At 44.4% G+C, this 144,179-nt stretch overlaps 1 protein-coding gene and 1 non-coding gene across 3 annotated transcripts; one reads left to right on the top strand and one right to left on the bottom strand.

Annotated features, from left to right (window-relative positions):
* The first annotated feature begins 58,960 nt into the window (after positions 1-58,960).
* On the top strand, positions 58,961-141,998 carry LOC126191573 (cytochrome P450 6k1-like). Of its 2 annotated transcripts, none has more exons than XM_049932500.1 (8): positions 58,961-59,092; positions 78,891-79,117; positions 92,557-92,795; positions 101,029-101,291; positions 109,950-110,149; positions 119,133-119,354; positions 122,151-122,402; positions 141,580-141,998. In XM_049932500.1, the coding sequence occupies exons 2-8, from the start codon at positions 78,898-78,900 to the stop codon at positions 141,744-141,746; spliced, it is 1,563 nt and encodes a 520-aa protein (XP_049788457.1). In that variant the 5' UTR covers positions 58,961-59,092; positions 78,891-78,897; the 3' UTR covers positions 141,747-141,998. The 2 variants fall into 2 exon arrangements, with proteins under 2 accessions (XP_049788457.1, XP_049788458.1); XM_049932501.1 differs by having other exon boundaries at positions 59,082-59,208.
* Positions 127,687-127,761, bottom strand: Trnas-uga (transfer RNA serine (anticodon UGA)). The gene has a single exon. It is a non-coding gene; the product is annotated as a tRNA-Ser (tRNA).
* Positions 141,999-144,179: the final 2,181 nt, after the last annotated feature.

The raw sequence follows: 144,179 nt of genomic DNA, 5'->3' as shown, positions 1-144,179 counted from the left end.
GCTCACAGATCTATGCTTGAAAAGTCATTGCTTGAAACTTTGGTACAAGCTCACCAGTGTTCTCCAGATAGGTTCTTACCAGTATAATTATAGTGCTCACTACTCAGGCATCCAGTACAAGGCGCACGTTTGCTCCCACTTTTGGTAGGAAAAGTGGGCTGCAACAAGGACTGTGCAGGCCAGAGTGGCCGAGCGGTTCTAGGCGCTACAGTCTGTAGCCGCGAGACCGCTACAGTCGCAGGTTCGAGTCCTGTCTCTGGCATGGATGTGTGTGATGTCCTTAGGTCAGCTAGGTTTAAGCAGTTCTAAGTTCTAGGGTACTGATGACCTCAGAAGTTAAGTCCCATATTGCTCAGAGCGATTTGAATCATTTTGGATAAGGACTGTTAGAAGGGTCAATTAGATCCCATTCCACCATCCTTGTTATTTCTCTGTAAACATCTAGTCGTAACTTCAAATGAACAAGATAGAAGCTGTGGTGGAATATCAGGTGGGAGAAAACTTCCAGGTTGTAAGCGAATACTCGAATAATACCAGGTTTTTCCTCAAACACAAGATGATAATTTTTAAAGAGGTCAGACAGTTGGTTATTTATTCCTGTGTAAGATGGTCAGACTCCATACACGTTTTCTATCCTTCGTCATAGAGACTGAGTAATTTTACTTGATTTCCTTGGAGCTTGTGGGCTGTTCGACTCTACTTCAATATTAACTAGATTCCTGCCCCTCAGCAGAGCTGACCGTAGTTACTGTTCTCCTATACCATATCCATCTGAGCTATGGCTCTGTTGACCCAAAAACTTACTTTCTCCGAAGTGAAGTCTAATTTTAGGTCCTTCGCTGGGGATAGTAATTAAGCCTATAGCACATTTGGGTATTAAGTTCTTCACAACGACGAATACGCATTTTATTGCTGCTTTTGCCCTGTTTGACGCCAACATTTTCTGTATCTGGATAGTTTGTGATCGCGTGTCAATAGCTCCGATAATCTTGCAGTTCTGAACACCAATTGTAAGTAATACTGTCTTCTGCAAACCTCTTTGAAAGAGGTTACTGGAGATTACATTCACAAATGCACCCCTCCCAAACACAACTTTAACTGGAATGACTTCGGTGGTACAACAGACTGCGGAAATAGTTACACGTACTCAAGAATGTCCACCAGGACATTTATTCACATCTGCAGAAAGTTCTTCCATCATGTTCTTCCCACAATTGCATCTGAGGAAATGAACCCGTATCGCACAGTCCCTATTTGAGTCTTCCACCGCTCCTCTGTAGCATGATTCAATCAGATTTACTTTAAATGGCATTGCTCATTCACATGAACAACGTCATTACCCGCTTCGGAAGCTGATGCAGTCAATTCCCTTCCCTCCAGTCATTGCTCATTGCTTGCTGATGGCTGAGAGCAAGAATCTGTATCAGGTCAATCCAGTCGAGCACAGATACGAACTATTCTAAATTTTCTTCAGATGTGTATACAATTTTTCTCGAGTTACTCTGGGCAGTTTCACCTTAACGGTCCACAAAATATCGCTGGACATAATTGATTCAATCCAGTATCTGATATTGTTGAGTTATTTCTCAAAATAGCGATTTAAATTACCACTTCTATATGAGAAAGATTTGGGATTGAACACTTCCCTTTTTTTCTCTCCTAGATTCCTTTAAATCAGTACTTAACAAGGAATATTTCTTTCAAAATTCTCATATACCTGGCATGCATCCATTATATCAGTATTACAGGGCTCCAACAGCTTGTAGGTATGTATATACATAACTAATCTTCTATCGTTCAGTCCATGAGTGGGGATGTACAACCTTAAATCCTCTTGCAAATACCATTAGATTAAATGTCCTTGGGTACAGTTAAAAGGTTTCAGAAGGACGATGCTTCAATACCTTTTCCTCCATCAGCATATTGCCGTATATGTTATCTGGTGAGACAGTTGTGTTCGTCTACACTATAGCATTACAATGAGTAATGGCATGGCTGTTATCACAGAATGGTTTGGTGTCTGAGGTCTGTTGCCTCTGTCACTCTTGAACTGCAGCATTCCATTCTTTAATGGCTTCCTTAACCTCTGCTATACTCTCAAAGAAAGCTTCCTCGAACTATATCATTTTATTTGTCCATTGAGGGAAATCTCACGCTATGTGTTCATGGAATCCTTGGGTTTCCTATTTAAACTGACTTGAAACAGGCACACCATTAGCGGAAATATTGTCTTTGGCCTAATTAACACTTTTATTGTCACAGGCAATAACTTGCCGCTCTTTATCTGCAACCCACTTATCTATCTCCATAGAAAACAGTTTCTGTTGCTCACAAAACTTTTGCCCTGTGTGGTTATCACACCCAGAAGCTAATTCATTCACTGCCTCAGCCAGCTGGCTTACAGTTATTTCAACTTCGCGATGATTAATTTGTAATTCCTAAACATTTTTGCAACTTTTGCAATTGATGGGGAAATTTCTGTTGGACTTCCTAAGTTGAGCTAATTTTTAGATATGTCAAATTGTTTCATAGCAATAGGATTTACTCCTCCAACACTATCAAAATCCCGTTTGGCTGGAAGATCATTTACTTTTGTAGGCATCTCAGACTGCTGAGTGTCGAGATTTCCACAGCTGCAGATACATTACCAACTGTTGTTGACAACTCAGATTGGTGAGTAGCAACATTATCGACATTTGCAGGTAACGTTTTTGAGCCGTGGGTCGAAACCTTCCGCAAAAGTTTTGGTATTTTTTGACTTTCTGCCTCTCTGCTGGAATCGCTGGTCGTGTAGAATCTCTTTGCGAGAGAGGCTTTTGGTGCGTGTGTGGTCCACGACGGGCAGTGACAGGAGTCTAGAGTTAGCAGCGGCACGAGGGAGGTAGCGTGTGGGGCCCAGTGCTGGAAGTAGCCCGTTATGCGCAGAAAAACGAATGGCCGCACCTGGATGATAGCGCGGCTTAGCTGTAGTTGAGAGCTGTTGTTCGGGAAGCTGTAATTTGGAAAGGAGCTCCCCTTTTGCATGCAAGGTCTCTTTGGTTGCACAATACTGGTACTGCCCGACGGAAATCTGCAGATAAAGCAATGGTTGGAGGACTGTATGGCAGTCACTATATTGTTGCTGTACTCTGGCCTCACTTATGCACGAGTACTGGATAACTCATCGTGATAGTCAGTAACTCGATTAATGAGAATTTGCCCATCTGTATGTTTTAGCGGTTCGTCCTACAAAGTTGTAATTGAGTCTGCCCTTTTGGGGCACCATTAGTTCCACTATTTCGTGACTGGTCATTTGTCTGTTTCAGCTATTAATGTTACAAGTTTGACATTGAGTTTGCCCTAGGGGGAGGGGTGGCGCATTATTTTGTATGCATGTGTCGGACCAATGGTAACTGATTTATGTTTCATGACTTAACATGCCAAATTAATTATGTGTGTAATGTATTGCCAGGAAGTGTGAAATAAAGTAAGATTGCAAGATTACGCCCATGTAAACCTACTGACGTAGCAGCAGTTGGATTCTAATGCTGCAGATTTGTTGTGGGGATAAGCAATTACCTTTTGTAATCGAACAGTTCACGTCTCTTAATTTTAATTCATCCGAAGGAGTTTTGAACCAAAATTTATTTTGAAATTGTTCGGTACTCTTGCACAGTAAATGAGGAAATTTCAAATTGTGGCACAAGAAAAACTGGTGTGTACAAAACTTGTGGTAAGGGGGCCCAGTGTAATTTGTTATTATATATTTCAAGTACCTTTGCTAAATTGGATTTATCTTAATATTGTTTTTAGGATTGAATTGCTGTCAATTTGTTATTATAAATTTGTGTAAATGTTACTACACACATATTTAAGATAGCGTTGGGAATTTGAATGTTCTGTCAGAACTAGTTATCAAGTTTGAACTGAAATTTTAATTTATGTTGTAATTGCTTTGGGCTCAAATTTGAGCTATTGTATCACCCGTATTTTACCGTTTATATTGGATGAGTGTAAATATTATCAGCTAAGAGTGATGGATACGCTTTAAAAGAAAAAAGAGGACAAAAGTGGAAGGAAAATACTTTTTCTAACAACTGTTGAGTGAGAATTGTTTTTTAATGAATTTAGTTTAAAGGATGTCTGAATTAATGTTAGCCTGGCACCTCACCTCTCCTTCATAGCTCCTACCGTATCAGGTTTCTTGGGTTATTGTCAGCAGCAGATAATAGGTTTCAGGAAAGTCATGACACTTGGCTACATTAAAATAATTTATTAATTTGCTACTGCTTTCACTCATTGACCATTATCTGTCACCTGAGTCATTGTGGAAAACATAAACCTCAGTGAACAGATCGTCATAAAGACATGTGAATACAAAATGTAGCATACAAAAAATTGGCTAATGCAAGTCAAATGGCACTGGTTATCTTCTTCGCCCTTCTGTTAAAGCAAAGTGTTCTTAAATCATTATGATAGATCGGTACTTAACAATTGTGAAAGTTTTTATTGAACATCCACTCCATTTGCACTCGTCCCACACCATTTCAGAGCCTCCACCAGCTTGAACAGTGCCCTGTTGATGGAATCATGATGTTGTCTCCATACCCGTACACATCCATCCGCTCGGTACAAATTGAAACCGAGAATAGTCCATCCAGGAGACATGTTTCCTATGATCAACAGTCCAATGTCGTTGTTGACGGGCACAGGAGACGCGTAAAGCTTTTTGTCGTGCAATCGTCAAGGGTACACTGGTAGGCCTTCGGCTCCGAAAGCCCATATCGATGATGTTTTGTCGAATGGTTCGCAGGCTGACACTTGTTGATGGCCCAGCATTGAAATCTGCAACACTCTGGGGAGTGGTTGCACTTCTATAAAGTTGAACGATTCTCCTCAGTCGTCATTTGTCCTGTTCTTTTTCCGGCCGCAGCGATGTCGTAGATTTGATGTTTTACCGGATTCCTTGGTATTCATGGTACACTTGTGAAATGGCCCTACGGGAAAATTCCCACTTTATCGCTACCTCGGAAATGCTGTGTCCCATCCCTCGTGCGCCGACTGTAACACCACATTCAGACTCACTTAAATCTTGATAACCTGCCATTGCGGCAACAGTAACCGATCTATTAGCTGCGCCAGACACTGGTCTTATGTAAGCGTTGCCGACCGCAGCACCGTATTCTGCCTGCTTATATATCTCTGTATTTGAATACTCATACCCCTAATAGTTTCTTTGGCGCTTCAGTGTATATGGTTGGTTCATGTTCGTAAGTTGTCCCCACTGCGAAAATTTGAGATTTTGTATTATGCTACTTAATAAGAACACTTTGCCATTCTTCAGGTTTCTCTGTTATAATGTACGTGTACTACCATTTATATATGTCTGCATAATTTTACTCTTAGATTTTGTTTTGGCAAGTCCATCCTATAAAATGTGATATGTTATATTACTTAACAAGACTGCTTTGTGATGGCTGCTTGGTTATTGAAGTTGAGGTATTTTTGTCTATGCTGTGATGTTGTTTTTTTTCCATCATCATTCAATATCATTACCTATTATTTATTTAAGAGTGTTAATGAGTTGTAATCGTTGAACATAGATTTTACCTTTTTTTAAATTTATAGCGGCTTCCCAAAAAATCCACTACTTAGCATTGGAAGTACCAGACTTTATCATACCCGTAGCAGTTCCATGTGCGTTATTTTTGACCCATAGTAGTAAACCACCGTTTTATTCGTATTTGGGACGTGTTTTGAGTGTTGCCATTTGACAATACGTTCAGGAAGACTCTAAAGTGTGACCAAAGGATAATTTAGTCTCTAAAATGAGTAGCACACAGTCAAATGTAAATTTTCAGATATAAATTATTTTTATTTTAAATTTACGAAAGAAATTTCACAGTCATTCCTCAGTCATCGTTAAAACAAGTAAATAAAACGATGTTACAAGTTTTTCTTTATAAAGAAGATTGAAACAGAGTCATACTGTTTGTGAGAGTACTAACAGTATATTTACTTGTACAGACAAACAGGGCAGAAAAGTATTTGTGAATGATTTTGAAACGCGGTAGGTGACTGAAATGCTGTGCGTTTTTTCTTGCTATTGTAATCAAGGAACTAAAACACAAAAACAAGCAACTTCAGCACATAATTATAAGTGAAATATTTAGGAACAAAGAGTCGACAGAATTGTCTAAGCTGGAATGGGCTCATAGTTCAGACATTCAACAAAAGCTTTTGCTTGGCAGCTTTTGCACACATACATGTTGCATTTGAAGCGTATGTTTCATGATTTGTTCCATTTTGTTGTTTTCAGGAAACCTGAATTTTCAGCGCCTTGTATTTCCATACTGAACAGCGCTGGTTTCGAGCGCCTCTAAGAGGAGACTGGCTCGTTTCTGTAGTTCTTAGGGGGCGCCCAAGCTTTTCCGCTACCCTGGGGGTAAAGTCTTAGAGGATGATGATGATTATTATAATGTTGGGTTTGTGGGGCGCTCAACTGCGCGGTCGTCAGAGCCTGTACAAATTCCCAATTTGTACACATTCCAATATAGTCACTTTCGCTAATGATTATAGAGTGATAAGTACAACTAAAACATCCAGTCCCCGGGCAGAGAAAATCCCGTGCCCGGCAGTGAATCGAACCCGGCACCCCGTGATCCAGAGATAGCAACATTAGCCACTAGCGGCGGACGAATCTTCTTAGAGGTAAGTAACTTAAGAATTATGTGAGCATTGATCATGGCGAAGTCAAGAATATTGTAAGAGACATTCGCAGGCCGTCGGGTGTAGCCATTTGGTCAACTATATCAAGTCCACCCTTAGTGTCATTACAAAACTTCATAATTTCTGGAAGTTTCTTAATATTCCCATTCACTTGATATCCAGCATGCATGTTAGAATAAGGAGTTTTTTTCTTTTTCCTTTGGTATACTGTGAGAAGACTGTTGGCCTGACTTGTACAATTGTGTAGGATACAATGCTTCGTCGCCAGTTTCCACTGTAGGAGGGACCTGTTTGAGCGATCTCCGAAGAGTGCCATATAAACTTGTTCCTTTTTGTTTCAGCTCGTCTGCCAGTTTCACGGAGGAGAAGAGGTTGTCAGTGGTGATGTTACAATCACAGTTGAGGAATGGCAATGCCAGCTTCATAGCGACATCGTGACCAAGACCCTTTCTTGATTAACGAGTTTGGTATTTGCCACGATAAGGGAATCCATTCAGGATGTAGCGCTTGTCAGCATCACACAGTAGCTAGTATTTTATTCCATGCTTATAAGTGTTACTCAGCATGTAGTGTATCAATGGCCACCTGTTGTGATAAGGACTTGAGGTGAGCTAGGAAGCTGATCGTTATTAGCCATCCAAACTTGTAGCGATTCAGGGAATCCGGTATGTTGCGCATCTGCACCGGGTAGCTCAATATGCGACGAACTAGAAACAGCTGTCAACAATAGGGGAATAAGATGTACGAGATTATGGCGGGTTAGCTATTCTTTGAAAAGGAGTTTCGCAACTACTCAGAGAAACTACTCGGTCTGCATCAGTACTGACCAAATCAGGCTAAGCCCAACTGCTGAAACACTGCGGTGTTAGCCTGAAAAACCGGTAACTAGGAAAAGGAAAAATGACCCCGAACACTAATTACAATCTCGAGTGCTAACAGAACGTAATAATCTCTTCCCTCGGAAATATGCAGTATTCGACTAGTAAAATGAAGCTTAACTTGGAAAGTGTTCAGCACGAGGCTCCTGAGAGTGCTGAAGTTATCTGCTGAAGTAGAAGGATGTACTAAAAGGATCGACGGTTATTAAATTTGAACCTTGAGGTGACCATTCTGTAGCTCAGATCAAGTATGTCAAGGATAGAAATGATAAAACGTTCGTACATCAACTTTAACATAGGTAGGTAACTAGCGCCAGAACTCATGGAAAGAACCCGTCTCTACCGCACCCTGGCTGCACGTATCTTAAATGCAGCCTCAGGTCTCAGCTAGTGTGTGAAGTGACGCGTTAGAGCACGCATTTTTCGATACCCCAATTACGGAGAAGTTTAATAAAAGCTATTGTGGTGTGCGTAATGTGCACTTTCATAATGGGCGTAAAATATCAATCGCTAAATAGTCCACAGTGGGAGGAACAGAGTCGTAATTAGGAGGGGTGCAATTTCCTTAAAGTACTTAAATGGTTCAAATGGCTCTGAGCACTATGGGACTTAACTGCTGAGGTCATCAGTCCCTTAGAACTTACAACTACTTAAACCTAACTAACCTAAGTACATCACACACATCCATGCCCGAGGCAGGATTCGAACCTGCGACCGCAGCGGTCGCGCGGTTCCATTAAAGTACTTATTCCCAGTACATAAAATAAGGAATGGTACACTTTAACAAATCCTATTTCACAACTTGCGACAGTCGTTAAGGCAATACGTAGTTGCAAGAAATACTCAGTTCCTTCAAATATATGATAGTTGGTAATTGTGGTGAGGCACAGAGGAGGTGAGGAGGTGAGGAGGATTGTCACTCTTTGTGAGTCAAATTTCATCAAATCCAATACACAGTACACAGAATACAAAATACAAAACAGCAATGTGGAGGTCTGCAACCTTACGCTAGTATAAATGAAATGTACAAGAATGTATTGCCCGTGACCAGTTGTTCAGAACAACTTTAGCTACTTCCTGCGTTTTCTCCTAGAATAAAGGTAATGTGGACGTATGTTCCTTAAGTGTGAGATAAGTGGTGTCTGAATACTGCACGAACTGAGGTACAGTTTGGAGTTCTTTCTTGATGGTTGCTTCTAAGACAATGTCTCCAGCTGACTACCGGGTGATCAAAAAAGTCAGTATAAATTTGAAAACTGAATAAATCACGGAATAATTTAGACAGAAAGGTACAAATTGACACACGTGCTTGGAATGACATGGGGTTTTATTGGAACCAAAGAAAAACAAAGTTCACAAAATGTCCGACAGATGGAAATGCGTGATTCTGGTTTTGTAACTGCTACCGTGAAGGGGGAGAGGTACGCCGATATGTTACAGAATCGCATCCCCAGCCTGGCTGATAAACACCTGCTGGAACGTACGATGTTTATGCAGGATGGCGCTCCACCCCATATTGCTAGACGCGTGAAAGATCTCTTGCGCGCGTCGTTTGGTGATGATCGTGTGCTCAGCCGCCACTTTCGTCATGCTTGGCCCCCCAGGTCCCCAGACCTCAGTCCGTGCGATTATTGGCTTTGTGGTTACCTGAAGTCGCAAGTGTATCGTGATCGACCGACATCTCTAGGAATGCTGAAAGACAACATCCGACGCCAATGCTCACCATAACTCCGGACATGCTTTACAGTGCTGCTCACAACATTATTCCTCGACTACAGCTATTGTTGAGGAATGATAGTGGGAATATTGAGCATTTCCTGTAAAGAACATCATCTTTGCTTTGTCTTACTTTGTTATGCTAATTATTGCTATTCTGATCAGATGAAGCGCCATCTGTCGGACATTTTTTGAACTTTTTATATTTTTTTGGTTCTAATGAAACCCCATGTCATTCCAAGCATGTGTGTCAATTTGTACCTCTCTACCTACATTATTCCGTGATTTATTCAGTTTTCAAATTTATACTGACTTTTTGATCACCCGGTATATCTCTCCAGTGGCGACCTCAAGTGTTTCCTCTTAATAAAGGATGGGGTTATTGATGTAGCTGAATTGGTATCTCCTTTGCAAGTGATTATGTCCTGTGTCTCACTTGTAAATATGTAGTTTTGTACATTTCCTTCAGATATTCTGACATACTTGCCAGGGCCGATTCATTCGTTGTGTTGGATCGGCGATCTCGGTGTAACGGCATCAGCAGCATCTTCGATGTCCGACTTACCTGTGGTGCTCTTACTCCTTTTCACAACGTAGTATTTGGTAATTATGTAGTAGTAACTTTCGAGAAACGGTGTACCTTTCTTAGAAGGATACGTAATAAATCTGGTAATAGCTTGCATTTAGTTCCTGTGTCGGCTTAGTAGTTGGATTGAAATTGTGGTTGTCACGAATATGCGTGGTTGTGTTCGAACAAGTTGTGCTTTATGCTCAAACACAGCGGAGAAATAGCTGAAATTCTTGCTAAGCTTGGCGACTAAAGTCCGTCCTCCAGTACTGTCAAACGCTCGTCACGTCACAGTGCCGTACTCGATGATATACCAGCTTACCGTGCTTGATTACGCTACCCAAGTTCTTAGTATTTTCAGTGGCGCAGTTAGAAACTGATTTGGGGGGTGGGGCAGGGGCACGGGTCCGCCCCCCCCCTCTCACCCCCCCTCCCCCGACTGGGTATCATCGCTTGTATTCATGACCCATTCATTTTGCACGTATGTACTTGTAATTATGGCCGGTAGATGGTTGTAGTTGAGTCTCTGCTACTCCTATAATGTGTAATTTAAACAAGCAAGTTTGTCAGTCTGTTACTTGTGGAATGAACGTGACGAACTTCATCCCTTCATCAACTGATTTTTTGGGGGGGGGGGTCACAGGGGCACGGGTCCGCCCCCCCTCTCACCCCCCCCTCCCGCGACTGGGTTGGTATCATCGCTTATATTCATGACCCATTCATTTTGCACGTATGTACTTGTAATTATGGCCGGTAGATGGTTGTAGTTGAGTCTCTGCTACTCCTATAATGTGTAATTTAAACAAGCAAGTTTGTCAGTCTGTTACTTGTGGAATGAACGTGACGAACTTCATCCCTTCATCAACTGTTTGTAAGCATACGTTATTGTTTAGCTTTTCAAAAATGGTTCAAATGGCTCTGAGCACAATGGGACTTAACTTCTGAGGTCATCAGCCCCTAGAACTTAGAACTACTTAAACCTAACTAACCTAAGGACATGACAAACATCCATGCCCTAGGTAGGATTCGAACCTGCGACTGTAGTGGTCGCGCGGTTCCAAACTGGAGCGCCTAGAAACGCTCGGCCACCCCGGCAGGCCGTTTAGCTTTTCGCTGTGCGTTAAACAGGAGACGACATGACTAGGTCTAAACGACAAAAGACTCTTCACTGGTTTTTTTTTTTCAAAAACTTAAAACATGAGAATGAAATTAACGTTGGAGAAGGGGCACCAATTGTGTTAGTAATTCCCCTGTAAGTAATGTGAGTGGTTTATTTGATGACAAGACTATTGTGGATGAACATGATATCGGGCATATGGTGAAATGAAGTCGACATCTGACAGACGAAGAAATATTATAATGGTTAAAGTGCATTTTTGTACCTCCTACCAAATTTTGTTTTTTCGCAAATTGCAGATGGTAATGAAATGCGGTCGTTCCAGAGAATATGGCTAGCATAAAATGGCTTTCGGGCCTACAGCAACAAATATATGACAGATTTTGTAAAGCTTGCGTTCTCTCTGGTGGTCGGAAGAAGGCAACAGTGATCTAAAATTAGGAAGACTAGTAAGTGAACCAATGAAAAGCATAAAAAAGCAACTGAAATTACACAATGACCAAGAGAATCGGTATCATAAGTGAAATGTGATTGCTTGTCAGAACTTTCTGCATGTGGTTGAAAGGAAGTCAACGGATGTTTTAACAAGAATGGATGTGGTTAGAAAGAGAAGAGTGGAGAAAAAGAGACGAAAAATAACCCCAATTATAAAGACAATAATTTTACACTCCTGGAAATGGAAAAAGGAACACATTGACACCGGTGTGTCAGACCCACCATACTTGCTCCGGACACTGCGAGAGGGCTGTACAAGCAATGATCACACGCACGGCACAGCGGACACACCAGGAACCGCGGTGTTGGCCGTCGAATGGCGTTAGCTGCGCAGCATTTGTGCACCGCCGCCGTCAGTGTCAGCCAGTTTGCCGTGGCATACGGAGCTCCATCGCAGTCTTTAACACTGGTAGCATGCCGCGACAGCGTGGACGTGAACCGTATGTGCAGTTGACGGACTTGGAGCGAGGGCGTATAGTGGGCATGCGGGAGCCCGGGTGGACGTACCGCCGAATTGCTCAACACGTGGGGCGTGAGGTCTCCACAGTACATCGATGTTGTCGCCAGTGGTCGACGGAAGGTGCACGTGCCCGTCGACCTGGGACCGGACCGCAGCGACGCACGGATGCACACCAAGACCGTAGGATACTACGCAGTGCCGTAGGGGACCGCACCGCCACTTCCCAGCAAATTAGGGACACTGTTGCTCCTGGGGTATCGGCGAGGACCATTCGCAACCGTCTCCATGAAGCTGGGCTACGGTCCCGCACACCGTTAGGCCGTCTTCCGCTCACGCCCCGTCGGCAGCTCGTGGTCGTGCGGTAGCGTTCTCGCTTCCCACGCCCGGGTTCCCGGGTTCGATTCCCGGCGGGGTCAGGGATTTTCTCTGCCTCGTGATGACTGGGTGTTGTGTGATGTCCTTAGGTTAGCTAGGTTTAAGTAGTTCTAAGTTCTAGGGGACTGATGACCATAGATGTTAAGTCCCATAGTGCTCAGAGCCATTTGAACCATTTTTTTGAGCTCACGCCCCAACATCGTGCAGCCCGCCTCCAGTGGTGTCGCGACAGGCGTGAATGGAGGGACGAATGGAGACGTGTCGTCTTCAGCGATGAGAGTCGCTTCTGCCTTGGTGCCAATGATGGTCGTATGCGTGTTTGGCGCCGTGCAGGTGAGCGCCACAATCAGGACTGCATACGACCGAGGCACACAGGGCCAACACCCGGCATCATGGTGTGGGGAGCGATCTCCTACACTGGCCGTACACCACTGGTGATCGTCGAGGGGACACTGAATAGTGCACGGTACATCCAAACCGTCATCGAACCCATCGTTCTACCATTCCTAGACCGGCAAGGGAACTTGCTGTTACAACAGGACAATGCACGTCCGCATGTATCCCGTGCCACCCAACGTGCTCTAGAAGGTGTAAGTCAACTACGCTGGCCAGCAAGATCTCCGGATCTGTCCCCCATTGAGCATGTTTGGGACTGGATGAAGCGTCGTCTCACGCGGTCTGCACGTCCAGCACGAACGCTGGTCCAACTGAGGCGCCAGGTGGAAATGGCATGGCAAGCCGTTCCTCAGGACTACATCCAGCATCTCTACGATCGTCTCCATGGGAGAATAGCGGCCTGCATTGCTGCGAAAGGTGGATATACACTGTACTAGTGCCGACATTGTGCATGCTCTGTTGCCTGTGTCTATGTGCCTGTGGTTCTGTCAGTGTGATCATGTGATGTATCTGACCCCAGGAATGTGTCAATAAAGTTTCCCCTTCCTGGGACAATGAATTCACGGTGTTCTTATTTCAATTTCCAGGAGTGTATATGGAGCCCAGAATATCCCATTGTGAGGGCATAAAGACGAGGGATTACTGCATGGTGAATACAGTCAGAGTAGATGGACAGTGAATGATTCGAATTTATTTCAGAATGAAACTTTTGTGCTGTAGTGAAATTTCGAATGGACGCAGGCGATGAAATATTAATACAGTACATGAAGCCCCTCTCAAAAATACCATATGTATCAGTAAGACAACACAAAATGATTTAACAGATTGCAAAGCGGTTGATTTCATAAAGGTAGCCAATTTTTTCAGTAAGACAACACAAAACGATTTAAGAGATTGCAAAGCGGTTGATTTCATAAAGGTAGCCAAATTTTTGCACCATAATATCTAATGAGGCACCTGATATAAGCACCTCTGAAGAATTATCGCTATGGATAGGTTTCTTGATGTTGAGAGTAGTGTTGTAAGAGAATATAAAATTCATTTCTGTTACTGACCTGACAGGTGAAAACGTAGCAGTCACGATCCTGCATGAGATTAAAGCAAATGGCATTGATATAGCTTATTGCCAAGATCAACCCTATGGCGGAGTAGGAAATATCAGTGTCAAACTTAAAGAAATTCAAGCAATCATATAACAGGAACAGCTATTAGTAAGTTACGGTCACTGTGGATTTTTTATGGCTCTATCTTGCAGCAAATAAAGGCTGTTCTTTAAGCAGTATACGAAAAACAGTATGCATAATTGGTTCAGTAGCGTATTTCATAAGGAAATCTGCTCAACGACGACGCTCACTAGAGGAAGGAATACAGTCATCTCTACCACAAGAAATGATTCACACAATAAAGCAGCTGTGTGGGACGCTTTGGGCAGACCGGCATGATGCTATGCTGCATTTTCGAGACATCGTTCCTAGCCTAATTACTGCGTTGCCGAAACTGTGTAACATTCGCAGGGGAGGCAGTACTGCAACGACTGCATTTTCCTTACTCATTGTTGTGTAGTCATCAGAATTTGTTGCAAGTTTACACGTACTTGCCGAAGTTCTTGGGATAACTTTGCCACTTGCTAGACAACTGCAAGATAAGAGAATCGATCTGTTCCAAGCAATGCAATTCGTGGAAGTAGCGTGCGACATCTTCAAAGAACTGCGTCAAGACAGTATTTTACATTCCCATCCTGTCTCTGTGGCAACAGAAGAACTTGCTGAGAAATTTTGCACTGATATAAAGACCCCTATAATAACGCCCTACAGAAGAATCGAAAGAATGCCCAGCTTAGTCACACGACGAAAGCTTTAGAGTGGTAACATGGATTCATCTTCAAGATTTTCTGTGTGACAAACTGTCCTATAGATTCTCCAAAGCTTGGAGCCGCTGATCATTTAAAGCAGCTAGTACCAAAACACATTTCTCATGGGTCCACTGGGAAAGTGTTGAAGAGCTGTGAAGTATACAAAAATGATTTCCCTGCTTCGCATCTTTGGAAGGGGAGCTGATGTTCCCGAATCAGCTGCGGAAAGAACAAGTCCACAAGCCAACCTCTCCAGCAGAATCTCATAAATCTTCAACTTCTTTTCCAAACATCGCAGTCCTCCTTCAGCTCCTATACACGCTGCGCTGCGAAGCATCAAACTCAATCTTCGCAGCACAATAGCAGAAAACCGACTGAATGGCATAGCTTTGATTAACGTCAAACAAGACCATCAAATTTACCAGTAGAAGTAGTGCTAGAAGTCTTCTGCCGAAATGTGAAGAGAAGACTGAATGTGCAGTATTTTTGACAGTGCAGTATTTTTCAATGTGTACCATACGTTATACCTATATAAAAATTTTATTTAGCCGGCTTTGCTGTAACTTCAATAAAACCGTTCAAGTGCTTTAAATTTATTACAAAGTCCTTGTGAAGACCACCTTGACCTTAACATGGAAAGTGTTTCAGAAGTGATGGTCGATGTTGAGGGATACGACACGAATGATTGTTCGAAACAAAAACGCCAAGTAAACATGGGCTCTGAAACGAATATCTTAAGAGCTATGACCAAACAAACCTCTTCTACTGCAAGCCTTTTGCTTTCCACATTTAGGGAATTAGTAGTATGGACCAAAATCAGAAAAAAATGTACAGTAGACATGGGCCCTAAAATGCATGCCTTAACAGCTATGAGCAGCTGTTCATCTTCGCTACTACGGAACACAACTCTTCTAATGAACAAGTGCTCATAATTTTTCCGTATACATTTCAGAGCACATATTTACTCGACATTTTTTCCTTGTTTTGGTCCATGAAAAGCAAAGATCTTGCATTAGAAGAGATTTGTTTCGCAGTATCGAAGATCAAGAATTACTCATAGCTCTTACGGTAAGCGTTTTAAACCCATGTTTACTTGACTCTTTTCTTTCGAAGAGTCATTCCTGTCATATCCTTGAATATTGGCCATCACTTCTGGAAGCACGTGTTTAAGTATATACTGAAGAGTCAAAGAAACTGGTACACCCGCCTAATATCGTGTAGGACATCCGCGACACACAGAAGTGCCGCAACACGACGTGGCATTGACTCGAATTATGTCTGAAGTAGTGCTGGAGGGCATTGACACAGTAAATCCTGCAGGGCTGTCTATATATCAGTAAGAGTACGACGGGGTGGAGATTTCTTGTGAACAACACGTCGAAATTCATCCCAGATATGCTCAATAATGTTCTCGTCTGGGGAGTTTGGCAGCCAACGGAAATATTTAAACTCATAAGAGTGTTCCTGGACCCACTCTGTAACAATTCTGGACGTGTGGGGTGTCGCATTGTCCTGCGGGAAATGCCCAAGTCCGTCGGAATGCACAATGGACATGAACGGATGCAAGGGATCAGACAGGATGCCGTCACCTGTCAGAGTCTTATCCAGACGTTTTAGGGGTCCCATATCATTCGAACTGCACACGCCCCACACCATTAGGGGCCTCCACTAGTTTGAACAGTTCCCTGCTGATATGCATTCATGATGTACCCATACCCGTACACGTAAATCCACTCGATACAATCTGAAACGAGACTTGTCCGATCAGGTAACATGTTTCCACTCATCAACAGTCCGATGTTGGTGTTGACAGGCCCAGGCGTGGAGTAAAGCTTTGTAACCTGCGATCATCAAGGTTACACGAGAGAGCCTTCGGCTCTGAAAGCTCATATCGATGATGACTCGTTGAATGGTTCGCACGCTGGCACTGGTTGATGGCCCAGCATTGAAATCTGCTGCTATTTGCGGAGAGTTGTACTTCTTTCAAGTTGAACGATTATATTCAGTCGTCGTTGATCCTGTTCTTGCTGGATCTTTTTCCGGCTGCAGTGATGTCGGAGATTTGATGTTTCACTGGATTCCTATTATTCATTGTACACTCGTGAAATGGTCGTACGGGAAAATCCCCACTTCATCGCTACCTCGGACATGCTGTGTCCCATCGCTCGTTGAAACTCACTTCAATCTTGATAACCTTTCATTGTAGCAGCAGTAACCAATGTAACAACCGCTCGACACTTGTTGTCTTACATAGGCGTTGCCGACAGCCTGTTAATTATCCCTGCATTTGAATAAGCATACCTGTTCCAATTTCTTTGGCGCTTCAGTGTATAAGTAGCCTACCATAGACGGATACATTGTGCTATGTTGTGACATGGATAACTATTGAATGTGAAATCTTAAGTCTCTTCCCCGCCAAAAAAATATTCACAATCTGCCCCTGGGTATTTCCTGTGCTGTGCTGAGAATATTCCGGGTCTAATGTACAGCAGATATCACTGCATCTTGAGTTTGCTGGTAAGGTGTTTTTGGTAGGAACGGAAGTCTCCCCAGCACTGCGCTGTTCCTCTAGTAGCCATATGCAACGTGTTGTCTCACGACTCTGGTAAGGTCTGCTTGGGATAATCTAGAGCAGGCTGTTCCATCCGAGCCCCAGGGAGCCGGATCACTCCGGAGCGCTTACTGCGGCAGCTCGGAGCCCACGTGGAGGGGGAAAGCGAACTCACGGCCCCCTGGCCGCATGCAGCCGCAAAAGACGCAATAATCGGTGTTCAGTGACAGCTTTGACTAGCCGCGGGAGCCCTGTACCTCTATTGGAGGATACCTTTCTATTCATTGAGAGGGATGGTTGTCCCCAGTGTCTTGTATGTCATAAAGTATTTAACTCTGCGAAGAGGTACAACATACAACGACAGTATACACGTTTTCAAGCAGCGCACTACGATCAGGTAGAAGGTGTTGCACTCAGAGAACTGGTAGCCAGGCTTAAGAACGACATACCAGGCGACGTAAGTTTAAAAACGGTTACGTAATGTGGAGGGTATCAAAACATGCAACATAGTTCTTGTTCTGTAATGCGTTTATAATTTTGAGGTGAATGAGAGCGGAGAAAACACTACTGAATCTGCAATTCGAGCAAGCTACAGGGTCGCTCACACCATTGCGACGAGTGACAAGCCGTTTTCGGTGGGACCACTCGTAAAATCGTGCATGGTAGCAGTTGCAGAATGTTTGTTTCCAAGGGAGGTGCAGGCAATTGAAGGGGTTTGCCTGTCGAAGCAAACAATGTCTCGTCGAATCCTGGACTTCGCAGCGGATTTAGACACACAGCTCAGGAAAAAGGCGGAGAGCTTTGTTGCATTTTCGCTAGCGCTTGACGAAAGCACCGACATATCGGACTGTGCTCAGCTTGCAGTCTTTATGCGTGGTGTCGACATGGAGCTGCAGGTAACTGAAGAACTCTTTGATACGGTACCACTCGATTACACCGCAACAGTACGTGACATTTTTGAATCTGTTTGTGAATCAGTGAACAATATGAATTTGCCGTGGGATAAGCTCCATTCTGTAGCGACAGACGGTGCACCAAAAATGATCGGGTATCGCCAAGGTTTTGCTTCTCGTTTGAAAAATAAACTCAGGGACGAATTCGGGAAAGACATTTTCTTCTCTTCAATGTTTTATTCACCAAGAGGCACTGTGTGGTGAAACAGTAGAGCTAGGTGAGGTAATGAAAGATGTCGTGAAGTGTGTGAATTTTGTGCGGCGTCACGGTATGAATCATCGCCAACTCAAAGGATTCCTGAAAGATATGGAAGCGGAGTATGGGTATATACCTTACCACAGTACAGTTCGTTGGCTGAGTGGAGGAATACTTGATGTTATCTTTGCCATTCGTGAGCAAATATCCATTTTTCTCGAAATGAAAGGGGAAGAAATGCGTTGTCTGATATAAAATGCATATCAGACCTGGCGTTCCTAGCTAACATAATTATGGATCTGAATAATTTAAATCTGTCATTGCAGGGCAAAGGGCAGCTAATCGTTGACATGCACGACCAGATCAAAGCGTTCATGGAAAAGTTACGTTCATTTGAGAGGCAGATGAGTAACGGACATTTTTCTTCAATCGTCTTGCTTCTTTAAAACTACCTGAAGGTACTACTTTCGGCGATTACCAAGCAAAGTTAAAGCAGCTCATCACGTCGTTTGAAGCACGATTCCGAGGTCTTACTAGTTTGGAAATGGAACTTAAGGTGTTCAACACTCCTGTTTCAGTTTCCCCTGATGACCTGTCATCGCCACTTCAATTGGAAATTATTGATTTGCAAAATTCAATTTTGTTGAAAGAGAGGTACTACAACACGTTGGATTTGTCACGATGGTATCGTTCATTACAGCAAAAAACATTTCCCAAGCTTCACAACAATGCCGCTCAGATCATATGCATGTTTGGATCTACGTATTGTTGTGAGTAGCTTTTCTCAGCAATGAAGAGAGTAAAAAGTAAGGAACGATCGTTTCTTCAGGATGCAACAATGAAGGCCATCCTCCGCATTAATGCTGCGAACACTTTGACGCCTGATATTTCCGATCTTGTAATGAAAAGAAAATGTCAAGCTACACAGGAACAATAAATTTAGTATGCAATTTCTCGTAAAACAGTTGTTTCTTATTTATTTTCTGAACATCATATTTCCTGGTGTAGCATGTCACCACGTCTTAGCAGCTAAGAGCATGAGGTCGTCGATCTTGTAAGACGCTGCTGGCACGTCAAAACGCTTGCCTTGACGCCTGCCTCAGCCAGCTGTGCGACTTTCCGGCCCACTGGAATGGTCACAGCGAGCGACGCGGCTCCCTGGAGCAGGGAGCGCTCCACGGCTCACAACGGAGCCGACGAGCTGGAACAGCCTGCTCTAGAGGGTGTAGAACAGAAAGACGCAATAGGCGTCTCTGCCACAGAGGGAGGCATCTGTCTCACCCCCCCGCAGCTGCGCGGTCCACAACGTTGTCTGAACAAAGAGCAAATAGCTCGCCAGGAGGACGGGGCGACACCGAGCACAGTTGTGGCATCCAAGCATGGTGGAAATCATCTGAGATGTAGATTTTGTTGCAAACATTCTTGTCATCAATTAGGCAAGAGACTGTGGAGGCTACTTGAGGAAAGGGTTTGCTAGCAAAGAAGGTTACAACGGTTCTTCACCGAGTCCCTCGCACAGGTTTAGTAGGGAGAGCTTTTAGACGAAGTGTACGTTGTTGCTCACCAATGGATCTGTAGCTACAGATTGGAAAATTGCGCAGGTCGCACCAGTGTTTAAGAAGGGTAGTAGGAGTAATCCATCGAACTACAGACCTATATCATTGACGTCGGTTTGCAGTAGGGTTTTGCAGCATATACTGCATTCAAACATAATGAATAACCTCAAGGGGAACGATCTATTGATACGTAATCAGCATGGTTTCAGGAAACATCGTTCTTGTGCCACGCAGCTAGCTCTTTATTCGCACGAAGTAATGGCCGCTATCGACAGGGGATCTCAAGTTGATTCCGTATTTCTAGATTTCCGGAAAGATTTTGACACCGTTCCTCACAAGCGACTGCTAATCAAGCTGTGGGCCTATGGGGTATCGTCTCAGTTGTGCGACTGGATTCGTGATTTCCTGCCAGGAAGGTCGCAGTTCGTAGTAATAGACGGCAAATCATCGAGTAAAACTGAAGTGATATCAGGTGTTCCCCAGGGAAGCGTCCTGGGACCTCTGCTGTTCCTGATCTATGTAAATGACCTGGGTCACAATCTGAGTAGTTCCTCTAGGTTGTTCGCAGATGATGCTGTAATTTACCGTCTAGTAAGGTCATCCGAAGACCAGTATCAGTTGCAAAGCGATTTAGAAAAGATTGCTGTATGGTGTGGCAGGTGGCAGTTGACGCTAAATAATGAAAAGTGTGAGATGATCCACGTGACTTGCTATAGAAATCCGTTGGAATTCGATTACTCGATAAATAGTACAATTCTCAAGGCTGTAAATTCAACTAAGTACCTGGGCGTTAAAATTACGAACAACTTCAGTTGGAAAGACCACGTAGATAATATTGTGGGGAAGGCGAGCCAAAGGTTGCGTTTCATTGGCAGGACACTTAGAAGATGCAACAAGTCCACTAAAGAGACAGCTTACACTACACTCGTTCGTCCTCTGTTAGAATATTGCTGCGCGGTGTGGGATCCTTACCAGGTGGCATTGACGGAGGACATCGAAAGGGTGCAAAAAAGGGCAGCTCGTTTTGTATTATCAAGTAATAGGGGAGAGAGTGTGGCAGATACGATACGCGATTTGGGATGGAAGTCATTAAAGCAAGGACGTTTTTCGTCGCGGCGAGATCTATTTACGAAATTTCAGTCACCAACTTTCTCTTCCAAATGCGAAAATATTTTGTTGAGCCCAACCTACATAGGTAGGAATGATCATCAAAATAAAATAAGAGAAATCAGAGCTCGAACAGAAAGGTTTAGGTGTTCGTTTTTCCCACGCGCTGTTCGGGAGTGGTATGGTAGGCAGATGGTATGATTGTGGTTCGATGAACCCTCTGCCAAGCACTTAAATGTGAATTGTAGAGTAATCATGTAGATGTAGATGTAGAAAGTCGGTGAGCAGTGGCTGCGCGGTAGGCGTCCTTCCTTAAGTCGGTGTTAGACTATCCTGATCGGAGATGCAAGTGAGCGCCGGTTCACCTCAGGACCGAGGTCACACCAGACAGCGCGGCGCGCGGCCGGCAGCTTCTCAGCTACGTGAAGGCCCTCAACAGCTGTGGCCAACTCTTGTACCCCCATGACTGAGTGTACCATTTCCGATGATAAGCAGTCATGAATATTTTTATTCATGACTGCTTAACATCGGAAATGGCACACTCAGTCATGGGGGTATAAGAGAGGCCCACAGTCGGTTATCGAATACACTAGCACGGTTGTGCATACGGACACGGTATCGATATTCAGTAATTCACAAAAATAGTCATTAATGGTAACTGTGGCAACAGTAAACTTACAGAGTCTCTTCCTGGGTACTCAGTGTGTTATAAATTGATATCCGAAGTTTGAACTGGCTTGTTTCGTTGATTGTACCTTTGCTGTTGTTTAGCTCTGGGTGAGTTTCTGCATTTCCAGGCTGCGAGAGAAACCAAATACATCTGCCTGTGAGAATATAACACGAATTTTCCCTGTTTTAAATATTTCTAAAGAAATGAGCCAACTCATTATATCCTGAACTTTGCTATTAATCTCCAATCAAACAAAGTGGGCCCTGTGCGTTAATGATGCTGTTCATGAAATGGTCCCTGTGCGCCGATACTTTTCGTAGTAAACTGATCCTGAAATGAAAATATCTTGTCTCGTAATGTAATTGCTTGGAAATGTGGTGCTTGCTGCTCTCTGTGCGCTAGATGCAAATTTATGGCTACAGTTGCTGATCGCTTAGTGCAGTGCCCAGACAACAAGTAAACTATTTTTTACACAATGGTGAGTGAGAAACTACTTTAAATAAAAACGGAGACACTGCTCTTAGGTGAAATATTTACTTACAGAATTGTTTTCAAATGACCTGATACACTGTTATTTCTCTACAATTCAATTATTTTTATACTTCTAAGTGACTTTTGTGTTTTTTAGTGTTGCCAATATAACATTGACTTTAGTTTGCCTTTATATTTTTAGTTAATTATTTCTGTGTTTTTCTACTTAATTATGTTGCTGTGTATTTATGTACTGTGTAAGAGTTGTAAAGGAATATTGATGGAGCATTTTTTTATGAGAGGACAAGAGTAGTGTAATGGAGATTGAGTTGGAGGAAAAGGTAAGGAGCAAGAAGTGAAATTGAAATGAAACATATTTTTTTAAATTATTTTATATAGTGTCTGGTTTCCAGACCCGATAGGGTAACCAAGTGCACTAACGCGCGCTTGCCCCGAATGGAATCCGCTGGGCGGATTAATGACGAGGGCCAGTATGCAGGCCAGCATGGATGTGGTTTTCAGGCGGTTTTCCACATCCTGCTTGGTAAATACCGGGATGATACCGACGTTCCACCTCATGACTCGCTGATATTTGAAAACGATCGCGCTGTTTCATGGCTTACAATAGACGCAGACAGTTGGAGTCTACTAATTCCGTCCTGGGGGATTCGGGGTGGCGACAGGAAGGACAGCTGGTCACCCTCTGACACTAACATCGCCAAATCCATAGTAACAAGGAAGATATCGCGTTGAAGGGGGGGGGGGGCAAAGGGCCAAAGAAAATGATGATGAGTGTCTGGTTTCCAAGATTTATTTGGCCACTGAGCAATTGTTTATTTTGTGTTAATGATTTGTGTATGTGGAAATTTTCGTAGAAAGGAAGGAGGTGCCTGTCTTAACTGATTCTTATGATGTTCCTATCTCTTTCAGTATTACCTACTCTGTGGTATTTCTGTTTAGATGATCTGAAAATGATGAATGGTTTGTACCAACCTTCAATGCTCTGATGTGCTCTTTGTTTCTTGTGTTGAATGTTCTGTCGGTCATTGCAAAGGATATTTTTCCACAATCTCTACAACTAAGCTGTAAGATACTATATTGTTGGTATCCGGGTGGTTTTTATTTCAGTTTTGGGATGCGCTTTTGAATTGAGTTATTTGTTTTGTAAGTAATGGTTATGGCTAGTTTGTTGAACATCTTACCTATTTTGTGGGTGGATTTGTTACGGTAGATCATTGTATGCCGTTTTTAATAGTAGTGCAGGCTGTATGTGTCGAGTGGTTTGATTAGTTTTTCTCATTATTTGTGGTTTGGTTAGTTTTTTTTCATTATTCATTTTTAATGCCTTTTGTTTTACAATTGCCAGCTCTTTTGGTAATCGGAAGTGTTTAGGGGGATTCAGTTCAGTTTAACATGTGTTTCTGATTCTGCAGGTGGTTTGAGTTTGCATTTAAGATGGTGTCACTTGTGGGTTTTCTGTATACATCAAATGTGTGTTTGTCATTGTCTTTTCTTATGGTTATGTCTAGAAAGCGGAGTGTGTTTTCTTGTTTTTCTTGTATTGTGAACTTCATGTTGTTGTGTAAATTGTTTATGTCTGTTTTAGGTTCATCTACCAAGCATATTATATCATCCTTTTTCCATATTTTCTACTTTCCCCATAGTCCATATGCAAATGTATAAGTACCTAACTACACTCTTATTGCACAACCTGAAAATTCCCTTTAGCATCCAACTGTGACACAGAGGCCCCGCTGTACTTCTCTCAAAGGGTTACTATTACTGGTGTCATTAAATAATGCATTTATTAAACATGGAAGTGTCCTGTACATGTTTTGGAATGTTGGTTGCGGTCATACTTGTGGTAGGTACAGGAAAGGTCGTGATATCATTGTTTTTGTTATGAACTTTAGTCCAGAGACTGGTTTGATGCAGCTCTCCATGCTGCTCTATCTTGTGCAAGCCTCTTCGTATCCGAGTAACAACTGCAACCTACATCCCTCTCAATCTGCTTACTGTATTCATCTCTTGGTCTCCCTCTACGATTTTTACTCCTCATGCTTCCCACCAATACCAAATTGGTGATTCCTTGATGTCTGAGAATGTGTCCATCAACCGATCCCTTCTTTAATTTAGGTCGTACCACAGATTTCTATTCTGCCTATTCTTTTCAGTACCTCCTCATTAGTTATGTGATCTACCCATCTCATCTTCAGCACTTTTCTGTAGCACCACATTTCAAAAGCTTCTGTTCTCTTCTTGTCTAAACTGTTTATCGTCTATGTTTCATGTTTTCATGTTCCGGCGTGATGATAAGCGCTGGCATCAAGATGAAGGACGCAAGAGCAGAGAAGGTTGTGAGACGACGTCAGCCAATAGTTCGTTGACAAGGACCGCACAACGAAAGGAACGCCCTCTAGCTGAAGAGAACGTAAACGCCGCTCCTCCCAGCCACGACCAGATACTAAAAGACGGACACTAGTGGAGGTGTTACTTGTGATCCGTATTCATTGCTTGCATGGACATTCTATATAGCGAAAGACATTGATTATTTGCATGTCGCCAATAGGCTGCGACACGAAATAGTAAACCAAAGTTAATTATTGTCAGTCTACTTTATTGCAATAAAACCATTAATGTGATTTGCTTGAATTGTTGTGTAGATATCCGAGAAAGCAGCATCTTTTAGGCACCCTATAAGAGACGAGTTGGGCAGGACCCCACATTTCACTTCCATAAATATCAACAATCCATACAAATACATTCAGGACGGACTTCCAGACACTTAAATCTACACTCGTTGTTAACAAATATCTCTTCTTCAGAAAAGCTTTTCTTGCCATTGCCAGTCTACGTTTTATATCCTTCCTACGTCGACCATCGTCATTTTTTTTGGTGCTCAAATAGCAAAACTCATTTACTTCTTTAAGTTCTCATTTACTAATCTAATCCCCTCAGGATCACCTGATAATTCGACTATATCCCATTACCCTCGACTAGCTTTTGTTGATGTCCGTCTTATACGCTCCTTTCAAGATAGTGTCCATTCCATTCTACTGCTCTTCCAAGTCCTTTGCAATCTCTGACACCAATTACAATGTCATCGGCAAAGCTCATAATTTTTATTTCTTCCCCCTGAACTCTAATTCCTACCCCAAACTTTTCTTTTGTTTTGTTTACTGCTTGCTCAATATACAGATTTAATAACATTGAGAATAGGCTACAACGCTGTCTCACTCCCCTCTCAACCACTGCTTCCCATTCGTGCCCTTCGACTCTAATAACTGGCATCTAGTTTCTGTACAAATTGTAAATAGTTTTTCGCTCCCTGTGACATTAGTATATTGCTATATTTCTGCCTATAGGACAATGCGTCAATTTTTATACACACTACCACGTCACAAACACATTAATAATGTACATTAGATACATATTTGGCATGTAGCAAGAGTGTATTTGCTTAAATATTGTATTGTGGCAAGTTATACCAGGAAACTGGTCTTAGAATATTGTCCAAAAGTCTGGGACCCGCACCAAATAGGACTAATAAGGGATAGAGAACGTATACTAAGGAGAGCAGCACGTAGGGCCCCAGGTTTCTTCGACACGCGGGAGAGGATAGTTGAGATGATGAAGAAACTGAACTGCTAGCCGTTTGAAAATACACTCCTGGAAATGGAAAAAAGAACACATTGACACCGGTGTGTCAGACCACTACCACCTAGAGACAAGGCCGCGGCGCGAAATTCATAGCAGGTCGTGACGTCACTCCAAGCGGGCCACCATGTTGTGTTTCGAAGCATTTGTTTATCTACATGTTTGTTGGATCGAGTGCTATATTTGTGCTTAAAACTAGCGATTACAGTGTTTACGTGTAGTGAAGCTACTGTGAACATGGTTTAAAAGTGTTGTGTGCCAAGGTGTTGTGGGAATTACGGAACTCGACCGAAAGTAATGTTGTTTTCCTTTCCGAAAGATGCGAATCTGCGTTGGAAATGTCTTTCAGCGATTCATCGGGACAATTTCCAACCCACTGAGCACACGAAGGTACGTAAAAACCATATACCTAGTACAATTATTATTTTTTTCTGGTGGAATATCTTGCATTTTGGATACATTTGACTAAAATTGTGAGCAAAAGTTCGCAGTAAATAGGCCTGGTATTCGTTATCAAGTGGCTTTATTTTGATTTTGAAAACGAAATATAAATTTGTGGCTCGAGGTATTTTTTATTCGTGTTTAAATTTCTCTGCAGTTCATATTTTGTTACGCATTACCGTTACGTTTTATTCTCTACTTGTGAGTGGGTGTTGTTTTTCACTCTCGCATTAGTTAGCATGAGTGCTAACGAATGTTGAAACTGCTGTTTTCATGTTTAAAAAGCGATCTCTCTGTATGAAGCATATCTGTTTTATTTTTCGATGTGTCAAACAATGGAACAAATTAATCTAGAAACAGGTTAAATTTATTATTGACGTTTTTAGCTTGACACATTGTCTCATTACAACTGCTGCAAATGTCTGCTGAAGGTTTGTAGATTTTCACTGTTGACTTATGCTCAAAATCTGCCATATTTTTACAGGAAAGAAAATTTACATTACAATAACAACGCATAATTGTTTATGTGAGGTGAGTTAAAAGTGATTGTTTGCTTGGGGAATGTACTCAGCTTTCCTGAGGGAGCTCTATAAACAGCTACACAATATTTATTTAGGATACTAAAGGCAGAGGAATTTAATATTATACACTGTATTAGTGCAGAATTTTTCAAGTGAGTGTAAATAATAGTTGTCTGGTCCAGAAAGAATGTACTTTATCACAGTGCATTTTTCACAAATGTACCTTGTTTTACCATGTATATCGCAATATTATTTACATCCCGCACTCGTACGTTTTCACTGGCTATTGATAAGTCTTATGCAATTACATTACCGGTAAAAAAGAATTATAAACTATAGTTTCTGCTATATCGCGATTGATAAAGTTGCTTATTTTAACCATTCGGCAAAGTACTCTCCTCTTTGCGTGGTATCATTTGCCAAGATCTCGTTTCGTTATCTCCAGCGGTTTACGAGATATGACAGGCGTTATGAATATTTCATTCCCGCGCGTTGCGATCGGAAGTGAAGTTGCTGCAGATGCTCAATTTTTTCGAGATTGGAAGCAGATATTGATCCAAAGTTTTACGAAAATTTCAAAACCTCATCTGTATTTCATACTCAGCAATAGAATGTGTAATATGCATCAAACACAAATTCATAGCGACCCCTATTTTTGATGGCAACGTTCTCAAATTTGATACTCATCAGTGAAATACCACAATAGTTATGACCATTATCGAAATGATTGGCACTTCATCATGAAGCTGCCATATAAAGCTAAAAGTATTTCAGAAATTAATTATTTTTTACGGAATAGGTTCTGTAAAACCGTTTGACAAAGATTTGCAGGCCGTGCGCCTCGATTCTGTCAGCGCAGCGCCAAGCCAACCCTGGCCCGCTTTGCGTGACGTCACAAGAGCGCGCCGCGGCCTTCTCTTTAGGTGGTGGTGGTCAGACCCACCATACTTGCTCCGGACACTGCGAGAGGGCTGTACAAGCAATGATCACACGCACGGCACAGCGGACACACCAGGAACCGCGGTGTTGGCCGTCGAATGGCGCTAGCTGCGCAGCATTTGTGCACCGCCGCCGTCAGTGTCAGCCAGTTTGCCGTGGCATACGGAGCTCCATCGCAGTCTTTAACACTGGTAGCATATCGCGACAGCGTGGACGTGAACCGTATGTGCAGTTAACGGACTTTGAGCGAGGGCGTATAGTGGGCATGCGGGAGGCCGGGTGGACGTACCGCCGAATTGCTCAACACGTGGGGCGTGAGGTCTCCACAGTGCATCGATGTTGTCGCCAGTGGTCGGCGGAAGGTGCACGTGCCCGTAGACCTGGGACCGAACCGCACCGACGCACGGATGCACGCCAAGACCGTAGGATCCTACGCAGTGCCGTAGGGGACCGCACCGCCACTTCCCAGCAAATTAGGGACACTGTTGCTCCTGGGGTATCGGCGAGGACCATTCGCAACCGTCTCCATGAAGCTGGGCTACGGTCCCGCACACCGTTAGGCCGTCTTCCGCTCACGCCCCAACATCGTGCAGCCCGCCTCCAGTGGTGTCGCGACAGGCGTGAATGGAGGGACGAATGGAGACGTGTCGTCTTCAACGATGAGAGTCGCTTCTGCCTTGGTGCCAATGATGGTCGTATGCGTGTTTGGCGCCGTGCAGGTGAGGGCCACAATCAGGACTGCATACGACCGAGGCACACAGGGCCAACACCCGGCATCATGGTGTGGGGAGCGATCTCCTACACTGGCCGTACACCACAGGTGATCGTCGAGGGGACACTGAATAGTGCACGGTACATCCAAACCGTCATCGAACCCATCGTTCTACCATTCCTAGACCGGCAAGGGAACTTGCTGTTCCAGCAGGACAATGCACGTCCGCATGTATCCCGTGCCACCCAACGTACTCTAGAAGGTGTAAGTCAACTACCCTGGCCGGCAAGATCTCCGGATCTGTCCCCCATTGAGCATGTTTGGGACTGGATGAAGCGTCGTCTCACGCGGTCTGCACGTCCAGCACGAACGCTGGTCCAACTGAGGCGCCAGGTGGAAATGGCATGGCAAGCCGTTCCACAGGACTACATCCAGCATCTCTACGATCGTCTCCATGGGAGAATAGCAGCCTGCATTGCTGCGAAAGGTGGATATACACTGTACTAGTGCCGACATTGTGCATGCTCTGTTGCCTGTGTCTATGTGCCTGTGGTTCTGTCAGTGTGATCATGTGATGTATCTGACCCCAGGAATGTGTCAATAAAGTTTCCCCTTCCTGGGACAATGAATTCACGGTGTTCTTATTTCAATTTCCAGGAGTGTATTTCGAGAGTGGGAGTCTGTACCAGATTGTGAACATCTTGTTTAAGCTTGAAAAATTGAGAAACTGGCTAGCGGACAAATAAACGTTTTCGGAAGAGCGAGGGCAGGGTTGATTACACAGCATGCCACTGGAGTTCGTGTAACAACCTTTGCGACTGACAAATAGTTCGTGGCAGCATCTCCCTGCAGAGGTCTGACGAATGTCTTTCTTCACATTTTCGTCCTGGTCGCTCTTCTGAGGACTGACTGCAGATCGATCCTACTGCCGCCAACATAAATTTCACGTAACGCTTATCAAGATACGACAAATTCGGGCTCACACGCAGGCACATAGTCGCTTTTCCCTCGCTCCATCTGCGGGCGGACCAGGAAAGGATACGACAGGGTACCCTCCACCACGGACCGTATGGTAACTTTCTGAGTATGTAGACACTTGCTCGAGGCCTCTGATGGCATTTCCTCACAGAAACTTCGACTGCAGCTGTGTCTTCAATTTCAGCCAGTGCAACTACTTAGGTTGCAGTCTAGCCTCTTGAACCACAGCATCATTTTATGTTCACACCGTCAGCGTGACTGCGGATTGATATCGCCGAGTCAGTGTTAGGCGCGTGGTTCTAAAGTTGTGGAGATCATGCTTGAAATTACGTTGAACGCGATGGCTCACTCATGAGTTAAGTAGCTACGTTCCTGCACGTGTTTCCCTTTATCCCACAATGACCGATGCAGTCACCCTGTCCGACTCCCAGACGTGTATTTAATTGTTTCAAATATAATGCGGGTTTAGTGCAAGATGCTTTCCTTCTCCCACGGACTTTGCCCCTCACTGTTGTCTTACGTTAACTGAATGTATGGTACGAGCTCTGTGGTCCAAATTTCTCTTATCTTTTGGTTTGGAGAATTTATCATTTCATTCGCGAGTAATGTCTTTTGGTTCTCCTCTTCCATTTTATAGTAATAAATTTGATTTCAGTAATTAGATGAACACTTTAATTATTATTAATTTCTGGCAACAACCACGCCCACGACTCGTTTGTTAAGACCATTAATTTCCCAATCGTTTCCGTAGGACACAGGTGGCCACGTCACATCTGAGTCGGTGGAGAGCGATCTTCGTATCGAGAGGGTTCACTCGATTCAGATAACAGGCACGGCTTCCTTTAGCTATAGCCCTGTGGCGCCTTGAATTCCCACTCTCAACGTCGGTGTTTCGCAAAGGTAGTTACACGGCGTTTAATTATTGACTTTACAGTTGCGAGAATCTTATAGTGGTCTCGAGGACTAAGCTGGTTTTTAGATGATTAGCACAGCATAGAATAGTTCAAGGTCCGTCCATAAACGTTTCCGACTATATCGTCGGTGCAGTGCGTCGCGTAGTTCATCACACGGGCCACGCAAATTGATTCCGGCCGCTGCCGTGAATGTGATTTCGTCCGATGCCACTGAAGCGTCTACGATTTATTCAGTCAGTGTGTAAGGATATGTGTAAACCGATTTAAAACGAAAATCGTGAACCGAATTAGTACTGAACGTATTTCAAAAATAATAATAATTCGAAACGAAATATGAAACATCCTGTCAGATTAAAACTGTGTGCCGGACCGAGACTCGAACTCCCAGAAGTGCTACGTCTGGAGGAGAGCTTCTGCGAAGTTTGGAAGGTAGGAGACGAGGTATAGGCGGAACTGAAGCTGTGAGAACAAGTCGTGTGTGGTGCTATGGTAGTTCAAATTGTGGAGCACTTGCCTGTGAAAGGCAAAGATCCCGAGTTCGAGTCTCGGTCGGACACACTGTTTTAATCTGTCAGGAAGTTTCATATCAGTGCACACTGCGCGTCAGAGTGAAAATTTCATTCTCGAAACGAAATATGTTTTTCCCGTGCTCCACACCAGATCGTGGATGCAGAATGCTAATCAAAGTCTAAGACGCTAAATGCTTTGTGCTGTAGGAAGGTCAACAAAAGCGTTCAGCAAGCAACGGTGACTCAGCAACCGAGTCAAGATAAAGTAGCAACTGAAGAGTCAGCTGGTTTACTTCAGCTTGTCACTCTGAGCCTCGTGACTGATATGGCGTTCTTGTGCTCAGCGTGAACACGCATTCCTCTGTCAAGGCACGTTACAGGAAACGGGGAACGGGGATGGGGAAGGGGAAGGGGGAGAAGGGAGGGCCTCTTTTATATAACACCATTCAACGCTTATGTGTCCGCCCCCGAGTGGTCAGCGCGGCGGAATCCCCCGCAACGGGCCCGGGTTCGATTCCCGGCTGGGGCAGGAGATTTTCTCCGCTCAGGGAGTGAGTGTTGTGTTGTCCTCATCATTACATACCCATCTCCTACGCGCAAGTCGCCCAATGTGGCGTAGAATGGAATAAGTACTTGCCCTTGGTGGCAAGGTATTCTGTAACTAATGATTTCTTGCACTGTGCTGTCTTTTGTTAACTAATATGTGGATGGGGTAGTAAAAACCAGTTAGCAGTGACCTGAACGTAAATACGGAGTTAGTTACTTGACAGTCCGAGTGGGCCTTGTTGAGTACAACTACTCGCCCTTCGCTGGCGAGTCTCCGAGTCCAGCTGACAGCAAAACTGAGCGGCACTGCTACACAATATGTGTGAAATTGTCGGCAGCCTACATAATTAACTAACAAATTTCAGATGCGCTTTACTCGTGTATTATTTACCGCTTATTTCACATTTGGGTGACTTTTCTTTTCAAGAACATAAATCATATATCTGATAAATTGATGTTTACTAAAAAGAAATCTGCCTCGACGTCCATCCTAAGAGTCGTCGCATGCTTTGTCTCTTGTACCCACCTCAGAAACCGAAGTCACTAAGGCAAAGTTATGCGGTGGCGTTCGACTCGGAGGTGAGCCTGTTCGAATCCTGAGTGTGCAGAAAATTTTCATCACCAGTATGTACAGTGTGTGCAGACCACTGTGAAGCGCGTGGCAAAGAATCCTTCAAATTGCACCAGTTAATAGGGCGTCATCCCTTTCCGTTCCCGTACGGAGCGCGGCAAAAATGATTACATTACCTATGTGTACTCGCTGTCATTATTCTAATCTTCTCCTCGTGGTCCCTAGGTGAGCGATACCTAGCGAGTTGTACTATTTTCCTAGATTCGTCACTTAAAGCTTGTTTATAAAGCTTTGTGCGTACGCTTCCATACGACAGTTTGCATATACACTCCTGGAAATTGAAATAAGAACACCGTGAATTCATTGTCCCAGGAAGGGGAAACTTTATTGACACATTCCTGGGGTCAGATACATCACATGATCACACTGACAGAACCACAGGCACATAGACACAGGCAACAGAGCATGCACAATGTCGGCACTAGTACAGTGTATATCCACCTTTCACAGCAATGCAGGCTGCTATTCGCCCATGGAGACGATCGTAGAGATGCTGGATGTAGTCCTGTGGAACGGCTTGCCATGCCATTTCCACCTGGCGCCTCAGTTGGACCAGCGTTCGTGCTGGACGTGCAGACCGCGTGAGACGACGCTTCATCCAGTCCCAAACATGCTCAATGGGGGACAGATCCGGAGATCTTGCCGGCCAGGGTAGTTGACTTACACCTTCTAGAGTACGTTGGGTGGCACGGGATACATGCGGACGTGCATTGTCCTGTTGGAACAGCAAGTTCCCTTGCCGGTCTAGGAATGGTAGAACGATGGGTTCGATGACGGTTTGGATGTACCGTGCACTATTCAGTGTCCCCTCGACGATCACCAGTGGTGTACGGCCAGTGTAGGAGATCGCTCCCCACACCATGATGCCGGGTGTTGGCCCTGTGTGCCTCGGTCGTATGCAGTCCTGATTGTGGCGCTCACCTGCACGGCGCCAAACACGCATACGACCATCATTGGCACCAAGGCAGAAGCGACTCTCATCGCTGAAGACGACACGTCTCCATTCGTCCCTCCATTCACGCCTGTTGCGACACCACTGGAGGCGGGCTGCACGATGTTGGGGCGTGAGCGGAAGACGGCCTAACGGTGTGCGGGACCGTAGCCCAGCTTCATGGAGACGGTTGCGAATGGTCCTCGCCGATACCCCAGGAGCAACAGTGTCCCTAATTTGCTGGGAAGTGGCGGTGCGGTCCCCTACGGCACTGCGTAGGATCCTACTATCTTGGCGTGCATCCGTGCGTCGCTGCGGTCCGGTTCCAGGTCTACGGGCACGTGCACCTTCCGCCGACCACTGGCGACAACATCGATGTACTGTGGAGATCCCACACCCCACGTGTTGAGCAATTCGGCGGTACGTCCACCCGGCCTCCCGCATGCCCACTATACGCCCTCGCTCAAAGTCCGTCAACTGCACATACGGTTCACGTCCATGCTGTCGCGGCATGCTACCAGTGTTAAAGACTGCGATGGAGCTCCGTATGCCACGGCAAACTGGCTGACACTGACGGCGGCGGTGCACAAATGCTGCGCAGCTAGCGCCATTCGACGGCCAACACCGCGGTTCCTGGTGTGTCCGCTGTGCCGTGCGTGTGATCATTGCTTGTACAGCCCTCTCGCAGTGTCCGGAGCAAGTATGGTGGGTCTGACACACCGGTGTCAATGTGTTCTTTTTTCCATTTCCAGGAGTGTATTTTCAAGCGGCTAGCAGTTCAGTTTCTTCATCATCTCAACTATCCTCTCCCGCGTGTCGAAGAAACCTGGGGCCCTACGTGCTGCTCTCCTTCGTATACGTTCTCTATCCCTCATTAGTCCTATTTGGTGCGGGTCCCAGACTTTTGGACAATATTCTAAGACCGGTTTCCTGGTATAACTTGCCACAATACAATATTTAAGCAAATACACTCTTGCTACATGCCAATTATGTATCTAATGTACATTATTAATGTGTTTGTGACGTGGTAGTGTGTATAAAAATTGACGCATTGTTCTATAGGCAGAAATATAGCAATATAGTAATGTCACAGGGAGCGAAAAACTATTTACAATTTGTACAGAAACTAGATGCCAGTTATTAGAGTCGAAGGGCACGAATGGGAAGCAGTGGTTGAGAGGGGAGTGAGACAGCGTTGTAGCCTATTCCCAATGTTATTAAATCTGTATGTTGAGCAAGCAGTAAACAAAACAAAAGAAAAGTTTGGGGTAGGAATTAGAGTTCAGGGGGAAGAAATAAAAATTATGAGCTTTGCCGATGACATTGTAATTGGTGTCAGAGATTGCAAAGGACTTGGAAGATCAGTTGAATGGAATGGACACCATCTTGAAAGGAGCGTATAAGACGGACATCAACAAAAGCTAGTCGAGTTTAATGGGATATAGTCGAATTATCAGGTGAACCTGAGGGGATTAGATTAGTAAATGAGAACTTAAAGAAGTAAATGAGTTTTGCTATTTGAGCACCAAAAAAAATGACGATGGTCGACGTAGGAAGGATATAAAACGTAGACTGGCAATGGCAAGAAAAGCTTTTCTGAAGAAGAGATATTTGTTAACAACGAGTGTAGATTTAAGTGTCTGGAAGTCCGTCCTGAATGTATTTGTATGGATTGTTGATATGTATGGAAGTGAAATGTGGGGTCCTGCCCAACTCGTCTCTTATAGGGTGCCTAAAAGATGCTGCTTTCTCGGATAACTACACAACTAATCAAGCAAATCACATTAATGGTTTTATTGCAATAAAGTAGACTGACAATAATTAAATTTGGTTTACTATGGTGAGCGCCACAATCAGGACTGCATACGACCGAGGCACACAGGGCCAACACCCGGCATCATGGTGTGGGGAGCGATCTCCTACACTGGCCGTACACCACTGGTGATCGTCGAGGGGACACTGAATAGTGCACGGTACATCCAAACCGTCATCGAACCCATCGTTCTACCATTCCTAGACCGGCAAGGGAACTTGCTGTTCCAACAGGACAATGCACGTCCGCATGTATCCCGTGCCACCCAACGTACTCTAGAAGGTGTAAGTCAACTACCCTGGCCGGCAAGATCTCCGGATCTGTCCCCCATTGAGCATGTTTGGGACTGGATGAAGCGTCGTCTCACGCGGTCTGCACGTCCAGCACGAACGCTGGTCCAACTGAGGCGCCAGGTGGAAATGGCATGGCAAGCCGTTCCACAGGACTACATCCAGCATCTCTACGATCGTCTCCATGGGAGAATAGCAGCCTGCATTGCTGTGAAAGGTGGATATACACTGTACTAGTGCCGACATTGTGCATGCTCTGTTGCCTGTGTCTATGTGCCTGTGGTTCTGTCAGTGTGATCATGTGATGTATCTGACCCCAGGAATGTGTCAATAAAGTTTCCCCTTCCTGGGACAATGAATTCACGGTGTTCTTATTTCAATTTCCAGGAGTGTATATGCAAACTGTCGTATGGAAGCGTACGCACAAAGCTTTATAAACAAGCTTTAAGTGACGAATCTAGGAAAATAGTACAACTCGCTAGGTATCGCTCACCTAGGGACCACGAGGAGAAGATTAGAATAATGACAGCGAGTACACATAGGTAATGTAATCATTTTTGCCGCGCTCCGTACGGAAACGGAAAGGGATGACGCCCTATTAACTGGTGCAATTTGAAGGATTCTTTGCCACGCGCTTCACAGTGGTCTGCACACACTGTACATACTGGTGATGAAAATTTTCTGCACAATCAGGATTCGAACAGGCTCACCTCCGAGTCGAACGCCACCGCATAACTTTGCCTTAGTGACTTCGGTTTCTGAGGTGGGTACAAGAGACAAAGCATGCGACGACTCTTAGGATGGACGTCGAGGCAGATTTCTTTTTAGTAAACATCAATTTATCAGATATATGATTTATGTTCTTGAAAAGAAGTCACCCAAATGTGAAATAAGCGGTAAATAATACACGAGTAAAGCGCATCTGAAATTTGTTAGTTAATTATGTAGGCTGCCGACAATTTCACACATATTGTGTAGCAGTGCCGCTCAGTTTTGCTGTCAGCTGGACTCGGAGACTCGCCAGCGAAGGGCGAGTAGTTGTACTCAACAAGGCCCACTCGGACTGTCAAGTAACTAACTCCGTATTTACGTTCAGGTCACTGCTAACTGGTTTTTACTACCCCATCCACATATTAGTTAACAAAAGACAGCACAGTGTAAGAAATCATTAGTTACAGAATACCTTGCCACCAAGGGCAAGTACTTATTCCATTCTACGCCACATTGGGCGACTTGCGCGTAGGAGATGGGTATGTAATGATGAGGACAACACAACACTCACTCCCTGAGCGGAGAAAATCTCCTGCCCCAGCCGGGAATCGAACCCGGGCCCGTTGCGGGGGATTCCGCCGCGCTGACCACTCGGGGGCGGACACATAAGCGTTGAATGGTGTTATATAAAAGAGGCCCTCCCTTCTCCCCCTTCCCCTTCCCCATCCCCGTTCCCCGTTTCCTGTAACGTGCCTTGACAGAGGAATGCGTGTTCACGCTGAGCACAAGAACGCCATATCAGTCACGAGGCTCAGAGTGACAAGCTGAAGTAAACCAGCTGACTCTTCAGTTGCTACTTTATCTTGACTCGGTTGCTGAGTCACCGTTGCTTGCTGAACGCTTTTGTTGACCTTCCTACAGCACAAAGCATTTAGCGTCTTAGACTTTGATTAGCATTCTGCATCCACGATCTGATGTGGAGCACGGGAAAAACATATTTCGTTTCGAGAATGAAATTTTCACTCTGACGCGCAGTGTGCACTGATATGAAACTTCCTGACAGATTAAAACAGTGTGTCCGACCGAGACTCGAACTCGGGATCTTTGCCTTTCACAGGCAAGTGCTCCACAATTTGAACTACCATAGCACCACACACGACTTGTTCTCACAGCTTCAGTTCCGCCTATACCTCGTCTCCTACCTTCCAAACTTCGCAGAAGCTCTCCTCCAGACGTAGCATTTCAAAAAGTTCGAGTCTCGGTCCGGCACACAGTTTTAATCTGACAGGATGTTTCATATTTCGTTTCGAATTATTATTATTTTTGAAATACGTTCAGTACTAATTCGGTTCACGATTTTCGTTTTAAATCGGTTTACACATATCCTTACACACTGACTGAATAAATCGTAGACGCTTCAGTGGCATCGGACGAAATCACATTCACGGCAGCGGCCGGAATCAATTTGCGTGGCCCGTGTGATGAACTACGCGACGCACTGCACCGATGATATAGTCGGAAACGTTTATGGACGGACCTTGAACTATTCTATGCTGTGCTAATCATCTAAAAACCAGCTTAGTCCTCGAGACCACTTTAAAATTCTCGCAACTGTAAAGTCAATAATTAAACGCCGTGTAACTACCTTTGCGAAACACCGACGTCGAGAGTGGGAATTCAAGGCGCCACAGGGCAATAGCTAAAGGAAGCCGTGCCTGTTATGTGAATCGAGTGAACCCTCTCGATACGAAGATCGCTCTCCACCGACTCGGACGTGACGTGGCAACCTGTGTCCTACGGAAACGATTGGGAAATTAATGGTCTTAACAAACGAGTCGTGGGCGTGGTTGTTGCCAGAAATTGATAATAATTAAAGTGTTCATCTAATTACTGAAATCAAATTTATTACTACAAAATGGAACAGGAGAACCAAAAGTCATTACTCGTGAAGGAAATGATAAATTCTCCAAACCAAAAGATAAGACAAATTTGGACCACAGAGCTCGTACCATACATTGAGTTAACGTAAGACAACAGTGAGGGGCAAAGTCCGTGGGAGAAGGAAAGCATCTTGCACTAAACCCGCATTATATTTGGTTGGTTGGTTGTTTGGGGAAGGAGACCAGACAGCGTGGTCATCGGTCTCATCGGATTAAGGAAGGATGGGGAAGGAAGTCGGCCGTGCCCTTTCAGAGGAACCATCCCGGCATTTGCCTGGAGTGATTTAGGGAAATCACGGAAAACATAAATCAGGATGGCCGGACGCGGGATTGAACCGTCAAACCCGCATTATATTTGAAACAATTAAACACACGTCTGGTAGTCGGACAGGGTGTCTGCATCGGTCATTGTGGGATAAAGGGAAACACGTGCAGGAACGTAGCTACTTATGTCATGAGTGAGCCATCGCGTTCAACGTAATTTCAAGCATGATCTCCACAACTTTAGAACCACGCGCCTAACACTGACTCGGCGATATCAATCCGCAGTCACGCTGACGGTGTGAACATAAAATGATGCTGTGGTTCAAGAGGCTAGACTGCAACCTAAGTAGTTGCACTGGCTGCAATTGAAGACACAGCTGCAGTCGAAGTTTATGTGAAGAAATGCCATCAGAGGCCTCGAGCAAGTGTCTACATACTCAGAAAGTTACCATACGGTCCGTGGTGGAGGGTACCCTGTCGTATCCTTTCCTGGTCCGCCCGCAGATGGAGCGAGGGAAAAGCGACTATGTGCCTGCGTATGAGCCCGAATTTGTCGTATCTTGATAAGCGTTACGTGAAATGTATGTTGGCGGCAGTAGGATCGATCTGCAGTCAGTCCTCAGAAGAGCGACCAGGACGAAAATGTGAAGAAAGACACTCGTCAGATCTCTGCAGGGAGATGCTGCCACGAACTATTTGCCAGTCGCAAAGGTTGTTACACGAACTCCAGTGGCATGCTGTGTAATCAACCCTGCCCTCGCCCTTCCGAAAACGTTTATTTGTCCGCTAGCCAGTTTCTCAATTTTTCAAGTTTAAACAAGATGTTAAAAATCTGGTACAGACTCCCACTCTCCAAATACACTCCTGGAAATTGAAAAAAGAACACCGTGAATTCATTGTCCCAGGAAGGGGAAACTTTATTGACACATTCCTGGGGTCAGATACATCACATGATCACACTGACAGAACCACAGGCACATAGACACAGGCAACAGAGCATGCACAATGTCGGCACTAGTACAGTGTATATCCACCTTTCGCAGCAATGCAGGCTGCTATTCTCCCATGGAGACGATCGTAGAGATGCTGGATGTAGTCCTGTGGAACGGCTTGCCATGCCATTTCCACCTGGCGCCTCAGTTGGACCAGCGTTCGTGCTGGACGTGCAGACCGCGTGAGACGACGCTTCATCCAGTCCCAAACATGCTCAATGGGGGACAGATCCGGAGATCTTGCTGGCCAGGGTAGTTGACTTACACCTTCTAGAGCACGTTGGGTGGCACGGGATACATGCGGACGTGCATTGTCCTGTTGTAACAGCAAGTTCCCTTGCCGGTCTAGGAATGGTAGAACGATGGGTTCGATGACGGTTTGGATGTACTGTGCACTATTCAGTGTCCCCTCGACGATCACCAGTGGTGTACGGCCAGTGTAGGAGGTCGCTCCCCACACCATGATGCCGGGTGTTGGCCCTGTGTGCCTCGGTCGTATGCAGTCCTGATTGTGGCGCTCACCTGCACGGCGCCAAACACGCATACGACCATCATTGGCACCAAGGCAGAAGCGACTCTCATCGCTGACGACGACACGTGTCCATTCGTCCCTCCATTCACGCCTGTCGCGACACCACTGGAGGCGGGCTGCACGATGTTGGGGCGTGAGCGGAAGACGGCCTAACGGTGTGCGGGACCGTAGCCCAGCTTCATGGAGACGGTTGCGAATGGTCCTCGCCGATACCCCAGGAGCAACAGTGTCCCTAATTTGCTGGGAAGTGGCGGTGCGGTCCCCTACGGCACTGCGTAGGATCCTACGGTCTTGGCGTGCATCCGTGCGTCGCTGCAGTCCGGTCCCAGGTCGACGGGCACGTGCACCTTCCGCCGACCACTGGCGACAACATCGATGTACTGTGGAGACCTCACGCCCCACGTGTTGAGCAATTCGGCGGTACGTCCACCCGGCCTCCCGCATGCCCACTATACGCCCTCGCTCAAAGTCCGTCAACTGCACACACGGTTCACGTCCACGCTGTCGCGGCATGCTACCAGTGTTGAAGACTGCGATGGAGCTCCGTATGCCACGGCAAACTGGCTGACACTGACGGCGGCGGTGCACAAATGCTGCGCAGCTAGCGCCATTCGACGGCCAACACCGCGGTTCCTGGTGTGTCCGCTGTGCCGTGCGTGTGATCATTGCTTGTACAGCCCTCTCGCAGTGTCCGGAGCAAGTATGGTGGGTCTGACACACCGGTGTCAATGTGTTCCTTTTTCCATTTCCAGGAGTGTATATTGTTCACATCAATGTGAGCAGACCCACGCTGCGCTTTCCGAGAAAAAGAGTCCCTGATTCCTACTCCGTTTACTTTTTTAGGTTGTGACCAATCGTAGCGTGTCCCGCTCTGTTCAACACGAGATGGTTCAAACAGTCTCCGAGTCCAGGTGACAGAAAAACTGAGCGCACTGCTACACAATACGTGTCGAACATTCCACAAGTTTAACACTGCCATGAACGTGGCGATGTTACCTCGCATGTCGACCGCCAATAATCTGTTCGTCTATGACTAGTGTCCAGCCTGTGGCCAGGAAACACCGTGCAGTTTCGATCAATATAACAGATTGTAAAGAAACACACGGGTTGTGATATTCGCTATTTTTGACTTCATTAAAACAGCAAATACGATTAGTTAATACTTTCAGCCAGAAGGCAAATACTTGTTTATAAATAATGATTAATGTATAATGAGGCGTCGCATGGCGACGGTGGAATTTTCTAAATAATGTAATTCGTCGTCTTTGGGCGGCAACATAAACAGAAAAATACGGATAGATAGGCGATCCTTCACTATTTTGTTCGCTGGAGAACAAATGAAGCCTTGAGCGCTAAAGAGACTTGTACTGTTTTTCTCGAGTAAGACGGACGCACATTTGTGGTAGTCTGATCTAATTTTTACTAAATGTATAAAAACGTGTTATGTCTAAGTTTGAGTGAAGTGTAATGAACTGTTATAACTTACCGTGACGACGCACGAGCGACTCAAAGAAGACAATGGCTATATAAAAGAGCGCTTAATGGACATGATACGGACATAAAAATCTACCGTCATTGTAGTATTAAGCTTAAGGTACGATATATGTTTTAGTTATAATAAATATTTGTTCTGGGAATACTGAATCATTTAGCAGTGCTCATTTCTATTATCTCCTCAGTATTATTTTCATTTTAATTATGCATTTTGCTAAGATTACAGACACCAAGATCAGCAGTCCAATGTGCGTGTTACATTGATAAAAAGAAAACTGTTTTATCGTCTTCTTGCATCAGCATTAATATTGAATTTCCCTTTTGTGTGATGTTACAGTTGTTTTTGCGCCCTTAAGAACTTTCTGGTCCCTTAGGAAATTGTTTTGTCATAACAATAACTTCACAACCGGGTATGATCGTATCTACGATCATGAAGTAATTAGAAAGATGATAATGCGATTTCTTAATCAATAGCACGCTAGTTGTGACTGCCTCAAGCCACGCGAAACTGCAAGTAAAAACTAATCACATCTCATAATGCAATATTTTCTGACAATGGTCAATCCATGATTCTTACGCCAATTGTGATTGATAAAACAGTAAGCTAAATCTCAATTTCCAACTTACCATTGAATAACAACATCACTTTTATTTTGTAACATCACAGGGTCCTGTGCAGTTCCAAGAATTTCTTTATTTTATGCAGCCATGGGCTATTTTGCTGAGACCGTCTGTCAGACATCTGCTCAGTTTCTGTGGAAAAATCTGCCTGCGTCGCCAAAGCAGCTCCCAGCACGCAAAGCTCAGTGGATCGGTCCCTGGCCTAGTATGTGTAGGAGCCAGGTTCTGTCTCAGCAAATCTCTTAGCGTCGTGAAAGTCGTTCTCCAGGCCGGTGGCACGTTGGTATTGTGGAGGGGGGGAGGGGGGCGTCGTCCAGTCAGCACGACACCCTGATGCTGCCAAAGCTTGACGAGTCTCTGCTCACTACGAAATGCAATCCCAATAACAGATTAACCGCTGTGACCTAATTAGAGGTATGTTATGACCTCTGAAGACATCTGTGTTCAAATCTGAACTAAGAACACTGCATCAGTTAACCACGGAGACGAGGAACGAATCTAATTACTACAAAAAAAGAAAAATTGAAACGACAGAATGACTCCTGCCTGATACGTTCGTCCTTCAGGTGAGATTCCAAGATCACACCATGGGACCGGATTATGTTTACCGCTAACTGTTCAGTGAACGCCTCCAGCAACCTACCAGTAACTTCAGGTGATAAGAGAAACACAAAACAGGAATACGCTTCAAAGGCAAGAGGGAAAGAATCACGTAAAACATTACTTTCAAATTTGCACTGAAACAGAGGGAACTTATTGGCATGAATAAAACCTAGCCAAGGCTGCCAGTATTACCCAACACCACCTCTAGATAGGTAATGACTTCACGCTCCGCTCTGAGGCACCTCATTCCTCACTGAAAAAGTCCACGCTCATTCATCCAGAACATTCGCCGAATTAAACAGGGAACTGCCTAAGTAGAATTCTATATCCACGTCCAAAAACTCCCACTTTGCGTATTCTCAGTCTTTTGTACTGAAACAAATAACTCAGTCAATCATGAACGATCACCGATTCTCACATTCAGAAATATAGAATGAAAACACCAATTGCGCTCCAGAGGGCACACCACGAGAACTGCCGAGCGACATTTCACGAACTCCAAACTTCCCCACGAAATCATTTAACACACTGCGTTTCTGGGCAATCAGAATGAGCAGAGAAATAGGCCTTCTCACGTGCTATTTCCTGCTCCTTCTAACACTGTTTCTCTGTTGTGCTGCCCTCTGGCAGGAGTTTAAGAACGTTTCCTACAATGGATGTTGGAAATACTGGCTGTCATGGCGAAATTACTCTCCTGGTAAGCCATCCATTTACGTTGTGACCACAACCCATTTATGAGGATTAGGGAAGGACTGGACGATCAGCTCCAAGATGAAGAACGCCTCTTTCCCCCAAAGCTCGTAAATGACATCTGCAGTAAGAAGACACATGTCCAGCCAGAAAATGATACAAAACCTAAAGACCGAACATTATAAACAATACACGGTTCAGTCTCATTAATGTGACCACCGTCTATGTTCGAAGTCAACGTGCAATAACCTCAGACAGGCAGTAGGTCGAAGCACTAACGGTGGATGATATATAAAACGCGTTGAGGGAACATGGAAAACAATGCAGTCATTGTCGTAATGCGGAAATGTCAAAAATGGCATGATCATTGCCTTTCAGGCCAAGGCTAGAAGCATTTCCGAAACAGCTAAGTTTTTAAACTGTTTGCCTGCTGCTGTGGTTAAAGTATACCATGCATGGAAAAGTGGCGCTACTTATAACCCGCCTGAGAGAACTGCGCTGCACCGCAGGTAATAGATGGCAGAGGTGAACGACATCTGTGGAGAACTGTACAGGCGAGGAGACATGCAATTCTTGAACAACTGAGGCTACTAATATTGTGTCCTCAACGACTGTTCACCAAACGTTTTTGCATGTGGCCTCTGCAGCTGGCGCCTGGTTTATCCACCCATGCTGACTGCTGTTCATCAGCAACGAAGGCAGAAACTTACACATCAATACCACAATTGGACATCCACTGATTGGTGACTGGTGGCCTTCACAGGTGAATGACGTTTTATGCTCCACCATGAAATATGTGAAAGCAAGCACCCTGCAACGGCGAGGCATGATCTCGTCATTCTGGACTGCACAGTGAATCAATACAAGTACGCTGCCATCCTTGGAGACCATTTCCACGTCCACAAGAGGTTTGTATTTTCCTTGGCAAAGCAGGTCATTGCCATGGGTCATACAGTTCGCAGTGTATGTCCATGGACCTAAGGGCACCAGGATGGGTTTACCATACTCCCCAGACCACCAAATTCCCGGGATTTAAATCCAGTCGGGACCATCTCCATTCGGCTGTTCACGCCAGGGATCCTCAACCAAGAGACCTAGCGCTGCTGGACACGGGACTGGAATCAGTGTTGCGTCTTGGTTCATTCTTAAAACCCACTGAATCTTTTCCTACACGTCCACAGTGCAGAAGTTGGTTATTCACACTCTTGACTGGTAGTCACATTAATGTAACTGGTCTGCGTCTATTGCTTTAAACGTACATACACCAAGCAATTTCAAACATCTCAGAGCGAACGTCAGTCCTATTAAAATAGTTCACTGAAACATAATACTTGACGGAATTTTCTGATTTCTATTTCATGTGCATTTCCCAAATGTTTAAAACAGAGTTCGCAGGTAAAACAAAACTCAATAATGGAAAGATTGCCAAATATCCTTCCCCACTAGACGACACAGTCTTTCAGTATGGCCATTACGGTGTCTTTTTTTTTTTAAGATGTCGTCCCCTCTATGTCAAGAGCAAGGAAGTTGATGAAGCAAGAGGCCAGTAGTGCGGTAATGGGGCTCTGGGTGCATATTTGTTGTCAGACTGATATGCAAATTAATAAAATTGGTCAATCAATTACCCCGTCTCCCACCTAATCCATCCCCACCCATGGATGACATCATGTTTTTTTCCCCAGCCAGCACATCAGTATCAACCTCCCCCAAGCACTCCTGTCTCTCCCCCACCTGCCATATTGGCGGGAATTTTGAATTTTGGTGCGAATTTCGAATTTTGGTGGGAATTTCAAATTTTGGTGGGATGTTCAAAAATGGAATTTTAAGATTAGCAGGAATTTCTATGTCCCAAGGCTGTACTGACGTCCAAGCCCACCCCACATGTGGGAATTGGTGGGAAATACAAAATGGCGATGCCCTTTCTGGGACTGAAACACTGGTCCTTCTGCTTGGAAAGCCAAGTGTACCCCCAAATCATGGAAACTGTCCAGATGCAGGAGATGAAGGTTAGGTTAGTGTACTTTATTTATTTTGTTTAGGAAACTGAAGTAAAGATCAGTCTTAACTACACAACTAAATGCAAGCACTACACAAGGAGCACCAAAATTTGCAATACAACTCAAAAATTGCCGATGTCATACAATTGGTGTTATCCTGCTGGGAAATAAATTTCACAATACCATTTGGAAAAAAAATGGTTCAAATGGCTCTGAGAACTATGGGACTCAACATCTTAGGTCATAAGTCCCCTATAACTGAGAACTACTTAAACCTAACTAACCTAAGGACATCACACACACCCATGCCCGAGGCAGGATTCGAACCTACGACCGTAGCAGTCCCGCGGTTCCGGACTGCAGCGCCAGAACCGCTAGACCACCGCGGCCGGCCACTTGAAACTAGTGGAAAACATACTCAAACTCTACACAAGATTATCCCTTCACCTACAAGCTGGCAGGAAAAAGGCTGCAGTGGAAGGCATTACCTTTATTTTTGGTGGGAATTTTGTTCAACTGACAAGATGCTGGTGTTGGACAGAGAAGAATTTAATAAGTGTATTACTTGTAATCATACAGCTAAGGGCTATGTCTATCACTGTCTGACGTCAAAGTTCGCTACAGACGCCTCCAACTGCATTGTTTGACAATAACCCTGCAGCCTAGGTGATTGAAATTCAGGGATGCCAAACATGCTACCACAACTGATGGAAAATGCTTCACTGTTCCAATTACACATGGAAATTGTCATAAAAAAACCAGCACTCGCAAACTACAGTTCATAATGCAATACATGCACTGTAGATTGGGAAATATTATCATCCCAAAAGATTGCACCAAGAGAGAGGGGCTGCAGTCGTATGTGTGTTTCTGCTCAACGTGCTGTTACAGACCACACCAACCAACTCAGAGCCAGTCTTACCTCCCCCTACCACAACTCATCGCCTCCACTTCCCAACTTAGGTTGGGATACAGGCCTATTCTGCCTTATCATTAATGGTCCACAAACAGATCTATCTGGTGGTAGTGACATACTGTCTCCAGTCTGCAGAACTCAGTCACACGTTGATGCCTTCTGCAAACTGTTAATCATATTTCTTGGAAAGAGATGACACCCCTGGAACAACAATGACATTCTGGAGAACTCTCGAGATCACTTTTTCAAATAGTCAGATGCTACCGCTTCTGCATGCTGCCAGCACCCACCCAGAAAGCAGACAGTGCCTTCAGCCAGTGGAACATGTGGCTGAGGCAGTCAGCGTAATGGTAATGACATACAGAGTAGTGCATGACATCATCGGCCCTCAGAACAAAGTAAGATAAATTATTTCCCCAACCACAAGCTGTGTGTCTAAACAGCAACTGTAGCAGCACATCCTCCACTCCATCATCATACCACCCCTGCAAGCACCCACTGCTCTGCGAGGAAAACATTGCACTGTAACAGTTGTATTTGACGTCGGTACACCTCTTATCAGTGGGAATCTATTAAAAACGGAAAACGGAAACGTAATAATAACAAATGTCCTGTTTCCACGATATAGGTGCAGTCCAATTTCTTTTAGTTTTATGAGCAAAATTGTGCTCCATAACATGCCTCTGGCATACTTAAGATTCCACCAATACATTGAAAATAAATACCATACACATGCTGACATCTGACATTTTTTGCTCCATAATTTGCCTCTAGCGATGTGTGTGTAAAGTTTCGGTCACCAAACAGACCATCAATCACTATTGTGTTGTAGTTTCGTAAGTAATTTGGTCACGACAGAACAGCCTGTTTCACGCGATCTACTCACGTATCGGGAAAACACTATCATTTCTAGGTTTCACCATGAGCCTCTTTATAATTAGAGGGTATGAAGCACAAAATAACAGAGGACTTGAAGTAATACGTAGTTTTAAACACACAATCATTGCAATAATAATAACAACAATTATGATTCCACGAGAATAGATATATTTGATTTCTACTGGTTTTATGAGCGAAATTGGTGTAGTTTGAGAGCATTCTGTGTGTTCAGTTTACAAATTGTCATGCATGAGGGCATTGCATTCATCTCAGATGTTTAAAATACCGATACAGATCGGCGTCTACAGAGTCATTTACTATCTTTGAGAACACTGCTCAGCATTATTTTGTAACATCCAGAGTAGATAAAAAACTTTTAACTATAAGCATCCAAACTTTAGTAAGTCACATAATTCCTTATAATGGAACCTCCTAATGTTGCCCTATAAGATTTTATCTCGTGTCTCTCTTCCAATATATCGAAAAACAATGTCTGAATGTTGAAATTGAGCACATTACATATGTAGATATTGGTCGAGTGGAGCAGGTGGCCAGTGATCGAATTCACTTGCACAGACCTGTGTAAAGTTTCGTTGCCTGTATTGGAGGAAGACCTTACCCCACAGACTATCAATCACAAGAGAGGACTTCTTTGTTGTCCTTTCATTAGCAGTTTGATACATTAACATATCCAGCCAGTGTATGACTACAGCTTTGTATACTGCCATCCATTTTGTTTTTCTACCATGGCTTTGAGGCTGTGTCAGATGCTAAACTGACATTAACATGTTTCGATCCATTGTCTCTCACAGAAAGCTCGATATCACATAGCATACACTCGCACAACACACAGGATGGTTGAAATAAAGACTGAGGCAGCGTTCTTTATTGACAAAAATGTGGAAGACATCGCAACATATGGAAACTGGAAGAGTCTGTGGCATTATGAAGCATTTCCAAACAGCTGGCCAAAGGTGATGACCTGTACAATTAATCTCATCTTCCACAGTGACAGGGCAGCAGGTGTCTAGGTGTTACATTTCGACAAGAGAACAAGTGCATTGTTTTCTCATGCTGCCGTCGCATACATGATCACTGCTCTGGTGTTGACCACCACTGGAAGATGCTGTTCACAACATGTGTGAGGTAGTAGAAATAAAAAGAGACAACTGAGACTGTCTGACTGTCTGAAGGTGAGAACCTCTACATTTAATCCCAAGTTCCACAGTGACAAGTAGCAGATGTCTAGTGTTCCACCTAGGCCCTCTCCATTACAAATGAGTGGTGTCAGCCAGTCATTTTGTCGTAATCGACAGCATACCAGTGGATGGATGAGATGGAAAGGGCACTGTCGATATAGGACAATGTACTATAATAAGCACTGCAGTTAATAGTGTGATCAATTGTAGCAGTTTTACCAGTTCTTCTGTAATTTCAAAGGCACCCAATGATACAGCAGAAGGCTTCCCAATTTCTGTATCATCGCTGAACAACCCCCCCCCCCCCTCCCCCATTACCTTGCATGTACCATATACTAGACTGTAAATGCAGAATGATGACTGTGCAGTACATTCATTCGATCAAATATACCAAAGTATACCAGATAGCGTCCTATACCGGTTCAGTTAGGTTATCTACATATCTCTAAGAATATGACTGGCTATCTTTCTCTGTGTGGCTGGGAGTCACAGGGTATTCTCACATTCATAGGATAAAGTCGGACATCGACAGATCCCCCCACACTGTCCTTGACCAACCCTCCCTGCAACTTGGACACCTATTTAATATGCAACTGACCAGAAGTAGAACGGTACTATACCTGCGACATGTCATGTCTCGTGAAGGAACGGAGTGAGCTGAGGCCGTAACTGCTATTCAGAAAAGCTTGTTCCACACCAGTCTTACTCACGGTACCCATCAAAGTGCACAAGATCTTTCCAGATGCGTGCATGTCGAGGAGGTTAACACCCCTTATACGCGTGTAGGAGACATGGGAATGTTGCAGCATATAACAGATAGTTCAGATGAAACATGTGGTTTATACATGATGGCGCTACACACAGATGGAGTTTGAAACATTTTACATAAATCAACTGTCTTACCAATTCTGGAGTATTATTTCAGTATCTGCAGTCGGTACCAAGAAAGTAGCAGCACAAGAGAAATCATTGTTGAGCATAAGCTCACACTCCAATAGCTACACAGTTCTGCACCTAAAACGCTGTATTGTTAAAGCCATTTGGTTTCTAAAGTATTAGTCGTCCAGAATGCAACATTCTTTAATAAAAAAATGGTTCAAATGGCTCTGAGCATTATGGGACTTAACATCTATGGTCATCAGTCCCCTAGAACTTAGAACTACTTAAACCTAACTAACCTAAGGACAGCACACAACACCCAGCCATCACGAGGCAGAGAAAATCCCTGACCCCACCGGGAATCGAACCCGGGAACCCGGGCGTGGGAAGCGAGAACGCTACCGCACGACCACGAGATGCGGGCCAACATTCTTTAATACTCTAATGCAGGACATATACGTCCAACATCTGACATACAACCAGTTTCCAAGTTCTCTACCCCAGTTATGACAATGCCGGATGTTAAAAATGATAAAATCACTACTCTGGTGACCTAAAAAATGTCCAAGCTATTCCTGTCTATGAGGACATTGTCCACCAGTTGAGCGGCTTATAACACAATTAGAATGAAGTCGGGAAATTGCATTTCTAACTGATGGATTTTATATATACCATGAATCATATTTCCCGCATCAGTTGTGCATTTTAGTAATAGTAGCAGTTTTGAAGGCTGCGGCTACGCCTCACCAGGAAATAGAGTGAGTACAAAACGACATGAATATTTTCGATAGTTGATACATTGAGTTAACAGCTACAACCGGCAGCACGAAAATGGGTATAAAGAAGCAGAAACTTCTTATGAGAGAGTAAACACCACGACCAATCGCCAAAGGAGGAGGAGGAGGGAGGAGATTAGTGTTTAACGTCCCGTCGACAACGAGGTCATTAGAGACGGAGCACAAGCTCGGGTGAGGGAAGGATGGGGAAGGAAATCGGCCGTGCCCTTTCAAAGGAACCATCCCGGCATTTGCCTGATGCGATTTAGGGAAATCACGGAAAACCTAAATCAGGATGGCCGGAGACGGGATTGAACCGTCGTCCTCCCGAATGCGAGTCCAGTGCGCTAACCACTGCGCCGCCTCGCTCTCGCCAAAGGAGATGTAACAGTCTAATGCTGTGTACAGTATCATCACCATGACCCGAGTAGCATTCCTCCTGCACACAGAAGTCATGGTCTGAAGTTAAGTAGTTTTATTTCATGTATAGGACAATACAGCAACTCCATCATAAACCCACATCTCTAACGTACGCCCTCCTCAAACTATTGAGGATGATATATATGGAACCACTCGACTCTCCTACAGAGCACTCTAGGGAATGGCTGAAGTCTGATAAATACATTGATTCTTCTCCTTAATACTTATGGAACAACGTTGCTTGTGAGAACCAAGAGTAATTCGGTAATATCTGTATACGACTGCATGTGTGAGAACAAAGTCCTGAATTGGGATACTTATGTTTCACTTTCTTTAATATAGAATTTCTCGGTAATACTTCTGTCGCCTTTGTTGAAATAAGAGTTACAAAACACTTGTAGTTTACAGGGGGAGGGGGGAGGGTTAAACCTGAATACAACACAGCATAGTTTTTGAGATTTTCTCGGTCTTGAGCGTCCGGGTACTTCAATTCCCTACCTTTTATGATACTTTTTCTCTAATTTTATGTATTCTCAGTCAGTTTAGGTGCATGACTATTTATTTATAACCACCAATTTGAATGTGAGGGACACTTTCAAGCCATGTCACTTTGTCTATCAAGCTAAAAGAAATCGCTAAACACTGTGTTTTCCCTTCAGAGATTAAATTCTAGCTTTTTCTTTAGTCCGATGACAGTGTCCAAATAACTCGGACATTTTCCAGCGATTGGTAGTTTTTGCAATAAAATAGTGGAAGTTTTTTTTCGATTTTATTCAAATGGTTCAACTGGCTCTAAGCACTATGGCACTTAACATCTGAGGTCTTCAGTCCCGTAGACTTAGAATCACTTAAACCTAACTAACCTAAGGACATCACAGACATCTATGCCCGAACCTGCGACAGAAGCAACAGCGCGGTTCCGGACTGAAGCGCCTAGAACCGCTCAGTCACAAAGGCCGGCTTTCGGGTTTATGCAGGGTCGATATGTATAGGAAATGCGAGATAAGTTAATACATATATGTGTCGCTATAAAAAAAAAGAAAAACTTCTGCGGTTTGGTCATCTGTAATAGGCATCAGTGCTGTAGTCTTCTCTTTCACTTCGGTTGATGTCGTAAAATAACAGGACACGGGGCGAGAGTTAGATGCGAATTGTATGCTACAGTCGAAGGCAAAAGAATGAGTGAATAGATGCCATTCTATATTGATAATAATTCAACTGTTTGAAAAGAATTGAATGCCCTCGTGCATGACAGTTTATAATTTGAAAATGACGGTTGCTCTCAAACTAAAGAAATTTTGCTCATAAAACCAAAAGAAAATAGACTGTGCCTATTTCGTGGAAACAGGACATTTATTATCGTCCTGATTTTGTTTTCTTTTTTAATCGATGCTCACTTATAAGTGGTGCATTGACATTAAATACAGTTGTTACAGTGGAGTGTTTTCCTCACCGAACAGCGTCCAATTGGGGGAGGGGGCGGGGGGGGGGGTGGAAATAAGCTGGAGGAGTGGGAGTGCACCTTCCGGAGTTGCACCTTAGAAAAAAACACCATATGCTTGGGGTGGATGTCAATTATATCACTTTGTTCTGTGGCCCGCCATCATCGCAGCCTGTTGTTAGCGCTGTTCTGCTGGCCGAAGGCACTATCTGCTTGCTGGGCAGATGCTGGCGGCATGCAGAAGTGATCGCGCTATCCATTCAATCAATCTGCAGAGTTCCCCAGAATTTCGTTCTTGTTACAGGAGGCATCCAGTCTTTCTGAGAAATATGTTTTACAGAAATCAGGAGGCTTCTCTGAGTTCTGCATACCGCAGTCAGTATGCCACTGCCACCAGATTGGTCTCTTGTTACGAGTGTTTTATTATCTATCTTGTCGCACAGATTGCCTCCGTGTAAGATAACTTCGTTTGTGACATCCGTCTTTATCCTGGTACGACGAAACTCGTATCTCGTGACAAACGTCTTAAAATACATGCCCCAGGAAAAGACACTTGTAACGTTAACAGCGAAATAAAGTGCTGGCCTGTTGTTTCTTTAGTCGGACAGCAATTACCGCAGAGCACAATTATGTATCGTACCTTTGTGAGAATTCCTTGGTGGGTCTGACACTCACCACACTGTGCCAGGTAGCTCTCACACCACAGTCGTCAACGACATGTATGACTGACCGAACCTAAATGGTACTTTTACTGCTGTATCACGATTCATATTCTCCTTTTTTTTGGGATAGGAAATAGGTTCAAACGCCAGACAGACTAGCGTGGTTTACGTTTTCCTTGGTTTCTCTAAATCACTAACGTCGATTTCTGGATTGGTTCTTTTGCCAAGAACATGATGGATTTACTTCGCCATCCTTCTTCAGTGTATTACAAATCTGTTGACAGTTGTTCCACATAAATGATCCTCGTGCTTCTCTGGATCTAACGACCGTCATACAAATATGGAATCGATGGATTCAAGAGATATAAGTACTGAACCCCCTGCAAGACGCAACAGCTCCAGTGACCTGCGCCAAAGAGCAGAAGCACAATGGCCGCATGGCCGTTCAGGACTTGAAAGTCACGTCATATACTGCTTAGTCAGGAAATCGAATTTCCCGCAGTAAGACGAGTGGACATCTAGAGCGCCACGGTCAGCCGTGAGCCTGAAGTGAGAGAGCGACGTGCTGTTTGCCCGCTTCCCGCCCAGACTCACCGCGCGCACGCATTCTCCGCAGCTGGCAGGTGCAGAACAGTGTCAATCTAGTACGGTTTCTGCGCCATCACAGTGCAAAATGGGTACAATGATCATGTGAGTGGTCTACTGTTTGTACTCCTTTACACATAAATTAGGCTTCTCTTTTTACTGTGGGACATATTGTCTTGGAGATAGATTAAAAACAGAGCCCACCTCCCCGTTCCCATCAAGATTTTAGGGAGATTTCGCTTGGTCCTAAGCAGAAGCGACAACTTTTAACTCATCCTACACTACTGCCATTAAAATTGCTACACCAACAAGAAATGCAAATGATAAACGAATATTCATTGGGCTATATACACTCCTGGAAATGGAAAAAAGAACACATTGACACCGGTGTGTCAGACCCACCATACTTGCTCCGGACACTGCGAGAGGGCTGTACAAGCAATGATCACACGCACGGCACAGCGGACACACCAGGAACCGCGGTGTTGGCAGTCGAATGGCGCTAGCTGCGCAGCATTTGTGCACTGCCGCCGTCAGTGTCAGCCAGTTTGCCGTGGCATACGGAGCTCCATCGCAGTCTTTAACACTGGTAGCATGCCGCGACAGCGTGGGCGTGAACCGTATGTGCAGTTGACGGACTTTGAGCGAGGGCGTATAGTGGGCATGCGGGAGGCCGGGTGGACGTACCGCCGAATTGCTCAACACGTGGGGCGTGAGGTCTCCACAGTACATCGATGTTGTCGCCAGTGGTCGGCGGAAGGTGCACGTGCCCGTCGACCTGGGACCGGACCGCAGCGACGCACGGATGCACGCCAAGACCGTAGGATCCTACGCAGTGCCGTAGGGGACCGCACCGCCACTTCCCAGCAAATTAGGGACACTGTTGCTCCTGGGGTATCGGCGAGGACCATTCGCAACCGTCTCCATGAAGCTGGGCTACGGTCCCGCACACCGTTAGGCCGTCTTCCGCTCACGCCCCAACATCGTGCAGCCCGCCTCCAGTGGTGTCGCGACAGGCGTGAATGGAGGGACGAATGGAGACGTGTCGTCTTCAGCGATGAGAGTCGCTTCTGCCTTGGTTCCAATGATGGTCGTATGCGTGTTTGGCGCCGTGCAGGTGAGCGCCACAATCAGGACTGCATACGACCGAGGCACACAGGGCCAACACCCGGCATCATGGTGTGGGGAGCGGTATCCTACACTGGCCGTACACCACTGGTGATCGTCGAGGGGACACTGAATAGTGCACGGTACATCCAAACCGTCATCGAACCTATCGTTCTACCATTCCTAGACCGGCAAGGGAACTTGCTATTCCAACAGGACAATGCACGTCAGCATGTATCCCGTGCCACCAAACGTGCTCTAGAAGGTGTAAGTCAACTACCCTGGCCAGCAAGATCTCCGGATCTGTCCCCCATTGAGCATGTTTGGGACTGGATGAAGCGTCGTCTCACGCGGTCTGCACGTCCAGCACGAACGCTGGTCCAACTGAGGCGCCAGGTGGAAATGGCATGGCAAGCCGTTCCACAGGACTACATCCAGCATCTCTATGATCGTCTCCATGGGAGAATAGCAGCCTGCATTGCTGCGAAAGGTGGATATACACTGTACTAGTGCCGACATTGTGCATGCTCTGTTGCCTGTGTCTATGTGCCTGTGGTTCTGTCAGTGTGATCATGTGATGTATCTGACCCCAGGAATGTGTCAATAAAGTTTCCCCTTCCTGGGACAATGAATTCACGGTGTTCTTATTTCAATTTCCAGGAGTGTATTATACTAGGACTGACATGTGATTACATTTTCACGCAATGTGGGTGCATAGATCCTGAGAAATCAGTAGCCAGAACAACCATCTATGGCCGTAATAACGGCCTTGATACGCCTGGGTATTGAATCAAACAGAGCTTGGATGGCGTGTACACGTACAGCTGCCCATGCAGCTTCACCACGATACCACAGTTCATCAAGAGTAGTGACTGGCGTATTGTGACGAGACAATCGCTCGGCCACCATTGATCAGACGTTTTCAACTGGTGAGAGATCTGGAGAATGTGCTGGCCAGGGCAGCAGTAGAACATTTTCTGTATCCAGAAACGACCGTACAGGACTTGCAACATGCGATCGTGCATTATCCTGCTGAAATGTAGGGTTTCGCAGGGATCGAATGAAGGGTAGAGCCACGGGTCGTAACACGTCTGAAATGTAACGTACACTGTTCAAAGTGCCGTCAATGCGAACAAGAGGTGACCAAGACGTATAACCAATGGCACCCCATATCATCACGCCGGGTGATACGCTAGTATGGCGATGACGAATACGCGCTTCCGATGTGCGTTCACCGCGATGTCGCCAAACACGGATGCAACCATCATGATGCTGTAAACAGAACCTGGATTCATCCGAAAAAATGACGTTTTGCCATTCGTGCACCCAGGTTCGTCGTTGAGTACACCATCGCAGCCCTCCTGCCTGTGATGCAGCGTCAAGGGTAACCGCGTCCATGGTCTCCGAGTTGATAGTTCATGCTGCTGCAAACGTCATCGAACTGTTCGTGCAGATGGTTGTTGTCTTGCAAACGGCCCCATCTGTTGATTCAGGGATCGAGACGTGGCTGCACGATCAGTTACAGCCATGCGGATAAGATACCTGTCATCTCGACTGCTAGCGAAACGAGGCCTTTGGGATCCAGCACGGCGTTCCGTATTACCCTCCTGAACCCACCGATTCCATGTTCTGCTAAGAGTCATTGGATCGACCAACCCGAGCAGCAATGTCGCAATACGATATACCGCAATCACGATAGGCTACAATCCGACCTTTATCAAAATCGGAAACGTGATGGTACGCATTTCTCCTCCTTACACGAGGCATCACAACTATGTTTCACCAGGCAACTCCGGTCAACTGCTGTTTGTGTATGAGAAATCGGTTGGTAGCTTTCCTCATGTCAGCATGTAGTAGGTGTCGCCACCGGCACCAACCTTGTGTGAATGCTCTGAAAAGCTAATCATTTGCATATCACAGCATCTTCTTCCTGTCGGTTTAATTTACCGTCTGTAGCACGTCATCTTCGTGGTGTAGCAATTTTAATGGCCAGTAGTGTAATTAGTACCGGGCGAGTTAAATTGACGAAAGGCCTACGGATTAAAGTTTGCAAGACACAAAATATTATTCTCACTGAATAGCTGGCTTTGCTTCGTACTTTCCCTCCCATCATCAAAGTTTTGAATATTTAAAGTGCACTGATTCACACTGGGTAACCGGGCTCCTTCAATCAAATGATGTGTTGGTTATAAGGAATTACTGAAATTTGTAGTTATCTCGGTGAGATGGCCGCAATGACTGCTAAACAAATATCTCTCTAACCGGTTATCCACGCTCTTCTAAGAGTAATTACCCAAGTTTCCACTTGGGAACCTGTCAGTAGCATATTAAAGAGATTAATGTTAAGAAATAACAAAACAAGGGTCATTTCTTGAACGAAATAAATAATTATTCGGACTTATATGTGTTTACAGTGATACACACTTCCTTATGCACCAAGGGCAGGAGAAGGGAAGTTAGTGAAAAACAGAAATGAGAGAAGAAAGAAGACATAAATTATAGACATCACATCACAAATATATTGTAATTTATACCCCTTCGTCCAGATTTTCTAACACTGTAAGTTCATAATTTATAAGTAAGACTCCTCTCTTTGTCTTAATGGCTCAGTACATAATTAATTCATAATATTTGGCAAAAGTAATTTTAGTAGCACAAGAAAAACAAGAAAAAAGGTGATAAGTCGTTATAAACTGGGAACTCCCTCCCACACAAACTCCCCCCAGTACAAGCTCGTCTGGTATTTGGCTAAACAGTTCCTGACTCCACATGGGTCATTCGTTGATGGAACAGTCTACTTTTCCTAGGCAATTATAAGTACGTTTACGAAAACTACAAGATTTCTGCCACAATGAAGCGATTCGGAGGCGATTCCAAGACGCCATCAGTGATTCCAAAAAGTGGACAGCAGATTGACATACCGGTTTCCACGGAGCTAAAAAAAGTCAAATGCGACTATTGTTGAAGAGACTTCAACCAAACGTCCTGTTCCGCGCATCAGTACAATTAAGGCGCTGAGACCCATAAGGGCCTAAGGCGCTCGGTCATTGATTTTGAAATTGTAGCGCGCATGCATGCTCCTGACATCTGATGGTCTTATGGCAAACTAACTTTATCCGTATCTCTAGCCCCACTCTGTATGTGAGAACATTCAGAAAGAGCTATTTTACCGATTTCTCGGGTATTCGTTTCCATATAGTCTCAAAGCACGAAACATAATTTTGTTTCACTTCACCTCTCACTTGTTATCTCGGGTACACAACTTAATTTAACGTCTGCATTATGTATGTAGTACTAGTGCTTCATAATCGGATGTTTATCGGCAGTTTTATCTGAGGCTCAGGCCACAGAATGCTCTTCGTGAAAATAATGATAACGGGGGCCATGAAGTGTTCGAATTGGTCCATAATTGTATGTTTAGTGCACTTAGTATCTGTTGTTCATGTTCTGAATCAAATTTCACATTAATTACAAACGTTACAGCTGTCAAAAGACACTATGATCACTAGCTTACGTACGGAAATTTTGTCAATTAACAATAATAATAAATACAATCTTAAATATTAATCAAGGTTTCATAAAAAAGTGGTTATTGTTTCATAGGAACTATGGGAAATTGAGACAATTCAGTCCAAATCAAATTTATAACCAAGACACAAGTCTCATGAGATTGGTTTTATGTCTATAAATTTGATTTTCACAGACTTTTATTTTTCTCATAACTTAGTTTCAGTGCTTTGAGTCCTTATGTTTCTCAGGTCCCAGTTGTTTTCGGTAACAGACAGACTGATTCACGAGTGAGGATTTTTGTGTATACAGTTCACTACGGCAACGTCGCAGGTATTCAGCGTTACGCGTGAGAAGGCGGGGTGGAACGGTGCTTTGTACTAAGGCCAAGTACGAGGGCTATTCAGAAAGCACAGTGACATTCAAAAATGATTTATTAGCAACAGTTAGCTATACCTTCGAGCTACTTCTCTACTAGTCACTACTCTAAGTTAGCCGGCCGCGGTGATCTCGCGGTTCTAGGCGCGCAGTCCGGAACCGCGCGACTGCTACGGTCGCAGGTTCGAATCCTGCCTCGGGCATGGATGTGTGTGATGTCTTTAGGTTAGTTAGGTTTAAGTAGTTCTAAGTTCTAGGGGACTGATGACCACAGCTGTTAAGTCCCTTAGTGCTCAGAGCCATTTGAACCATTTTTGAACTACTCTAAGTTAGACATCTATCGTAGCGCTGTACCAATTTTCCAATATCATCATCATAGAAGGCAAGCCTGCCAGGTTGGCCGAGAACACTATTGCCAGGCGGATTAACGACGACAGCCGGTGTGCTGGCCAGCCTGAATGTGGTTTTTAGGCGGTTTTCCACATCCCACTAGGTGAATACCAGTCTGATCCCCACATCCCGCCTCAGTTACACGACTCGTAGACATTTGCAACACATTCTCACTATTTCATGATTACACTAGACGCAGACTGCTGCGGTACACTGTTTCCCACCTGGGGGGTACAGGGTGGTGCCAAGAAGGGCACCTGCCTAACCCTTCAATTAACCATGCGAAATCCGATCGTAACCATGCCGACCCTGCGAAACTGCAGGACGAAGGCACCAGCAAAAGGGGAAGAAGAAGAAGATCATCATAGTAGGCAACCGCTTGTGCTTTCTAACAGTTCGCTATGCTGATCTGCAGCTTGTTGTCTGTGCCAAAATGTTGTCTTCTTAGCCTGCAGGTCATGTGAGCAGAGGTGAAAATCGAGAGAGCCAAGTCCTGGCTGTATGGTGGATGATCAAACACTAACCATCGGAAACGCTGCAAGAGCACCCGCATTGCCCTTCAGTGTGCGGACGGAAATTGCCGTGAAGAAGGAAATGCGTGACAGTCAAGTTGTGTGGGCTGTATGAAATCAGGCGAAATCTATAACAGGCACTCATATTTGGCGGGAGTCATTACATCCTAGGCATTTTTACCTGCTCACTGCGCGCTCAGAACTATAAAGCGCGACGTGATACGATCTAAGGTCGTATAACAGATACTGCCCAGCACATCTATGGAAAATGGAATCGGATTTTCATTGTGGTTTCCCTTTCACGATCGATCGGACCTTACTTTGCGAATAGCCTTCGTACTTGTTGTGCGTGTAGGTGAAGGCAAGTGAATTTCGTTCCGATATTTCAGGAGAGTATGGACTATTAAAGTTCCCGCAGTCCCTCCTGTGAGTGAGGGGGGGGGGGGGGGGGGGTATCGCCCACGGGCGCTGACCTTGATGTGATCTGCCGCCTCTATCGCCGACGTCGTATGAAACGTCACAGCGCGCCGCCTGCTCGCAGACTTAAAAGTGCGGTTGGCGGGCAGACGCCGCCACAGTCATTCGCGGGCAGCTGCAGCAGCAGTTCACACCCCGGACAGTGCAGAAGTCGTCGCCACCGACCCAGGTACCTGGCGCTACCTATGTGTGATGTCCGATCTGCTCAGTAGTGTCTTAGCGTCAAGAATTTAATGTGTTTCCAGGGTCACTGCTTCATCTATTATTTTCCCATTGTTGAACAAGGTACAGTTCCCCGTTGCACTGATTTACGTGTTGTGTAGTTATAGTCTGCATATTTTAATCACGAACTGCCTTGAACCATGCGTCTTTTGGTGTTCTGTGTAAACGTGTGAGTGTGAGTGAAAGTGCGTCAAGGTGGCTGAGGTTTGTACTTTATATTTTTCCTTCTGGTGCATACTTTCTACAGAATAAAACCAAAATCGTATCCAATTAGTTGAGTAAGGACGCTGAAGATCGCTTTGAACGCCCAATACACACCACACCACCACCACCACCACCACCACCACCATCCTTACGGGTCAATCTACACTTATTTGAATGCGTGGTGTTTGTTCTTGCGAAAGAACAGACACCACACTGACCCTGAAATTGTGAAACACTGTATGTAAATTGAAGGGAGATCACTGCTATCAGCTGTAGCGGGACAGTAAGCGGAAACACTGTCGAAGAGCGAAAATGTGTAACGGACCGGGACTCCAACCCAGGATCTCCTGCTTACTAAGAGCAGTGGTTAGCGCACCTGCCTAAGTAAGTAGAAGAACCCGTGTTCGAGCCCTGTCCGGTGTACATTTTCGCTCGTCGGCGATGTTTGCGCTTTATGTCCCGCCGCAGCTGATAGCAGGGTTATCCCTTCAGTCTACATTTCGCTGTCAGCAGCCCGCCGGTTCATTGACCGTATTTTACGGACTATAAAGCGCACTTTTTTCTTCGAAAAATTGCCTCCAAAATTCGGTGTCTCTTACACTCGAAATTTAAATAAAAATAGCCAGTGTTTGTTGTGAAATTCCCACTAGTCTTAAAATGGCCATATATTCAACCTATCTCTATCTGGCAACTGTGCGCGGATGCGACGAACATGAGTTGGAGGGATTCACAAGCTTGCTAACATTGTCTCTCTCCCGCCCTGCCATCACAAACCCAGAACAATGTCTAGCCTGTGATGCGTCATTGCGGTCTACGGTGCCAATGAACTTGAAAATGATGTGTGTTATCGGTAACAGAGCAATATTTTTGTTAATGGCTGAAAGAAAATTAAAGGAATTCATATGACGCTGGCTGCAAATTGAGAGTAATAGTATATGCAGAAGAACATGGAAAGAGAGTAGCTGAGCGATATTTCGGCCTTCCACCAACAGAAAGAAACCATTCGCGACTGACGGGCTAGTTAAGAAGAACTGAGAAATTTGAGGAAAACTACATGTGCAAATAGAGGACTGAATACAAAATGGCCAAAACTAGTAGATGAAATACTGAAATCGATGGCATTGGAGTTAATACTAAAATTATTCAAATACACACTGGTAAGCTAGCGCTGCAGTGGAACTTAACACACTTTAAGGGTGGGGTTGGTTGTTGCTACAGATTTATGAAGCGTCATTGACTTTACGTGCGAACCAATTCCAAAATATCTCAGAAATTGCCACATGAGTATGAAGAGAAAATATTATCTTTCCATCGCTTTATTATACAACGTCGAAAGTAAATATGTGTAGGACTAACCCAAATAGCGAATATGGACGAAACTCGTCTGGTATTTGTTGTGCCCAATAACAGAGCTGTTGCCATGAAAGGTGCTAAAGCTGTAACTATAAAAACAACTGGACACGAAAAAATTAACTACACTGTTGTCCTTTCATGTTGTGTTCACGGTACTATACTTAATCCATTGACCATTTTCAAGCTCAAAACAATATCAAAACCTTCTAAAATACCGTCAGGTGTTGTTGCTAACGTACATAACAAGGCTGGATGGATGAGACTGGCACGAAATTATAAGTTAACAGAGGTGGGAGTGAAGGAAAGGTGCTTTATTGAAGAACAGTTTTCCTCTTGTGCTAGATCAGTGCAGTAGGCATTTGAAAAATTCTATGAAAGAGAAATTGAAACAGGAAAATAGAGATCTTGCTATTATTCCTGGATGACTTACTGCACAATTGCAACCTCTTGACTTCTCGATAAAAAAACTATTTAAATTGTATACGGCAGAGGAGTAAAACAAATGGATGATGGATGAAACCCAACATTAATTCATGCCGAAGGGAGCTTTAAAACGACGTACAATCACACGAGAGTGCCATTGGATAAAACAGTGGTGGTTTAGAGTGAGAGAAGACATTATTGTTAAATCCTTCAAGAAGTGAGGCGTAAGTAACGCTCTTGGTGGTAGTGAAGACCATCTTATGTATGAAGAGGACAACGATGACGAACAGGAGGAAGAAGATGAAGACGAAGAAAGGTCAGACGACGATTTCCCGGGATTTTAAAAGTCAGTTCAATTTTTATAAACCAAAAACTTCTTTTAGTCTGTCTTTTTTTAAACTGCTCAAAGTAATGTGCGTCTTATAGTCCGTACAGTCTTATAGTCCGTGAAATACGGTAGCACATTAGCCCTTTAACACCAGTACTATCACCTACATTCTATGAGCCCATTACAATAATTTTACGAAGCCGCATGAGCAGAGCTCAGCTCGTTAAGACCTCGACCTGCTTGAAATATTGGTTTCCAACACTTCGTTCCTTGTTTACTACAGAAAACTTACGGGTAGTAACAGCACTACCCCAGGAAGTTAATTCGTCTGTGACAATTTGGGGTCATGGCTGTCAAGTATGGTACTACGAAAATGGTGAATATATATTGTTCACATGTATATGGAAAATTGTATACCACCGTCAGTTGCTATGATAACCTTTGTAATCACTATCAGTTTCGATTCTCACTAATCTTCCAGAGTGTTCATTTTCCCAGTTTTCTTTTAGAACTGAATACAAATAATGAACTGTCTTTGGTGTGTAAAATCTAAAAATTTCATTTCCTTTATTCGTAAAAACACCTTTGAAATTAGGAAATAGTCGTGTAACGAAGTATGCGTAATGTACAAATGTATACAGTATCCAAGCCATAGACGACTACAGTTTTCGCCTAGCTTGCTCTACGAGGAAACTTTTAAAGATTTGACTGCGGCTTTTGAAATAAAAATTTTTAAACCAATTCCCTGAAATATCCCTTGATTGGCTGCCATCCTGTACATTCCTTCCCCCTACCAGACGAGTGGTGACTCAGATTGTTTACATAAGAGTGTCAGTCAGTCTCCGGAAAGTTGGTTTGCCCTAGTAGGGGCCTTTATGGTATGGGAGGGATCTGTTACAATATTTCATGTAGTGTAAGTGGGAGGCGACTTATATATAGTCAGTTTTATCAGATGTCATGAGTTAAGAAAATAGTAAAACATTAACTGTCCAAATTTTGTGCAGAAATACAAAGCTCCTGTAATAACTGAAATCAGCACTGTCCATATAACGAAACCTTAAAATAAACGAAGTTAAAATCGAAATTCTTCCAGTCCATATGTGGCATAACAGCAAACCAGTGTTTAACAGTATTGGTTAAAAACAGTCTTGGATGCAATTTTAGTTTTTTTATTTTTCAACGACGCATTTCGCCTTATTTAAGCATCTTCAGGTTAACTTTTCTGGCGTCCATCTAAAAAGATAACCTGAAGATGCCAAAATAAGGCGAAACGCGTCGTTGAAAAATAAAAAAAATAAAATTGCAACCGAGACTGTTTTTAACCAATACTGAAGTTAAAATCGTGTCAGAGAGCTTCACAAAAGAGGAATGAACTATTATGGTTTCTGTCAATTTTAAGGTTAGTTGGTTGGTTGTTTGGGGAAGGAGACCAGACAGCGTGGTCATCGGTCTCATCGGATTAGGGAAGGAAGTCGGCCGTGCCCTTTCAGAGCAACCATCCCGGCATTTGCCTGGAATGATTTAGGGAAATCACGGAAAACCTAAATCAGGATGGCCGGACGCGGGATTGAACCGTCGTCCTCCCGAATGCGAGTCCAGTGTCTAACCACTGCGCCACCTCACTCGGTCAATTTTAAGGGAAAACTCCATTATTAATTAACAGTTTTGGTACTAAAGTGAGTTGCACAGAAAGTAGATGCTGGCCGAACTGAATAGCACTGACTTTTTAATGGTTTACAGGCGCCCCTAGAAATGTGAACTTGTTTGTGTTGTCTGGCAGATATTAATCTCGTTGCTACAGAGTGTAACTAATACCAAAACATACAATACATGAACAACATAACACAATAGTTAATTCTATGATAATCAAAGTATTTGGCTAAAAAACATTGTAAATCAGCTTGCTGCAGAACATTAACACCTGGCGTGGATTAGAACTGGATTAAGTACATTTGAAAAAGAGTAATAACCTAAGTAAAATCTTTCTACGTCATCTATTTGTGCGGGTAATAGTTACACAAAGTTTCACAGGCTACAAAATATTAAGATAATTTCAGTAAAATTTAGAATGCAATTGGCATGTCGAAGAGATGATGTACCATAATTCACGTGAAAACTTTTATCTGTATTAGGCCATGTTAAAATACAGAGTACAAAGCATTTTCTTACACTGACAAAATACTGTAAATATGGGTGAAATCAGGGGTAGCAAAGGCTACACATCAGAACTCATGAATTTCTAGTATTAAAGTCTACCTACTCAATTTAAAATACCTTACACCACATCGTAGAGTAAGAGTCCATCAAAATATAGCACACTATGCTATTCTTACAAGGGAACCTCCCCATCGCACCCCCCTCAGATTTAGTTATAAGTTGGCACAGTGGATAGGCCTTGAAAAACTGAACACAGATCAATCGAAAAAACAGGAAGAAGTTGTGTGGAACTATGAAAAAATAAGCAAAATACACAAACTGAGTTGTCCATGGGCAAGATATGCAACATCAAGGGGGGTATAAGCTCAGGAGAGCCGTGGTTCCGTGGTTAGCGTGAGCAGCTGCGGAACAAGAGGTCCGTGGTTTAAGACTTCCCTCGACTGAAAACTTTAATTTTTATTTTCAGTTTATGTGACAAACTCTTCTGTTTTCATCACTTTTTTGGGAGTGATTATTACATCCACGAGAAAACCTAAATCGGGCAAGGTAGAAGAAACTTTTTACACATTCGCCCAAGTTGTCAAGTTAGGTGGGTCGACAACATATTCCTATCATGTGTCACACATGCCGCAACCAGTGTCGTATAGAATATATCAGACGTGTTTTCCTGTGGAGAATTCGGTTGACCTATGACCTTGCGACCAAATGTTTTCGGTTCCCATTGGAGAGGTACGTCCTTTTGTCAACTAATCACACGGTTTTGCGGTGCGGTCGCAAAGCACAGACACTAAACTTATTACAGTGAACACAGACGTCAATGAAAGAACGGACACATCACAACTTTGCGAAAATAAAGAATGAAAACTTCCAGCTGATGGGAGATGAGCGCGTGGCTTCCACGGCGGAGTATGTGTGACGTCGACAATCTTTAATGGCGCTCCTCTCTAATAGGGTGATGGGCGGAGGGGGGGGGGGGGGGTATTATATATTATCTGCAGGCATATCACACGTCTTGAGGGGGGGGGGGGGAAAGAGCGGAGAGGTAGGCACACGCGAGGTGGGAGGGGGAGAGGGGAGAGGGGGAGACAAGATTTTCAGCACTCGCCACAGCACACGTATGTTTGCTAAAGCGATCTTGACGAAAACGTTTTCTGAAGCACAACTGGTGGCATGCACCAGCGATATAACACTAAGTACGCGCAGAAAGAGAGTGAGATAGAGCCGTCTGCCAGCGGGCTAAACACCAAGCACAGAGCGGGCACCAAATTTGCACATGAATGCATCTTAGCTTTTGTATGACAAAACTAGGTGCAAGGCAGCACAGAAAACAATGTTTAAGGAGGCTTAGTTCAGACCGTCAGTACTGTATTTGTTTCAATTTTTAAACCGATATAGGACGACAGGATCCGTCTCTGTGTCGATTTTCAGTAAACAAAAAAATCAGTAAACGCTGGCCAGTAGTTTCAGGAAGTTGTTGTTTGCGTACGCACTACAACAGAATCCTCTCAAGACGCCAAAATTCCGATACTCAAGGGTCACAGCGTGGCAAAGTGCTGCACGACTTAATATACTACGTAAACACGTACCTAAGAAAAAAAGTGAATGATAGTAATTTCACTGGAGACAGAGCAGGAGAGTTTTAAGAAGAGACACTGGAGGGAAACGGTAGTTCAAAGGGCATCAATCAGAATTAAAAACGCGCAATTATTTTTAACACTTACGAGCGGCACCTTGAAAGAAAATAGGGAAATAAATACTATGAACCGACAGTGAAATTAGATTGCCTGCTGAGCAGCGAAACATTAGTTAGAAAAATTAGATGAAAACAAGTATCACACAGCTGTTGAACAATAAAAGATAAACAGAATAGGCATCCTATTGGACAATAAAAGACAAACAGAATAAACATAGCAAAGAGAGACTACTGATTCTGTATTTGGCAACAAACTAAACACTCAACAAAGCGAACTTTTAAAAAGTATCGTTATAAAAAGTCTTTAGCAAGGTATGCTTAATGCATTCATTCGAAAGACAGAAAAAAAATCGTTGTCAACAAAAGAGATTTACAAGTGAACCGTACATTAAACTTGTACAACAAAGCTGAATAATAGAAATTACGTACTATCATCCGATGACGAAGACTTGTGCAGAAGCTGGGAGAGGGTACCTTTAAACACCTCAAAATCTTCAGATATACCTAAACTTTCCACGTAATACAATAGATACGTACTTGGACCATCCTTCTCACAAAACTCTTAACGTTTACCCATAACCACTTAGAACTTAGTATATACTAATCAATACTCAACTGAGCAAGTGCTTTGTCACAAATAAATTCTTAGTTAAAGAAAAACTATAACTTAAAACAAATGTAGTGGACAAAAGATCTTACTAAATGTGATGGAATTGTTTCCCACAAAATTCATTATAGTTTATGCTCACTCATAACCTATGCAATCTTATAAATCAAATGAAAATTAGACTTAATTTATGACGGACCAGACGAAGAAGAGAGAGAGAAAGGGTAGCATGTTTACATGACTTGCTTATGGCAAGGTGACATCTGTGCCGGTCCACGTGTTTGTACTATGCGGTCTAGGCTTACGGTAAGCGTACGCAGGTGACAGAAGCTGCGACTTTGAACGACTCCAAAAACACAGTTGTCTCGACTGGAAACTCACTGCATGACAGAATGAATCATGGTTAACTGTTCATCTCCTCTCAAACAATTAGAAATATAATTAGCATTCATCGGATCCTCCTCAGCTTCCACAACAAAACATTATCTCTAAAACTGAAATGATATCACTTAAAACAACTCTTGCCTGCACATAATTAGCTTCAACTACATTAACCACAGAGCCTCAATAAAACAACATCATACATCAGTTTATACCAACAAAACTTCGCTGTCCTCTGGGGAATCACAGTCGAAAGTCGTCACATCCCCGCTTAACAACTTACTGTGGTAGAACAGATTAATTCTCCTCCATTATTCATTACAATTCTTATTGCGGTATATTACTTAACAAATCTTAGCTTCGCGCATTGAGTTAACCAGTCAAGCAACTACCACTTACGAAAGACAGAAGGCATGGACAGAAAAAGAATAAAAGTTCGGGAAAGAGAATGTGGAGAGATGAGAAAGGAGAGAAGGAGAAGGCAGAAAAAGTTCATTCCTTTCGTTCCGCAATCCTGTATGTCACACAGCGTCCTATCGATTTCGGCAACACAAGTGCTAATCGTGTCATTACTACTGTGTATGTGCTTGGGGCCTCAAGTCGCCTAGTGCCAATAGTAAATTATGTACAATACCAGGATCGTTAGAATCCATGGTTTGTCGCTTTTTTGACACCAATGTATATGGACCAGGATAGTGAAGAACGTTGTTGCGTATGGCTTATGACGACAATGTACAGGAGTTCGAGCGGTCGTGACTTATCGTGTGGGCATCCAGGGCTGCCGTTAAATGACAGAACAGAAAATTAAGTCAGACAAAGGGAATATATTTCGGTGTACGGAATACAAGGGGCACACCTAGGGTCGGAAGTTAGCGGGTGTAGGCCAGACTAGGAGGAAGAAAAACTGAATAAAGTGGGTAACGGGAGAGTAGGCGGTTCTTGTTGATGGTGGGTCGGTCATGGCGTGCAGAGCCAAAGTAAGACGTCTGTTCTAGTCGAAGTTTGGATCACTAGATAGCGAAGCAATTGTGTTCTGCACTGCACAACCGTCCAGAGTCAACACACGTGATCTGCATCCCACGCCCGCTGTTGACTAAAACCAATGGCGAGAATTCGCTAGCAGTTTCAGCAGAGGGCTCAAGGCGTCTCTTGTCAGCGGCTGCAACTGGGCAGAGGTGCCTCGAATCTGAAAGGCAGGCAACTTGTGTGACGTAGCTACAGAGGGAGTTGCTCTAGGAGAAAACTTTTAAAGATTTGGCTGGGTCTTTTGAAATAATTTATTTTAAACCAATTCCCTGAAATTTTCCTCGCCTTGCTCCCACCTGTACACCAAATTTCTATCAGCAAGTTGTTGGAGCAGTCGCACGGGTGGATTTCTGGAACTAAGTCGGTTTCTTCTCAACCAGGGAATATCTTCATGGATGGAAAGTTCGAGATATTTATTGTTGTCTTCTTAACGGAACAGGGGCTACGAGGCTGGGTGTTGACAGCCAGTGCAGTCGAGTAGTTCTTATGCAGTCGGTGATGATTCTTACATTACGTGTAGAGTCTTGAACCACACCGGAGCATAATATTCGGCGGTACAATACACTTAACCGAGCACGTAAGTTCTGAGCGTGTCTGCTGAAGCTCCCCAGTTAGTACTGCAAAGTTTCTTTATAAGGTTTTTCCGTGTGTTTATTTTTCAATAAGTTTTTGTTGAGATATCGCTCAAAGATAGTGTACTACCAAGAGTCATTCCAAAACGTTGGTGATAACGCATAAAGGCTACAGCTTATGTTTCATGAGTTTTCAGCACGTTGTAATGTCATTGTTATCCCTTTCATCCATTCCTCATGGGCGTTAACCAACTCACGTACAGATAAGCTAGCACTAGCATCAACAGTCCGCTCCCTGGGGGGCGGCTGGCTCGTTTCCCGCGAGAGGCGGCGAGTACGCTCTTTGGACTCTACCGCTGCTTCATCAGTAGCCGTTTTCGATCGTCCAGTTTTGTCTCCAACAGAGCCAGTTTCATGGAAATTCCCGGCGAGTTTCACCACCGCTTCGTGGGTCACGCTTGATGTTGATTTGTAAGGAAGAAACCGTGTTAAGTCTATAATGACGAATGCTATGCTAAAATGAAAGGCACCAAGTTTTTTCTCTCGTAATTCTTCTTTCTCTGATGTGTCACACGACCCCCGCTCGCCACTGAAAACTACGAGGTGCATTCAAAATGTCGGCTTCCAAAACGTACACCTTGTTACTAATATAGCCTCACATGCTCACATGTTTTGCTCCTCTCTCATCTCAAACTACTTCACTTTAAAACTCTGTTCGTCCAGCTCGGAGCGTTCTAAAAGGGCGGCCCCGTCCTATGAAACAAGTCGCATTCGCCTGTCTACTTTACATCTACGCCTACGTGATTACTATGCTATTCACAAGTGCCTGGCAGAGGGTTCAATGAACCCCTTCAAGCTGTCTTTCTACCGTTCCACTCTCGAACGGCGCGCGGTAAAAACGAGCACTTAAATTTTTCTGTGCGAGACCTGATTTCACTTATATTATCGTGATGATCATTTCTCCCTATGTAGGTGGGTGCCAATAGAATGTTTCCGCAATCGCAGGTGAAAACTGGTGATTGAAATTTTATGAGAAGTTCCCGTCACAACGAAAACCGCCTTTGTTTTAATGATTGCCACTCCATTTCACGTATTATGTCTGTACCACTATCACCCCTACTCCGCGACAGTGCAAAACGAGCAGCCGTTCTTTGTACTTTTTCGATGTCATCCGTCAGTTCCACCTAATGCGGATCCCACACTACACAGCAATACTCCACAATAGGGCGGACAAGCGTGGTGTAAGCAGTCTCTTCAGTAGACCTGTTGGTTGGTTGGTTGGTTTGGGGAAGGAGACCAGACAGCGCGGTCATCGGTCTCATCGGATTAGGGAAGGAAGTCGGCCGTGCCCTTTCAGAGGAACCATCCCGGCATTTGCCTGGAGTGATTTAGGGAAATCACGGAAAACCTAAATCAGGATGGCCGGACGCGGGATTGAACCGTCGTCCTCCCGAATGCGAGTCCAGTGTCTAACCAGTAGACCTGTTGCTCCTTCTAAGTGTTCTGCCAATGAATCGCAGTCTTTGGTTTGCTCTGCCCACAATATTATCTATGTGATCGTTCCAATTTAGGTTATTTGTAATTGTAATAGCTAAGTATTTAGTTGAATTTACAGCCTTCAGATTTGTGTGACTTATCGCGTAATCGAAATTTATCTGATTTCTTTTAGTACTCAAGCGAATAACTTTACACTTTTCTTTATTCAAGTTCAATTGCCACTTTTCGCACCATACAGATATCTTATCTAAATCATTTTGCAATTCGTTATGGTCATCTGATGACTTTACAAGACGGTAAATCACAGCATCATCTGCAAACAATCTAAGACGGCTACTCACATAGTGTCCTATGTCGTTAATATAGACCACACACTTCTTTGAGAAACGCCGGATATTACTTCTGTTTTAATCGATGACTTTCCGTCTGTTACTACGAACTGTGATCTTTCTGACATGAAATTACGAATCCAGCAGCACAAGTAAGGCGATATTTCATAGGCACGCAGTTTGGTTAGAAAACGCTTGTGAGGAACGGTGTCGAAAGCCTTCTGCAAATCTAAAAATATGGAATCAATTTGACATCCCCTGTCGATAGGACTAATTACTTGATGACTATAAAGAGCTAGTTGTGTTTCGCAAGAACGATATCTTCTGAATCCGTGCTGACTATGTGTCAATAAATCGTTTTCTTCGAAGTACTTCATAATGCTCGAATAGAGCATATGTTCCAAAACCCTACTGCAAATCGACGTTAGTGATACGGGCATGTACGAGTAATTCAACGGATTACTCCAACTTCTCTTTTTGGGTATTGGTGTGACTATGGCAATTTCCCAGTCTTTAGGTACGGATCTTTCTGTGAGCGAGCGGTTGTATATAATGGCTAAATATGGCGCTATTGCATCAGCATACTCTGAGAGGAACCTGACTGGTATACAATCTGGACCGGAGGCCTTGGCTTAATTTAGTGATTTATGCTGCTTTGTTACACCGAGGATATCTACTTCTATGTTTCTGATCTTGGCAGTTGTTCTTGATTGGAATTCAGCAGTATTTACTTTATCTTCTTTGGTGAAGGAGTTTCGTAAACCCGTGTTTAATAACTCTCCTTTAGTGACGCTGTCATCAGTGACTTCACCGTTGTTATCGCGCAGGAAAAGTATTGATTGCGTCTTGCCACTGGTGTGGTTTATGCATGACCAGAATCTCTTTGCGTTTTCTGCCAGATTTCGAGACAGAATTTCGTTGTGGAAAGTATTAGAAGCATCTCGCATTGAAGTACGCGCTATATTTCGAACTTCTGCTAAACTTTACCAGTCTTGGGAATTTTGGCATGCTTTTTTGCTGCTTCTGCAACAGCCAGTCATGACTAACGTCGTCCACAATAAATATGAGAATTTCCGACGACGTGTTGTACATTCCTTAACACCAGGCTCGTGCCAATCTGGACAGGCGTATGTAACACTGAATTCCAGTATGAACTCTGGTCCACAAACTGTCCAACAGCAACATTACGGAATACACGTGGGATGCCATGTCGTGTCAATTTTTGTGTCGTGCTTTGAACAACTGCAGTTATTCAGCGGCACAAAGTTGAATTAACACAGCTCTATAATTTTCTGGCTCATCGGAGTAGGTGTGTGTGTGTGTGTGTGTGTGTGTGTGTGTGTGTGTGTGTGTGTGTGTGTGTGTGTGGAGAATAAGGTGCTTGTGATAGCTCAGATTTAACTTGGGGGGTGGTATTATTTTCCCTTAAAACAGCAATTTCTTCAGAAGGGCATCACAACTTGTTTGTGGCATTTGACTTTTTCTGGTTAATGTTAGTGTGCTCAAAGTAACAACGACTTTTCCACTCTAGTATACGTACTTAGCGATACCTTTGAAAGCATATCGGTGTGAACCAACGTACATGGATTGTCTGTAACTTTTACGAGATAGGCCGATGCTCCGTACTGCGCTGTATCATGCTTATCATGTGTAATTCCCCCTTCCACTACAATACAGATATCGTCTACAACATAGATGTACATGTGAAAATGGCTGGGGGTTTTCCACGTGCTGCTCGGTATATGAGAAACAATGCGACACAAAATAACTTCTAGTTTATTTCTAATCTTCATCTGGGTGTCATTTAGCAGAATGACGTTTCGTTACTGAACGTCGTACTTTTTAAGTATCTGGACGTTCTTCACCTTCAAACATCATGCTTCTTCACGCTTAAAGCTATGAATAAATACTTACAAATACGTAGCCAAAACCATCCGAATGAAGGTGACATCAATGCAAATTTGTTTTCGTTGTGTAAGTCAAGCGTCAAACTGATCTACCGAATGGCTATGCTTGAATGGTATTTTAAATTACTCATTTCCTGTGGGTTTGCCGGCCAAAGTGGCCGTGCGGTTAAAGGCGCTGCAGTCTGGAACCGCAAGACCGCTACGGTCGCAGGTTCGAAACCTGCCTCGGGCATGGATGTTTGTGATGTCCTTAGGTTAGTTAGGTTTAACTAGTTCTAAGTTCTAGGGGACTAATGACCTCAGCAGTTGAGTCCCATAGTACTCAGAGCCATTTTGAACCTGTGGGTTTCGCTTAAAGGATAAAGCGTAAAGTCGTGGCGTGATAAAATTATTTGTTCGAACTGTTTATGACTGTTGTTCATCGAACGTTGGTGAAGCTTTGTAACCAGTCAACCGCATCATTTTCGTAGTAAATAAATAGGTGGCCGAATTCATGGAAGACCATACCTAGTTTGGAGATGGTCCACATGCAGGACTACCAAATATTCCGACTGCAGGTAAAAACTGGTAAGAAAATATGTAATACGTTACTGACCGATTGGCAGTTAAGAGTTTATCAAACAGATGAAGCTTGAGGCACATTAGAATAAATGGTGTGGCACATTCTGCATCTAGAATTACCCACGCAACATTATACAACATGGACGCTGTTTTTGCTGGAAGCTAACTAAAAGCTTAAACGAAAAAGAATTTATCAGCGATGTTTGACTGTTTTAAAAAAAGAATAGAACTAATTTTGGGTACCGATATTTTAATCTGAATGTGTCGTGTGTCCTTACCGTAATGACAGAAACGAAAAAGAGATTCAAGCATTGCATAAAATTCGGTGTCCTTCACACAAATAAAACAGGAAAAAATAACATGAGCTGCATAAAAGGTTATGGGCGGTGTTTTGAAGAGTTCAGAAGAAGTTCTTATTATTCACACTGTGGTGTGCGTACTGTAAGACCTTCGGTACACACACCATCAGATTATTTGACTTGTCGCTCTAACGAAGTAGGCGAGTGTCAGCAATATGTCTGGTGGTCTTATCGTGGCGTGTTTATCTTCTGCCGTTAGGACAGACGATAGAAATGCCACTTGCACGCTTAGAGTAGCAGATTGACGGTGACCAACTTTAAACAGAACTCGATTAATTTTCACACACATTTATTAAAATAATAACAAGCATAGACATTACGTAACTTTATTCTGGATGCTGTTTACAATTGACAATCTGAAGTTCCTTTGGTCTTGGTACGTTAATCTTATTCTCACATATCTCTGATACTTGACAAAGTGTCTATACATTTCTCTTCATGGCTATGTACAGGAATATGATAATGTTATTACGCGCAGACTGAAACTTGACTACAGACTAATGCAGACTAAGGCAGACTAATCGAGGTCTGTACACTCGTTATAATACCTCAAGCGTTCAGGTATCACTGCGCGAGTGTGATTCGCGAGGAGAAAAGGTTCTGCGTTACCAGCAATCTCATTGTCTGCGTTACATATTAATACCCGGATCGGCGGAAGCAGAATTTGGTCTGTCTCTAAGATAGCGCCATCTCGTAGTGCGGAGAGGGACGAGCGCTGCGCCTGCGCTGTTGTGCTTAGCGGGGCGCGCTCTTGTGGGAAAGTTGTGTACGCGCTGACTACGCGGAACTATGTACACAACACACACCAAAGGGAAAACAGAAATTGTTGAATACTTCGTATTACTACTGGACAAACGAAAAGAGACATGAGAAGACTTCTGGATTAGAAAAGAACAAATGATAACTTTAAAAGGTGCTTTTCAGTGGAAAGCCCGATGTATTCAAAGTACAAAGAGATGAAACCTTCACACAGTTCACTACATTCGGAACATTCTGATATCTATAATGAACGTGTACAAATAAATTCGTAAACGAGAATGTTTTAAGTGCAATGCGGAAGTTTCAGCGAGTGTAGTCTGTTATTCAGCAGAACTCTACCCACAGAATAAGCGTTTTTACAAAGTGCAGTAAGTCAGAGATGATACTAACGTGAAGTAAGTACAAGGGATGCCTTTGAAACATTTTAAAAAACCATTAAACGAAAACCAATTCTAGTATAAATCATGTCATTTGTTCTAAAAACATTCGTCATTGAAATAAGTGAACTTTTCCTCGCGTTAGAAACGTCGCACATATACTTGGGTTTGGAAGCTTGACTAAAGCTGCTGCCCACGAATCATTTTCTTGGCGTATGGGAACAAACTAAAGTACTTAGGCCATAAATGATGTGTATCCAGGCAACGAGACGTTACTTCGATGGTTTTCTCCGTCATAAAGTAAACTGTTCAACGTGTCGTGTAAACAGCCAGAACTGTTATTATGCAGAATGAAGTGAAGTGTTCATTTCATTCGATGATTTCGTCGATTACTGTTGGCAAACAAGTTATTGCATAACATTCAGAACTGATTATTCTTACAGCCCCTATATGCAAACAGTTAACTGCTCTTTATATCCATAGATTCAGTGATTCAGCTTGTCGTGAGCTTATGGCCAAGTGCAAAGCTAGTCGAAAACAGTCTAGGGACGGGGCTGAAAAGAGGATTGTATCTTTTTTACCGTTGTTATTGTAACGCTAGGGGCCCAGATAGGGTCTCAGTGCTGTATCCAAGGCGCGGAACGCAGCCAGTTGACACGGGATTTAATTATATTGACAACTTCGTCAATAGCGGCCGTGCTCTCCGGGTAATGACCAACATTCAGGAAGATTCGACAGTACTGAAGTATGGTGCGGGATTCGATGTCCGTCACCCTGTTCTCTGCTTGCTACGGGCACGCTGCAGTGCTACTGTTTGTGGTTAATAATAAAGAATTTTTACGGTATTTACCCCCCAGCCACCTGCAGCAGAGAGTCAGTCGCTCACTGCATTCTCTCTGACACCAATGCAGTGACTTTCCGTGTCATGCGGTTCTTGGCTCTACCCACATTGGATGTTGACGCCGCTTATAATGCTATCGTGCTACCTGGCAAAGCTGCCCCCAAGTAACTAACTTTTTCTTTTCACAGGGAAGCCAAGTATAACACTACCGCGCAATGTAAAATGACAAATACGGCCTTAACGTGCAGTAAGCGTTACCCTCTGGGAGGAATTTTGAAAATTTGACCGTGCATTAACCTAACGAATAGAGGGTATCGAACGTGAACTTCGTACTGTGGTAATTAGCAGAAAGACTATAATTTAGAAAATAATGAAAGTAGTGAAAATTTACGTAAATAAAACGATAAAAAAGGGTCTCGAGATTAATTAGGCATAATAAGGTGAAAACTTTATTATATGTACAGGGTGGTCCATTGATCGTGACCGGGCCAAATATCTCACGAAATAAGCGTCAAACGAAAAAACTACAAAGAACGAAACTTGTCAAGCTTGAAGGGGGAAACTAGATGGCCCTATGGTTGGCCCGCTAGATGGCGCTGCCATAGGTCAAACGGATATCAACTGCGTTTTTTTAAAATAGGAACCCCCATTTTTTATTACATATTCGTGCAGTACGTAAAGAAAGATGAATGTTTTAGTTGGACCACTTTTTTCGCTTTGTGATAGATGGCGCTGTAATAGTCACAAACGTATAAGTACGTGGTATCACGTAACATTCCGCCAGTGCGGACGGTATTTGCTTCGTGACACATTACCCGTGTTAAAATGGACCATTTACCAATTGCGGAAAAGGTCGATATCTTGTTGGTGTATGGCTATTGTGATCAAAATGCCCAAGGGGCGTGTGCTACGTATGCTGCTCGGTATCCTGGACGACGTCATCCAAGTGTCCGGACCGTTCACCGGATAGTTACGTTATTTAAGGAAACAAGAAGTGTTCAGCCACATGTGAAACGTCAACCACGACCTGCAACAAATGATGATGCCCAAGTAGGTGCTTTAGCTGCTGTCGCGGCTAATCCGCACATCAGTAGCAGACAAATTGCGCGAGAATCGAGAATCTCAAAAACGTCGGTGTTGAGAATGCTACATCAACATCGATTGCACCTGTATCATATTTCTATGCACCAGGAATTGCATGGCGACGACTTTGAACGTCGTGTACAGTTCTGCCACTGGGCACAAGAGAAATTACCGGACGATGACAGATTTTTTACACGCTTTCTATTTAGCGACTAAGCGTCATTCACCAACAGCGGTAACGTAAACCAGCATAATATGCACTATTGGGCAACGGAAAATCCACCATGGCTGCGACACGTGGAACATCAGCGACCTTGGCGGGTTAATGTATGGTGCGGCATTATGGGAGGAAGGATAATTGGCCCCCATTTTATCGATGGCAATCTAAATGGTGCAATGTATGCTGATTTCCTACGTAATGTTCTACCGATGTTACTACAAGATGTTTCACTGCATGACAGAATGGCGATGTACTTCCAACATGATGGATGTCCGGCACATAGCTCGCGTGCGGTTGAAGCAGTACTGAATAGCATATTTCATGACAGGTAGATTGGTCGTCGAAGCACCATACCATGGCCTGCACGTTCACCGGATCTGACGTCACCGGATTTCTTTCTGTATGGAAAGTTGAAGGATATTTGCTATTGTGGTCCACCGACAACGCCTGACAACATGCGTCAGCGCTTTGTCAATGCGGTGTGCGAACATTACGGAAGGCGAACTACTCGCTGTTGAGAAGAATGTCGTCACACGTATTGCCAAATGCATTGAGGTTGACGGACATCATTTTGAGCATTTATTGCATTAAAGTGGTATTTACAGGTAATCACGCTGTAACAGCATGCGTTCTCAGAAATGATACGTTCACAAAGGTACATGTATCACACTGGAACAACCGAAATAAAATTTTCAAACGTACCTACGTCGTGTATTTTAATTTAAAAAACCTACCTGTTACCAACTGTTCGTTTAAAATTGTGAGCCATATGTATGGCTATTACAGCGCCATCACAAAGCGAAAAAAGTGGTCCAACTAAAACATTCATTTCTTTACGTACTACACGAAAATACGAGAAAAAAATGGGGGTTCCTATTTATAAAAACGCAGTTGATATCCGTTTGACCTATGGCAGTGCCATCTAGCGGGCCAACCATAGCGCCATCTGGTTTCCCCCTCCGTTCTTTGTAGTTTTTTCGTTTGACGCTTATTTCGTGAGATATTTGGCCCGGTCTCGATCAATGGACCAGCCTGTACATATATTCTTTCAAAAGGGACTTTCATAAATTTTTTATTAGTAAAGTGCAATGGACACAAACACAACAACGAGCCGAACTGCACAGTTGGTAGCAGTAGTTATCAATTGTGCAGATAATCAGTTGCAGCCATGTAAATGACACTTCCCCTTATTAATAACAGTCATTTTTCTCAACCTTTAACTAATTCAGCACTAAATGTTATCAAATATCTCAGAAGACTAAGTGGCACCAGACAAGAGTTCAAGTTAGACCAAAAACATACACATGACAAATGCAATAAAATAACATTATACTATCACATTTCATATTCATTTCACTGTAGTAATGTTTCAGATTTAAACAGCAAAAACAAAATTGAAATTAACCTTTTCCTACTAGCAAAGATTAAAGTGGGGGCCCTTAAACTGTCCCTTCCTTTGTAAGCAACTATGCACACATTTCAGAAACAATTTTCATCACATAACTGCTGAATTACAAACCCACTTAAGATTATTTAGTCGTCAATGCTTTATAACAATTTACACTAGCAGTATTCTTATTTAGCTTCGGAAATAAATTCAAGATAAAGTAAAGTTTCAAATAGGTTTCGTATTATGTGCCTTTTTCATTACTTGGTAAGCAAGAGATTTTAATTATCAACATTTATACTCTTTAGCACCAACTTTGGCACAATCAAAGTAGTAGCAATTCAAAGCAAAATAAAGCTTTTTAACAAGTTTAAAGTAATGTGCCTCTCTCTTTATCTATAAAACAAATTGTGGTGTCACCGCCAGGCACCACACTTGCTAGGTGGTAGCTTTTAAATCGGCCGCGGTCCGCTAGTATACGACGGACCCGCGTGTCGCCACTGTCAGTAATTGCAGACCGAGCGCCACCACACGGCATGTCTAGAGAGACGTACGAGCACTCGACCCAGTTGTACAGCCGACGTTGCTAGCCATGGTTCACTGAGAATTACTCTCTCATTTGCCGAGACGATAGTTAGCATAGCCTTCAGCTACATTTGCTACGACCTAGCAAGGCGCCATTACCAGTATAGATATTGAGATTCTATTAAAGTATCATCAAGAGCGATGTTCTACAAATGTGGATTAAAGTTAAGTATTCCAGAAGACCTCACGCCAGCCTGCGTGAGTTTAAGCGCGTGCCTTTCGGCTTCCTCTCATTGTGTCTAGGCTGTCTTGTCTAGACACAACACAAATGATTTAACTAACAACTTTTATAAACTTTAAAACTGAAATTTAGGCACATTTAAATAGAAACAAATTTGCATTTCTTCATAAACAGGATACTCGGTCTTTATTACTTTTAGGATAGGACCCTGCTTGGTATCATGAAGAGGACAGTTTCAAAATCCAAACACAAATTTTACAACACTTGAATTAGTATTGCAAAAGCACACACAAGCACACCGGTTCATATTGGCATACATATGTTTTCCAAAGTAGGTGAAGCAGTGGAGCAATAGTGGTGGCAAGCACGTGGTGGCTATCAGGTTTCCTTCTGGCGGTTTTAAACTCTATTCAATTCTTCTTGGCGGTGTATTCATTATCTTTAGCGCCTTTTCAAATGCGGCAGCACCATTTTACAGCCGGAGCCCCATCCGAGGCCATTCCATCATGGATTTGGTTTCAGAATACCTCACTTGGCACCTGCAGTGTTCACTGTGCGACTGCTAACCACTGACTGCGCCAACGTGCTCCACCTTTTCTCGCGCGCCAACCCCTTCCGTAGTGGAGTGGGTTCCCTACGTCTTTTGTGTTTCACAATACGAGATCCCTAAGTATGAACCAGTTTTCTACATTCAATTTTGTTTTCATAAACAGACATATTTGAGAAAGTTTCATTATTTTAGCACTCTGTTAAGTTAAAACAAAATATGCATCACAATTTTCCATTTCCTTCCAACAATTCAAAGAACTTCACGCGTAAAGAATAAACACTTCATAATTATATACAGTTAATTACACTGTACTAACCACTCATACTCGATAATAGTGTTACACGCTCCCTGCTTCCTTTTTTTAGACTGGAGATGGCGCTGCTCCTGGAGTCTTGGATCGCCGAGTTGGTGGTTGTCTTGTCGGCGGCCGTTTTCGCCGTCTACCTGTGGTTCTCCAGTAGCTACAGATACTGGAAGAACAAGGGGGTGCCGTACGCAGAACCGACCACCCCGTTTGGAAACTTTCGGAGAAGCATTCTAGGCCAAGAATCTATCGGCGAGACACTGCAGAAAATGTACAATCAGCTGCCAAGTAAGGATTTTATATTTTCGTCAGTTATACGGAACTGTTCATTACTAATTAAGCGAGTCTGTGCTATAAGCTGTGGTAATAAACAGGGGATAGGGAAAATAATGTGAACACCCATACTTACTTGGGAATGGTTTTGTTAATAGGGGATTGGACCCCCATTTGTCTGTAATACAGCTGCGTTTCTTCTTGGAATACTGGAATATAAGGATTGTATAGTCTCCAGGGGAATGTTATGCCACTCTTCGATCAGAACCTCTTCTAATTCCTGTAATGAGGAGAGAGGCGGAAATCTGCTCCGGAATCTGCGCTCCAATAGCGCCAACACGGGTTCGATAAAGTTCAAGTCCGGGGACTGTGCTGGCCAGAGAAGACACTGCAGTTGAATTGCATGCTCCTCATACCACGATTGTACCGTCCTGGCTGTGTGGGTGGTTGCACTATCGTCTTGAAATATAGTATCATTGTTGGGGAACAAGATTTTAATCATGGGGTGCACCTGATCACCTAAAATGTTCACATAATAGTTGGCTGTAACACAACCTTTGAGAGTAATATTGGGACCACCAGAATACCATGATATGGCTGCCTACACCATCACACTTCCACCTCCATGCCTAACTGTTGGAATCAAGCAGTCAGGATTGCAAGCTTGTTTTGGGGTTCTCCAGACGTAAACCCGGCCCGATGTTGAAAATAACGAAGACGTTGACTTGTCGGAAAATATGACGTATTTCCCCAGATCAGCCGTCCAGATTTATGTCCCCGAAACAATGTTTTACGCTTCTTTGCATTGCTTGTCGTCACTAATGATTTCGGTATAGCAGCTCGTCCATGAAGCTTTATGGAGTTCTTGGCGGATAGTGTCGATAGATACGGGGTCTCTCAGATGGCTATTGAACTCTGCAGTCACTTTAACCGCTGTAGTTTTGTGTTGTTTTGACACAAATCGTGTTAGTGTACGACGATCTCTGTCATTTACTTTTGATTTGTGCTCAATATTACGTTTACACAGGGACGTCTGTAATATTTTTGTGTACGCTGTCATGACCGTTTAAACAGTTGCTCTTGGAACATTCATTAAGCCGGCCGGAGTGGCCGAGCGGTTCTAGGCGCTACAGTCTGGAATCGCGCGACCGCTACGGTCGCAGGTTCGAATCCTGCCTCGGGCATGGATGTATGTGATGTCCTTAGGTTAGTTAGGTTTCAGTAGTTCTAAGTTCTAGGGGACTGATGACCTCAGAAGTTAAGTCCCATAGTGCTCAGAGCCATTTTTGAAACATTCATTAAGTTGACTGTCTTGGTTACTAATGCTGCATCTAATCGGACCTCCACAATCTGCCTTCTTTAGAACTCTGTTAGGTCTTTCATTGCACGTCGACCTCAGCCTCTGGATGCAAATACGAAGTGTGCGCTCCTCGTAAACAATCTGCACTGATGCGTAGTTCGTACTGAACACGCACAGTCCAGTGCGACACCTGCCTTACCTGCGTTGCTGGCCGTCAAACACAACCATCCCATTATTACCACTGTTCACATTATTTTGCCTATCCCCTCTAGACATGCTTCGTGCATTTGCAACACACCATTTTCTGGTTAGTCTATGAGTTCGTCCTCTGGGTAATGTGGATGCCACAGCTGGTTCACCGGTATCTAGGGAGGAGGAAGGGGAGGAAGAGGCTATCTGCAGCCAGAAAGTCACGGACTTCTCCGGATACTTCTAAACGAATTTCGGTGGTGGCCGATAGGACTGTCTGTAGAGCGAGTGATTGCCGGAGGTTGGAAGGAGTTTGCCACCACGTTCTGAAAAACCTGCCGGCGAACAGCAAATGGTTCAAATGGCTCTGAGCACTATGGGACTTAACATCTGAGGTCATCAGTCCCCTAGAACTTAGAACTACTTAAACCTATCTAACCTAAAGATATCACACACATCCATGCCCGAGGCAGGATTCGAACCTGCGACCCTAGCGGTCGCGCGGTTCCAGACTGAAGCGTCTAGAAGCGCTCGGCCACTCCGGCCGGCGGCGAGCAGCAGCTTACATCAAGTACAGGAAACAGCCAATGGAAACGCCTAAATTCTGTTGGTGAGGGCCAGCCGGAGTGGCAGAGCGGTTCTAGGCGCTGCAGTCTGGAACCGCACGACCGCTACGGTCGCCGGTTCGAATCCTGCATCGGGGATGGATGTGTGTGATGTCCTTAGGTTAGTTAGGTTTAACTAGTTCTAAATTCTAGGGGACTGACGACCTCAGCAGTTAAGTCCCATAGTGCTCAGAGCCATTTGAACCATTTTTGTTGGTGAGGCTGAGTGGTTGAACGGGCTATACGTTAAATAATTTCGGATAGCTTCTTGGAACTCGCGAAAAAACTGGAAGTCGGTCGGCAGTCCTCGTGTGGTGCCAGAGTCGAGTACAGATTCACTCTGGTGAGTATTTAGAAAGTCGGCAGTCAGAGATCAACAAAGCTGTTCTTCCCGTGCAGAAAGCTATGGAAGAGTTTGTATATTATCGTGCGCAGGATGCGTCATTTGTTTGTTTTCGAGGTCAGTGCTGCAGTGTAGTGGGTGTAGACAGACTCGGTAGTAAGAGGGCGAGTGTGGGGGAATTAACTGGCTGGAGGTGTCGTTTAACGAATGAGGTTTCGCTTGGCGTTGTCTTACAAAACACAATAAACGCCGTTCTTTCCGGAGGAAACTTGAAGCGCGCTTTTTCCGTGCGTGCAGCTAATTTGCTTGTCTTTAACACTGTTATCCGATTTTGTTCATGGAGATGATATCTCCGGAATAGGCTAGAGAGCACTTTCAAATGGAGTAGTAACTGTTTTCGGTGCGAGTTTTCCAGGCCAGCGGTCTGACTCGACCATCTTTTGAAAATAATTGGAGTGCTTAAGGGGACTTATTTATGGTAGGCGTGAACGTTTTAACCCTGATCGAGGTTGCGACACTTTGCTCTGGGCTGCAAGTGGGATGGAAAATGTGGGCAAATTTTGATCAACAGGGAGAGGGGTAGATATAGGTTAGAAGAGGGGCAGGGACAGCTGGAAAGCTGAAATAAAAGAGAGACTGGGGCAGACAGCCTGAGCCACCCTCCCTGAACGAGAGCTACGACGCAGGAGGAACGGAGGCTCACGGCTTAAAGCAGGAGGAGTACGCAGGAGAGGGTAGTCCAGAAGCATCCTCACACAGGCAGACGTGGGAGGGACCCACATGGTCTCCGCGACAACCCCTGGTCGGTTATTCAAGGAACTGCTATGCTCCATCTCAGTACCCGCTCTTTATTGCCCATGGACTTTGGTTCATCAATCAAGCACTTGTGTAGGAGCACGTGTAGCTGGCCAGAATAAGTTGGTACTGGACGAAAGACCTTAAGGTGAAAAGAAAATTTAAGAAATGGGTCCACGCCACGACTGACAATTGGGGTTGAACACCTTATTTACAGGGTGTCAGTTATTGAAGCCGGCCGCGGTGGCCGTGCGGTTCCGGCGCTGCAGTCCGGAACCGCGGGACTGCTACGGTCGCAGGTTCGAATCCTACCTCGGGCATGGGTGTGTGTGATGTCCTTAGGTTAGTTAGGTTTAAGTAGTTTTAAGTTCTAGGGGACTTATGACCTAAGATGTTGAGTCCCATAGCGTTCCGAGCCATTTGAACCATGTTTTCAATTATTGAATTACACACTTCAAAAAAAGTTTTCCATCACCCTGGTTCCCAGGACTCCTGACGATAGACGTTAACTGTCCCTTTGACTGTTCAGTGATGTCACTAAACCCGCCCAAAGATGTAAACAACCGTGCATGAGAGGGTCTGTTAGGCGGAGGGGGTCCGACAGCCGATCAGTTCCAGTCATTCTACCAGGAAGGAGGTACACGGCTCATGTTGTCTGTAGTTTAACCATTCCTAGATGGTCAATATCGCGGTTAGATTCCGTCCGCATTGTTACTCCGTGCCAGGAAGAGCTCTCAACTAGGGAAGTGCCCAGGCGTCTCGGAGTGAACCAAAGCGATGTTGTTCGGACATGGAGGAGATTCAGAGAGACAGGAACTGTCGATGACATGTCTCGCTCCGGCCGCCCAAGGGCTACTACTGCATTGGACGACCGTTACCAATGGATTATGACTCGGAGGAAAGCTGACAGCAATGCCACCATGTTGAATAATGCTTTTCGTGCAGCCACAGGAGTTCGTGTTACGACTCAAACTGTGCGCCATAGGCTGCATGATGAGCAGCTTCACTCCCGACGTCCATGGCGAGGTCCATCTTTGCAACCACGACACCATGCAGCGCGGTACAGATGGGCCCAAAAACATGCTGAATGGACCGGGTGGCATTATGTGGGGCCGACATACACCGCTGGTGGTCATGGAAAGCGCCGTAACGCTGTAAGATACGTGAATGCCATTCTCAGACCGATAGTGCAACCATATAGGCAGCATATTGGCACGGCATTCGTCTTCATTTACGACTATTCGTTCCTCTATAGTACACATCTTGTGAATGACTTCCTTCAGTATAACGACATCGCTCGTCTAGAGTGGCCAGCTTGTTCTCCAGACATGAAACCAATGGAACATGTCTGGGACAGATTGAAAAGGGCTGTTTATGGACGACGTGACCCGCCAACCATTCTGAGGGATCTACGCCGCTCTGAGGGATCTACGCCGAATCGCTGTTGAGGAGTGGGACAATCTGGAACAACAGCGCCTCGATGAACTTGTTGATACTAGGCCACGACGAATACAGGCATGCATCAATGCAAGAGGACGTGCTACCTACTGGACAGTAGAGACACCGGTGTGTACGGAAATGTGAACCACCACCTCTGAAGGTCTGGCTATATGGTGGTAAAACATGCAATGTGTGGTTTTCATGAGCAATAAAAAGGGCGGAAATGATGTTTATGGTGATCTCTATTCCAATTTTCTGTACAGGTTCCAGAACTCTCGGAATGAGACTTAACTTCTAAGGTCATCAGTCCCCTAGAACTTAGAACTACTTAAACCTAACTAACCTAAGGACATCACACACATCCATGCCCGAGGCAGGATTCGAACCTCCAACCGTAGCGATCCCGCGGTTCCAGACTGTAGCGCCTAGAATCGCTCGGCCACCTCGGCAGGCCTTTGGTGTTTTATGTGAAATAAAATCGTCATAACTTCTGAACGATTTTCGTTAGGACGGTCAAACTGCGTTGTTGACCGCGGGGCATGGTGCGAATTACTATGCTCATGGCCGGCCGGAGTGGCCGTGCGGTTCTAGGCGCTGCAGCCTGGTACCGAGCGACCGCTACGGTCGCAGGTTCGAATCCTACCTCGGGCATGGATGTGTGTGACGTCCTTAGGTTAGTTAGGTTTAATTAGTTCTAAGTTCTAGGCGACTGATGACCTCAGAAGTTAAGACGCATAGTGCTCAAAGCCATTTGAACCATTTGAGCCAGTATGCTCATGGGCACGCGCTTTGTTGTTGTCGGCCATTTGCACGTGAAAATGTCACGGTACAGCGTGCCTGAGCGTATACCGCTCGTGAAGGCCTAATATACGAGCAGTAACAGCCCAACTGCGGCTCAAAGGAAGTTTGCGAATTCAATGTGAAGACGACCGGCCCAAGTGTGCTAGCAATCAAGAATTTGATTCGCAAGTTTGTGAGAACTGGTACTTTTCGTGATGACAGTATGGGCAATGTCGGTCGTCCAAAAAGGGTGAAAAGGCCTTCGAGAAGACACACGCTGTGTTTCAAACAAGTCCCAGGAAATCGATTCGACGAACTGCACAACAGGTGGGAATCAACTGGAAGACACCGCGACAAATTGTTGTTGAAGACCTGCATCGCATCCAATACAAAATTCAAACCCATCAGCCATTAAGTCCCAGGGCCGTAGAACAGCGGTTGTCGTTCGCCAACACTATTGTCCACAGTGCTGACGAACAAGACTTCGACATGAAATGGTTCCGTTTGGCGATGAAACTCAATTGCATTTGGATGGGTTCGTCAACAAACAAAAATGGCCCATTTGGCGGACTGAGAATCCACATTTCGCGATCGAGAAGTCTCTTCACCCTCAGTGGGTGACTGTGTAGTGTGCAGTGTCCAGTCAGAGAGTAATCGGTGCGATATTCCTTGATGGCACTGTGACTGCCGAACGGTATGTGAAGGTTTCGGAAGATGATTTCTCCCCCTTTACCCAAAGTGAACCTGATTTCGACAAGATGCGGTTCATGGAAGACGAACCTCGACCCCATCGAAGCAGAAGAGTGTTTAATGTCTCGGAGGAGCACTCTGGGAACCGCACTTGTCTCTGGGGTACCCAGAGGCCACTGGCATGGGCCTCGATTGGACACCATATTCCCCTGATCTGAACACGTGCGACGCCTTTTTGTGGCGCTGCATTAAAGACAAGGTGTACAGCAATGATCCCAAAACCACTGCTGAGCTGAAAAGAGCGATTCAGGAGGTCATCGACAGCATCAGTGTTCCGACACTTCAGCGGCTCATGTAGAATTTCGCTATGCGTCTGCGCCACATCACCAAATATGGCGTGGTGTCGCAGGTCTCGTCACTGGTGCCCCTACGTCACCGCAACTTTGAGCATTAGTTAGAAGCGTTTCGACGGAAGCCAACGCAGCTTCCAGCTGTTTACGGACAGCAGCCAACTCTCCTTGTATCCGCTCACAAGAAGCACAGTCCCTAGTAGAATGCTGCAACGCTCAGTGTTTGACCGGTCACGGCTCGCCTGTTGACGGGGGGACCGAGCCGCTCGTGTCCGGCCCCACACGACTCGGCTCGGTCACGTACTCGCCCCATGTCTGTTGTCCGGATTCCGGACACGCGGATAACCGAGCGTGACCGGTCACCGCTGACGTCTCACCTCGCCTCGCCCCGGCTCGCTGCACTGTACTGTACTGTACGAATCCAACGCCTCTCTCTCTCTCTCTCTCTCTCTCTCTCTCTCTCTCTCTCTCTCTCTTTTAATACAAAAGTAACATTTCCAAGAACGGGTACGTGACACAGCTAAATTCATAAAGCACCTGGAAAGTAAAATGATATTTCAATACAATGCCGGATAGAAGACGAGTCTCATTTCCAAACAAAAGAGATATTTTTCCTTTCATTTATAGGAAACATTAAATAAGTGCTTTCCCTGTAATCTAGAAGACAACCATCTTCATAAAGAAAGCATACAAAGAACATTAAACATTTACAGACGTACCTTGTCATACGTAACAATTGTTTGCAACATAAACAAAATTATAGTTATTGTTGATCAGCAGGAAATCACTAACGCGTTCCGGATTTAATTGGCTGTGGCGATTTGTTAGTAACATGCCGGCTTTACTAAAGCACCTTTCACTAGGTGCGCTTGTTGCTGGGATACATAAAATACGTCTTGCAACTCCAACCAAACCTGGCAGATCTGTTTCATGTCTGCTCCACCACTTTAAGATGTCATCATCATCGCCGGGGTGCATTAAAATGTACAGATCTACTTCATCTGCTGCGGATGATCTGTTGTTCCTCCATTCCTTGAAACGAGCTCTCTTTCTGGGTGATGATGACACAGTACTTGAAGGATCTATGATAATAAACAAAAGAGACAAGTAATACAGAACTGATACGGAAATCATCGAAACATTCCCGTAAGAGACAGATGACCTCGCTGTTTGGTCTCTACCCCCAAACAACCCGACCCCCGTTCCCATAAAAACGAGATGTTTTACGTTAATGAAATACTATACGAGTCACAACATTCCCGTTTCTCTATAATACACTTTCCACTAACTATGCTAAAACGATTATGTTAATGATTGAATGTTGTACCTGCGTACGTAGCACACATTTGTCGCACATTGTTAAGAATTTCCCGCTTTTCACTTATTTCAAGCATATTAAGATAACGGAAGGACGGCCAAAGAAACGATCTTTGTGAGGTTTCTTGCAACTGTGTTTCTTTAAATGAGTGGTTCCCGACTGGAAAGACAATAAAGTGGAGCAGTTTATGCACGATACGTACCCAGCAGACGCAATGTTTTCATCTACAACCAATAGAAATGTACTCCATACTTGGCTTTTTAGACCTTCCCGCTTCTTTAATGTGTAAACATTGGTTTCAATCTTACGTCTTACTACACTGGCTTCCTCCCGGTGCATAATTACAGAGAGAGACACACCACAAATAAAAAGCCCGTACTGGCTGCAGTGTCACACGGATAATAACACGTGTAATGTGTTTGAAGTTATGTGCTACGTATTCGGTCACGGCTTCTATGCTCGGTCACATGAACTAGTGCGGGTAGCCTATCCAGTTAGGGTGTGCTCGCCCCACCTCGTATTTTGTGCTCGCTTACTCGGTCATGCAGGACTCTAGTCCCTAGCCATATCGTACTGTGTACAAAATAGATATAAAGATGGTGCTACTGAGTTTTAAAATATACCAAGGGAGAATAATGTAACACTAAAACTTGCTGTGCAGATTTCTCACTGTATTCTAGGACCGCAAGCTATTACACAGAAATAAATTTCTCTACTTGAAGTTGATGTATTTAAAGATACCTGTTATAAGAAATCCTGTTTGCCGAAAAGTTACCGCGCGAGAAAAATATTCAAATTATAATGCACTGATGTAAACTGTGCGCTGTCTACTAGCACAAAATTAAAACTTAGTGGCGTCACGGCGTTACTGGCGAAGGGAAAATTTACACTAGGAAGCCGCCTTTCACAAGGATATTCACAAGACTTACGCAAAAACAAAAACCACGATTAATTTTCTAATTACTACTCCGCACAGTAAAATACACACGTACAGCTCACTTGTTGGCAGAAGCACGTGAACAAAACACAAATACTAAATTAATTTACAGTTATCAGTCCTGTCGACTCGTCTGCTGCCGCTGCACTTAATCGTGTAGCCGAAGTTGAGCGGATTCCTTTCAGCACTCATGTGGGTGACCTCACACTTTTCGTTATGTAGGGGCAACTGCCAATTTTCACACCATTCAGATATTTTTTCTAAATCGTTCTGCAATTTGTTTTGATCTTACTAGTCGATAAAAGACTGCGTCATCTGCAATCAACCGAAGACCGATGCTGGAGTAGTCTCACACATCCTTTATATAGATAAGGAACAGCAAAGGGCCTATAACACTACCTTGGGGAACGCCAGATATTGTTTCTGTTTTACTCGATGACTTTTCGTCAACTACTACGAACTGTGACCTCTCAGACAGGAAATCACAAATCTAGTCACATAGCGGAGGCGATATTCCATGAGCACGCAATTTCGCTACAAGCCGTTTGTGTGTTACAGTGTCAAAAGCCTTCCGCAAATCTATAAATATGGAATGAATTTAACTTCCCTTGTCAATAGCACTCAACATTTCGTATCAGTAAAGAGCTAGTTGTGTTTCACAAGAACGATGTTTTCTAAATCCATGTTGACTGTGTGTCAATAGACCGTTTTCTTCGAGGCAATTCATAATGTTCGAACACAATATACAGTATGTGATCAAAAGTATCCGGACACCTGACGGAAAATGACTTACAAGTTCGTGGCGCCCTCCATCGGTAATGCTGGAATTCAGTGCGGTGTTGGCCCACCCTTAGCCTTGATGACAGATTCCACTCTCTCAGGCACACGTTCAAACAGGTGCTGGAAGGTTTCTTGGGGAATGGCAGCCCTTTCTTCACGGAGTTCTACACTGAGTAGAGGTATCGATAACGGTCGGTAAGGCCTGGCACGAAGTCGGCGTTCCAAAACATCCCAAGGATGTTCTGTAGGATTCAGGTCATGACTCTGGGCAAGCCGGTCCATTATAGGGATGTTATTGCCGTGTAACCACTCCACCCCAGGCCGTGCATTATGAACAGGTGTTCGATCGGTTGAAAGATGTAATCGCCATCCCGAATTGCTCTTCAACAGTGGGAAGCAAGAAGGTGCTTAAAACATCAAGTCCCGCGTCCCGACATCCTGATTCAGGTTTTCCGTGATTTCTCTAAACCGCTCCAGGCAACTGCCGGGTTGGTTCCTTTCAAAGGGCACGGCCGACTTACTTCCCTGTCCTTCCCTTATCCGATGAGACCGATGACCTCGCTGTTTGGTCTATTCCCCCAAAACAACCCAACAACCCAACCAAAACATCAAGGTAGGCCTGTGCTGTGATAGTGTCACGCAAAACAACAAGGGCTGCAAGCCCCCTCCCTGAAAAACACGACCACACTATAACACCACCGCCTCCGAATTTTGCTGTTGGCACTACACACGCTGGCAGATGACGTTCACAGGGCATTCGCCATACCCACACCCTGCCATCGGATCGTCACATTGTGCACCGTCATTCGTCACTCCACACAACATTTTTCCACTGTTCAGTCCTCCAATGTTTACGCTCCTTACACCAAGCGAGGCGTCGTTGGCATTTACCGGCTGCTCGACCGTGAAATCCAAGTTTTCTCATCTCCCACCTAACTGTCATTGTACTTGCAAGGGATCCTGATGCAGTTTGAAATTCCTGTGTGATGGTCTGGATAGATATCTGCCTATTACACATTATGACCCAATTCAACTGTAGGCGGTCTCTGCAGTCAACAGACGAGGTCGGCCTGTACGCTTTTGTACTGTACGTGTCCCTTCACGTTTCCACTTCACTATGACATAGGAAACAGGGGACCTAGGGATTTTTAGTAGTGTGGAAATGTGGCGTACAAGCGTATGACACAAGTCACCCAATCACTTGACCGCCTTCGAAGTCCGTGAGATCCGCGGAACGCCCCATTCTGCTCTCACAATGTCTAATGTCTACTGAGGTCGCTGATATGGAGTACCTGGCAGTAGGTGGTAGCACAATGCACCTAATATGAAAAACGTATGTTTTTGGGGGTGTACGGATACTTTTGTTCAAATAGTGTATGTTCGATCATCAAATATGTACAAAAAAATCAGATACAAACATATTTTGGAAAACATAGTAATGGATGGCTGTAGCATTCCACTTTGATTGAAATCATCTGGCAAAAAGTATAATACACCTATCGAGGAGCGATTGCTGCACGCAGATATGGTGTTTCAGCTACGGTATACGTATTATTTGTTATTGTTTCATTGCTAATTTCGGAGTTCCGCCAGCTATGTGCCATCGCCAGAACGTTTCATTTTAAGAACGTATGACTGGACGATAGTTTGTCTGCAACCAATTTTTTTTATTGGCAGGTTGCACTGTCTACCCCTGAAAATGGCTACACAGCCAAAGAAACTGGTGTAAGCATGCGTATTCAAATACAGATATGTAAACAGGCAGAATTGAAAGAAATATCTTCGATATGGAAATATAGGCTTTCGGACACGAGGGATCACTCGTGCACCCTTAATTACTGTACGACACAAAGCTTTACGCTTCTCCTGGGCCCAACACCGACATTGGACTGTTGATGATTGGAAACATGTTGTCTGGTCGGATAAGTCTCGTTTCAAATTTTCTCCAGTGGTTGGACGTGTACGGGTATGGAGGCAACCTCATGAATCTATGGACCTTAAAAGTCAGCAGGGGACTGTTCAAGCTGGTGGAGGTTCTATGATGCTGGGGGGCGTGTGCAGTTGAGTGATATGGGACGCCTGATACGTCTAGATACAACTCTGGCAGGTGACACGTATGTAATCAGCCCGTCTGGTCACTTGCATCCATTCGTGTCCATTGTGCATTCCGATGGACTTGGGCAACTTCAGCAGGACAATGCGACACCCCACCGTCCAGAATTGCTCCAGAGTGGCTCGAGGAACACTCTACTGAGTTTAAAGACTTCTGCTGGCCACCAACTCCCCAGATATGAACATTATTGAGCATATCTTCGATGCCTTGCAACATGCTGTTGAGATGAGCTCTCCAATCCCTCTGACGGATTTATGGACAGCCCTACAGGATTCATGATGTCAGTTCCCTCCAGCACTGCTTCAGACTTTAGTCGAGTCCTTGCCACGTCGTTTTGCAGTATTTCTGCGTGTTCGCGGGTGCCCCACACGATATTAGGCAAGTGTACCAGTTTCTTTGGCTCTTCAGTTTACCTTCGATAAGGACAGTCATCACTCAGAAGGTAGTGTTCTGTATTCGGAGCTGTTACTTTCTTGTTCTTTGGAGGGATCTAAATTAATGAATTTTGCCTGTCAAAGTCGTCCTAACCATCCCAACCACCTGATGGTCTGCTTCTCTCTGAACTGCGACGGCCTCCGTTTCTTCTTCACACGCAGCAGTGATTTCGATCTGGTTGAAATTAAATGATTAATGTAGAGAAGAGAGGGAGACTACAGACCAGTAACAGACAGCTAAAGAAAAGCAGACATGTTCTCGTAGACACCTGGAACTAAGAGGCAGTGTCGATGGTTACTAGCCTGTCAACAATTTCGGCCTACACAGGCGATCGGCAGGCTTGCTGTGAACCAGACCATAAACACATGGAATGGCCTCAAAACACCATAACGATATCTACTCCAGTCCTTAGAGATAGTCTCGATGCAGTAGCGACATTATCATTTTGGTCTCATTACTACCTGGGTAAACACTACCCTCGGTCAGAGCCCCACGTACCTGAACAAGCCAGCTACTACTGAGATCCGGATGGTGGTCCAGAAGTAGTTTGCTAACGACTGTTAGTCCTTAGCAGCCGCACACTCCAGCGACGTGCAGCGCATTTTGTGTTTTTTTTTTTTTTTCTATTCTTGTAGAGGTGTTCAGCGCACTCGCAACATCGGTGACAATGGAATATGATAAAATATTCGCGAAATTTCTTTGACAAAGATCTATGACGTGGCGCTAAAAAGAGGTATTACACTGTCGTCAAATACTTCGTCAAATTTCGAGATTGTGGACAACAGCTTGTTGTTATGCGCTGCAGTTTTTAGTACCACAATTGCATTGTGTGTGTATTTGGAAGAAAGCGACGGAAAAAAAGGAAACATACTCGGATGAAGCCTTAGGTATTACTTCGATACAATAAAAGCATTGAGCAAAATTTTTTATGAGAGCCCTAGATTTGATCGTATTTATTTGACGACAGGCCAGATTTGACAAAGTTCCCTATTACACCATCAAATTTCTTTGACATAAATATTTGACATATCAGCTTTGACACAGAAATATGATAGTGTAATGCCAGCATAAAAACCAGTATTCCATTATCCGTGTCGCTATTAGATAACAAAGCAGGCCAGGCAAAGTCAACAGCAGATCTGGTTGGCCTAAGTCGTATCAAGCATAGACTGACCAAGTTCACTGGGATCCTCACCATAGAGCTCGTGTGGGCTTCGAAATGTCGCGTCATGTTCCACACGATTTTCTATTTGTTTCGATTGCGGATCTAGCTAACACTGAGAATCGGTACGATCGTTGTGGTGGCATCTAAGTTTTATTACATCAGAAAGATGTGCGCCGTCAGTTTATGTCGTAACTCTGCTCTGTTTTCATTTCAGGAGAGAGGTATGTCGGGTTTTACGGATTCCGTCGACCACTGCTGCTTATCCGTGACCCTGAGCTCATTCGCCACGTCCTTGTCAAGGATTTCGGGACGTTCCACGACAGGGGACTGTTCATCGACGACGAAGAACCTCTCAACAAACATCTCTTTGCGTTGGGAGGAAAGAAGTGGCGCCAGCTGAGAATCAAGTTGAGCCCTACGTTCACATCTGGAAAACTAAAGGTGATGTTCAAGGTGAGTTGATGCGTGATGCGGTTCCACAGCGTAATCGTTTTGTGCTACAAACCCAACGGCTTTGATGCGACAATTGTCTCTCGAAAGCTATAAATCTTTCCCTTATGTGGAGATGGCCACCAAAGCGGTCGACGACAATACAGACTAGTTTGAACACTGTCGCAGCCTATAGGTTCACAATCGATTACCACTACATTAAGAAAACATGACTTCATAACAATGCCGTTTAGTCTTCTTGGATTTTTCTCCGTACAGAACGTTTTGCTTCATCACACACTGATGTTTCACATTGGAAACTTCATTTACGCTATATGTTCCAGTCGTGTAAATGGAACCTCACCCTTACGGAATTTTTGCCTTTGTGGAGGGAGACACAATAATGAAAAACCGACGTTCGTGACGTGTTTATAGACTTTACTAAAAATCAGTAGTTTCAAACGTCACGTCTGATCTGATTGATCCCGCTAAAGATGTAACAGTGTTGACTATTCACCGTTTCCACTTAATATTACGTCAAAAACTCGCCAACTGCCCGCTCACAGTTAGGTCCTCTCAGGAGGCTGATAGTCTCGTACAGAGCGTAACGTTTCCGTACTATCCATGTTCTTCCATTCGCAAACCTTAAGGGCGAAGGCCAGGGTGATGGACGAAAATATTGCTCAAATTCAGGAGTTTCTTCGTACTGGAATGTAGTAGAGAAATGTGATTTGCTACAATTGGTATTTTTATTGAAAAATATTAATATCTTCACTGTAATTGGGATTTGGCTCTGAAATGAGGTAGATAGACGGTTGTCGCTGTAAATCTCGTTGTGATTTTCTGAAACACGAAAATTGCATATCACCCTGATCCTTACAGATGTAATTTCACTTCATCGTAGGGATTTGAAAAAAGGGGTCAAATTTGAAAAATATGGCCATTTTTGGACACCTCTTTCTTGGTCGAAAAAAATACAAAATATGAACATAAAAAAATCTGCTACGATGAAGAGCATTCAGTTTTCTTCAAGGAAGGCCAAAAATCATTAAAATCGAATGAAAATTGAAGGGTGGGCGACGACAACCATGCCGAAAAACATGGTTTTGAGAAAAACCCGTTTAAAGTTTGACAGGTATTTATCATATATGAAAAGGGACAAAGCTTGAAACTTACGGGATATCATCGATGCCTGCTCCACATAATTGTCGCCCCGGCTAGCGGATGGCCGATTTCTGTTACTTTTACCTGATAAACCCTCATTTTCGTCCTCAACGATCTTTTCGTCGCTGAACGTATCGCCCCTACCGTCTCTATTCTTACAGAATCGGCGCATTTCGTCACCGATTTTGACTTTAAGAGCATTTGCCAAGTGCATTAATGCAGTACGGTCTACACTGAATGTACATACGGCCAAATTGGAAGCAATGGTGACAATTTCGCTACGGTTGAACCCTGATTTTAGAGCGTATCTTCAAATGAGACTATTGAAACTTTCGTTTACATTTTGAGTAAAACCGCTCAAACGACGCTCCAGGAAATCAGGTTTACTCGAATCGCTTTAAATGGGGAGCGTGAGCGGGGAACCGGTTCTCTAACGCCCAGGCGTGCAGTGAACGCTGAGCTTCAAACGCTCACAGAATCGCTACTTTTTAGATATTTTGGGAAATAATTCTTCAATGTACACTCCTGGAAATGGAAAAAAGAACACATTGACACCGTTGTGTCAGACCCACCATACTTGCTCCGGACGCTGCGAGAGGGCTGTACAAGCAATGATCACACGCACGGCACAGCGGACACACCAGGAACCGCGGTGTTGGCCGTCGAATGGCGCTAGCTGCGCAACATTTGTGCACCGCCGCCGTCAGTGTCAGCCAGTTTGCCGTGGCATACGGAGCTCCATCGCAGTCTTTAACACTGGTAGCATGCCGCGACAGCGTGGACGTGAACCGTATGTGCAGTTGACGGACTTTGAGCGAGGGTGTATAGTTGGCATGCGGGAGGCCGGGTGGACGTACCGCCGAATTGCTCAACACGTGGGGCGTGAGGTCTCCACAGTACATCGATGTTGTCGCCAGTGGTCGGCGGAAGGTGCACGTGCCCGTCGACCTGGGACCGGACCGCAGCGACGCACGGATGCACGCCAAGACCGTAGGATCCTACGCAGTGCCGTAGGGGACCGCACCGCCACTTCCCAGCAAATTAGGGACACTGTTGCTCATGGGGTATCGGCGAGGACCATTCGCAACCGTCTCCATGAAGCTGGGCTACGGTCCCGCACACCGTTAGGCCGTCTTCCGCTCACGCCCCAACATCGTGCAGCCCGCCTCCAGTGGTGTCGCGACAGGCGTGAATGGAGGGACGAATGGAGACGTGTCGTCTTCAGCGATGAGAGTCGCTTCTGCCTTGGTGCCAATGATGGTCGTATGCGTGTTTGGCGCCGTGCAGGTGAGCGCCACAATCAGGACTGCATACAACCGAGGCACACAGGGCCAACACCCGGCATCATGGTGTGGGGAGCGATCTCCTACACTGGCCGTACACCACTGGTGATCGTCGAGGGGACACTGAATAGTGCACGGTACATCCAAACCGTCATCGAACCCATCGTTCTACCATTCCTAGACCGGCAAGGGAACTTGCCGTTCCAACAGGACAATGCACGTCCGCATGTATCCCGTGCCACCCAACGTGCTCTAGAAGGTGTAAGTCAACTACCCTGGCCAGCAAGATCTCCGGATCTGTCCCCCATTGAGCATGTTTGGGACTGGATGAAGCGTCGTCTCACGCGGTCTGCACGTCCAGCACGAACGCTGGTCCAACTGAGGCGCCAGGTGGAAATGGCATGGCAAGCCGTTCCACAGGACTACATCCAGCATCTCTACGATCGTCTCCATGGGAGAATAGCAGCCTGCATTGCTGCGAAAGGTGGATATACACTGTACTAGTGCCGACATTGTGCATGCTCTGTTGCATGTGTCTATGTGCCTGTGGTTCTGTCAGTGTGATCATGTGATGTATCTGCCCCAGGAATGTGTCAATAAAGTTTCCCCTTCCTGGGACAATGAATTCACGGTGTTCTTATTTCAATTTCCAGGAGTGTATATACATTGGAATTTCGTAGTAAATAAAATTGAGAGCTTTTTCCACCCTCACCCTGTTGTTACCCCATAACGGTTAATCCTGATGACTATAAAGTCTGGATTGCAATGTAACGCTGGACGGTGGCACACAGACTTCTGACCCAAACTGTGCGCCCAGCTATATGTCATAATAGCGACATGATAACTTGTTAAAATATTACTTTGCATAATGGTAGTCTAGGCTGAAGGTCAAGGTATTATCCAGGTAGTTCAGTACAAAACGCAGAGCGTCACGTACTTTTGCGTGCAACTTTTCTTTATATAACAGTGATTGGTCATAGGGACTTAACTACATTAATCCTCATAAATTAAGGATACCTGACGAATGTGGTGCCACACAACGTGGCACTACACAAAACTGGCGCTAATAGCATAGGCACATAGGGAACACACACAACACAGATCTGTAAGTCCACGGTATTGGTCATAAGTTGAGAAAACCGTTCCGAAACACATGTGCTACAAAACGCCACCGTTTCCTGCGCATGTACCCCGACATCAGTAAGGGATATGATCACCATGCGCACGTACACAGACCGCACAACGGGTTGGCATACTCTCGATCAGGTGGTCGAGTAGCTGCTGGAGTACAGCCTCCCATTCTTGCACCAGTGCCTGTCGGAACTCCTGAATTGTCCTCTGGGTTTGAGGACGTGTAGCGATACGTCGACCGAGAGCATCCCAGACGTGCTCGATGGGGCTTAGGTCTGGAGAACAGGCAGGCCACTCCATTCGCCTGATATCTTCTGTTTCGAGGTACTCCTCCACGATGTCAGGTCGGTGGGGCCGTGCGTTATCATCCATCAGGAGGAAGATGGGACCCACTGCCACCCTGAAAAGGCGGACATACTGGTGCAAAATGACGTTCCGATACACCTGACCTGTTACAGTTCCTCTGTCAAAGACATGCAGAGGTGTACGTGCACCACTCATAATCCCAACCCACACCTTCAAACCACGACGTCCATACAGGTCCCTTTCAAGGACATTAAGGGGTTGGTATCTGGTTCCTGGTTCACGCCAGATGAAAACCCGGCGAGAATCACTGTTCAGACTATACCTGGTCTCGTCCGTGAACGTAACCTGAAACCACTGTTCCAATGACCATGTGCTGTGTTCTTGACACCAGGCTCCTGTGACCAGGGGTTAGTGGAATGCACCTTGCAGGTCTCCGGGCGAATAAACCATGTCTGTTCAGTCGTCTGTAGACTGTGTGTCTGGAGACAACTGTTCCAGTACCTGCAGTAAGGTCCCAAGCAAGGCTACCTGCCGTACTCCGTGGCCGTCTGCGGGCACTGATGCTGAGATATCAGTCTTCTTGTGGTGTTGCACACTGTGGACGTCCCGTACTGTTTCCTGGACACGTTTCCTGTCTGCTGGAATCGTTGCCATTATCTTGAGATCACACTTTGTGGCACACGGAGGGCCCGTGCTACGACCTGCTGTTTTTGACCAGCCCCCAGTTGCCCAATATTCTACCCCTCATAACGTTATCAATATGTGTTCTTTGAGCCATTTTCAACACACAGTCACCGTTAGCACGTCTGAAACGTCAGCACACTTACTCGCTGCACTGTACTCTGACATGCACCAACATACCTCTGAGTGTGTGGACTGCTGCCAGCGCCACCGTGTGACGACCGCAGCTCAAATGCACCACATAGCTATACCCCGAGGTGATTTAAACCCGCAAACCGCCCACCAGAGCGTTATTACACCATGTATCAGCATTATCCTTAATTTATGAGCATGAGTGTAGTACTAAGAGGTTGAGTCGTAAGTAAGTCACAAACTCCAAAATACCGCGTATCGTTTTAAATTTCACGCCTATACTTATCTAGAAGGTCGCAGCACATGTTGGGTGGAAGATAGCCGGTGCACAGTATTCAGCGGCCATTAGTTAATGATCTGAAGTCAGACAAATGTGGCAGGCGTGTTATGAGTGTGTCCCCGACTAAACAAACGCAATTTTTGTAATCCGGGAGACTGTTCGCAGAGCTCGTTCACAGCGAACTGCGGGTCGTACTTGGTTAGAACTGCATTTCAAGGAAATCTGTGCTCGACTGGATACAGGAATACAGCAAATGACAGTAAAAATTCACAAGCAAAGAGCGCTTCGGGCCCGCTTCTTACCCTGCTCAGACACTTTGTTGCCCCGTGTAGGGGTATGTCGCTGCCGCCTGGACACATGAGTCTTGTGGGTTGCAGGAATTTAAGGAACCAAATAAACTTGTTCTATCCCGAGAGGTAACTCGTTAAATGCGAACACTGTATGCTGCGGGCTTTTAACGCCTTGTCGAACCATAACCTTCAAGTGCAACACGAGAAAAGTAACTCTCATAATGTCTTTATTCCATGTTGGAGTTGAGCAAAGCAGGTGATGAATTTTCTTCTGTTTCCCAGTTTTAGTTCCTTGTTCTTCAAAATGTAATAGCTTTGATAACGTGAAATACAGTATCCTTGCAATTCGAGAACATTGTAATTCTCGAAGCTGTGAAACGAGGAGCAACAATGCAAGTAACCAAATTTTAGCGAAATCGCACTGATCGATCATTTTTTCAACTCTCCTAGTTCATAGTGTGGTTGAACTATTTGGCATCTGATTGCAACTTTATCTAGACTACCGGAAAAAAAATTAAGTATTTACTACGTGAACTACCTCTGCAGTTGCACTAATTACCTGTTTTGATCCTCTCTGATGTCTGTTCTGCACGGAGAGATTTCGTTTCCGTTGCGCTGCCACCATTAAGCTTTACGCCTTCTGTTGTTTGTATGTAGTTGGGACGTCAGAAAATCCTCAACACATTACGTGAGGTAAACTGCGTATGAAAGCATAAGTTTTTGTAATAAAAAGATTTACAGACTTCTTTTTAATTTTGCAACATCTACGTCTATCCTCTTCAAAGTCACCCCATACTGTGTGGCAGATGGTAGATCTCAGACCACCATCGCTTACCTGCTTCTCTGTTCGAATCGCGAACGGCGCTTGGGAACAGTTGCAGTCCGTACGAGCTCTGATTTCTGGGAATTTCGACAGTAAAATTCTCCGTGATACACAAGGCATTTCCGTAACGGACACGCCCCGACTAAACGATCCCAGCGCGAAACGTGAATCCTTTGTCGAATATTCGCCATTGGTTGCCTTAATCCTACTTGGTAAAAAGAGTCCAGGTCAATGAACATTATCCAAAAATCTGTCAAACAAGGGTTTTTTCAGCCTTTGTTTCGTGGATAAATTACACTGAAGCGCCAAGGAAACTGCTATAGGCATGCTATTCAAATACAGAGATATGTAAACAGGCAGAATATCAGTTGTTAGATAGGTTACTGCTGCTACAATGGCAGGTTATCAAAGTTTAAGTGAGTTTGAACGTGGTTCTATAGTCGGCACAGAACCGATGGGACACAGCATCTCCGATGTAGCGACCATTTCGAGAGTGTACCGTGAATATCAGGAAACCGGTAAAACACCAAAGCTCCGACATCACTGCGGCCGGAAAAAGAACCTTCAAGAACGGGACCAACGACAACTGAAGGTAATCGTTCAACGTGACACAAGTGCAACCCTTCCGCAAATTGCTGCAGATTTCAGTGCTGGGCCATGAACAAGTGTCAGCGTGTGAACCATTCAACGAAATATATTCGGTGTGGGCTTTCGAAGCCGAAGACGCACTCGCGTTCGCTTGGTGACTGCAAGACACAAAGCTTTACTCCTTGCCTAGTCCCGTCAACACCAACATTGGACTGGAAACATGTTGCCTAGTCGGACGAGTCTCGTTGCAAATTGTGTCGAGCGAATGGACGTGTACGGTTATGGAGACAACTTCATGAATCCGTGGACCCTGCATGTCATCAGGGGACTGTTCAAGCTGGTGGAGGCTCTTTAATGGTGTGGGGTCCGTCCACCTCGAGTGGTATGGGACCTTGATAAGTCTAGATAAGACTCTGACAGGTGACATGTACGTAAGCATCCTATCTGATCACCTGCATCCATTCATGTTCATTGTTGAACTTGGGCAATTCCAGCATGATAATGCAACACGCCACATGTCCATAATTGTTACAGAGTAGCTCCAGGAACACTCTTTTGAGTTTAAACACTTCCGCTGGCCACCAAACTCCCCACTCATGAACATTATTGAGCACATCTGGGTGCCTTGTAACGTGCCACTCAGAAGAGATCTCCACTCCCTCGTACTCTTAGGGATTTATGGACAGCTCTCCAGGCTTCATGGTGTCAGTTCCCTCGAGCACTACTTCAGAAATTAGTCGAGTCCATATCACGTCGTGTTGCGGCACTTCTGATTGCTCGCTGGGGCCCTACACGACATTAAGCAGATGCAATAGTTCACCGAGGGAGGTGGCGCAGTGACTAGCACACTGGACTCGCATTCGGGAGGACGACGGTTCAATCCCGCGCCCGACCATCCTGACTTAGGTTTTCCGTGATTTCCCTAAATCGCTCCAGGCAAATGCCGGGATGATTCCCTTGAAAGGGCACGGCTACTTCCTTCCCCGTCCTTCCCTAATCCGATGAGACCGTTGACCTCGCTGTCTGGTCTTCCCCCCCAAACAGCCCAACCACTAGTTTCTTTGTCTCTTCGGTGTATATGTACACTGAATCTCAGCCTGGCATCGGCTTTTCCTACAATTTCTGTTATGTGGTCGATTCACTTTAGGTCGCATCAGAAGTCCTAATCGGATAGTGGTGGATTTCTCCGCCTACTTACGATTCATTTATTTACGTTTAGTATCAACTGCCAGTCCCCGAAACAGCCGTAGTCCCTCCGGATATCTTCCTGCATTTCGCTACAGTCGTATGGCGTTACCATCTTGCTGTAGGCAACGGCGTCATCTGCAAGAAGCTTGACGGAGCTTCCGACGATTTCCACAAGATCATATTTATACACTGCAAACAAAAATGGCCCTGTAACACTCCCAAGGGGTAACGCGGAAATTACCTTCATTTCTGTCGATTTTGTTCTGTTAAAAATTACGTCTCAAGTTCTATCTCCTAAAAAGTCCTGAATCCAGCAATAGGAACACGGTAGTTTGCTGAAACACGCTTCTCTCTTACGGCCACTGACAAGGTGTATGCATTTATGTGATAGACTATCCAGGACAACGGGCGCGAGATGGCAGACGTGGTGGGGGAAATGGTGGACCGCGGGCAGTCGGTGGAGGTGCGCGAGCTGATTGCGCGGTTCACCACTGACGTCATCTCCTCCGTCGCCTTCGGCCAGGAGTGCAACTGCCAGCGGAACCCGGAGCACGAGTTCCGCCAATGGGGGCGCAAGATCTTCGAGCCCTCTTTGCGTGCAGGCATCGTGTCCATGCTGAACTTCATCAGTCCAACGGTGATGAACTATGCACGGTAAGACCCGCAACTATCAATTCGTCTGTTATGACCTCTTTGTGGATGGAACGTTAAGCCTTAATATTCTTCTACCATGACTTGGATGTGTTGAAGGAAAACGCTGCACACCATTAACTTAGAACACCTCCACTGCCCTGCTACCGATACCACTTCTCAGGTCCTCGAACGAAACATTTCGTATGCTCTCACTCGCCATGCCTGGGTTCTCAAGTTTTCACCGTTTCACGAACTGTTACAGGGCTGTCAGTTATTATATAAAGGCTGGACCTGATCGTAAAACTGAGTTCTTACAGTCTAGCATTACTTCAGCGAGCAGCGTCTCCACCTACAGGAGGTTTCCTTGAAAATGGTCCAGGCTTTCAGGATTAGTGCCAGAGAGAAATCTGGTGGTCTGAGGTTCCGGAAATGTCCAAGTCGAAGTTATGAAGTCAGACGGTTGCTTGTCTACTGTTCTCTGTCTGTTAAATTTTAATGGCTATGAGCCTTGATAATTTATACGTCTGTCCTTGCTACTGAATCTAACTGCGGTTTTCAATGGAATCTAAGTGCAACGAAATCTAAGTAGAGATTCTGCGACATGCAAACAACGCTTACAGACCCAAGACGTTTCCTTCGTCCGAAGAACTATGCTGCAACCCCTGCTATACAAATCAGTTCTTTGCAATTTTAAGATGAGTTCGGCTGCGATGGAGTGGATCGATCCTTTCTTGAGGTAAGTTTGTAGGTAAATGATTTATTGAAATAAGAGAGACCTAAACATTGCCTTTGATTTATCACCTATTCTTTCTCCGTTATAATACTGAAACATCCGCTTAGAAAAATTTATAAATGACGGTGCTGGAAAACCTCTACGTTATTTGATTTTCAAACAGCTGAGCAAAACTGAACGTACTCAGACATTTCTCTCTTTACTTATTCTGATCATCACTAAACTGACACACAATATTTGTTTTTCCTCAACGCAATCTGATTTTCAATAAACCCTACAAAAGAATGGCCCTATGCCTTTCATGAATCACTTACCTCACAAAAATCTTCGTTACTCGAACTACTGCCATACAGTGAGCGCCAATACTGCCAGCTAAATAAAAGATTCTAACTACTGAAGGCACTAACAACTGATAGGCATAGTTAGCAAATGAAAGATTTTGGTAGAGAACAAACAATGTATTTACATTAATAGTGTTCAAAAGTCATAAAATATATAGCAGTTCATGACATCCAGTCTTACAAATTTCCTTTTTCTGACGGACATACGTACAGGTCGTCCGCTCGGTCGTCTCTCTCCTCACATCCACCACTGCTGGCGGCTCACGGCCAACTGCGCAACGCTACACGCTGTTCACATCCATCTGCCCAACACTACAATAGCAAAAATTCCAACAATGCAAACCAGCCACAGACTGCACACAGCACAGTCCGTGATTTTCATACTAAACAGTACGTGGCGTCACCAACATAAAAACCTGAACGGCCTACTTACAATACCACGCCTATCGTTACCATATACTGTTATTACCTGTTACACTAGTATGTTGCACTTTGTCAAAAATAAGCTTGTTGGAGTACTTTTGTTGTGGACTGGCAAGACAGCCAATCCACAGTGACGGGTAACCGAAAGGCACGCGCTTATACTCACGCAGGCTGGCGTGAGGTCTGAAACAGGATACGTAATGAATGCTATAAATAAAAGTACGTAGCTGCTTGAATACTTAACTTTAATCCACAATTGGTGAACATTGGTCTTGTTGATACAGTATATGCGTCATTAGATACATAGCAAAGGATAAATGGCGCCTTGCTAGGTCGTAGCAATTGACTTAGCTGAAGGCTATGCTAACTATCGTCTCGGCAAATGAGAGCGTAATTCTCAGTGAACCATCGAGCAACGTCGGCTGTACAGCTGGGGCGAGTGCTAGTACGTCTCTCTAGATCTGCCGTGTGGTGGCGCTCGGTCTGCAATTACTGACAGTGGCGACACGCGGGTCCGGCGTATAATAATGGACCGCGGCCGATTTAAAGGCTACCACCTAGCAAGTGTGGTGTCTGGCGGTGACACCACAACTTTGATATTCGCTATTCAGTACTACCTTCCGCCCTCAATATTCTGTCTTCAATTCGTTGATTGCTACATTATTCCTTCATATAGTTCGACCTTCCTCGGCACTTTCCACTTCCCACTCACAACATCCAGTCCCTACTTCCTCTCATTCCTAACTATCTTCAACTGCTCTGCTTGACGTTATCTCCAGGCGTGCATCTCCGATGACGATCATTTTTAATGATTTGCACATATTGCTACACATGGTTTTACATTATTTAATGGTTTCAATAATTTCGTTTTCTTAGTGGTACTATCTCCTAAGCAAACTACTACATTGTCTGGGGCTTAAGTCACAGTTCATTGACGTATTACTTTGCACGCACAGTGTTTTAAGTTTCTGACACTGGATGAAACGGAAGCTGACCATGGAAGTTGCTGTGTACGGGCTGTACATCAGATAAACGAGCAATCCTTCTCGCAGCAATGGTGGATCGACGGTCTGACGTCGAAGGTCAGATCGCTGGCCCCACGGATCTCTTTGCCTCTGCAGGCCACGTGATCACATATACAGGGCTATTACAAATGATTGAAGCGATTTCATAAATTCACTGTAGCTCCATTCATTGACATATGGTCACGACAAACTACAGATACGTAGAAAAACTCATAAAGTTTTGTTCGGCTGAAGCCGCACTTCAGGTTTCTGCCGTCAGAGCACTCGAGAGCGCAGTGAGACAAAATGGCGACAGGAGCCGAGAAAGCATATGTCGTGCTTGAAATGCACTCACATCAGTCAGTCATAACAGTGCAACGACACTTCAGGACGAAGTTCAACAAAGATCCACCAACTGCTAACTCCATTCGGCGATGGTATGCGCAGTTTAAAGCTTCTGGATGCGTCTGTGAGGGGAAATCAACGGGTCGGCCTGCAGTGAGCGAAGAAACGGTTGAACGCGTGCGGGCAAGTTTCACGCGTAGCCCGCGGAAAATTGGCTCATGCCACAACTGGAGACCGACAGCGCCGACTTCATCTTTCAACAGGATGGTGCCCCACCGCACTTCCATCATGATGTTCGGCATTTCTTAAACAAGAGATTGGAAAACCGATGGATCGGTCGTGGTGGAGATCACGATCAGCAATTCATGTCATGGCCTCCACGCTCTCCCGACTTAACCCCATGCGATTTCTTTCTGTGGGGTTATGTGAAAGATTCAGTGTTTAAACCTCCTCTACCAAGAAAAGTGCCAGAACAGCGAGCTCGCATCAACGATGCTTTCGAACTCATTGATGGGGACATGCTGCGCCGAGTGTGGGAGGAACTTGATTATCGGCTTGATGTCTGCCGAATCACTAAAGGGGCACATATCGAACATTTGTGAATGCCTAAAAAAACTTTTTGAGTTTTTGTATGTGTGTGCAAAGAATTGTGAAAATATCTCAAATAATAAAGTTATTGTAGAGCTGTGAAATCGCTTCAATCATTTGTAATAACCCTGTAGCTCCTCCAATATCTCTATACCGCCTGGCTATTTAGGGTGACGCAAAGCCACTCCAATGCATCTTCCGCCAAGCTTTGAGCCTGCACCCGAGTTCTTCAATCAGTGTCGCGATCGGAACCTCCTCTACGTACGACTTCGTGCCACACAAGCCGTCACCAACCAAGGTAGCCGGCTCTGCTGCCTGCGTTCCCCATCACCTGGACTTCGACCAGGAACTTGGAGTCGGCCATCGACCTTCACTGCGCTATTTTCTTCTTCCTCTACTGGCTGTTCTACAGTGTGGGCTAGTGTTACTTGGATTCACATAATTGCTCCACGTACTTTTCCGATTACGCGCTGTTTACGTATTTATAGACTCATCGAACTTCCTAGCTCGGCCCAACTTCGGTAACCACATAGTTTCTACATCTACATCTACATGGGTACTCTGCAAATCACATTCAAGTGCCTGACAGAGGGTTCATCGAACCAGCTTCACAATTCTCTATTATTCCAATCTCGTATAGCTGCAGAAAGAATGGACACCTATATCTTTCCGTAAGAGCTCTGATTTCCCTTATTTTATCGTGCTGATCGTTCTTCCCATGTAGGTCGGTGTCAAAAAAATATTTTCGCATTCGGAGGAGAAAGTTGGTGATTGGATTTCGTGAGAAGATTCCGTCGCAACAAAAAACGCCTTTCTTTTAATGATTTCCAACTCAAATCCTGTATCATTTCTGTGACACTCTCTCCCATACATGCTGCCTTTCTTTTAAGTTTTATGATGTAATTCGTCAGTCCTATCTGGTAAGGATCCCAACCGCGCAGGACGGACAAAAGTAGTGTAGGCAATCTCCTTAGTAAGTCTGTTAATTTTTTAAGTGTCCTGCCAATAAAACGCAGTCTTAGCTTTCCCCACTACATTTTCTGTGTGTTCCTTCCAATTTAAGTTGTTCGTTATTGTAATTACTAGGTATTTAGTTGAATTTACGGCTTTTGGATTAGACTCATTTATCGTGTAACCGAAGTTTAACGAGTTCCTTTCAGCACTCATGTGGATGACCTCACACATTTCGTTATTTAGGGTCAACTGCCACTTTTAGCACTATTCAAATATCTTTTTGAAATCGTTTTGCAGTTTGTTTTAATCTTCTGATGACTTCATCAGTCGATAAACAACAGCGTTATCTGCAATCAACCGAAGACGGCTGCTCAGATTGTCTCCAAAATCGTTTATATAGATAAGGAACAGCAAAGGGCCTATAACACTACCTCGCGGAACGCCAGAAATCACTTGTTTTACTCGATGACTTTCCGTCAGTTACTATGAACTGTGACCTTTCTGACAGGAAGTCGCATAACTGGGACGATATTCCATAAACACGCAATTTCACTACGAGTTTCGGAAATTAGTCCCATAATCCCATAACATTTATGTCAGAAACTACTGTAAGAAAAAGCGACTTTCTAGGAATTGACACAGGAAACCACACTACAGAATGCGCGTGTTTAGGCCTGATATCAAGGGTTATTAGAGTGCAGTCTGAATTTATAAGTTGAAGTGTTCACTCGGTAAACCTAAATTAAACAGCGACCCACCAATTTACGGGATCAGCCGACATGATTTTTGTCCACGGACCATCAAATGGAACCTTTAGAGAAATTTACACGTCGTATCGTGCCGTGTACCAGAGCTTCACACTCTTCTGCAAAACGTTTGCGTAGCGGAAACAAAGAAATTGGTGCAAAGAACGAGGACAACAAATGGTTAAAAATGGCACTCAGCACTATGGGACTCAACTTCTGAGGTCATTAGTCCCCTAGAACTTAGAACTAGTTAAACCTAAATAACCCAAGGACATCACACAGATCCATGCCCGAGGCAGGATTCGAACCTGCAACCGTAGCGGTCTCGCGGTTCCAGACTGCAGCGCCTAGAACCGCACGCCCACTTCGGCCGGCTGGAAAGCAAATGATAGGGACTCCCGTCACGGAAAAAATCAATGTGTACTGGCCTGAGTGTGGATGTTACAATTACCACTCAGAAGGAATTTTGTATTTAAACATTTACACATTACACAAACCCATCTCCCCAATTAGTAACCACGCCCTCCACGGATTGTGATAGTGTTGCTTTTGGGCTTTGCGCAACAGCGCACCTAGTTGACATCCTTAGTACACGTGTGTCAGTATTGTCGTACATAGCAAAAACCAACGAAGCGATTAATTTTTGCAATCTTTTAAATACTGTGGCATTTAAGAAGACCATCTAGGACAGAATAATGTAACTTTCGTAATATTTTTTCGTGAATATGATTATTCAGAAACATGATTATTCATTTGGATACTCAACTGAAGTCCTATCGGATAGGATAGCGAATGAAGAAAACGACTTTACAGACGATAAATCGATTGTAGGACAAGTGTCAGTGACGCAAACAGTACTCCTCCAAGAGAAACTAGCAGTTTTAGTGACAATGATCCTTCACAAAAGAAGAAATCGAATACTGAAACTTCCTGGCAGATTAAAACTGTGTGCTGGACCGAGACACGAACTCGGGATCTTTGCCTTTCCCGGGCAAGTGCTCTACCAACTGAGCTACCCAAGCACGACTAACGCCCCGTCCTCACAGCTTTACTTCCGCCAGTACCTCGTCTCCTACCTTCCAAACTTTACAGAAGCTCTCCTGCGAACCATGCAGGACTAGCACTCCTGAAAGAAAGGGTATTGCGGAGACATGGCTTAGCCACAGCCTAGGGGATGTTTCCAGAATGAGATTTTCACTCTGCAGCAGAGTGTGCGCAGATATGTAACTTCCTGGCAGATTAAAACTGTGTGCCGGACCGAGACTCGAACTCGGGACCTTTGCCTTTCCTGGGCAAGTGCTCTACCAACTGCCTACCCAAGTACGACTCACGCCCCGTCCTCACCGCTTTACTTCCGCCAGTACCTCGTCTCCTACCTTCCAAACTTTACAGAAGCTCTCCTGCAAACCATGCAGGACTAGCACTCCTGACACAAAGGATATTGCGGAGACATGGCTTATCCACAGCCTAGGGGATGTTTCCAGAATGAGATTTTCACTCTGCAGCGGAGTGTGCGCTGATATGAAACTTCCTGGCAGATTAGGGACGTTTACCTTTCGCGGGCAAGTGCTCTACCAACTGAGCTACCCAAGCACGACTCACGCCCCGTCCTCACAGCTTTACTTCCGCCAGTACCTCGTCTCCTACATTCCAAACTTTACAAAGCTCTCCTTAGAAACATGCAGGACTAGCACTCCTGAAAGAAAGGATATTGCGGAGACATGGCTTAGCCACAGCCTAGGGGATGTTTCCAGAATGAGATTTTCTCTCTGCAGCGGAGTGTGCGCTGATATGAATCTTCCTGGCAGATTAAAACTGTGTGCCGGACCGAGACGCGAACTCGGGAACTGAGCTACCCAAGCACGATTCACGTCCCGTCCTCACAGCTTTACTTCCGCCAGTACCTCGTCTCCTACCTTCCATACTTTACAGAAGCTCTCCTGCGAACCATGCAGGACTAGCACTCCTGAAAGAAAGGATATTGCGGAGACATGGCTTAGCCACAGCCTAGGGGATGTTTCGAGAATGAGATTTTCACTCTGCAGCGGAGTGTGCTCTGATATGAAACTTCCTGGCAGATGGCTTAACCATGTCTCCGCAATATCCTTTCTTTCAGGAGTGCTAGTCCTGCATGGTTCGCAGGAGGGCTTCTGTAAAGTTTGGAAGGTAGGAGACGAGGTACTGGCGGAAGTAAAGCTGTGAGGACGGGGCGTGAGTCGTGCTTGGGTAGCTAAGGTGGTAGAGCACTTGCCCGCGAAAGGCAAAGGTCCCGAGTTTGAGTCTCGGTCCGCCACACAGTTTTAATCTGCCAGGAAATTTCATATCAGCGCACACTCAGCTGCAGAGTGAAAATCTCTTTCTAAGTCCAATACTGTCAGTATTTAAAAAAAAATTTCGAAATAACATTTTGAATGTGTTTATAATCATTAACACACGTCTCCTCGTTAAGTTGTGACGTGCATCTCATTATTGACGAGACATCCAAGCCTATCAAACATCAAAATAATGTTTGATGATGTGGAGAAAAAATGTCGTATGAACATCCATTTCCAGGAAATCAAAGAACAAGTGATAAAATAACACATGCCACCCCAAATTTGGCATATCAATGAATGAAATAAAATGTTTCCATAATAAGCGCCTGAAATTTTGGACAATACAAACAGCAAGAGAAACTGGGCGCACGAACTTTAAATGTTCTGATCTTTTCAAAGCACGTCTCACGAAAAAAAAATCATAAAGTGCCGTAGACACGTCACTGCTTCCGTGACAACGAGAGATGTACAGGAAGACCATGATATTCGCCAGCCTAGGACCTATTTTCCCGAAGAAGTAGACAAGAGAACAGCACATTTTCATATACAGCCACACTGCATTTTGAAGACTGATCGAAGTCGATTTAATTGTCAACTAAAATTTTGTATTTGTGGAGATCCACAGCCTCCAGATGTTTAATAAACGTAAACATGGTCCGTAGCAGACTGTAACGTGATTTTTATTTAATCTTGGTTTTTGTATTGGCCAAACTTGCAGGTGCCTGCAATGGACACATTTTATATCATTTCTTGCGATGCATGCAGACAATAAGCGGTTTTACAAGTGCGTGACAATGACAAGTAGTCGAAATTAGAACGACTAAATAAAAATCACGTTATAGCCTACTACGGACCGTGTTTACATTTATCAATTATGAACTACCTTCTATTATGACAGTATCTAAGAAAAAGGGGAAAAATAAACAGTTGCCAAACTCCAATCTGCACATGATACATCTCATAGTCATACAATAGATACTGGACTTCCAATGAGTGAATAAGTAACCAAAAACTGTGTATTTGTCTTTAGGAAAACGTTTCTACACTCCTCGTTGACCTCGGCATGCTAGAAGGTTTATTGTGACTAGAACGACACCATGTCTTTTTCATTGGCCGTAATACATAATATGTGTGAAATGTTAGAACAGTAATCTCCTTCCATAGTGAAAAGAGGCAACTATTTTTAGGAGTGCTTGCGTTAACATCAAATAATTGTTACTTTTTTTGTAGGATAAAAGGAGGATTTACGGCTGTCAGCAAATATTTCCGAAAAATGGTTGCAGACACCGTTGCTTACAGAGAGAAGAATAACTACAGAAGGAAAGACTTCATGGATCTCCTTATTCAGCTAAAAAACAAAGGATATGTCGACCCTGACAAAGGAGAGACAGTGGAGAACGGGCATCAGAAAGGCATCGGCACTCCTGAGAGTAAGTCCTCCTTCTTCTTCTTGCTGTTTAGGTACACTCACAGTGCCCGCTCTCTTTGATGGCACATTGACGTAATTACCTTAGAGAGGAGTTGTCTTATTCACCATGAGCCTACAAATCATATAATTCCTCACTCTATGTTCTAATTTTGATGTATTGCGTCAGGGGGACAAAGTGCTAGCTTTAACTTGAGTAAGAATTGTTCTGATCACGTTCTCTGTTGGGTTTCTGACTGCATCACATGCTAGTAATGAGTAGCTCTATATGTACAACTGGAAAATGCTGCCTACTAGATAAACTGCTCCGTATTGTTGTATTTATATTCTTGACTTTGAATATAACCAAAAATATAATATGCATAACCAAAAATAATTTCTTATGGGTTGGCATTTTCTTCCACTCAGTTCTTGATATGATGGGCCTGTCTAGTGTTTGGCTTAACATATGTAGGGAACCTAAAACTACACACAGACTACCCAGAATACCGTTCCCACTATCGAGAATGGGTGGTTAGTTTTGACACGGTGTCGCTCACTTATAAGTCCAAACAATTTCAGGCACTGGATTGTTGTTCTAAAAGCGAACTGTGAAACGTACTGTTCTTATTGCGACGGAACAACTCTTATTCTCTGCAGCCAGAAATGAGCCTACGAACAGTATGAGGAGGAAAGTACGGCTGTTAGCTGATGAGGCTTTAGTGTACGGGAAAGTGAGCAGCTACAGGATACAGGAAGTGCTGGAGAGGATTTCTGTTTGGTGTGAGGATTCGCAACTTGCCCTTAAGGTCGGACAAAGTGAGTTAAGACAAATGGATAGGAAAGACAATCCTGTAACGTTAGAAAACTGTATTTGGTGCTCTCCGACATGGCATTGTTGTGTCGATTAAATATTTAGACATAGTATTGAAAATCGACATGAAGTGGAACGAGCATGTAAGACAGATTGTAAGGAAGGTGAACGGTCGACTTCGGTTTATTTTGGCTGCCTCAAGAACGATTCTACTGCCACTAACACACATCTCGCGTAAGTAGCACGAACACCAGATAGGTGAAATCAGGGTTCGTTTGGAAGCATATAGACAGTCGATTTCCCCCCGTACCTTCCGCCATGCACCGTATGCTGGCTTGAGGAGTATAAACGCAAATATGGATGTAAGACAAACTGTAGTCACTAAACAAGTTTTTACTCGTACTGGAATTAGTATTTAATTTTTCATCTGATGTGTACCTGCATGATGCAGTCTTCCTTCAGATTCCTTAATTTCTGACCCTGAGAAGTATAACCTTGTTCATCCCCTCCTGAGATCGTGCAGAACCATACAACATAGCGGTGATAATATGTGGGTTCTTAATCTAACAAGCTTAACTTAGCGTCTAAGTAAAATTTTTTATTTGCTAATAAGGTCTTGGCTTACAGTTAACGCTCATGGGGATTCTATCCACTTAGTGCCTTGTTCTCTCACAAATTTACGGTTTAACATTATAGGTAATTTCCCAGTACATAACATAAAGACAGCCAATGGCAGGCACCTTTGACTTTCCGTGCTCGCATACGCGTTATCCGCCGTCTTGCTCGGTACATATCCGCGTGCCACAGTAAGTTCCAACGTAGCGTCCGCGGCTAACCGACCGCTTTCCACAAAGTGGGACCGGGGCTGTTCCTCAGCTAAGTAACGTAGCCTGACATGGTACCGCGGTACTTAAGCTTTTTGTGTTTGACCGTGCCTTATTCTGGGATGCATTAGTTTATTTTATGCTTCTGAAGAAGGCTACACTACTTTAGCTGAAACCAAGGTAAAGACCCGTAACATTTCGCAACTGAGGCGGATTTTTGATATAATAATGACGTAAGGTTCCTGATGACCACCCTTTGCGCCATGTTCCAGTGTACCACAATTTAATTCCCCACCTTTTCACCACATTTCATGTAGGGACAGCACGTGATATTGTCGGTGGTGATCTGTTCATCAGATGAGGACGTTAAGCCAGGCAGCCCATTGCTGCTATTCGAGAGGACTGGGCTGTGTGTCGGCATTTGGTTTCACCGTCTCCCTTCTCTCATTATCATCTTCGCCCTCTCCCTTCTCTCATCATCATCTTCACCCTCTTTCTTCTCTCATTATCAGTTTTACCCTCTCCCTTCTCTCATCTTCACACTTTGCCTTCTCTCATTATCATCTTCACCCTGTTCCTTCTCTCATCATCATCTTCATCCTCTCTCTTCTCTCCTTATCATCTTCACCCTCTCCCTTCTCTCATTATGATCTTCACCCTCTCCCTTCTCTCATTATGATCTTCACCCTCTCCCTCTTCTCATCATCGTCTTCACTCTCCCTTTTTTTCATTATCACATATCACAAATGTGACACCATACTCTGCATGCACCCATTATAGTCTCCTACATCCTTGCTGGTCTAGTGATAAAGGTGTGCCTGGGAACTGAGAGGCTATGCATTTGGAACACAATTCGACTCTGGAAATTTCCTCTTTGCTTTCAACCTAGATTTCACTTATCAATGGTCTGAGGAGTCCCCAGGAAGAACACATGGTTCCATGTTAAATTGTCGCTCCCCTTGTGTTGGTATGATTTTATATTTACCTTTGGGCAAGTACATGACAGAGTTTCAAGCAGTTGCTCGCTACTGTCACAGCGGTGACACGTTCGTGTGGGCTTTGTGCCCAGAACGTAAGCTTTCTGCAAAATATTGATACTTTACATTAACTCCTACGTGCTAAATAATTTATGTTCAGAAAGTTCTTAGTGTTAATCAGAATGACAAGTTGTATAAAAAGTAAAATAACTGGTTATGATAAATGATTGGGTCCTTATGGATTAATTCAAAATGGCTCTGAGCACTATGCGACTTAACTTCTGAGGTCATCAGTCGCCTAGAACTTAGAACTAATTAAACCTAACTAACCTAAGGACATCACACACATCCATGCCCGAGGCAGGATTCGAACCTGCGACCGTAGCGGTCACGCGGTTCCAGACTGAAGCGCCTTTAACCGCACGGCCACACCGGCCGGCAATGGATTAATTACAGCCTAAACCAATGATCTGATCCTAACAAACTGACGATATATTTGTTTAATAAAACGTACAACAACGATATGGTGGTCCCACAATGTATCCTTATAAAGCATAAAATAAATAACGCTAATAAAATAAGTGCAGTTAAGATTACTGATAACGGAAATGAAGTGGTAACAAGTCCCCAGAGTTCAAATAATCATCTGCAGTGAACAACGTAGAAAGTCCCATGCCACTTAACTGTTCACTAATGGAACTGCAAATTCATAACTATTCAGAGTTCAGTGGTGCAGTTAAAATATCAGAATTCCCGTAAACAGTGGTATATTCTATAATGCTAATCTGTAGCAAGTCCAAAGCCAGCATATCACCAGACACTTGTGAGAGGTTACTGATCTAAATACTTGCAAATTGTAAGCTTAGCACCAAAATATTCCAGTTCTCTACGAAAGTTAAAGTATTCACATGGCCACCTAAAACCTAAAATTCACTGGTCTGAAACCACCCACAAAGATCTTCAATACAGAAGTTGCCTCTTCCACGCCTCTGAAAAGCAAGACAAGTGACAGTTCGTTCACCTTTTTGTGCTTCTTCTAAGCAAGCCGAAAGTACAAGAATAAACAAAATCAACAATAGAGAAGCACATAAAATATAAAGATTTTACAGATACAATGTATATGTTGAAAGAAACACCTCTCTCCTCCGGTGCACTTCAGACCACACACAGTATTCTAGGCATAATATTTGTGGCACAATTTAAGCATGAATTCTGAGGACATATGGTCAACATTAATAACAAATAAAACATTATACATAAAGAATGAACAGTAAGGATGGCATGGTCAATAGAAATGGCTCATTGTGCTCAATTGAATGATGCTATCAGAATTTAGGTACTTAGTGCCACTTTTACATCTTTGTTAGAGTCGAAGTGAATATTAAATTAATGATTCTTGATAACATATTTGGGATATAGCGATATAAATTCAGTCATCATGAAAAAAATCAGTCTCCATCGCAAAATGAAAGATAATTTATTAGTTGAGACTAATTTCAATCCACACAGATCGTCTTCAGACCATAAGACATCTACTATAATTAGTTATAGGTTCACTGAGTGGAGATGAACTGTATGACAGAATTCACATTTGTCATCTGGTATGGAGAAGATATATATACATTGAAATCTTTCAGCACGAGTTATCTTCTACTTTGCGATCTAGAGTGATTTTTTTCATTACAACAAATATTTAATCAACTAATAAAGGAATCACTTTATAAAATATATACATAATACGCATATATATACACGGGTGTCCAAAATTAGATCAACATACGAAAATTTTGCAAGGTTGCTTTCATTTTGGCACAGAACAGAATAAACAAGTGATCTTAATGTAGAAACAATACAATGAATTAGAACGTAAACAACTGCAACATGCATAATGGTGGACAAGAATTTCTTCGTTTCTTCCACCTTAACGGATTTGTACAAACATTCCAACAACTGGTTAATCTGCTCAGTATGGGGTTGACTCCCTTTGTCACCAAAAGAGGCCTGACAACGACGGGGTATGCTGCGAATGATGTCATCAGTCTCATGTTAAGGCAATACCGCCCATTCATCCTGCAGAGCTGCTCACAAATCTTGGAGAGTGGTCGGTGGATGCTGACGTGATGCGAAGCTTCACCCTAGCGCATCCGACACATGCTCTATGGGATTCAAACCGGGAGAGCGAGCAGGCCATCCCATGCATGCAATACCTTCCGTTCCCAGGAAAACGTCAATCACCTGTGCTCTATGAGGTCTAGCATTATCGTCCATCAATACGAAGTCTGGGCCTACACCACCTCGCAACAACTGTACATGTGGTACATGTGGTCCCAAGACCTCGTCGCGGTACCTGAGCCGATTCACCCATACAGTTTCATGAAGTGGCGTTCGAGTGGTCAACATAATCCTTTCTCACACCATTAAGGATTCTCCTCGGTATCGGTCTCTTTCCACAATGTTTGGATTCCGAAATCGTGTTTCACGTTCCCTACAGATGCAAATGCGTCGAGAATCACTCTAGAGACCAAATCGACTCAGGTGTGAGCAGAATATTGACAAACTGTTCGACCGTCCAGTTGGCGTATTGACGACTCCACTCTAGACACTCCCTTCTGTGAAGACGCATCAGAGGTACACAAGCAGAAGGTCTCCGGCGATAAACGCTATTCTTCCGAAACCTTCTGTACACTGCTTGTCTCAATACAACACGTCTAGTGGATGTTGCGAGGTGAGATGCCAGTTGCCGTGCAGTACTAAGGCGTTACCGTCGTGCCCTTACGACCTAATAAGGGTCCAATCTTTTGGCATCACACGTGTTCGGCCCTGTCCTGGTCTTGGAATGCTATTTCGGTCTCTATAAATTGTCTCCACATCCGAGAAACAGCAGAACAGTTCACATTAAGCCATTGGGTCACATCAGTTTGGAACTGTCCTGCTTCCATTCTTGTTAAGGACCATCGCAGGCCCTAACATGCGTGCAATATCTTCCGTTCCCAGGAATACGTCAATCACCCGTGCTCTATAAGGTCGAGCGTTATTGTCCATCAGTACGAAGTCTGAGCCCACAGCACCTTGCAACAACCGCAGATGAGGTCCCTAGATCTTGTCACGACGGATGACAGCAGTTTAATCTTGTTGATTCACCCGTACAATTTCATGAAGAGGAGTTCCAGTGGTAAACATAATCCCTGCCCACACCATTTGGGATCGTCGTCGATGTCGGTCTCTTCCCACAATGTCTGGATTCCAAAATCCTGTTCCACGTTTCCTCCAGATGCGAATCCATCGAAAATCACTTTCCAGACAAAATCAGGACTCATCTGCGAAAACAGCATTGGCCCATTGTTCGACTGCCCAGGTGGCATGTTGATGACTCCACTCTAGATGTTCCCTTCTGTGAAAACGCGTCAGAGGTAAACATACAACAGGTCTGCCGACAAAAGAGGCCACTCTGCCGAAACCTTGTGCACACCGTTTGACTCGGTACAACACAGCCAGTGGATGCTGCGAGCTCACATGCAAGTTGCCACACAGTACTAAGGCGGTACTGTCATGCCTTCACAGCCAAATGAAGTCACATGTGGTCGGCCCTGACCTGGTCTTCGGGATACAGCTTCGGTTTCTACACTCCTGGAAAGTGAAATAAGAACACCGTGAATTCATTGTCCCAGGAAGGGGAAACTTTATTGACACATTCCTGGGGTCAGATACATCACATGATCACACTGACAGAACCACAGGCGCATAGACACAGGCAACAGAGCATGCACAATGTCGGCACTAGTACAGTGTATATCCACCTTTCGCAGCAATGCAGGCTGCTATTCTCCCATGGAGACGATCGTAGAGATGCTGGATGTAGTCCTGTGGAACGGCTTGCCGTGCCATTTCCACCTGGCGCCTCAGTTGGACCAGCGTTCGTGCTGGACGTGTAGACCGCGTGAGACGACGCTTCATCCAGTCCCAAACATGCTCAATGGGGGACAGATCCGGAGATCTTGCTGGCCAGGGTAGTTGACTTACACCTTCTAGAGCACGTTGGGTGGCACGGGATACATGCGGACGTGCATTGTCCTGTTGGAACAGCAAGTTCCCTTGCCGGTCTAGGAATGGTAGAACGATGGGTTCGATGACGGTTTGGATGTACCGTGCACTATTCAGTGTCCCCTCGACGATCACCAGTGGTGTACGGCCAGTGTAGGAGATCGCTCCCCACACCATGATGCCGGGTGTTGGCCCTGTGTGCCTCGGTCGTATGCAGTCCTGATTGTGGCGCTCACCTGCACGGCGCCAAACACGCATACGACCATCATTGGCACCAAGGCAGAAGCGACTCTCATCGCTGAAGACGACACGTCTCCATTCGTCCCTCCATTCACGCCTGTCGCGACACCACTGGAGGCGGGCTGCACGATGTTGGGGCGTGAGCGGAAGACGGCCTAACGGTGTGCGGGACCGTAGCCCAGCTTCATGGAGACGGTTGCGAATGGTCCTCGCCGATACCCCAGGAGCAACAGCGTCCCTAATTTGCTGGGAAGTGGCGGTGCGGTCCCCTACGGCACTGCGTAGGATCCTACGGTCTTGGCGTGCATCCGTGCGTCGCTGCGGTCCGGTCTGAGGTCGACGGGCACGTGCACCTTCCGCCGACCACTGGCGACAACATCGATGTACTTTGGAGACCTCACGCCCCACGTGTTGAGCAATTCGGCGGTACGTCCACCCGGCCTCCCGCATGCCCACTATACGCCCTCACTCAAAGTCCGTCAACTGCACATACGGTTCACGTCCATGCTGTCGCGGCATGCTACCAGTGTTAAAGACTGCGATGGAGCTCCGTATGCCACGGCAAACTGGCTGACACTGACGGCGGCGGTGCACAAATGCTGCGCAGCTAGCGCCATTCGACGGTCAACACCGCGTTTCCTGGTGTGTCCGCTGTGCCTTGCGTGTGATCATTGCTTGTACAGCCCTCTCGCAGTGTCCGGAGCAAGTATGGTGGGTCTGACACACCGGTGTCAATGTGTTCTTTTTTCCATTTCCAGGAGTGTATAAACTATTGCCACATCCGAGAAGCAACAGAACGATTCACATCAAGCCATCGGCTGCCCTGCTTCCATTCTTTCTAAGGCTCTCCACGGCAGAGAGTTTCTCTGCAGAGAGTTTCTCTGCGCCATACTGTACCACCTCTGACTGAGTACACGGCGATTGTGGATGTGGGGCTACTTGGCAAACATTACCTTCGTTTCAGAGGTGTCCTGGCGTCATCGCTGGCATGGTTGTCTGTTGACCGAATGCCATCTTCCGTGCAGAAGATTGTAGTTGATAGTTTGTATGACTATTTCGTGAACTAGACACAGGTCGGAAAAATAACGGTTTGTTGCTTTAACTTTGGACACCAGTGTAGGTAGAGGTTCAAGGAATATCACGTTACGTTCACTTTAAGTATAACTGTGGAAAAATTGATGTCCTAATACATTTCGATAATTAACAACGAATCAAACATCGTACGACTCAGAACATGATGTAAAATGGACATTGAAGTGAGATCTTAAGTATTGGTTTCTAGGGACCGCAGGAATCGTCCAACACTTAGGCTGTAAATATAATTCGTAGTCTCTGTGAGATATAAGTATATAAAGGTTTGTGTAACGCTGCCATTCATAAGCAATCTGAAAGTAAGTCCTATAGTTTCTACAAAAAAATTGTTATCAAAACAGCAAAACACACTCCTCAGTGATGTGATTGCCTTGATATGCTCGGATTTGTAATACGATGGGCCTGTAACACTATTTCAAAGTATCCCGTAGCAGCTGTATTGTGGAGTCACCTGAGGTGACTTAGCCACGGACAGCTCGTCACAACAACCTTTCCCCCACTGGACAGCTGGCGTAGATCAGAAACACACAAGTCGCCCACAGTGACGTCCATTTCAAATACTTGCACTCAGCCGCTGAGCGAGACGAAATTAACCAACAGATTCGCCTAAGATGAAACACAAATAAACTTTGCGCAAAGAAGCCATTATGCTCGGAGGAAACAAAGACTTTCCGATTAGACAGCTGTGCCTGCCCCTAGGGCTCTCTCTGTCAATAATGCCATACTGCAATGTTTCTTTTTGATTGCTCACATATGTTTTAAAAAATCATGCAAGTTTCAGGAGAATAATGCAAAATAATGAAGGAATTGATATTTTTACTACCTCAACGACAATGGTAGCATGTCTGATTTGGTTGATTAAACTTGCTTGAAGGTGTGATTTTAGACTACAATAAAAATTCCTGGCACTTTTTACACATTGTGATTTGCATGAGTGCTATTACTTAACCGAACGTTATTCTCTTTCACATTTTTGGTGCAGTCAGTTGCGACTCTTAACTTTCTTTTACCTTTCCACAGAATTGTCGATGGATGACTTGGCAGCGCAGGCCTTCGTCTTCTTCGTTGCAGGCTTCGAGACGTCCTCAACGGCGACGAGCTTCACTTTGCATGAACTGGCGCTCAACCCTGACGTGCAGAGCAAGCTGCAAGACGAAATCGACTCCGTGCTGAAAGAAAACGACAGCGAAATATCCTACGACATCATCGGCAAAATGACTTACCTCGACAAGGTTGTAGCCGGTAAGGAAAATCAATCTTCAATTTGGGTTCCACTTTTAATTACATTTATTACACCTTGTTCAAATAAATAAGAATAAAACAGAACCACCTGTCTCAGGTTTTTATAGCAACTGGCTAACTGTGTTTGCCTTTCTCACCATATACTGTCAGCATACAAGTTAGAGAGAGTCAGGCAGTTCACCCACATGCAGAAAAATCACAGATTAAAAGGCTACCAGTGGAAAGTCCTCTCGATGTAAACATTTATCTCGTATTGAAATGCTTGAAGAAGGGATTCACATTTAGTCTTACTTGAAGAACAATCCCGTTCACAAATAATACAAGCAAATTTCAAGAAACTCTCCAAAGTTTCGAACTTGCAGCCTCGTTAATATATGCAAAGTGTTGGCTACGATTCAGACTGGGAGCAATACATGTCTGCTCCCGACACATCTAAGGAAAGCAACCAGAGAATCTGCCAAAACAGTGCGTAAAATGACAACATTTACACATTTACAAATTCGTCAATCTGCAGTGTTTTCAAAGACCGACATTTGAACTCTGGTTGTCCCACCATGCAGTGCTAAAACCCCGTAACCATAGAACTTCTCAACACTTTACATTCTTAGGAGAGCAAAAAGACACTGAAAATCTTTGTATGTCATCTTACTCTCCATCAGATTTTTATTGGCGTACCTTAAACATTACCATGTTATTGTAATAAATTGGCCACGCAGCCTACTTGCAGCAAATTTTTCTTTTCCAAAGTACAATCCTCACTGATATAGGCAGCATTTGTCAGAAAATTTAACCTGGATGCAATAATTATACTGTATTAACCCTGTGGTGTGCTGATGTGTTATAGGAGAAACGGTGAGTGACGCATGAAACACGTGTGAAGCAATACTCCGTGGTGTAGACGTTAGCTATACAATGCAAAAACGAAACTGCAGGTACCAGCTGGAATAACAGAGAAAAAGCACCTTGACGATCCCTAGGAGAGACACCAATTATTTTCTTTTTCCATATACAAATTTCAAACAAAAAACGTATATAAAACAATGTGCCGGATTGTTTTCTTTGCAGATAAACTGAAAGTACTTCCACTACATAAAGACTAGCTGAGTGTCTACTCCCATAAGAGAACTGGATAGGAAATGCTGGGGAGGTGTAGTCTGTGTGTAAACTGAAAAGCGGTCTGCCGGCCGAAGTGGCCGTGCGGTTAAAGGCGCTGCAGTCTGGAACCGCAAGACCGCTACGGTCGCAGGTTCGAATCCTGCCTCGGGCATGGATGTTTGTGATGTCCTTAGGTTAGTTAGGTTTAACTAGTTCTAAGTTCTAGGGGACTAATGATCTCAGCAGTTGAGTCCCATAGTGCTCAGAGCCATTTGAACCATTTTTTTGAAAAGCGGTCAGTACTCTCGGTGGAGGACGTTGCCTTTGCAGGAGGAACCCTACTGCTATCGTACAGGACGACTAAGACTCAATTTCTCCTCTAGCACGGTACAACAGTGTGCAGCGACTTTCACAAATTCGCCCGCCCGGCTAGCCATGCGGTCTAAAGTTTGGCTTTCCGGGCGGGAAGGAGTGCCGGTCCCCGGCACAAATCCATTCGACGGATTAATGTCGAGTTCCGGTGTGCCGGCCATCCTGTGGATGGTTTTTAAGGTGGTTTTCCATCTGCCTCGGCGAATGCCGGCTGGTTCCCCTTATTCCGCCTGAGTTGCTGCGCAGACATTTTCTCCACGTACGCGTACACCGTAATTACTCTGCCACGCAAACATTGGAGTTACACTCGTCTGGTGTGACACGTTCCCGGTGGGGTCCACTAGGGGCCGAACCGCACAATAACCCTGGGGTCGGTGTGGGGCGGCGGTGGGGTGAGTGGACTGCTGTAGCCTGTTGTGGGGTTGTGAACCACTGAGGGCTACGGCGGGGATGGAGGTCCTCGGTCCCATACAATACAGTACGGAAATTCTGTCCATATGCATTACCTGAATTAGTATTATCAGTAACTCATACCTGTATTCCTTCCAGTGTTAACCCATTTCGTGCACAATAAACACTCGCCGGGGTATGTCTGCGCACTACGTTGCCAGTGATTCATAAGGCGTGCTGTGAGTGCCACGTATAGCATTCTAAAACACCCTGTAGTTGTTTGTTGTGACGTAGTGGCATAGAGAGAGTGGGGAATTACCTGCTCGAGCTTCAGTCTGCACACCTATGAAGCAGGGATCTGCATGACCACAGTCAAGTGATCTACCTTTCCTCCCAATTCTACCCCACACGTTTGCCCCTCCATTCTGTGACATCCCTGGAACACAATTTACTACCCCCCCCCTCCTCCAAATACGGGTCTACCACACTTAGATGTGCTACTTTGTTTTTAACCCACATCATTTAAAGATAAACATTAATATTGTAGCATTAAAACAATATTTTTAATAATCTGCGATTTTTAATAATCTGCGATATTTGCATACCCTGAACGCGGAAACTACACTGAAGAGCCAAAGAAACCGTTACACCTGTGCAATATCGTGTAGGGCTCCCCCTGGCAGTTCTGCCGCAATATGACGTGACATGGACTCGACTAATATCTGAATAGTGCTGGAGGGAACTGACATCATGAATCCTGCAGGGCTCTCCATAAATCGGTAAGAGTACGAGGGGTGGAGGTTTCTTGTGAGCAGCACGTTGCAAGGCATCCCAGATATGGGCAATAACGGCACACTCGAAGAAATTCCGTTGCAAAAGACGGAATTTTCTGATCTGTATGACGTAGCACAATTGCCATTTTTTTCTTTTCCATTTCAGAGTCTCTCAGGAAATATCCACCCGTACCACTTCTGAACAGAGAGTGCAACCAAGACTACAAGATTCCAGACAGTGACGTCATTCTGGAGAAAGGAACACCAGTAGCGCTGTCTGTGCTGGGCCTCCATCATGACCCCGCATATTTTCCTGACCCCGACCGATTCGACCCTGAGAGATTCTCCGAAGAGGCCAAAGCCAAGCGACACCCCTATGTCTACCTGCCTTTCGGAGAGGGACCACGCATTTGCATAGGTGAGTACGTTGTCGGCTGCTGCACGCACTAATATTCACAGCTATGTTGGTAACTGATGCTGCCACATATTTTCACTGCCACCATTCTTGACATATTTTCGTATTGTTAACCTCATACGGTGGGTTATGTTGTCGTTCACTACATAGTCATAGAAGGGAAAATTCTGTTACTCCATACACCGTTTACCGAACTGCGTCTACATCCATATGCTGCAAAACACTGCAAAGTGCATGGCAGGCAGTATTTCCAATGATGCCAGCTATTAGGGCTTTTTCCCGTTCCATACACGTATTGAGCGCAGCAAGACTGGCTGCTGAAACACCTCTGTGTGCACTGCAACGAATCTAATCTTGTCTTAGCGGTTCCCACAGGAACGATACGTAGAAAGCTGCGACGTATTCCTACATTCATCACTTAAAGTTGGTCCTTGAAACTTACTATTTAGTCTTTCACGGGATAGTTGGCGCCCATCTTCTGGCGTTTGCCAGTTTACGTCTTACATCATCTCTGTGGCGCCCACCATGTGTCAGACAAACCTGTGGCCATTCATGCAGCCTTTATGGTATATCCCTCTATTCCTGTCTGGTAATGGTCCTACACACTTTAATGATATTCTAAGGTGAGTGGCACGACTCTCTTGTAAGGAATCTGCTTTGTGGACAGACTGCAGCGCTATCCTACCAATGAACCAAAGTCAGCGACATGCAGAACCTATGTGATCATTCCATTTATGTACCTGCAAATTGTTACACCTACATATTCGAATGAGTTGACACATCCCAACTGTAGCTAAATGATACTGCAGCCATGCGATAAGTCGTTTTTTAAGTTGTATTATGTGCACAGTCTTACACTTCTGGGCGTTTAACGGAAGTAACCAAAAAATCGTGCACCACTTGAAAATCCTGCCAAGATCTGACCGAACATCTGCATAAGTTTTGTAGACAATACTTCATTATTGATAACTTCATCATATACGAAAAGTATGGGGTTCCAGGTGGAAGAGAATGTAGCTATCTGCCGCGCCGAGGGGGAGAAAATTGCTCCTGCCCCTCGTTTCGACATATATGTACCGCCAAGTTACTGGCATCTGCACGTAACTGAATACAACGACTGCTTTTTGTTTTTTGATCATCAGTCTACTGACTGTTTTGATGCGGACCGCCACGAATCCCTTTCCTGTGCTGACCTCTTCATCTCAGAGTAGCACTTACAACCTATGTCCTCAATTATTTGCTTGACGTATTCCAATCCCTGTCTTCCTCTACAGTTTTTGCCCTCTACAGCTCCATCTAGTACCATGGAAGTCATTCACTCATGTCTTTGCAGATGTCCTATCATCCTGTCCCTTCTCCTTATCAGTGTTTTCCACATATTCCTTTCCTCTCCGATTCTGCGTAGAACCTCCTCATTCCTTACCTTATCAGTCCACCTAATTTTCAACATTCGTGTATAGCACCAACTCTCAAATGCTTCGATTCTCTTCTGTTCCGGTTTTCCCACAGTCCATGTTTCACTACCATACAATGCTGTACTCCAGACGTACATCCTCAGAAATTTCTTCCTCAAATTAAGGCCGGTATTTGATATTAGTAGACTTCTCTTGGCCAGAAATGCCTTTTTTGCCATAGCGAGTCTGCTTTTGATGTCCTCCATGCTCCGTCAGTCATTGCTTATTTTACTGCCTAGGTAGCAGAATTCCTTAACTTCATTGACTTCGTGACCATCAATCCTGATGTTAAGTTTCTCGCTGTTCTCATTTCTACTACTTCTCATTACCTTCGTCTTTCTCCGATTTACTGTCAAACCATACTGTGTACTCATTACACTGTTCATTCCGTTCAGCAGATCATTTAATTCTTCTTCACTTTCACTCAGGATAGCAATGTCATCAGCGAATCGTATCATTGATATCCTTTCACCTTGTATTTTAATTCCACTCCTGAACCTTTCTTTTATTTCCATCATTGCTTCCTCGATGTACAGATTGAAGAGTAGGGGCGAAAGGCTACAGTCTTGTCTTACACCCTTCTTAATACGAGCACTTCGTTCTCGATCGTCCACTCTTATTATTCCCTCTTGGTTGTTGTACATATTGTATATGACCCGTCTCCCCCTATAGCTTACCCCTACTTTTTTCAGAATCTCGAACAGCTGGCACCATTTTATATTGTCGAACGCTTTTTCCAGGTCAACAAATCCTATGAAAGTGTCTTGATTTTTCTTTAGCCTTGCTTCCATTATTAGCCGTAACGTCAGAATTGCCTCTCTCGTCCCTTTACTTTTCCTAAAGCCAAACTGATCGTCACCTAGCGCATTCTCAATTTTATTTTCCATTCTTCTGTGTATTATTCTTGTAAGCAGCTTCGATGCATGAGCTGTTAAGCTGATTGTGCGATAATTCTCGCACTTGTCAGCTCTTGCCGTCTTCGGAATTGTGTGGACGATGCTTTTCCGAAAGTCAGATGGTATATCGCCAGACTCATATATTCTACACACCAACGTGAATCGTCGTTTTGTTGCCACTTCCCCCAATGATTTTAGAAATTCTGGTGTAATGTTATCTATCCCTTCTGCCTTATTTAAATGTAAGTCCTCCAAAGCTCTTTTAAATTCCGATTCTAATACTGGATCCCACTTTAACAGTGGAATTCCCGTTGCACTCTTAATGTTACCACCGTTGCTTTTAATGTCACCAAAGGTAGTTTTGACTTTCCTGTATGCTGAGTCTGTCCTTCCGACAATCATATCTTTTTCGATGTCTTCACATTTTTCCTGCAGCCATTTCGTCTTAGCTTCCCTGCACTTGCTATTCATTTCATTCCTCAGCGACTTGTATTTCTGTATTCCTGATTTTCCCGGAACATGTTTGTACTGACTCCTTTCATCAATCAACTGAAGTATTTCTTCTGTTACCCATGGTTTCTTCGCAGCTACCTTCTTTGTACCTATGTTTTCCTTCCCAACTTCTGTGATGGCCCTTTTTAGAGATGTCCATTCCTCTTCAACTGTACTGCCTACTGCGCTATTCCTTATTGCTGTATCTATAGCGTTAGAGAAGTTCAAACTTATCTCGTCATTCCTTAGTACTTCCGTATCCCACTTCTTTGCGTATTGATTCTTCCTGACTAATGTCTTGAACTTCAGCCTACTCTTCATCACTACTATATTGTGATCTGAGTCTATATCTGCTCCTGGGTACGCCTTACAATCCAGTATCTGATTTCGGAATCTCTGTCTGACCATGATGTAATCTAATTGAAATCTTCCCGTATCTCCCGGCCTTTTCCAAGTATACCCCCTCCTCTTGTGATTCTTGAACAGGGTATTCGCTATTGCTAGCTGAAACTTGTTACAGAACTCAATTAGTCTTTCTCCTCTTTCATTCCTTGTCCCAAGCCCATATTCTCCTGTAACCTTTTCTTCTATTCCTTCCCCTACAACTGCATTCCAGTCGCCCATGACTATTAGATTTTCGTTCCCCTTTACATACTGCATTACCCTTTCAATATCCTCATACAATTTCTCTATCTGCTCGTCTTCAGCTTGCGACGTCGGCATGTATACCTGAAGTATCGTTGTCGGGGTTGGTCTGCTGTCGATTCTGATTAGAACAACCCGGTCACTGAACTGTTCACAGTAACACACCCTCTGCCCTACCTTCCTATTCATAACGAATCCTACACCTGTTATACCATTTTCTGCTGCTGTTGATATTACCCATCTGACCAGAAATCCTTGTCTTCCTTCCACTTCACTTCACTGACCCCTACTATATCTAGATTGAGCCTTTGCATTTCCCTTTCCAGATTTTCTAGTTTCCCTACCACGTTCAAGCTTCTGACATTCCACGCCCCGACACGTAGAACGTTATCCTTTCGTTGATTATTCAATCTTTTTCTCATAGTAACCTCCCCCTTGGCAGTCCCCTCCCGGAGATCCGAATGGGGGACTATTCCGGAATCTTTTGCCAATGGAGAGATCATCATGACACTTCTTCAATTATAGGCCACATGTCCTGTGGATACACGTTACGTGTCTTTAACGCAGTGGTTTCCATTGCCTTCTGCATCCTCATGTCGTTGATCATTGCTGATTCTTCCGCCTTTAGGGGCAATTTTCCACCCCTAGGACAAGAGAGTGCCCTGAACTATCCGCTCCTCCGCCCTCTTTGACAAGACCGTTGGCAGAATGAGGCTGACTTCTTATGCCGGAAGTCTTCGGCCGCCAATGCTGATTATTTATCAAAAGTTAGGCGGTGGCGGGGATCGAACCTTCGACCGAAGACGTTTTGATTATGAATCAAAGACGCTACACTTAAAAAAAAAAAAAACTCATTTTGTTCTATATTGTTCGTTGACTTTGTTCGTTGCGGACGTCCGTTGACACTCGTTCTGGTTGTTCGTTGATCCGTTCACTCAGTTTTTTTTTTATTACAGAAGGTAGTTAAACCCTCTGACCGAACACGCTGATTGCCGTGCCGGCTCTCAATATGAAGGGCTTCTTTCAATAGTGGTACACGTCCGTTACGCCCACTTTTCTGTCTATAATGCTTGTTAAATTAATGATCCAAACAGAAAGAAAGGTTCATCTCTAGCAAGAAGCCATATCCAGAATGAGATTAACACTGTGCAGCAGAGTGTGCGCTGATATGAAACTTCCTGGCAGATTAAAACTGTGTGCCGGACCGAGACTCGAACTCGGGACCTTTGCCTTTCGCGAGCAAGAGCTCTACCAACTGAGGTACCCAAGCACAAACTCACGCCCCGTCCTCACAGCTTTACTTCTGCCAGTACCTCGTCTCCTACCTTCCAAACTTAACAGAAGCTATGCTGCGAAGCTTGCAGAACTAGCACTCCTGAAAGAAAGGATATTGCGGAGACATGGATTAGCCACAGCCTGGGGGATGTTTCCAGAATGAGATTTTCACTCTGCAGCGGAGTGTGCGCTGATATGAAACTTCCTGGCAGATTAAAACTGTGTGTCAGACCGAGACTCGAACTCGGGACCTTTGCCTTTCGCGAGCAAGAGCTCCACCAACTGAGCTACCCAAGCACAAACTCACGCCCCGTCCTCACAACTTTACTTCTGTCAGTACCTCGTCTTCTACCTTCCAAACTTAACAGAAGCTATGCTGCGAACCTTGCAGAACTAGCACTCCTGAAAGAAAGGATATTGCGGAGACATGGCTTAGCCACAGCCTGGGGGATGTTTCCAGAATGAGATTTTCACTCTGCAGCGGAGTGTTGCGCTGATATGAAACTTCCTGGCACATTAAAACTGTGTGTCAGACCGAGACTCGAACTCGGGACCTTTGCCTTTCACGGGCAAGTGCTCTACCAACTGAGCTATCCAAGCTGTGAGGACGCGGCGTGGGTCGTGCTTGGGTCGCTCTGTTGGTAGAGCACTTTCCCGCGAAAGGCAAAGGCCCCGAGTTCGAGTCTCGGTCCGGCACACAGTTTTAATCTGCCAGTAAGTTTCAAGAATCCATATGCTTGAATATTTCTGGTATCTCAACTGCAAATTTTTCAGCTCTCATTTAACTTTAGGACTCTGTATTTCAAAACGAACAAAAATGGACTTTATTGAAATAAGCCTTCCATATACGATCAAATATTTGGGATTGGACTTGCATCCACAGACACCGCAGGCCAGTCTATCGTTGACCCCATTGTCTTGTTTCCACGCTGTACAGAGATGGCTGCGATGTTTCGCATCATTATCGTATTGAAGCACCCAGTTTGTCTTGTTCGAACCATATACAGGGTGTTTCAAAAATGACCGGTATATTTGAAACGGCAATAAAAACTAAACGAGCAGCGATAGAAATACACCGTTTGTTGCAATATGCTTGGGACAACAGTACATTTTCAGGCAGACAAACTTTCGAAATTACAGTAGTTACAATTTTCAGCAACAGATGGCGCTGCGGTCTGGGAAACTCTATAGTACGATATTTTCCACATATCCACCATGCGTAGCAATAATATGGCGTAGTCTCTGAATGAAATTACCCGAAACCTTTGACAACGTGTCTGGCGGAATGGCTTCACATGCAGATGAGATGTACTGCTTCAGCTGTTCAATTGTTTCTGGATTCTGGCGGTACACCTGGTCTTTCAAGTGTCCCCACAGAAAGAAGTCACAGGGGTTCATGTCTGGCGAATAGGGAGGCCAATCCACGCCGCCTCCTGTATGTTTCGCATAGCCCAAAGCAATCACACGATCATCGAAATATTCATTCAGGAAATTAAAGACGTCGGCCGTGCGATGTGGCCGGGCACCATCTTGCATAAACCACGAGGTGTTCGCAGTGTCGTCTAAGGCAGTTTGTACCGCCACAAATTCACGAAGAATGTCCAGATAGCGTGATGCAGTAATCGTTTCGGATCTGAAAAATGGGCCAATGATTCCTTTGGAAGAAATGGCGGCCCAGACCAGTACTTTTTGAGGATGCAGGGACGATGGGACTGCAACATGGGGCTTTTCGGTTCGCCATATGCGCCAGTTCTGTTTATTGACGAAGCCGTCCAGGTAAAAATAAGCTTCGTCAGTAAACCAAATGCTGCCCACATGCATATCGCCGTCATCAATCCTGTGCACTATATCGTTAGCGAATGTCTCTCGTGCAGCAATGGTAGCGGCGCTGAGGGGTTGCCGCGTTTGAATTTTGTATGGATAGAGGTGTAAACTCTGGCGCATGAGACGATACGTGGACGTTGGCGTCATTTGGACCGCAGCTGCAACACAGCGAACGGAAACCCGAGGCCGCTGTTGGATCACCTGCTGCACTAGCTGCGCGTTGCCCTCTGTGGTTGCCGTACGCCCTACCTTTCCAGCACGTTCATCCGTCACGTTCCCAGTCTGTTGAAATTTTTCAAACAGATCCTTTATTGTATCGCTTTTCGGTCCTTTGGTTACATTAAACCTCCATTGAAAACTTCGTCTTGTTGCAACAACACTGTGTTCTAGGCGGTGGAATTCCAACACCAGAAAAATCCTCTGTTCTAAGGAATAAACCATGTTGTCTACAGCACAGTTGCACGTTGTGAACAGCACACGCTTACAGCAGAAAGACGACGTACAGAATGGCGCACCCACAGACTGCGTTGTCTTCTATATCTTTCACATCACTTGCAGCGCCATCTGTTGTTGAAAATTGTAACTACTGTAATTTCGAAAGTTTGTCTGCCTGAAAATGTACTGTTGTCCCAAGCATATTGCAACAAACGGTGTATTTCTATCGCTGCTCGTTTAGTTTTTATTGCCGTTTCAAATATACCGGTCATTTTTGAAACACCATGTAGCTTCTTACCGTACCTCACAAGATATTTTTGATATTGCACATATTTTCAGCGTTTAAACTGGCTTAAGTGCAAACTGTAACCGACAAAACAAAACATTCAACTCTCACAGTCTTCCTCTATAAACTGTGCGAAAGCTCACTGTGTACAGATTCGAGACTAGCAAGATGTCGCTGCGGAAGTGACGTTTAAAATTATGGTGTACACTTTCTTGTGGAACTGACTGTAAATCAGGCAAAGATGTTTGATGTAGCAAATACATGGAGAGTACAGCAAGACTGTTGACTCGATCCTGCAACATCGGCAACCGCAAATAATTCTTGAATTTTTTGAGGAATGAGAAAAAACACTCGGAAGAACAATTGGTTGCAGCGGTTCGCAAAAGTATTTGTAGCGTAATCTCCAAATTAATGAACACTTTTTGAACGTGGCTTTCACGCAACACACTATACAAAGTATCTGGGGAGGCAGTTTTTAATTCTTTGCCCTTCCCGTACGCTTTAAAATCAATGTTTTCACATGTGTCGTTCACTGAACGAGTGTATCGAAAGTATTCAAGTAGAGAATCGTACAACTTTATTACAGTCCCAATAACGGTATCAACACTTGGCAACAGTTTATTTGTAGCATTAGATCTCTTCTGTATCGTGTCGCTCTGCCTGACGTGTTTATGAAAGTAGTTTTACAGAGACAAAATAATTTAATTTTGACTGAAAAATATTCCAACGGGTTTCGAAGAACGGAAGAAAGTGTTGCAACAAACGGAAAAATGAAACCGATTGAGAACAATATTCTGCTGCACGACCCTTCCAAGTAAAGGGAGAGTGAGCCGCTCATGGAACAGACACGATGAGAGGGCTGATCTGATTAATTCTAGCTTGGAGACCAGATTAAGTACCAGCGGTATTCCTTCCATTGCAATGTGACTGACCCCTGCATAGGTCTTGCTTAGTAAATTTATCAATGAATTAGCTAATTCTTCCTATTTGTGAAACAATTTGAGACAACAGATAAATATTTCAGCATGATCTCCATCTTTCGATAAATACCTCACAACAAAAGACAACTGATCCGAGTAGCATCGATGTTGACGTCTAATGTGGTCGAAAAATGTCTAGGTTAGGCGGCGTGCTTTATCGTTAGCTGCAGTTTAGCTGATTTCACTGTAATACCTTCTCACATAAACCATATTTTTATCTATTTGACCCGCATTTGCAGGGATTTTTTTTCTTCTGTTTCGAGGCAGTTGAATAACTTGCTCGTTATCAAATCTGGACAGCTTTAAAGAATCTTTGATGTTCTGTTGATCAATAATGTCGTGCATTGCGGTTGTATGGTTCGCAGTCCAAGTGCTACCCGTTGACGGTGTAGATATGTCGTGTGAAATGGGGTCTTAAATATGTTGTCTCTCCATGTAAAGCACCCGGCGCTTCCGAAGAGTCTGTGTGCAGTATCGATGTATAAAGGTAGCGCTGTGTGTTGCAATATGCTATACCTTACTATGCATATGTGCATTTATAAGTGCCGTCTTCTGCAGTCGCTCTAATTCCCTGGCCGTGTGTTCGTTCATTGCTGTTCGGATGGTGTTGAATTTTATCCTGCCAGTTTGCATAGTCATTTCATACGGGTTAGCCGCTATAGTCATTCCTATCCTTTCCCTTCTTTCTTTTTTTTTAGTAAAAACGAGTCCTGAATGTAGTCTTCAATGGACCTAGTAGGACAACATGTGAAACTTCCTGGCAGATTGAAACTGTTTGCCGGACCGAGACTCGAAGTCGGGATCTTTGCCTTTCGTGGGCAGATGCTCCAATTTTACCATTTCATACGCTGTGAGTAGGGATCGTGAGTCGTGCTTGGAGATCTCAGTTGTTAGAGCACTTAACCGAGAATGGCAAAGATCCCGAGTTCGAGTCTCAGTCCGACGCAGACTTTCAATCTGTCAGGAAGTTTCATATCAACGCACACTCTGCTAGAGAGTGAAAAGTTCATTCAGGGCAACATGTGATTTGTTGTAGCACCGGTCGCTATCGTGTAATTTTGTGGGATTCTTCTTTTTGTATGCAGAACCTTGTTTGTTGATGATAACACTAATGTCATCCGCATATACGTGACATGCGGATTTGGTATTGAGGATTTATAGACCATGCAGATTTTCATGTAAGTTTTTTTATCAGTGGTTTTACTGTAATTGCATAAATAGTTACAGGATACGGGCAACCCTCTCGTATAGCTCATTTCACCAGTATTGATCGAGCTGTTTCACCATTATTTTGTAAACTGAGTGCCAGAGATGCGCTGTTGTATTATACGAACGAACTTTCCCTCAGATCCCATTTTGCGCATTACATTAATTAATAAGGCTTGATTAACTCTGTTGTAGGCTTTGGCAAAACCGTTAAAGCTAATGCTAACTTTTCTTTTCTACCCATGTTAGAAGCGCTATATCCCGATATTGGTAATATTGCATCTTTTTGTCGCACTTGTTTCATATCGATGTAGCATCTTAGCGAGAATTCCTATTAGCCTATTATTCAACAGTCGTGTCCATATTTTGAAACCAGTACTGCTCTGCGTTTGGATTTTGAAAGCGTTGAGCCTTTTTAGTACTAACTGTGGTGTCACCGCCAGACAACACACTTGCTAGGTGGTAGCTTTAAATCGGCCGCGGTCCATTAGTACATGTCGGACCCGCGTGTCACCACTGTCAGTGATCGCAGACAGAGCGCCACCACACGGCAGGTCTAGAGAGACTGACTAGCACTCGCTCCAGTTGTACGACGACTTTGCTAGCGACTACACTGACGAAGCCTTTCTCTCATTTGCCGAGAGACAGTTAGAATAGCCTTCAGCTAAGTCCATGGCTACGACCTAGCAAGGCGCCATTAACCATTTCTAGAGAGAGTCTCACTTGTATCATCAAGAATGCTGTATACAAATGATGGATTAAAGTTAAGTATTCCAGCAGCTACGTACTTTTCTTTATAGCATTCATTACGTATCCTGTTTCAGACTTAAGGAAGCCTGCGTGAATTAAACGCGTGCCTTTCGGTTACCCGTCACTGTGGACTGGCTGTCTTGTCAGTCCACTACAGTAACACCAATAACCCTTGTGAAAAAGCTGATGACAGACTGTCAAGACTTATAAGAAAATATCTCGGTCTACGTTATTGTCACGTGCTTTGTGGGGTGAGCCGAGTCAGCGTTCATCGTCCAGTTGGAACTACGTTTACGTCTATATCGTTGCCTCAGTGCAGTGGTGCCACCTGGCGACCAAGCTTGAAACCACATAACATGGGCGCTACAGCATAGCGGCTCAAGTCTTCCTGATTAGCCGCGAACGCACCACTTGTTGTATTTCCTGTACACCTTGTTGGTGCTATAGATATTTCATTTAGCAAGTTTTATATGACAAGCGAGGATGGAGCTGTATTATTACAGTTGGAGCATGTTCTCAGTATGTCGACTAGACTAATGTGTAATTGTGTTTCTGGGAAGTATTTAAATTTTATTATTGAGGTATCATGTTGTACAACTGTTGTACGACCATGCAGATTACTGCATTGACGTTATTCTATCTGTACATTGTAGGTTTGAGGCTGAAAGCTTGTTACTGTCGAAACTGGTCACGAAATAAACTATTTCACATCAAGCTACCTTGGTTTCTAATATATATCTATATTTGTTTTGAATGTGTAGGCACTTGTTCTGTATTTCTGTATATCTGGTTGGTTTGAGAGATCTGTTTTCATATGCCATACTTCATATGCTAGAAACGTTTCCTGCTGTACATCACTTAGTTCGATATGGTAAGCTGAGTGATCAGAGAACCTCATTGGCCACTAGCCATGTTTTTCTATCCACCAGATAATTCTTGGCGTTGTCAAAAATATAAGAAGTGTGATCAAAAATATGGTAAATAATTTTATTAGAAACAAAGTGTAAGCTTACATGGAATTTGATTTAATCTTCTTTAGTCTTTTCATTGGCTGGCAATGTACCTATCTCAACGCTGAATCCCTGACTGGTAGCATTTCTCGAAGGCTACTTTTGGAAGGGCTTTCAGTTGTTCTGTCCTGGCCCTCTCAATTACAGAAATAGTGTCAAAACGTTTTCCTTTAAGCTCAGTTTTAAGTTTTGAGAAGAGCCAGATTTCGCATGGTACTAAATCTGGTGAGTAAAAAATGTGAGTGAAATCTTATGGGGCTTAACCGCTAAGGTCATCAGTCCCTAAGCTTACACACTACTTAACCTCAATTACCCTAAGGACAAACACACACACCCATGCCCGAGGGAGGACTCGAACCTCCGCCGTAATCAGCCGCACAGCTGGCCGAAGTGGCCGTTGCGGTTCTAGGCGCTTCAGTCTGGAACCGCGCGACCGCTACGGTCGCAGGTTCGAATCCTGCCTCAGGCTTGGCTGTGTGTGATGTCCTTAGGTTGGTTAGGTTTAAGTAGTTCTAAGTTCTAGGGGACTGATGACCTGAGAAATTAAGTCCCATAGTGCTCAAAGCCATTTGAACCAACTGCCGCACAGTCCATGATTGCAGCGCCTGAGACCGCTCGGCTAATCCCGCGCGGCATGGTGAGTAAGGCGGATGTGCCCAGACTGGAAAGCCGGCCGCGGTGACCGAGCTGTTCTACGCACTTCAGTCTGGAACCGCGCTGCTGCTACGGTCGCAGGTTCGAATCCTGTCTCGGGCATGGATGTGTGTGATGTCCTTAGGTTAGTTACGTTTAAGGAGTTCTAAGTTCTAGGGGACTGATGACCTCAGATGTTAAGTCCCATAGTGCTCAGAGCCATTTGAACCATTTTGAACCCAGACTGGAAAACCTTCATCGACCAAAAACTCGGAAATCAAAACCGAAGTGTGGCGCGGCGTGATGTCATGATGGCCCATTTTCCTGGACTCTTTCTTCATATATCGTTTCGTAAACGTTGCAGTACGCCCTTGCAAAATTTGGTGTTTACAATAGTTTCCCTTGTAACGAACTCCGATTGCCCTATGCCTTGAAAACGAAAAAAACAATGAGCATGACTATGATATTCGATTTTGGCTGACGTGGCATGTTAGAGCGAGGGAATTCAGTTTTCCTGTTAGGTATTCTCGATTTTCGTGTCATGGTCAAATCCATAAACCCAAGTTTCATCTCCAGTTAGAATTTTGGATGTGAACTACGGTCCTGCATAAAGACGATCATTCAACTCCGTGCAAACTGACACACCATTTTTCTTCTGTTTATCACTCAAAAGTCTGGGAACAAATTTTACAATCATTTGTCTCATTTGCAAATCATCAGTTAGAATGCTTTGCCCGGAACCGTGCAAGGTGTTAAGTTCTTCGGTAAGCTCTCGAATAGTTCTTCGCCTGCTTGAACGGACAATTTTTGCCACTTTTTGTATACTCGCCTTCTACCGACTGATTTATGCTTTTAAAATGCTCGTAACACTTGTAAACAGTCCTCAGAGTTACATCATTATCGCTACACATAAGTTTTTAATATTTCTTGACTTTCTTGGACATTTCCTTGCAACTTGAAACGGAATTTAATGTTCACGCGTTGTTCGAAATTCATGACGCGTGACAGAGTCGGTAAACACAACCTCCCTCTAGCGTCGCTGGACGCTGAGTGACAAGTCAGAACGTGCTCCAACTAGATGCTGTCTGTCTCAACGGATCAAGTTATCGGACAAGTTACATCAAATGGTTGTAGCGTCAGCAGCCGCTGCTAAAAAAATTCATTCACCATATTTTTTGATCACATCTCGTAGATTCTACGTAACCTAATTTTATCGACGTTGGTGATGTAGGTGCACTGGTAGTACTGGCATGAACTTGCATACGGGTGTCCAATTATTTAAGTCTTTCTATTAAAATGTGTAGTCCTTGAAAAAAAATTGAAATTGGGACTTTGATCGGAATTGTTTAAAACACAATTGAAATCGCCTTCGATAATAATTTTATTATACACTCCTGGAAATGGAAAAAAGAACACATTGACACCGGTGTGTCAGACCCACCATACTTGCTCCGGACACTGCGAGAGGGCTGTACAAGCAATGATCACACGCACGGCATAGCGGACACACCAGGAACCGCGGTGTTGGCCGTCGAATGGCGCTAGCTGCGCAGCATTTGTGCACCGCCGCCGTCAGTGTCAGCCAGTTTGCCGTGGCATACGGAGCTCCATCGCAGTCTTTAACACTGGTAGCATGCCGCGACAGCGTGGACGTGAACCGTGTGTGCAGTTGACGGACTTTGAGCGAGGGCGTATAGTGGGCATGCGGGAGGCCGGGTGGACGTACCGCCGAATTGCTCAACACGTGGGGCGTGAGGTCTCCACAGTACATCGATGTTGTCGCCAGTGGTCGGCGGAAGGTGCACGTGCCCGTCGACCTGGGACCGGACCGCAGCGACGCACGGATGCACGCCAAGACCGTAGGATCCTACGCAGTGCCGTAGGGGACCGCACCGCCACTTCCCAGCAAATTAGGGACACTGTTGCTCCTGGGCTATCGGCGAGGACCATTCGCAACCGTCTCCATGAAGCTGGGCTACGGTCCCGCACACCGTTAGGCCGTCTTCCGCTCACGCCCCAACATCGTGCAGCCCGCCTCCAGTGGTGTCGCGACAGGCGTGAATGGAGGGACGAATGGAGACGTGTCGTCTTCAGCGATGAGAGTCGCTTCTGCCTTGGTGCCAATGATGGTCGTATGCGTGTTTGGCGCCGTGCAGGTGAGCGCCACAATAAGGACTGCATACGACCGAGGCACACAGGGCCAACACCCGGCATCATGGTGTGGGGAGCGATCTCCTACACTGGCCGTACACCACTGGTGATCGTCGAGGGGACACTGAATAGTGCACGGTACATCCAAACCGTCATCGAACCCATCGTTCTACCATTCCTAGACCGGCAAGGGAACTTGCTGTTCCAACAGGACAATGCACGTCCGCATGTATCCCGTGCCACCCAACGTGCTCTAGAAGGTGTAAGTCAACTACCCTGGCCAGCAAGATCTCCGGATCTGTCCCCCATTGAGCATGTTTGAGACTGGATGAAGTGTCGTCTCACGCGGTCTGCACGTCCAGCAAGAACGCTGGTCCAACTGAGGCGCCAGGTGGAAATGGCATGGCAAGCCGTTCCACAGGACTACATCCAGCATCTCTACGATCGTCTCCATGGGAGAATAGCAGCCTGCATTGCTGCGAAAGGTGGATATACACTGTACTAGTGCCGACATTGTGCATGCTCTGTTGCCTGTGTCTATGTGCCTGTGGTTCTGTCAGTGTGATCATGTGATGTATCTGACCCCAGGAATGTGTCAATAAAGTTTCCCCTTCCTGGGACAATGAATTCACGGTGTTCTTATTTCAATTTCCAGGAGTGTAAGTCCATGTTATTAAAATTGCAACTGATCACTTGAGAAATTCCTTTCTCTGCCTGCGAACGACACTGTCCGTTGGTTTATATACTTTATGATTAACATATCATGAATTTTTATGGTGATATTATCTCTTCGGGATTCGAGTAGCGATCGTGCAGTATACTGAATACGTTGTTTGTATAAGACACGTATTCCGCATGCACTCCCTGTATTGGTAGCTTCGTCATACCCGGTAATTTCAATTGTTTTGTATGTGACAGCTACCTGTACCAGAGCGATGTGTGTATCTGCCACATATAAGCATTGCTTGAAACTTCTTTTTCGTCTTCGATTCTATTCTGTATTTAGTGTTGCAGTTTTACAATCATGTGTCTTCGAAAGGGAGGTAAGAAGGAAATGACAAGTATTTTGGACAGGTCAGGAAAACTGCTGGTGAATCCTGTGGATGCCTTGGGCAGATGGAGGGAATATTTTGAAGAGTTGCTCAATGTAGGTGAAAATGCGATCAGTAATGTTTCAGATTTCGAGGTCGAATGGGATAGGAATGATGATGGAAATAGGATCACATTTGAGGAAGTGGAAAAAATGGTCAATAGATTGCAGTGCAATAAAGCGGCTGGGGTGGATGAAATTAAGTCGGAACTCATCAAATACAGTGGAATGTCAGGTCTTAAATGGCTACACAGGATAATTGAAATGGCCTGGGAGTTGGGACAGGTTCCATCAGACTGGACAAAAGCAGTAATCACACCAATCTTTAAACATGGAAACAGAAAAGATTGTAACAACTACAGAGGTATCTCTTTAATCAGCGTTGTGGGTAAAATCTTCTCAGGTATTGTTGAAAGGAAAGTGCGAGTATTAGTTGAGGACCAATTGGATGAAAATCAGTGTGGGTTTAGGCCTCTTAGAGGTTGTCAGGACCAGATCTTTAGCTTACGGCAAATAATGGAGAAGTGTTATGAGTGGAACAGGGAATTGTATCTATGCTTTATAGATCTAGAAAAGGCATATGACCGGGTTCCTAGGAGGAAGTTATTCTCTGTTCTACAAGATTATGGAATAGGAGGCAAACTTTTGCAAGCAATTAAAGGTCTTTACATGGATAGTCAGGCAGAAGTTAGAGTTGACGGTAAATTGAGTTCATGGTTCAGAGTAGTTTCAGGGGTAATACAAGGCTGCAACCTGTCTCCACTGTTGTTCATATTATTTATGGATCATATGTTGAAAACAATAGACTGGCTGGGTGAGATTAAGATATGTGAACACAAAATAAGCAGTCTTGCATATGCGGATGACTTAGTTGTGATGGCAGATTCGATTGAAAGTTTGCAAAGTAACATTTCAGAGCTAGATCAGAAATGTAAGGACTATGGTATGAAGATTAGCATCTCCAAAACGAAAGTAATGTCAGTGGGAAAGAAATATAAACGGATTGTGTGCCAAATAGGAGGAACAAAGTTAGAACAGGTGGACAGTTTCAAGTACTTAGGATGCATATTCTCACAGGATGGCAACATAGTGAAAGAACTGGAAGCGAGGTGTAGCAAAGCTAATGTAGTGAGCGCTCAGCTACGATCTACTCTCTTCTGCAAGAAGGAAGTCAGTACCAAGACTAAGTTATCTGTGCACTGTTCAATCTTTCGACCAACTTTGTCGTATGGGAGCGAAAGCTGGGTGGATTCAGGTTACCTTATCAACAAGGTTGAGGTTACGGATATGAAAGTAGCTAGGATGATTGCAGGTACTAGTAGATGGGAACAATGGCAGGAGGGTGTCCACAATGAGGAAATCAAAGAAAAACTGGGAATGAACTCTATAGATGTAGCAGTCAGGGCGAACAGGCTTAGATGGTGGGGTCATGTTACACGCATGGGAGAAGCAAGGTTACCCAAGAGACTCATGGATTCAGCAGTAGAGGGTAGGAGGAGTCGGGTCAGACCGAGGAGAAGGTACCTGGATTCGATTAAGAATGATTTTGAAGTAATAGATTTAACATCAGAAGAGGCACCAATGTTAGCACTGAATAGGGGATCATGGAGGAACTGTATAAGGGGGGCTATGCTCCAGACTGAACGCTGAAAGGCATTATCAGTCTTAAATGATGATGATGATGATGATGATGATGATGATGTGTCATTTCTCCTAAGTACATGGTGGGACATTCCTTCGTTTCATCTGCCCATTGTCCAATGTTCACAAGTGGGTTCGTGTTCTTAATTCCATTGGATCCGGATCTTATCTTTCATTTTCCACTTCGACGTCAGCGCCACTTTGGGAACTGTGACGTGTACATCATTCATCATTTCTCAGTAATTGCTTCATTCTGTTTACATTTCCTTTCAAGTCACGTATGTCCCCATTTGACAGTTTAGCCGACTTGCGTTTGGTGTTGCCGGTTTTCATCACACGCTGCTACTTTTGCTTGTCACACCGCTTTCTCGAGAACTGTTGGTTTTAATTGCAGTGTTGCTTCGCTCAGGACTCGTTAACGGTGGCCATTGTATGTCTTGCGATCTGCGCTCAATCATTCCTTGCGTATTATTCTGGTCTTCCCTGCCTGGTCGTGTTTTGAGTTATTATATCAGGGCGGTTGTTTATCTGCGTCGTTTGTCACCATTGACCAGCTCCCAGTAACAACTTGCTCCTGTCTATGGTTGCGCTCATTGTTTGCTTCCTCTGCAGACGTCACCGGAAACGCCCTGCTCTCGGTTATCAGTGGTTCTGCGGTTTGATGCTGTGTTATTGTTCAGTGCTTCCACGGTTCCTACATCTTTACCGGCACTCACAGTTTGATTCCCCATTACGTATGCAGCCTAGGTTGTTGGGTCACCGTCGTTCCTCGTTTCCTCGGTTTATCTTGGGGCGAGTCTTTGGTTAACACTTCTGAACTGTAGGCACCCTGGTTTAATAAGCTGCCTGTCATATACACTCAACAGCTAAAGAAACTGGTACACCTGTCTAATATCGTGTAGGGCCCAGTCCAGCACTCAGAAATGTCGCAACACGACGTGGCACGGACTTGACTAATGTCTGAAGTAGTGCTGGAGGGAACTGACACCATGAATCCTGCAGGGCTCTCCATAAATCCTTGAGAGTACAAAGGGAGAGCTTCTGAACAGCACGTTGCAAGGCATCCCACATATGCTCAATAATGTGGGTGTCTGGGGAATTTGGTGGCCAGCGGAGGTGTTTAAACTCAGAAGAGAGTTCCTGTAGCCACTCTGTAGTAATTCTGGACGTGGGGCGTCACATTGTCCTGATGGAATTGGCCAAGTCCGTCTGAATGCACAATGGACGTGAAGGGATGCACGTCATCAGACAGGATGTCTACGTACGTGTCAACTGTCAGAGTCGTATCTAGACACATCAGGGCTCCCATATCATTCCAACTGCACGCGCCCCACTCCACTGCAAAGCCTCCACCAGCTTGAACAGTCCCCTGCTGACATGCAGGGCCCATGGATTCACGAAGTTGTCTCCATATCCGTACACGTCCATCCACTCAATACAATTTGAAGCTAGACTCGTCCGACCAGGCAACTTCTTTCCAGTCATCAACAGTCGAATGTTGGTGTCGTGCATTCATCAAGGGTACACGAGTGGGTCTTCGGCTCCGAAAGCCCATATCGATGATGTTCCGTTGAACGGTTCGCACGCTGACACTTGATGGCCCAGCACTGACATCTGCAGCAAATTGCGGAAGGGTTGCACTTCTGTCAAGTTGAACGATTCTGTTCATTCGTCGTTGGTTCCGTTCTTGCAGGATCTAATTCCGATCGCAGCGATGTCGGAGATTTGATGTTTTACGGGATTCTTGATATTCACGGTACACTCGTGAAGCCGGCCGCGGTGGTCGTGCGGTTCTAGGCGCTCCAGTCCGGAGCCGCGCTGCTGCTACGGTCGCAGGTTCGAATCCTGCCTCGGGCATGGATGTGTGTGATGTCCTTAGATTAGTTAGGTTTAATTAGTTCTAAGTTCTAGGGGACTGATGACCACAGCAGTTGAGTCCCATAGTGCTCAGAGCCATTTGAACACTCGTGAAATCGTCGTACGGAAAAATTCCCACTTCATCGCTACCTCGGTGATGCTGTGTCCCATTGCTCGTGCGACGGCTATAACACCATATTCAAACTCACTTAAATCTCGATAACCTGCCATTTTAGCGGCAGTAACCGACCTAACAACTGCGGCAGACACTTATTGTCTTATGTAATTTCATGAGATCTTACATGTGGGCACTTGTTCTTATATGCTTTGCGGAAAACTAATAGTAAAGTTTGATGCTTTTGCCAAGTTTAGAGAATTCACTGAGTAAGTGTATCTACATGTCGAAATGTAGCTCCAGTTATATTTTCTCTGAAGCGCCTGTCGTCCTACTTCAGGGACATGAAAAAGAAAGGTCTTTACTTCCTAATGAATAGCGGCAGTTGATTCAGAATCACTTCATCCAGCTGTATAATTACATTTCTGTGTATATTTCAGGTATGAGGATGGGTCTGTTGCAAACCAAAGTGGGTCTCGTGAACATCCTGTCAAAGTACAGCGTGCGACCCACAGAGAAGACAGTAACTAACCTGGATTACCACCCTAGGTCCTTTATCCTTATGACTAAGAGTGGAATCCATCTTAAGTTTATAAAGCGTTCCTAGGACAGCACTGAAGAACAATCGTCACGTCCAACATCATGAGTTTTCGTGTCTGAAGGTGTGATTAATGGTTTTGCATTGTGTACGTTATCAAGCATTATGTCTCGCAGAAAATGCTTACACAGTGGCTTTACTATTTGAACGACTACTGTACATCCTTGTGTGACCCTGAAATCTTCAGTATTGTACCTTTAACAGCATGTATTATGTTTATGTACTTAATGTAAATAAATAAACAAGTCTACCAGGTGTCGATATCACTACCTTTTTCTCTCAAACATTTTTAAGTTGATGATTGTTAATACAACAGCTATTCGCAAGATTATCGAGAAGGAAAATCACAGCGGCCATTGTCAGGTGCTGTCATCCAGTGCCGCCTTTAGACAACAGCCTCCTGGATAAGTGCCCATCCCATAGATGTCACTTGCGAGGTTGAGATCCAGCTATGGTACAAAACCGGTGCATTTGGTTGACACAGAACTATGGTTTTGTGAAATACCTGTATGACACGATTTTATGTACTTACAATTTATTCTCAAAATCTGTTACTACTTTTAAAATTAATTTTTCTTTGTCAAACCAAATGACGCCTTTGCCACCAAGGCCATATGGGATGAAATTGCAATAAATAAACGATGTTTGTGATGTTTTGCGCACACGACAGGGGACGGGAACGGATAAAGTCCGTCATTTTCCTGGACGGCAGTGGAAAAACGCATAAACACTGCACTCAAGTTGGCCTGAGTGCTATACATCATGAAACTCCACCTTAGTGTGATTTACCTTTGTGTTTTGATCGACCTAGACTGAATCTCAGGTTAATTTGTTGCAATGTTTTTCTACCTTCTACAACGCTGGAATAATATGTAAGGTAAGGAAATAATATTTTTCTATTCGCTTTAGAAGTTTATGAGCATGTGGATAACATTAATTTCATCATCTCCAAGAGCGTAACTTCCTGTGTGGAAATGTAACTCCAAGCGGCATATCGTAATGCCGAAAGTAAGCAAGATGCAAAAGGACAATTGCATGAAATAAACACCCTACTCGACACAGGAACGTATCAAGTAAAAATAAAGAAGGGGTAATTCTGTAAAGATGTTTTGAAAGGAGAAAATCGATTACTAACGTACCAGTTTGAGGAAGTCACAGTAGTAGTAAGAAAACCAAGTTGCAGTCAAAGGCAAAATAGATGAAATATCATTGGATACTGTTAGTTCTTAGAAAATAATAACGTTAAAAGTAGTGCGTAGAAAACTGAGAAAAAAATACATTTAAAATCAGGATATGTTTCGTATTACAAAGAAACAGGGCAGGAAGAAAATTCAAAGGTATGCAGTTTAGTAAACAAAACAGTTGTAAACAATATTACAGACGCTGAAAAGAGACTTAAAATCAACGAAAGGTCTAGAGATCTTGAAGTGCGTGTACCAATACATTTACTCTGATGAGAAAATAAATGTCCTCTATAAAGAATCACAGAGACAGGTATTTCACAGTGCAGCCCAAAGAAAGGCTATATGGCGGTGGGGAGGATTACTGAAGAAGTGGACTTAAAGTCTAAGACACAATTTTTACTTGCAAACCCGTTAGTGTTTTAACTGGTTTGAATCGGTCCACCATTATTTCATCTCTTGTGTCAGTCTCCTCATCAAAGAGCAGCAGTTACACTTAACACCCCTAAATTTTGTGGTATGTATTCCAATCACTGGTGATAATGTCCGACAACCCAAAATAATGTGGAATTAGATGTACAGTTAATCTAGTTTTTTTCTGTATCATGAAAAACAGAAAGTAATTAATTTAACATTCGTTAATTAGATTTTTTCTCGGGTTAGGGTGTTTCGTGGCTCTTATCCATATCCTCATTTCTGTTGCATCTAATTTTTCCCTTTCTCGTTTCTCTGGAGTCAACCTTTTACGACCAACTCTTAAAACACTCCAAATAAATATCTTCATGAATTTATTTCTTGCTTCTCGATTGAGTTAGTTGTTTGTTAATAAATCAGTCGTATTTATGAGGGCCTTTTTAGTCACTGCAATTATTTTTTGTAATATCTGTTATATTTCTGTTGTCGCCGGCTGCTGTACTTCCCAAGTACAAAATTAAGTTACTAACGTTGATATTTTGTTTCGTATTTTAATGTCTGCCCTCACTTGTCTGTTATATTTATCTATTCAGTGTACCATCTTCATAAAAACAAGTTACAAAGTGTCACCAATAAAATGAACTGCAGCAACCACAGCCGAATAGCAAATACGGTGAAGGCCGGGAAAATATAGATAGATCAACAAGTCACACATTTAGTGTCTCATGATGACGATAGCTACAGCCTCTGTTTTCTCCTACATTCCTTACCCTCTATGACTCCGACTAGTACCAGGTACTCTATTCCATCCTGTATTAACACATGTCCTGTCCTTTTTCTAATCAGA

Source organism: Schistocerca cancellata, chromosome 6 (assembly GCF_023864275.1).
Source record: "Schistocerca cancellata isolate TAMUIC-IGC-003103 chromosome 6, iqSchCanc2.1, whole genome shotgun sequence".
In the NCBI taxonomy this organism is placed as follows: Eukaryota; Metazoa; Arthropoda; class Insecta; order Orthoptera; family Acrididae; genus Schistocerca; species Schistocerca cancellata.
This window is presented reverse-complemented; position numbering and strand designations above follow the sequence as displayed.

What these genes read in the sequence shown, in the direction of transcription:
- LOC126191573 (XM_049932500.1), top strand. Translation starts at nt 78,898, where the DNA reads ATGGCGCTGCTCCTGGAGTCTTGGATCGCCGAGTTGGTGGTTGTCTTG. An exon ending in AATGTACAATCAGCTGCCAA is followed by an intron (nt 79,118 to 92,556) that starts GTAAGGATTTTA and finishes TTTTCATTTCAG; the next exon opens with GAGAGAGGTATGTCGGGTTT. An exon ending in CCTCGACAAGGTTGTAGCCG is followed by an intron (nt 119,355 to 122,150) that starts GTAAGGAAAATC and finishes TTTCCATTTCAG; the next exon opens with AGTCTCTCAGGAAATATCCA.